The 124,144-nt window shown below is 55.0% G+C and overlaps 7 protein-coding genes, 1 non-coding gene and 1 pseudogene across 12 annotated transcripts; 3 read left to right on the top strand and 6 right to left on the bottom strand.

Moving 5' to 3' along the window:
• Positions 1 to 6,037: 6,037 nt before the first annotated feature.
• Positions 6,038 to 20,752, bottom strand: LOC117644711 (huntingtin). The gene is made up of 49 exons (XM_034384328.1): positions 20,537 to 20,752; positions 20,186 to 20,372; positions 19,977 to 20,104; positions 19,750 to 19,903; positions 19,525 to 19,666; positions 19,245 to 19,435; positions 18,965 to 19,160; positions 18,606 to 18,887; positions 18,324 to 18,490; positions 17,992 to 18,232; positions 17,680 to 17,891; positions 17,443 to 17,598; positions 17,201 to 17,361; positions 16,924 to 17,126; positions 16,735 to 16,835; positions 16,522 to 16,658; positions 16,152 to 16,398; positions 15,843 to 16,071; positions 15,626 to 15,750; positions 15,342 to 15,527; positions 15,036 to 15,244; positions 14,808 to 14,925; positions 14,540 to 14,700; positions 14,291 to 14,439; positions 14,071 to 14,213; positions 13,739 to 13,987; positions 13,408 to 13,646; positions 13,169 to 13,320; positions 12,770 to 13,077; positions 12,499 to 12,678; positions 12,163 to 12,416; positions 11,926 to 12,078; positions 11,673 to 11,832; positions 11,440 to 11,565; positions 11,147 to 11,359; positions 10,717 to 11,053; positions 10,306 to 10,627; positions 9,963 to 10,223; positions 9,744 to 9,866; positions 9,568 to 9,659; positions 9,374 to 9,483; positions 9,084 to 9,293; positions 8,859 to 9,002; positions 8,648 to 8,778; positions 8,392 to 8,569; positions 8,154 to 8,304; positions 7,943 to 8,063; positions 7,703 to 7,865; positions 6,038 to 7,613 (listed from the first exon to the last, which is right to left on the bottom strand). Exons 1-49 carry the CDS (start codon positions 20,617 to 20,619, stop codon positions 7,260 to 7,262), a joined length of 9,039 nt encoding a protein of 3,012 aa, XP_034240219.1. The 5' UTR covers positions 20,620 to 20,752; the 3' UTR covers positions 6,038 to 7,259.
• A 957-nt stretch (positions 20,753 to 21,709) lies between these two features.
• Positions 21,710 to 25,882, top strand: LOC117644722 (esterase B1-like). Its single transcript, XM_034384339.1, has 10 exons — positions 21,710 to 22,274; positions 22,558 to 22,677; positions 22,881 to 23,110; positions 23,444 to 23,936; positions 24,217 to 24,443; positions 24,533 to 24,689; positions 24,784 to 24,980; positions 25,110 to 25,257; positions 25,369 to 25,513; positions 25,593 to 25,882. The coding sequence occupies exons 1-10, from the start codon at positions 22,214 to 22,216 to the stop codon at positions 25,747 to 25,749; spliced, it is 1,935 nt and encodes a 644-aa protein (XP_034240230.1). The 5' UTR covers positions 21,710 to 22,213; the 3' UTR covers positions 25,750 to 25,882.
• A 146-nt stretch (positions 25,883 to 26,028) lies between these two features.
• Positions 26,029 to 30,634, bottom strand: LOC117644732 (serine/threonine-protein kinase OSR1). Its single transcript, XM_034384349.1, has 10 exons — positions 30,461 to 30,634; positions 29,789 to 29,901; positions 29,458 to 29,708; positions 29,218 to 29,383; positions 28,883 to 29,118; positions 28,685 to 28,799; positions 28,495 to 28,599; positions 28,255 to 28,415; positions 27,981 to 28,167; positions 26,029 to 27,898 (listed from the first exon to the last, which is right to left on the bottom strand). Exons 1-10 carry the CDS (start codon positions 30,540 to 30,542, stop codon positions 27,821 to 27,823), a joined length of 1,494 nt encoding a protein of 497 aa, XP_034240240.1. The 5' UTR covers positions 30,543 to 30,634; the 3' UTR covers positions 26,029 to 27,820.
• On the bottom strand, positions 30,608 to 40,561 carry LOC117643878 (translation initiation factor IF-2-like). The gene is made up of 5 exons (XM_034383016.1): positions 40,207 to 40,561; positions 38,523 to 38,846; positions 32,365 to 32,466; positions 30,767 to 30,876; positions 30,608 to 30,624 (listed from the first exon to the last, which is right to left on the bottom strand). The coding sequence occupies exons 1-5, from the start codon at positions 40,308 to 40,310 to the stop codon at positions 30,608 to 30,610; spliced, it is 657 nt and encodes a 218-aa protein (XP_034238907.1). The 5' UTR covers positions 40,311 to 40,561.
• Positions 40,562 to 42,167: 1,606 nt separating this feature from the next.
• LOC117641666 (E3 ubiquitin-protein ligase UHRF1-like) lies at positions 42,168 to 46,291 on the bottom strand. Of its 2 annotated transcripts, XM_034379170.1 has the most exons (15): positions 46,214 to 46,291; positions 45,942 to 46,135; positions 45,588 to 45,734; positions 45,479 to 45,499; positions 45,168 to 45,394; positions 44,946 to 45,089; positions 44,661 to 44,866; positions 44,381 to 44,567; positions 44,058 to 44,292; positions 43,756 to 43,967; positions 43,522 to 43,665; positions 43,291 to 43,447; positions 42,945 to 43,199; positions 42,760 to 42,858; positions 42,168 to 42,680 (listed from the first exon to the last, which is right to left on the bottom strand). In XM_034379170.1, coding segments are annotated over exons 1-15 (2,376 nt in total). In that variant the 5' UTR covers positions 46,215 to 46,291; the 3' UTR covers positions 42,168 to 42,533. The 2 variants fall into 2 exon arrangements, with proteins under 2 accessions (XP_034235061.1, XP_034235070.1); XM_034379179.1 differs by having other exon boundaries at positions 45,942 to 46,258.
• Positions 46,292 to 46,936: 645 nt separating this feature from the next.
• On the top strand, positions 46,937 to 82,778 carry LOC117639770 (alpha-actinin, sarcomeric). 3 transcript variants are annotated; one of them, XM_034375684.1, is made up of 16 exons: positions 46,937 to 47,233; positions 76,507 to 76,741; positions 76,844 to 77,018; positions 77,098 to 77,258; positions 77,466 to 77,559; positions 78,015 to 78,093; positions 78,276 to 78,368; positions 78,455 to 78,685; positions 78,772 to 78,848; positions 78,934 to 79,155; positions 79,240 to 79,411; positions 79,507 to 79,743; positions 80,223 to 80,539; positions 80,620 to 80,869; positions 80,951 to 81,109; positions 81,206 to 82,778. In XM_034375684.1, exons 1-16 carry the CDS (start codon positions 47,114 to 47,116, stop codon positions 81,362 to 81,364), a joined length of 2,781 nt encoding a protein of 926 aa, XP_034231575.1. In that variant the 5' UTR covers positions 46,937 to 47,113; the 3' UTR covers positions 81,365 to 82,778. The 3 variants fall into 3 exon arrangements, with proteins under 3 accessions (XP_034231575.1, XP_034231567.1, XP_034231557.1); XM_034375676.1 differs by lacking the exon at positions 77,466 to 77,559 and having other exon boundaries at positions 78,008 to 78,093; positions 81,206 to 81,364; XM_034375666.1 differs by lacking the exon at positions 78,015 to 78,093 and having other exon boundaries at positions 46,938 to 47,233; positions 77,466 to 77,551.
• Positions 82,779 to 83,803: 1,025 nt separating this feature from the next.
• On the top strand, positions 83,804 to 87,400 carry LOC117641348 (inositol-tetrakisphosphate 1-kinase-like). Of its 2 annotated transcripts, XM_034378591.1 has the most exons (6): positions 83,804 to 84,289; positions 84,469 to 84,493; positions 84,583 to 84,919; positions 84,993 to 85,193; positions 85,279 to 85,518; positions 85,603 to 87,400. In XM_034378591.1, the coding sequence occupies exons 1-6, from the start codon at positions 84,198 to 84,200 to the stop codon at positions 86,043 to 86,045; spliced, it is 1,338 nt and encodes a 445-aa protein (XP_034234482.1). In that variant the 5' UTR covers positions 83,804 to 84,197; the 3' UTR covers positions 86,046 to 87,400. The 2 variants fall into 2 exon arrangements, with proteins under 2 accessions (XP_034234482.1, XP_034234492.1); XM_034378601.1 differs by lacking the exon at positions 84,993 to 85,193.
• A 9,735-nt stretch (positions 87,401 to 97,135) lies between these two features.
• Positions 97,136 to 97,290, bottom strand: LOC117645267 (annotated as a pseudogene).
• A 619-nt stretch (positions 97,291 to 97,909) lies between these two features.
• Positions 97,910 to 98,047, bottom strand: LOC117645263. The gene has a single exon (XR_004587719.1). It is a non-coding gene; the product is annotated as a U4 spliceosomal RNA (small nuclear RNA).
• Positions 98,048 to 124,144: the final 26,097 nt, after the last annotated feature.

Here is a 124,144-nt window from a genome sequence, read left to right as displayed (position 1 = left end):
TTCGGAGGGACGCTGACAATGTACGACCAGGCGCAGAGCGATGAGGATTTTACAGAGCGGTCCACCAAGTCTAATGTTGACAAAAGAGCATGGAAGGCTGAGATTCTTGCCATTCCCAAAAAGGCAACACATCAAAAAGAAAAACAAAAAATATAACGTTCCTGAGACACACGAGAAAAAGGGTATGTTTTCTTCGCGGAAAGTTCCGGTGTCCCAGCCCTTGCTTTGACCCCTTGGGTCTCGTGCAAAGCGACGGAGGGGGGAGGGGGAAGGGGGAGGGGTGATCTACCGAGACACTAGCCAGAGCAGGGACGCGTCTGCTCACTTCTATCGCTCACAGACAATCTATGCATGAGTGTCCTGTGTGGGTTCGTCCAGGCACCTCTTGTGCCCCTCGCCCGCCCCCCGCCCCCCTAGGGCCCCCTGCCACCTGTCGACTATATCTCAAGGCGGAGACAAGCAGAAAAGAAAACAGTTTTAATGCTAAGCCAGTACTTGTTTCGACGTCGCAAAGAGAGAAAAAAAGTTCCTAGACATGTTGGGTGATGAAACTCCTCCTCTGCTTTTGTTTCAGTGAAGTGTCCGAAGTGTCTGCGCCACCGTAGCGCCTGGCAAAGTCCAGGTAGGCAGTCCTGCAATGCTTTGCTGTTCGGCGGCACGGCCCGCCTCACAGGCGTCTCGCCTCGCAGCTAATAGTTTTACTTAAAAACCGAATTCCACCGATGACACCGCAAAAAAACGTCAACCATCGCCGGCGTGGAAAAGTAATGACATGGTCGCAAAGTCGCAGTCACCATGGGACTTTTATCTGTGCCGATTTACCGTTAGATTCGCCCGACTTATTTATGAGGTGACCCCTGGCCTGGCCGGCCTGGTCGGCCTGGCATCCCATCCCACGACAACGAGGGAAACAGACGGGCGCAGCGAAATACCCCCTCCCCCCCCCCTCCCTCCCCTCGGGCCCGGGGAAAGCAGGGCGGGGAGAGGGGGAGGGGGCTGAATTTGCATCGCGCCGGCCGGGGAGGCCGGGGGGGGGGGCGTGTTTACCACTCTACTAGGAACTGAACTGGACCGGCTGCTTTCTTGCTTCCCTGGAAACGCAAAACAAACACCCTGCCGCTTGGGCGGCGGTCCTGGTGGTCCTAGTGTCCCGGCGGGCTGCTGGCCACGCCGTGACCCGGCCGATGACCCGATTGGGGGCAAGGGCCGACGCAGGGCCGGGGGCAGGGCCGGGGGCAGGGCCGGGGGCAGGGCCGGGGGCAGGGCCGGGGGCAGGGCCGGGGGCAGAGGGGGGCGGGCGGAGGCAGAAAGCGCCAGAACTGTCCGGATCGGGGAGGGAAAGTCTATCGTCATCTCGCGTGGCGGCGTGGCGGCGTGGCCTGCTTGCGCTTGCATGGCTTGCATCCAGGGTGCCGACGACGTCACGGCCTGCCCGGCCTGCTTGGCCACGGGGCTGGTGCCTGATCGGCGTCCGTGCGCCCCATTTGGGCCAGCCGCCACCACCGTCATCGCCAGCGTCATCGCCAACGGACAACAACAAATCACTGCATCTAGGACGCCGCGCCCTGGGACTCGGCACTCGGTGCAAGGCACTGCAGACTGCTTTTCATCTTGTTCGCCAGGACACAGCACGCTAGTCAACGCCAGTGCAACCTCCCTCGCGCGGCGGAGGCGTGATTGGGGTGGAGCAACACAAACTAGGCTGTCTCCCTCGCGCCTGTACGGGGCACCCTCCGAGTGCAAGAGAGAGACAGCGACGAGAGCGACTCTCAGAATAAGTCTGCCTGGGGAGGCACTTCACTGGCTGTGCGCGTGTGGCCAGCGGCAGCACCCAACTTCCTCAACTCGTAGCGTGCCGTGCCGCGCCGCAGATTCACTAATGCATTCCGCCACAGCAGTCCGCAGCGAGTCCGGGACACGGGGTGGGGTGGGGGAGGCACCGGGGTCGCCAGGCGCCGCCAAGGGCCACCAAGCGCCGTGCGCTGCTGACCGCGGGGGCACCATATTATAGGGTTAGCGGGGCGCCACGGCCCGCCCCGCCCCGCCCCGCCCCGCCCCGCCCCGCCCCGCCCCGCCCCGCCCCGCCCCGCCCCGCCCCGCCCCGCCCCGCCCCGCCCCGCCGCCGCGCCAAAACGCGCCACCCGGAAGGAAGGGGCAGAGCGCGGCGCGTGGCTCGCCGAGCGCCACGCAGGACGTGCAGGCCGGTGCTCTGTCTCTCTCGCACTCGTGGGGCGTCCCATGTGGGTGCGAGAGAGGCAGCGGAACGGGCGTCGTTGTTGTCGTGGCGTCGAGCGCAACCTTGGCCTCGACACCCAAGGGACCAAGCAGGACCAAGCGACACCGGGACTCCCGGGAGGCTCGTCGCGGCGCGTGGACGGCGGCGTGGACGGGGACGGGGCGGACGTGCGCGGGGCGCCGCGGTTCAGCAGGGCAGGGTCATCCGGGCCGCTGAGTCTCTCTCGCACTCATGGAGCGTCCCGTATGGGTGTGAGAGAGACACAGCTAGGAAATGCTGTGCGGAGTGCGGAATCATTCTGCAGTCCGGCAAACCCTTGGACTGACGGCGTGCTGGCTGTGCTGGCTGTGCTGGCTGTGCTGGTTGTGCTACGCCACAGAGGCTCCGCGAACGTCCGCGGGAAGGGAAGGCGGTGGCGGCTGCTTGTTGCCGGGGGGCTGGCGCGCGGGATTAAGCCATTATGCCGAGACGCACTCGTCGAGGGAGCGAGAGAAAGAGAGAGAGAGGGCGAGAGGAAGAAGCCCATCCAAGACGAATCCATGAATAAGCTGACCGACACAGTGCGCCCCTCGCGCCCCGCCCTGCGTCCCGGGGGCTCATGTTTGTCGTCATGTTGCTTATGCCGGTGCACGCCGCGTCGCGGCAGCACCGCGCACTGAACAAGGTCAAGACACCTTCACTTCAGTCGACTCAATGATTGGACCGACCCTTCCAAAACTCTTGGCGATCGCTGTGGGGTTCACCGTGGGCCGCGTTTTGAGCTGTAGAGTCGCTCAACAGGACTCGAACCGAGCGTGTGACCCCACCAATGGTCTCCTCGTTCGGAGAGCAATCCATTGGTGGGGTCACACGTTCGGTTCCAGTCCCAATTAGCGACTCTGCAGCTCAAAACGTGTCCGGGATTTTGACCGCCGCCACCGGTCTTCTGGCCCACTGTCGGCCGGGTCGTGGAGTGCTTCTTCCTCCGTGCTCCGCCATTGTGCCGACAGTTGGCACGTGCGGCCCCGCGCAGGCCTCGCCGGCGAGGTGGAGGGATGAGGCCCTCTCGGTGGCGCGGGGTCGTGGACCAGACCTAGGCCGCCCGGGCCGCCCCACCTCTCGGCCTCTCAGCTCGCACCTCGGTTCGCACGCCTTGCACCGTTACGCGGTTCGCGACGGAGTGGCATAGTTTGGCAAACTTCCCTGTGCCCCGCGACCTAGCCGGGCCGGGCGCGCGACGACGGCGCGGCGGCCGTGGCGGTGCAGACGCCCTCGGGACAGAGCGACGGATACGACCCTCAGTCCGCAGCGCCGCGTTCCGTGACCGCGCCACCGTGGCCCACTGCCCACCTCGTCGTCTCGTCTCAACTTCCAACATCCCCGGAAAGAGGAAGCCACCGAGCTCTCGGCGCGCTGCAAATGTTTTCGGGAGAGGATGAGGACGGCATGAATGCGGGGGGGATGAGGGGGTGGAGTGTCGGGCACGCGGAGAAGGGGCGGGGTTAGGTGGGGAAGGCGTCTTTGGCGTCGCGGGACAGCGAGGGGGTGGGGAGGGGGCTGGGTCGGGGTGATCGCCCAGGGTCATCCCGTCGTCCTGGCAGGACTTGGCAGGTCCTGGCCTGCGCTGCGCCCTGCCAGGCCTGCCCCGCGGAGCCTCGGAGCCTCGGAGCCTCGGAGCCTCGGAGCGCCTCGCAGCGCCTCGCAGCCTGGCCGCGGCCCAGGGATCACACTTCCAAATGATCCGCAACAAACAAGCGGCAAGCCCGCGGCAAGCCCGCGGCAAGCGGCCATCCGGTACAAGCCGACTCTCCGACCCTCCGACCCTCCGACCCTCCGACCCTCTGACCCTCTGACCCTCCGACCCTCCGACCCTCTGACCCTCTGACCCTCCGACCCTCTGACCCTCTGACCCTCCGACCCTCTGACCCTCCGACCCTCTGACCCTCCGACCCTCTGACCCTCCGACCCTCTGACCCTCCGACCCTCTGACCCTCCGACCCTCCGACCCTCCGACCCTCTGACCCTCCGACCCTCTGACCCTCCGACCCTCTGACCCTCCGACCCTCTGACCCGACGACCCTCCGACCCTCCGACCCCCCGACCCTCTGACCCGACGCCAAAAACGCGACAACCCGCCCAACCCGGACCCAGCCCCGAGACGCGCCACCCGCCCAGCCACCGTCAGCCACCCTCTCGTCGCCACAGCGGCCGAGAGAGCGCCTCGCCTCTTTCCAGCTTGTGCCTTGCAGCGCTGCTTTATTCCAGTACACAATGAAACGGGATGCACGGAATGCACCCCGCCAACGCGCCCACGGCGCCCGCTGAGTCGACTCTAGGCAACCCGCACTCCGCGAGAGCATTATCGTAAGCAGTCTCTGCAGACTGATTCCGAGAGTCGTCTTCATCGCTCTGTCTCTCTCGCACCTAGAAGCGGACGTCCCACGAGTGCGAGAGAGACAGGGCGACGAAAACGACTCTCGGAATCAGACTGCAGCCCCCATCGACGCCATCGCTGGACCCGCCCCTTCCCTTCGCGAAACAGAATGGAATGGGGGAATGGAATCTCGATGAGCGGCTTTCCTTTCCTTTCCTTTCCTTGCCTTTCCTTCCCGGACGTCTGGCGCGTCGGCCGCCGGGCCTCCCTTCCGAATCCAAGATCTAAGATCGGAGCGCGACCGCGGCATTGAATCTCTTGTTACGTCAGGAAACGCGACAGACGGATACACAAAGTCTCGAGATTTCGTCCGCGGCCGCGCGGTGGCGAGCGGCGTGGTCGGAGTGACGGCGTCTCCGCGGCGGGGCGCGGCGCGGCGCGGCGGGCAGTGGGCTGTAAGTTTCCGGGCGGCCGCCTCTCACGGTGGCGTTCTGGAGGCAAGAACTCTCGCCCTTGAGGGTAGTGAAAGTCTCCATCTCCGTCCCGTCCTATGTAGTCTGATTCCGAGAGTCGTTTTCATCGCTCTGTCTCTCTCGCACTCGTGGAGCGTCCCGTATGGATGCGAGAGAGACAAAGGCGACGAAAACGACCCTCGGAAACAGTCTACTGGACCAGGGTGACCTTCACTTGCGGCAGCACGTCAGCAGCGGTCCTCCGGAGGTCACGGCGCATTCCTTCCACTTGGCAACCCCCCCCCCCCTCCCTTTTCTTATCCTGCCCACTGGCAACCGGAAAGAGTCTGCGAATCGGAAGCGACGAATGAGCGCTTCGGTTTAGTCCCTCCCTCCCAATCCGGACACCAAAGTGGCCTTCCCTCCCCCTGGAACCTGGAATAGAGAGCCCCGTTGGCAGGGCCCTGCTTCTCCAGGATGTTCTCCAGGGTGCTCTCCAGGACGTGCTCCAGGATGTCCTCCAGGGCATCCTTCCAGGACAGCAACAGCCTCCGGATGGCGGGGGTGCCACGCATCCTCGCCCTCCTGTCCGGCCATCCGGCCCGCCTGTCCAGAGTCCGCCGCGCTTCGCATGCATAACCAAGCAGCGCCTGTACACTGTACAGGACGAGGGGCAAGGGGCACCCCGGACCAAGGTTAGGTCCACTCCACTAATGTCTGGTCTCTGGTGGCTCTGCGGGGGAGCTCGGCTCCGCTTCAATGGAACCCTCGAAGGCAACCACTTCGGGGGCGGGGGCGGTGCCGGGGGCCGTCAGTAGTGGCACTAGTGTATCATCAAAGTTCTTTTATGGTCACAGTGGACCCAAAGACCACTGCAGCACTGCTAGGAGCCAGAGCCATTGAAGTAATCTCAGGAGGAGCTTTATATCCTGTGACTCTGACCAAACATCTACCTGCTTGTCAATGACAGAAAGGATAAAAAAGACTTCATAGAAATTTAATAAATAAAATTTATTTTTGGAATTCATTTTACACACCTCATAACTATAAAATATCTTATTGTTATTAATCTCTTGCTCTAGATAATATCTCTTTTGTTTTCTTTAGTTTCTTTATTCTATGATTGACTCATCAATACCCTGCCATGTAGCATTATGAGACTTCTACTGGTGGGTTGGAGATGAAGAAAATTTAGACTGAGAAAATTTAGACAACAGCTTTCAGAAATGTACCGGCAGAGCTGGAATGATTTTTCACAAAAGTACATTCAAGTCTGTGACTTACTTTAAATACCTATTGACTGATATGAACTATTTTATAATGATAATCACAGAACAGGCACCTCCAAGAGGTAATTAAATATAGAGTAACAAACAGTAAACAAGACATAATTTGTGGAACAGACTTGTTCCTAAGCATGCATGATTTTCTTCACTGTATGAAAACTTTTTTTTTTAATATACCAGAACTAATATGCAGAAACAACACAGGATAATCTTACAAAATACATTTGTAGACAACCAAAGACTACTGAAGTATGAATGAGATTGCTGCAAATCAGAAAGTTGTAGCATTATTAAGTCATCACTTTTGAAAAAAGAAGTATGTTCCTTTTGATGAAACTAGTGTCTACATGCATGCTCCACAGGGAAGACAAATTTTTAACTCTCCTCATTTCTTTTTCTGTAATGATTAGAAATTAGAATCACGCGCAATAATACAGAGTAACACAAAGTAACACAACCATAATGAAACAACACTTTAACAAACTAAGATTATTTTTTGAATCACAGCAATTAGAGCGTTACAGATTAACATTTGTGATTTCTGGAGAAAGAAAAAGAAGGATTGTCTGTTGGTCAATCCTGATCAGAGCATAAGACTTTCAGATTACTACTTGTAAGGCTCAAAGCAAACAAGTTTCTTTTCATTATGGCTTAAATCTCAAAATTAAAATTCACAAGCTTTTTAACATCACTGTATCTACATAAAATATTTTCCTCTGCATAACAATTATTGGCATCAAACCTTGCCATTTACAAACAAGGGATTTAAAATAAAGACCTACATAAAGGGTGATTGTCATCACAGTTACAATAACAGAGAGAACAAATATAACTGTTCTACAAAATGATACAAAATATATGGATGTATGTATATTTGTATTTTCACATCACTAGTTATTCCCTAATCCAACACTAGAACAATTAGTGGCAGACTAATTTAAGCTGGCAAGGAGCTCAGCATAAGGAGAGTTTGGCTGCTTTTGAACAGCAGCTTGGAATGTTGACATAAATTTACGAGTTTGACTTTCAGACGTAAGTTGACGATAGAAATCTGTGGCAGAGAGGCACAGGAGCTTCCGATCCTCAAATTCACAACGACCAATGCGAGACTGCACATGAGGGAAAAGTGCTCGGAGCCATGGATTACAAGACGCACTGATGAAGAAGCAGGTCAGGCACCAGGTGGCCATTGGCACAGGTAAGGTTTGAGTGAAATTTGATAGCGATAGGACGAGCCATTCTTGCAGCAGGCTAAGCTGAGACTGGGCAACTGCACATTCAAACACCTACAAAGAAAATGGGATGGATTACTGCAGGTGGTTTTATGCTAATATTTTATCTTGTGTAGTGCATTTTTAAAGGATCACACAAGTACCTGAAAAACTACTCCTGCTAGAAGTCTTGGATGAGGCTGCTGTTGAGACAGAAACTCTCCAACCACTTTTGTCAGAACTTCTGATGCTGGGAAGAAGTCAGTCAGCAATTTTGGTAAGACTGAGCAGACTAGCTCAACTTCCTGTGGATACCCCTTCTTTATTCTGAAAGATGCAAACATAATATATGCAAACAAAGGCAACTTGGAAGGTAAGAGTAACAAAAGGTAAGTGATCCCAACCTGTCAAAGAGCGCTGATGTTTTTTCCATTGCCTGAACAAGTTGTTCTGGATCAGTAATGTTGACATTAGAATCACTTTTGCTTAAATCACTGCTTTGTATCATAATTTGACTATCATGACCTGCAAAAAGGGAAAAAATATAATTTATTGCAGAACAGATAAAAACATAATAGCAAAGCTCCACAGACATCAGTCAATTGCATGACTTACCCCTATACATGCAGGATAACAAAAGTTGTAATGAGTGGAACAGAACTCCAGGATTAGGGTCAGCAAGGTTCTCAACAGCAAGCTTTGTTATCTGCTCTTGAAGACGAGACGAAAGTGCCTCAGATTGAGACACAACCAAGCGTTCCAGCCCCTAAAATAAATAAGAAAATAAAAACAAGGGGACCAGAGCAAGATAAAGTAACAATAAAGCACATAAATAACTATTTAAAAAAAGCACCTGTGAGATAACTCGCTGAAGAGCTGGAGAAGTTCGACTAAGAGGATGCGCCAAACTAATAGCTTGTTGTAGAATGACAGGAGTTGCTTGTTCTAAAGTATCAACTTTCCACCTGCTCCAATTATCCAGAAGATAGAAGGCAAGAGACCACAAAATGAGGTTGGGTTCTTCATTTACACTGAAAATGAGAAACAAATTTGGAATTTGGCAAACATTTTAAAAATCAGAAAGAGATCTCCTCAACTATTTTGGTTACCTTGAAACTGAATTAGAAACTAATTTCTTGCAAATGTATTCGGATGTTAAAGTCACCACATGTCTGATTACTTCAGGCAAGGTTGATGAAGGATCTTGTAAACTTTCAGGCAAAGAAGACGTGTCACTTTTCTGAAAAAAAATTTTTTTCATAAGCTCCTCTCTTTATATACTATATTGAATATACATAAGAAAAGAGCTTTGAATCTTACAGAAGTTTCTTTTCCACACTGCACACGTAGACCCCCTTGCAGTAAATAAGATAACCCATGAAGAGCGGCAGTAACTGTTGGAACAAAACTAGATCGCAAAGCACCATCTAGAGAGCGAAGGATACGCTCATAAATTGATGCATCCTAAAATTGGAAAGAGAAAAAAAAAACATGTAAGGTGACACCTATAATTTTCTGTAAGAATTCTAACAAACCATTGCTTACTGGTTGGAGGACAGCACAGGCTTTGCACTGGGAAAGTACTATGTATTGCAACAAAATTTCATCTTCGACTGGTTGACTTCTCCCAAGATCTAAACTTGTCTGCAGTAGCCATTGCCATTGTGACTGCTCGGTAAATAGATCAGAAACAGACAAAACAGCACATAGTGCTTCATGAAGAGGACGGGTCTGTACTCCTGAAATTCCAGCCAGCTAAATTTGAGATGAGAAAAAGAATTAAAAACAGTTATAATTACAAAAGACTCGAACCTAACAATACAGTTAAAACGTGCCTGTGGTTGCGTCCATTGGGTGCATAGGTCAAGGAGGAAGAAGAGACATGAGTTGACATCCATGCCACTCGACTGAAGAGCCTTGCAACGCTCTTCATACTTTGAGACAACTGGAAGTAAGAAGAAGAAAAATTGAGTAGATCAAATGTAGATCAAAATGTCACTCTAGAGGCAAATAATATTTTTCTTTTTACCAGACTCAGAAAAGAGATCTTTTTCTGGGGTCCCTTGAGAGCACGCAAGAGCATATTGAAGATACTCAACAGATACCTGGCCATAGGAAAATCTGGAAGCAAACAGCATTATTTTGTGTCTAGAGTACAAATTACATACACGCAATTACATCAAGTATACAGTAACATGTACAAACCTTTTCAAAGAATGAATGTGTTCTAAATTAGGTCTGTCAAATACTGAATGAACTTTCTTGCCATAAAGACCTTCTTCTTTCCAAACAAGACGCTGCTGAATTGAATGAAGTTTCTGTAATGTACTAAACAAAAGAGGAGATGTTCAGTATCTAATCTTGAAATTGCACTCAAATTGATTTGTGGGTTGGAGCTCATAAAGCTTGTTGTCAAACAAGTACCTTCCACTTGAAAATTTTATGGGGGTATCTCTTGTGCAGTGCAAATAGTGACCAATATTGGGATTTCCAGGTACAGGTAACAATAATGTTTGCAGAAGTAAAGTTGTTATTGCCTCTATTACAACACTGTTAGCTTCAGTTTCAATAGCCATTTCCTCAGAGGGAATATCTTCACTGTTTGACTCAGAACTGAGAACACTCAGAAGGGACATCCAAGTCTCTTCAAACTGCTGACGGCTTATCCATCCAAGCAAAGTGACCCTGGAAATGAAAAAAATAAATATACCGTTTATAGAATGAATAGGATAAAAAACAAGAATAATTTTCATGTTTCATAACCCACCTGAATATAAATTGACGGAGGACTTCCATGTCTTGCAAAAACTCTGTGGGTAACGGAGGAACCTGGATTTGATACGGACCACCAGGGATCACATCCCAGCCGTGTTTCCAGACGTCAGGAGGTGTCCAAACATAGGAATTTAGAAGAGGAGTTCTTGCCAGACGCACTATTAGCTTTTGAATTGGGGAAGTGAGAAAACTAGGAATGTTTTGACAAATTTTGTTAAAGCTATTATTTTCAAGCCATGCTATGAGGGTAGACATCTGGTGACAAGCATGAGCTATTGTCAAGGATTCTGGTTTTGAGAGTGCTTCAGATAGTCCTGGAAATGAAAGAGCAAGGTAAATTATCAATGTGGAAAACTTAAAAGCTGAACAACTGTGTTGCCATTGAATACAATAATTTACAAACCATTCATGGGAATTGTTGGAGGGGGCTCCCCTAAGGTAACAAAATGAACAACAGCAGTTACAGCAGAACACGCGGATGCGAGCCATGTCAAATGATTGGGTTGCTCCAGAAAGACACCAAGACTAGGCTCACACAGCACCCTGCTGGCACACTCCAGCCCTAGCTCAAAACAATAAGGCTGTGGGGTATTAAGCTTTTTATCAGAAGCCATCACCTTGCCTGAAGAAGGTACTTCATGAGCATCCACTGAAAGTGATTTAGACCTCCTTTCTGGTTTTAATTTCTCTGCATTAGTATTTCCCCTACCCTCATCTTGTGCGAGCAGACTATGCACAGCCTGTTGGGATACCAAAAAGAGCAGGTAATTGAGGATGCAAAAGAGATAACAATTTTAAAAAAACCACACAAAACAACATGAGGGAATACCAACCTCTAGGCAAAGGAGAGCAAAAGCCACTAGATCTTCTGCAGCTTCAGATGGCACAACTCCACAAAGCTTTTCAAGAGAATGGATATAGCTGTTAACAGCTGCAGCTATGCAGAACAATGAATCTAGCTGCATATCATTCGTAACAACTTGGCAAAGGTTTCGTGAGTAGACTAACTCAGCATCCGTCATGGGACGTCCGAATGGCAGAAACACCTACAAATAGAAAAAGACAGAGGATTTAAAAACTGAATGAAGTAACAACAAACACAACAAACCAAAATTGTCTTAGTTACCTGATGATCTTTGGGAACTAGCTCAGTAAAATGATGAACTCGTTGCATAAGAACCATCCTTGCAGCTCGATACAGTGGTGACAAAGTATCCTCAACATTTCTCCCAGGTGCTGCAGTGGCATGGGCCTATTACAATGAAAATTAAGGTACATTGGCAAAAGAAAAAAGAGAAAAAAAATATAATTAAAAAAAAAATAATGAAAGAATGCAAACAGCAAGTGTGCAGTACTTACCATCAGAGTTTGTTGGGTGCCATGGCGGAAACACAGCTGTAAAATTGAAAGGTGAGTGTCTGGACTACTCAATACAGAGACAGCATCTTCAACATCCAGATGACCAAGAAGCTGAGTCGACTCTTCCACTGCAACACCTGTGGAAGATGTCTGGCTGCACCTAAAAAAGGATCAAAGAAAAGTTATCAGTTAATTGCTAGTCCGCTAGTGCCACATTAGAGCTGCCTGATGTAAAATCATTTTTAAAGTATACCTTAATTTAACTTGACTGAGGTACCATTGCTTATCTAATTTCAGATTTTGTATTGATGTTGGAGTTAAGGGGCGAACTTGATCTGTTTCCAAAGGAGACAAAGCTAGACATTGAGATCCCAATTTATTCAGAATGCTTATCAAGCCACTGTGCCTGGGAAAATAGTTTAAGTGGTGAGACAAATTTGACATGAAATGGATGTAAAAAGCAACTCTGAAAAAAATGGTCTAGCCTCACTTCCGATCCAAATGAGAATGGTGCAACAAATGAAGGACATCTCTTAGTTGTTCTCGAGACAACTGTTCTGCAACTTGGGGGGGAGGTAGTGTCAGCAAGTACTCTGCTTGACGAGTGCAGAGTTGAGCTGCTCGGCGAGCCAACGCAGGATGTGCATGGCCCACAAAGTGCTCAGCAAGCAGAAGCAGCAAGGAGCCACTGCACGCGGGGTGCACACCCTCCAAGCACTTCAGAAGTCGAACAACAGTAGTTGCCTGAAAACATAAACATTTATATACACTGCCATTAGTTACCATTGTGTATGTCTGAGACAAAATTGAAGCAGATGCCCCATACCTTGTTCAAAGGAAAATTGTTTTTTTGAATAGCCTGTAGCATTGAGCTACTTTGATCTGGACTGCGGTGTAAAACAGCAATAAGTTCTTGAACGGGAGCTTCAGAGCTAAGCTCAATTATGTGCAACATCTGTGTGCTCAACAACCAATGCAGTTGCTCTGACTCACTGGAATTCTCACACTGTAAAGTACAACAATACCTCAAGGTGACCTTCAAAAATTCAAACCGGATGACAACACAATTTATCGTTACCAAAATAAATATAACTGACCATAAAGTCACAGTAAACAATGGTAGCACCTGTCCGTACAAGTTCTACATTGATGCTAAGACTTTGATGACGCTGGCTTGCCTCATCCTTCTTGGAGCTCTCTTTTGGTAAAGGCAAGACTCTGGCCCAAAATGCATGGTTTCCATAATTAAGCAATGTAAGTAGATAACACCACAAGAACATGAGAAGTGGACATGCAGGTGCTAGCTGAAGAAATACTGCATTAGCATCCTCCAACAGAAGGCTGTCCTCTGTGGCGTGACCAGCAACCAACTCAACAGCAGCACTTGCAATTTTGCAGTGGCTTCCTGAAAGAATGATAATAAGACTAAGTAAATGTGAATTAAAAAAAAAAAAATAGAATGCAATGGCATTGAGACACTGAAATCGGGTATTGACCTGATTGAAACATGTGAATACAGATTAACAAAAAGTGTGCCAAAAGTTCTTCCAGGTAGTGGCATTCTTTAAGCAATTCTGGTGATGAGGCAGGGTCCATTACAATGCTGTCTATCCTTTCACCAACAAGTCCGATCACTCGCAAAACCAATCTGACCAACAGAAAGTACATGCATGAGCCCTTTACATTCTCTGGAATAGGGTTGTATAGCAATATGAGGTCAAATTTCATTTTTTACCTGGCAAAAGTGAGCTGAGGTGTGCTGGTAGAAAGTGGAGATGTTGCAATGGCTGCAGCGTTCAAAGGATCAGGGCTTGCCAAGTGAACTGTGTCTCCACGAAAGAAGAGGGCTGGCAACACAATCTCCATTTCTTCAAGTCTTGTCAAAGTAGTTTCCTCTTTTCCTTGAGCAACAAGAACTAACATGACAGCTATAACAGTTCCAAGCCATCTGATGACTGATTGAAGAGAACTCTCCTAATACACCAGAAGACAAGCAACAATTTAGAACACCACACTATTTCTAAGTCAAAAGTACTAACAATAAAACAATAAGAATCTAGCCATACCACATGAGGTGGGGGAGAGAAGAGAACTCTGAGCAAAGGGTCGACAGGTCTAAAGACACTTGGAGCAAGGCTATGCAGCAGCAGCTGATGAAGAGATTTCTGTGCATCACAAGAATCTAATCGCAAACGACCACTAGTCAGATGCCCCAAGACAGCATCACAAACTTGACGTGACCAACGTCTCCACCGCTCTTCTCCATCCGGCCAAGATCTACATTCCACTAAAACAACACTTAAAAGTTTCATAACCTGCAGATGAGTTCAAGAAATATAATTAAAATGTAGTTTACTGTGCCAGTGCTAAGAAAACATAAAATCAATATTAAAAGTACCTGATGATATTCAACTAGCCTTAGTAGCATGGCTACCATGACTTCTCTCTGAGTTTCCAGTTCCTCAGTATCTATAGTGGCTGAACTTCCAGAAGACTTGTACAGAAAGCCATGTTCGACAACAGGCAGAAGTGCAGGTATACCTTTAAAAAAAAATTTAAAGAGCTGTGTAACAGAAACCTCAATGGCAATTAAGACACAAACAAGCAAGAGCACTTACAGTGTGAAAGTGGATTCTGTCCACTCGCCATGAGTCCATCACACAATTGTATTACTTTAGGGATGGTAGTGATGGATTTTGAATGGTGCTTCTCAAAAGAAAGCAGAACCATGAAGTGAAATATGCACATTATTAACTCCTCAGAATTCCTACAATAAGATGAGGTAAATTAAATGGAGTCCATGATGTTTTCACTGTTTGGTTCAGATCAAAATCAAATATAGAAATGTAGTTTATAAAAGAACTCACAAAATTTGCCCTTCCTCAATGAACTCAAATTGCTTTTGGATGAATGAAATGAAAACCATATCTGAATCTAGAAGGCAGTAATTAACTCTTAACTGAACCAATTGAGTCAATAGTGCTAGTACTTTAACTTGCAGCTGGATGTCACTTGTAACAGTGTATTGCTGAAATTTTAAAAAATAACAGGAATGAAAAAATGCAATGATATAAAATAAAACTTGAAAAAAAAAGAAAGGAAGGAAAAGAAAAATGCAGAATATTTGAGTCATACTTGTAAAGATTCAATGACCATTGGTTCAAACAATCGAATATAAGATGCAAGATAAGTTGTGTCAGCCATCCTATTTCCTGTTTTAGCATCAGCTCGCAGACGATAGCTACCGATGACCCTGTTCAGTCAAGTAAAATTTTGTAGAAACAATACAATTATTATAAATTTCATGTTTGCAAATTATTTTTGACTTAAAAAAAATAAATAATCAAAAGGTTGTATACTAACCCTGCAACCTCCACACTGAGGGGTTTAGCTGCTGAAGCAGCAGTTAAAAACTGAACAAGTTGCTGGTATGGTTTTTGAAAACAGTTGAAGTAAAACCCATTTTCTTTGGCACTTATAGTTGGTACGGAAGACGGCTGTTTAAGTTCATTCTCTAAAGAACGTTCACCCCAGAAAGACACAAGATTCATACCCACAACACATTTTAAAAGCTGAAAATAGAACATTCATTTCAATATTGTATCAGAATTGTAATCAAAAGAAGCTGTTGCATTGGACAATTTGAATTTTTTTGCCAAATGTACTCACTTGGCTTACACAACTGACAGTTGCAGTTGGAGAAAGGGTCATAGTCCCTCTCAAATAGAACAATAGCTCCTCTGCTATCCTTCCTGCCTCTGCTAGGGTCATTACTTCTAAAAGTTGTGAAAGTACTTTCAAAGTTGAACTTACTAATCCTACAAACTTATCACAAATTTCAGGTTCCAAAGACATCTAGAAAGAGAAAACCAAAGAAAATCAATTGTTCACAGAGAATCAATCAAGAGGTAACAGTGACAAAACATTTTTTAAGCACCAAACTAGACAACTACCTTATAATTTGTATATGATGAACGGAGAAGATCATAATACTTAAGATAATGCTGATTGTTTGCAAAAGAACCAAATAAAGTACTTTTGCCACTCTTCTTCTCATCACTTTTGTCTTCTTTTTCACCTTCAAATATACAATAAGTTAGAAACAACATGCAATATTTGCCATGCAATACAAAAACAGATTAAATAATTAAATGGATAGAAAGAGCTCACCATGAATGATATTTTTTATTGGTGACATACCACGACCAGCCTTATTTTCTATTGGCAATTCATTTGGAGTTGTCCTTCCAGCACTACTACCATGCCTTTTAATTGGTGATAATGAAGGAAGGCCCGGTTTTATTCCTGACGTTATTGGATGAGAATCTTCCAAAATGTGTGATATTATGTTTAATGTACGCATAACATGGAGAAGAAGAGATTCTGAAGCAATGCATATCTAGACATAAAACAACAGGATTGGTTTTACATTAACATACATTCAAAACTTACCACACTATCTGATAGAGGAAAAGTTACCTGTCTATCTTTAAACATTGACCATAATTGATTAGGATAAGGATTAGGATCCAATTTCAGGCCAGGCGGTGGACTTTCAATTGGGTGCATATTTGCCACTGCTACACCACAAAATAGATTTCCTGATAGCAAATTTAGCCATTGTTGGGCACTAAGTTCTAACGTTGTAGGGCTTGTCAGTAAAAGACCCAGCACTGTATGAAGAAGGCCACTTGCAGGCGAAAAATTGACGAGAGAAACACCGTCTCTGAAGAGTCAAATGAAAAATTATTATGGTTTGTAACCTCATTATGATAAAAATAACACAAACCCACAATATATTGTTGGGAATGGATTATTAGATGAGACTCAATATTTGGCTTCCACTCACCCAACTACATGCTTTGCATCCCTCTTGGAATTGGTTGCTTGTGTTGGATTGGGACAAAATAAGCAACTCCAGCCATTGACATACAAAGCGGGAGGGAAGTTCTCAGCAAGGGAAGAAAGGGTTTCACAGCATCCCAACTAAAACAGTACAATCCAAAACAACAGATTTTTAAAAAATCAGGATAATTTTTAATTACATCATGTTGAAACTCACAGTAAGGTGCTTGGACGATGACTCTAGCAGCAATTGTGAGAGCGAATCAACAACTCTTGACAATGAAGCTTCCACACTATGGTGGTGTTGAGACTTCACTCCTGCAAGAAATTGCAACAAGAATACAGTATTTAGAACAAACTAGTAGATCTTTATTTTGTTTTCATATTTTTTAAAAATTTAACCCACCAATGTTGTTCCATCTATCAAAAGGTGTAAAAAGATTATCCAGCCGTGGAATTTTTTGGTAGCTTTTACCTAATGATGCAGATGTTAAAGGTTCTGAATCTACCAAAAGATGACTCAACTGTGACTCACTGTCATCACTAGCCACAGCAATAACTTCGCTTACATTTTTTCGATCAACTGGGTAATACAAATTTGGGATTATTCTGAAATTATAAAAATAATAATTAGATTACAGCTTTTACAAGTTACTTGTAACATTCTACAAATAAATTTTTACCTAACAATAGCTTCAGAGGCAGCTTTACGAACTCTACAGTCTTCATCAGAGAGAAGGTCAAAAAGGATGCCATGAGCTACCTTGTCTTGAAAGGTAGACGAGCCTACTACAAAATGAATGACTACATATGGGAGCTCACACACTAACTCTAAAAGTTTCACCTGTTAACATACAAGGAAAAAATCAGAGATCTGAAATAAAAGGGTTCTTATCTATACTGAACTCAAATTTTGTGTTAATACCTTGACAAGCCAGTAAGGATTCTTTGCAAGGTTTGACAATGTATTCAGAATTGGTTGCACTTCGTGGCAATCCCTACTTCTGAGAAGTTCCGGTAGACATTGAGTCAGTGCCACTAGAGTCTGACGGCATGTGGTCGAAGATTCATCCTCAAGACCCTAAAAAGAAGGATGCAAAGAGTTTAAATCTGAATCAATCTCAGTTGTATTTCAAAACTAAACCTTGAGAAAAAATCATACCTGAATAAGGAACTGCACAATACGGGGCAATGCAAGACAAGCAGAAACCTTTGCATCAGCTTTGCGCTGCCAACTTTGCCAGTTACCACCAGATTGAACTAACACTGAACGAACCAAGCCAGCTAGAAGAGTGCAACAGATAGCCCGCAGTTGGGGATCTGTATGCTTTGCAAAGAGAAGAAGTTCACATAGTGGTTGTGAGGATGCAGAATCTAGAGAGAAAGAGGTGTTTGCTGTTTAGATTCTCATTCAAAGATTTACAATACCACAACATGGAACAATTAATTTAATCAGTCAATGAAATTCACTTACTAGTTGAGGAACGGCGAGTTGGTGAGATCGGATCTTTATCTAAGTAAAGTTGAAACACATTGGGATGCAGCCGAACAATAGCAGCAACACAATTTAAAGCAAGAGCTTTAACACTCACACGCACATTGCGATCTGGCATACGGTATCCTGGATGGCCGGTTAAGAGGAAAGAGGTAGCCAAGTGTCGTGCACAATACACAAGAGGTATCGAACCATCTGTCAATGAACCTATGTCACAGACCTGAAATTTTAAAATGGAAGACACATTTTTTACATAAATTCAAACAATACAAGAAGTTTTTTTAAGAAATAACAACTTTATGAGGGAGTACCTGGTACTTGGCTTCTGCCTGATTGGCTCCAGGAGAGCTAGCTAGAGAAACTCCACTTGCAGAAGGAGGAGGGGTATTCAGATGGGCCAGCTCTGTTTCATTATCAGTAATTTCCAGAATATAATTTTCTCTAACATCATCAGGAGAAGAGTCTGTTGAAAGCACATCTAGAAGGCAAACATTCAAAATGATCATTTATTCATCCTACATAAAAAAGATCTCAATCAGAATATGATCAGTGTTTTGTTTTTGTTTTCTTTCTTCCTATAAAAGTCCTCTTACCAGCAGCAGGGCTCCCAAAATTGTCATGTTCTGGCACCAACATCAAATCTGGCTCAGATGGATCAGCAGCATCTAAAAGCTGCAAACGAGCCGCATTAATCTTAGATGGTGCTGTGTGCTGAAGTTGAACGGAGTCTACTGGTGTGGAAGATCCGTCTTGAATCCATCTTTCCAGCAACGGAGCAGATACAGCAGCTGACATAGCAGTTGGAAGGTCGGCATCTAGCTCAAGAAGAGAGTTTTCATCACATGGAGGTATTGAAGCAGCAACACTCATTTGACCTGCAATAAATAAAGAAACCTTCAACTTGACGTTCGAGTCTGAATTGAATGGATTTAAAGTTTGATAAAGAGCTTACTCAAGGATCGACGTTGGAAAGGACTCAGTTCAACTGAAGAAGGAAGAATCTTTGATCTTGAGATTCCATGCGGAGAAAGGAGTATAGGAATGAGACCAGTTGGTGGGGAAAGGAGAAGTTGATGCAACAGTTCCAGAGCCGCATTGACTACATTGTGATCTGCGTGTCTTGAGAAATGAATGCTAAGCTCATACACCTGAAAGGCAATGAACCACAATTAATGAACAGAAGCATGGAGTCAATATCTCAAGATGAGGATAAAATGCAAGAAAATACATACCTGTACCATACAGTCTGTGCAATGAGTTGATCTATTGTGACCTCGCTTGACACCAAAACTTCCTTGCAGTTCCTCTTGACCAGTGTGCTCTGCATCAAACATTGTAAACTGGGGTAAAACTGCTCTTAAGCAGCCTAAGACTCCCAATATTTCAGCTACTGCCTGATTTTCCTTTATGGGAATCACAGAATCTGTAATAAGAGTAAAAGTTGAAAATAATGCTGAAAAAAAATTACAAAATTGAAGAGAAAATTGAACACGTTCGAATGCAAATTCTCACCAACAAGAGTGTTGAGGGTCTCAAGGAGAAAGGCTTTAGGTTTTCGACAATAACGACATATGCTCACAATACAAGTGGCAGCAGTTCTCCGTACCTGAGCAGAGTCTGACGAAAGGTTCAGAAGGAACGCTTTTAAAAGCTCCTAAACACAAAATTCAATCAATAAGTGAAAAGAGATGTCGGTAGCAGTAGAAGACAGAAAAAGAAAAACTTAATGGAACATACCTTCACATCTTTATCAGTGGTAAAGACACCTAGCGCCTTAAATATTTGAGGCATAGCATTAGCAAGGGTTTCTTGAACAGGTTCTTCAGAACGTTTGGAAATTTGAATTAGACAAGGCACAAGGTTATTGACGTAAGGTTTTCCTTTCAGAGGCCTGTAAATGACACCACAGATCTTGTAGTATAAATGCAACAAAACACAGCACACTAAAGAGTGATCGAATTTACCTGATCATATAACTTAAATATGCAAATCTCCACAAGGCAGCTCGTAAGCTTCGAGCATTACCATTCCTTTTAATTTCCTTATGTAATTCTACCTGGACTTTCATGACATTGCTGTCCAGTACCGCTTGCTGAATTGGAATGGAAAAAGAACACTTAGACGCACACCAATGTAGAAATGAATGAAAGTAATGTTAAATGTGTGACATTACCCTAATAATACGATTGAGACTTTCGTCTGCTGTCATACGAACGTCTGAATCGGAGTCATTGCACATGTGGAGTAATGATTCCATGGCAAAACTTAAAAGCATGACATTGACACCTCCTGTTTTGAGCCCAGGAGATGAGCAGAAAGTGTCTGCTGTAGTCACACATAATGATATCTTTTCTTTACGCCTGTAGATTAAAAGAAATGACGAGGATTGATATAAATGGGCAAGTTTAGAATGTGAACGTGGTTAAAGAAGGGACTGACAGTGCTGAAAATTAGTGTATTCAACCTGAAACCAATCATTTCAGATTTGAATCAATCAAAATAAAGAAACATAACCCCACAATACCTTGACGCGATTTCATCTGTTAACTGGGTCGGTAAGTGTCTTAAAGTTTCCCATGACTTCATAAGCTTCTCGATAGTGGCCATTTTTAAAGCAACAGTTTAATTCTAATAACTGTCGTTGAATAAAATTAAAAGTAACAAAAAATTAAAGATACAAAACGCCACAACATTTTTATTCACTGCCTTGGTGAAGTGTTCGTAAACAAACATCTCATCTTCCACCCTTTCTGAGAGATAGACCGGAAGTGCCACAGCTCGCACCGTTCAGTTCCGGTTCATCATTCGCTGAACGAGGCGCGCGGGTTTTGAAAAGAAGAGCCCCTTTCTGTCCCGTTGGAGGAGCAAGGATAGATCCCAGTGCAGGAATGTTCACGGCCACATCCTACCGCGACACGGACCTGCACCCTGCGCCCTCCACGGACTCACCAGTGCACCGGAGGGAAGTCCCAATCTGGACAGGGTGGTTTGCAGTTTCGGGAAAGGGAGGGGCTGTCGCGCCTACAGCCAAGCTTACTACTGCCGCCCGATTTCAAAGGATCGTTTCGTCGCTCTGTCTCTGTCGCTGTCGCTGAGCGTAAGGGTGCGAGAGAGACCAAGCGATTCGTTCGGAATCAGGCGGTCGGAGGGGCGTCTGGACAGAGGTGCTAAGGGCGAAGAGGTCAGCCCCCCCCCCCTCCTCGAAACGACGCCCGAATCCGGCGAAAATAACAGTGTTGTGAACGAGGAAGAAGTCGGCGATACCCCGCGCCCGAGCGACTCTTTTACAATGTGATGGCGGGCCGTGTGGACTTTGTGCATCGTGGAGTAGGGTCATCTCTCTCCCTTCTGCTGATAGCACTTTTCAGTGCGAAGGTAGAGCCGCATTATCTGAGCCGGGCGCCGCCTCGTCGCAATTCCCCGCCAGATTGGCGCGTACAGTGTACAACACAGTACTACAGTGCGGTTGCGGCGTTGCGGTGTGTACAGTAGGCGGCGGACCGCCACACCAAATTGGCCCCAGGACGCGAGCCTTTTCTTTCGCGGCGCAAACAGAGTGGACAGGGGAGACGGAGGAGCGGACGCGGAGGCCACGTGGTTTGTTGGGCGGCCCCCGAGGTGGCCCGCCCACTCGCTTCACTGGACTTCGGTTGGGCGGGTCAGAACGATTGGCGCGCCGGCCACGGCGGCCACACGCAGCCGGGCGCAGTGGGCGCAGCACGCAGCCAAACAACAGAGGCGCGATCTGCCGGCCTGCCTGTGCGGCCTGTGCCTTTCCGCCTTTGGCCTGCCACGCCGCCGTTGCTTGTGTCGCCGTCGGTCGCCGCCGAGACTCACTGTCGGCGTGCCGCCGGGTCGTCCGGTTTGGCTTTGCCTGCTTCGCCTTTGCTGCTGTGGCGAAGCGCAAAGCGCGAAGCACGCCAAGTGGAGTGGCGGAGGCTAGCGCTAGCGGTGACAGCCGCGCGCTTCGGATTCGGACCTGTCAGTCAGACCCGTGGCGGAGCTCTTGACCGACCGGCGCGGCGCCGTAAGCAAGTTCGAGTACACACACAATAACAGCGCTCTCGGCGCGGCCGCGCGGCCAAGGAGACAGACAGCTCGCCGAAGCACTCCGCTGCGAACCACACGCGGCGCCGCCGATTCCCTGTCGCGCACCTACGCGAACTCTGTCGACGGGTTTTTGTTCAAATTTGAATACGTGATGGCGTCGTCGAAGAAGCAGAAGAAGACGCAAAGTCAGAGTCCGCAACGAAGCGGCGGCGGTGAGTAAACACTGGTTCCAGACTGCCCTTCCCCTCCCCGGTCCCATCAGCTGGCCATGCCAGGCCCCCACCCCCACCCCCAGAGCCCCGACCCAGGGCGCCGTAGATGTCGCCGGCAACCCAACTGGCGCCACTACACTGTATGCCACTGAGCTAGCACACCTGGTGGGCGTGGCGCGGCACCGCTCACTTGATGCGGAACCCGCTGGGCCCGATTTCGAAACGACACATTTTTATTTTCTGCACGTGTGGCGTGAGTTGAGTTCGCTGATTGTTTTTCCAGGCAGCGCACAGGCGGCGAAGGCCAAGACTCCTTCGCGGTGGAGGACTCCCCTACTCGTGGCAGTGCTGGCCCTGTGTGTGTACCGAGGACTCGAGTACCATAACTACTGGCACTCGTTAAGTAAGGATTCGGGTTCATTTTTTGTGACTCGGCCGAGCGATTCAGAAGGCCGGTTTGTCGCACTGTCTCTCTCGCACCCTCACCTAGGAGTCTGTGAGAGCGACAGAGACAGAGCGACGAAATGACTCTTCTGAACCGCTCGGCTGCCACCCGCTCTTGTTCGTCGCGAGGGCAGTAATCACTTCGGTGCCTCTGCATCGCAGGCCCCGTGGTGGAGACGAAGCAAGGCCCCGTCCAGGGGCGCGCCGCCGTCACCAAGGCCGGCACGGAGTACTTGGCCTTCCAGGGGCTGCCGTTCGCAGAGCCCCCCGTGGGCCCGCTGCGCTTCCTGGACCCCGTGCCGCCGCGGTCCTGGGCGCCCCAAGTCCGGGACGCGCGCGCCGACGGCCCCATGTGCAGGCAGCCCCAGATGAAGGTCCCCGGCGTGCTGCCGGTGAGGAGGACGCCGAAGTGTAGCTTGAGTACCTGGTGGTGTCGTTGGCCGTGGCTCGGCTGAAGCAGCTGAAGCGCCTGCGAGACGCGGGGTAGGCAGCAAGGCAGCGGGGTGCAGGCATGCGCAGCGGGCGGCCTACCCGCACCATTACCATTACCACTACGGGCTAGACCACACATGATCGTCTCGCAGGCGCTTCAGCCGAGCGATTCCAAAGATTCGTTCCATCGCTCTGTCTCTCGCACCGCTCCGGGACACCCCACGAGTGCGAGAGAGACAGAGCGGCTCTTCAGAATGGTCCTGCAGAGTGGTTTGTTTCGTTCGGCCCGCCAGAGCAACATGACGGTCATGGACGTGGTGCGCTTCCTCGGCACCGTCCCGGCGCTGGCGCACCGCGCCCTCAAGGTGATGCGGCAGAGCGAGGACTGCCTGCACCTCAACGTGTACACCCCCGAGGTGGGTGCCGACGCGGCGCTGCCCGTGCTGGTCTTCGTGCACGGCGGCGCGTTCGTCTACGGCGACGGCGGCAGCGACATGTTCGGCCCGGAGCACTTCGTGGACCGCGGCGTGGTGCTGGTCGTCCCCAACTACCGCCTCGGCCCGTTCGGCTTCCTGGCGCTGGGCGAGGCGGCCGAGGGCGGCAAGAAGGTGGGCGGCGCGCCGCGGGGCGTGGGCAACGCCGCGCTCAAGGACGTGGTAGCCGCGCTGCGCTGGGTCAAGGACAACATCGCGCACTTCGGCGGCGACCCCGACAAGGTGACCATCGGGGGCCAGTCGGCCGGCGGCGCCATCGCCAGCTACATGACCCTCGTGCCGGCCGCCAAAGGTAAAGGCAGCATCGCACGGTGCGGGCCAGAAGACCGGTGGAGGCGGTCAAAATCCCAGACGCGTTTTGAGCTCCAGAGTCGCTAAATGGGACTCGAACCGAACGTGTGACCCCACCAATGGATTGCTCTCCGAACGAGGAATCCATTGGTGGGGTCACACGTTTGGTTTGAATTCGGTTTGGCGACTCAAAACGCTTCTAGTGTTCACTACCCGAAAGCCGGCGTAGGCAACGGCACGCGTTGTACATTCCATGGCCCCGGCCTCTGCGTTTCTCGCAGGCCTGTTCCGCAGCGCCATCAGCATGTCCGGCACCGCGCTGCACCACTGGGCCTTCAGCACCCCGGAGAAGGCTCTGGAGCGCGGCCGCATCCTGGCCCGCCGCCTCCGGGCGAAGATGGGCCACGCCCAGGCCGACGGGGAGAGCCCAGAGGACGCGCTTCGCTTCCTCCAGAGCGTGGACGCGGCCGCCCTCGCGGACTACACCAACTACTGCGACGTGCAGGACGTAAGCCCCGAGCTGGCCAAGGACATCCATCCCCGTGCGGAGTGACATCGACAACGCTATGACTGGTTCCGCTGCTCTTCTCGTTGCAGGAGTCGAGGTGGCTGATGGACGAGTTCCCGTTCCAGCCCACCGTCGACGGCGACCTGGTGCCGGCCGCCCCCTTGGACCTGCTCCGCGCCGGACGCTTCCAGCAGGTGCCCACACTGCTGGGACTCAGCGCGAGGGAGGGCCTCTTCATCTTCCCCAGTGAGTCATGTCCACCCACACCGTCAAACCGAAGGTTGCCTCTCGTGTTAATCACGCAAGCCGTTATAGACAAGCCGCCATCCGTTGCACGCAGGCTCCCTGACGAGAAACCGCACTCTGGAAAACATGGCTGGGCTGGTGGACGCGGACTTCTTCTGGGCGCTGCCCGAGTACATGCGCAAGGGACTTCCCCGCGGCTCGGAGGCGCTGAGGCTGGCCGAGGTGGCCGCCAAAGAGTTCTACTTCGGCAAGCAGAGCATGGCCGAGGGCTCCATGCAGCAGTTCGTCGATGTCAGTATCATTTCAAAGTATAAATGTGCCAAAATACAACAAAAAAAGAAACAAACGAGAAGTTTTAACCCATTCCATTCAACAGGTTAATCAATTCTCTTCTGTTTTTTTTTTCTTTACATCCCCAAGTTTTATGGCACTCTAATGTTTGACTACGACACCTACCGTTTTACGAGAGAGTTGACTGCCGTGTCCCAAACTCCCGTCTTCGCCTACAACTTCACATTTGAGGGACGCCAGAACCTCTTCAGGAGGGTTTTAGTCTACCACGTCCCAGGTGATGATGCCAAGATCAACCTTTTCTTTGGAATGTCTCCCCGGCATAAGATATGTGCAAAGGTTCTAGTCTTGACTGTTTTCACTATAGCCAAGTTAATTTATTTTCCAGAGTTCAAAGGTGCTACCCACAGTGATGATCTGGGTTACTTGTTTGGAAATGACTTACTTCCACAAGTACATCTTTTGGAGTCTGACCCTGAACTATCATTTCAAAAAAACTTTGTGACATCATTTTCAAATTTTATAAAGACAGGGTGAGCCTGCATTCGCTATACTTTTAGCCATCTTCACTCATTCCATGTTTAAAATCACACTTATTTTTTTTCTTTTCAGAAATCCTACTAGACCAGAAAAGTCTTATCCTAAATGGCCTTCAATGACAAAAACTGGATCTCCTGTGATGAAGATCAATGTTGATAGTACATTGCAGGAGGGGTACAGACCAGACCATATCTCTCTGTGGAATACTTTCTTCAAGAACATTGCATGATTATAATGATGCTAAAACTTAAAGAAGTCTTCTCTAATTGAACATTCTATACCTGATGTACCAAAATGGCAGGAGATACCAGAAGGCAATTTAAAATACATGTTCAATAAATTTTAGGTATACGTATTGCTAACTCTGTGATATTTTTTTGTACATTGTCATAATTTAAGGTCCTCAGTATAATATTGATTACATAACTAGGGTATGCACCCTTTTATTTACCAGTCAATGCATTGTGCAGTGTAATAGAAAAGGAACTGACAACAAATACAAAACATGTGCAAAATCTCTGACTATTTTATTAAATAAAACTGTCATAGAAAAGCAATCACAGCAAGAAAAGTCGAATTATTTATGTATGAACCAAAGACGACCAGAATCAATCATCTTAGTGATGCATAAAACAGCTGATATTGCTAGAAGGAATGGGAAAATTTCATGGAAAGGAAGGAATATTAGGATACAAGAGGCACAAACAGTCACTGACCATCTCTCCTAAAATGCAAAAGGGAACAAACTGATATCCAACACACACACACTCCTTAAAAAAAAAAAAAAAGGACAATTATTTCAGATACTATCACATTCCTCAGTATAATAGGGACTTATTAGTCTGAAATACAGGTTTTAACATCAGAAGCAATGTACATGAGTTAATTGACATGGACAAAAGTAACACAAATAAATTAAACTATAAATGAAGACTGGTCAAAACATAGGCAACCAGGGATAACAAATAACAAGAACAACATATACAAGACAAAGCAATTTGGACTAAATTGTTATTCTGCTGACGTCATATAAGTGACTGGAGCTGAACAAAAAAGAAACTAAACTGTTGATTGTCACTAAATGTTTCCACATCAACAAGCATCTATGTTAACTTCACAACAGGAAAGAAAACACACCTAAAAGAATCGTAAGTACATGCTTTATGGTAACACTCCTTGTGGAGTTTTCCAGATAGATTACACAAACACATCCAAATTGAAAATTGCAATCAAAAAATTTAGATTCTAAGTTAACACAGAGGAACATCCCAGTGTAAGTTTCTCTCTCTCTCTTTAGGTATGTCATTTTGGCTCTAGAACAGATAAAACACATATACTTCACTGGGAAAGAGACGGCCAACTATTTTAACTGAATTACAAATAAATAACCAGAATGAACACACATTATACCCAGCCATAACTAATGACTTTCCTTGTACCTTGAAAGTCAGGTATGACTACACTACCAAACATCAATGTTTATGTTCCTGTAGGAACCCACAAAACCACCTAATAGGCACACTATGGTCATCATACTCTTCAAATGACTCAGATTAAAACTACAGTTCCACGTCCAAGAATTTATGATAACTTTACAGCTCTCATGGGCATTTCAAATAAGTAATATATCTTCAAAAACAAAGTTCATTTAACATTTTTCTGAAAATCATCTCACTGCCCAGTGAATACACCTTTAATGAACACACATTTTGGTTTCACAAGCGTGTTTCTTGACCTCTGGATAGTACCTCAATCTGACTGCAAGACTAACAGTAGCATTGGCTAGATGAGCCTACCAATTCCAGGAATAGTATTGCTAAGGGGTTTTATTATACAAAGACAACATGATTTGAAACCCTAAATTCAATAAAAGTAGAAAATTTAACTTAGAATTTTAAGTCAACAAGAAAATGGAAAGGGCAGGTTATCACACAAGTGTGGCAATGGCTCATTCTGATTAAAAAAGAAACTAAAACTGAGTATAAAAGTTACATTACAACAGAAGCAACACAAGACACAAAATGTAAAACCATGCCTGATTTTAATAAAATGAAAATTAGTACAATAAAACTAATAAGGAACAATACTGTTGAGAAATGTCTCTGATTTCAATTAATTATGATTTTGCAAATTCATATTGTGATCAAAAAGTTGAAACCAACTTGTGCGACAACCAACTGGTATAATCACAGTACCATCTTCACATTGAAAATTATTGAGGCTATATACCTGTTGTCACTCAGTCAATACAATCATTCCAATAAATACTATAAAGTAAATAATCTTTAAAGACACTAATTTTAATCTGTTATTGATATTTGGGCAAAGCCAATGAGAGCTTTGTCATCAGGAGTTTCATTACTTGCATACCCAGAGTTCTGGAAAAACAAAAAATAAAAGATGATGATCTTGTTTTGTAGAAATGAATGTTTTACAACAGAGCATAGAGGGAGTACTTACCAGAGGGAAAGTCACAGTTTTTGACTGTGACTGGGTATCAATGAGCTTCTGTAGATTAGCTGCGATGACAACAATATCACGGCCATCCACAAGACCCGCTCCAACTAACTCAGCAGCTATACCTTCGGCACTATCTTTGCCAACCGCAAATTCAAATCGGATATCATTTAATTCCCTCTTTGGATTTCTGAAAGCGTAAATGCAATTCATTAGACAAGAGGTTTCATTCAGAAAATGTCCACAACTTCTACCACTAAGCAATTTCAAAAATTACCTCATCCGTAAAACCAAGTTGACTGGAGCAGGACTGGATGAGCCCCCAGAGCCTCCCATGGGTCCAGCACTTCCACCTGAACTACCTCCCTCATTGTCGGTCAAGTCCCGCTCACTGCCTGAAGATCCAGCTTCTATGCAGTTTAGTGGCTTTGGCTCACACTGAAAATAATAAGAAGTTAAGTTAGTCTGCCTGTTTTAAAATAAAATAAAACCTTCAGTAATGAAGTGCACACTGTACCTCATCATCTGATGACATGCCTCCTTCTTCTTCAGATGACCATACCCACTCTCCAGTCACAGTGCGGTGTAACCTTCCAGATGCACCAGGTTGTCGCTTAGAGGCCTGAGGAAAACAAACATGAGTAAGAATCAAAAATTGGTCCCAAAACAAAAGAAATATAAATAGACATTAATATACCCAGGGCTACCTTTTGAACTCTGGTTTCCAAGCTAGGGCCAATGGCAACCAATGTCTGCTGCAAGTATTTACGGTCCTTTGCTTTCTTGAAAAAGGGGTGCTTGAGCAGCTCAGTAGCAGATGGCCTGAAAAGTGGGGCAAAAATTAGGTTACAGTGTAAGAATAAACGTGAAACATCTAAATATAAACCTTAAAAATTGTGTCTAACCGTTTTGAGGGGTCTTTCTGAAGACAATCCACTATCATCTTGCGGAATGTCTTTCCATAAGCCTTATATTGGTCCTTATCTTCAGCACCCGTGTCCAATGTTGGTGGATCATTCTGGAGAGTCAGCATGAGCACTTTCATTGGTGGGTATTTATGGTATGGTGCAGTTCCGCTTGCCATCTCTATTGCAGTAATTCCAAACGACCAGATGTCCGCTTTGAAGTCATATCCATGATCCTATAAAAGAGGGTAAAAACAATGTAACAAAGTAACAAAAGTAACAAAGCAACAAAGTATTGGTCAAATTTAAAAAATTTATCCACAAATGACACAAACCTGCTCCATGACTTCAGGGGCCATCCAGCAAGGGGTCCCAACAAATGTGTGGCGAACTTTCTGTCTAGATAAATCCCTTCCAGTAGCAAGCCATGCACTAACACCAAAATCAGCGATCTGGACAGTGCCATCCTCTCCAAGCAAGATATTTCCTGCCTTGATGTCACTAGAAGAGAAATATATACAGTCAAAAACAAATTACATGCACAAGCCACTTAAAGTATATGGTACAAAATTTACCGATGGATCTGTCCATTGCTATGAAAGTACTCAAGACCTTTCAACACTTCCTTTAGAACAGTGGCAATGGTAGACTCATCAAATACACCATGTCGACAATTTGACGCTCTCATTTTGTGCTTTATTATGTCCAGTAGTGAGCCTCCTTCAAGAAGTCTGAGCACAAGCCATAGTTCTTCCCGTACCACAAAGCTGGTGTGGTAAGTCACCACATTCTCATGGTTGCAAGAGGACATAGCTTGAATTTCTTTCTGTAATAACACACAAGTAAAAATTAATTGAGTTGATGGGATTAAAAATGTTAAGGAATATGTATATTAATGTAACTTACCAAAAGTTCATCCATACTCGTATTCCATTTTTCCAAATTTATTCTCTTGATGGCACATTTTTCGTTTCTGGGTTTGCAGAGCGCTCCATGCACAACTGCTGTGGCTCCAACACCTGAAAGAAAATAAAAAAAAAAACAAATTTATTCGGCGAGAGGGAAGATGAGTTGATCAAACCAGGTGAAGCGGACTTTGAAACTTCCAGCGTAAACCTAACCTACCAAACTGACAGCTCTAATGACTGAAAAACGGAGCCAACTGAGTGGCATGCGAATGAATTAGTGATCGACGCGTCTTTCAAGAGCACTGACCATTCAACCACCCACTGCCCTGCACACTGCATTTTTCTGCTATTTGTCAAGCGAAGGCAGAGGTTATGGCGCGTCCGTGTTTGCGAGAAAGGCGCTTCGGCCGGCGTGTCCGCCCGCGACATGCGGCACTTAGGCCCTCCTCGAGTCGGCCGACGTCGCCAGACACGCCGGACGGCTGGCACTTGGTTACGTGAAGTAGGCCGAGCCTGGATTACCGGCATCCTTGCGAAAGGTTGAAGGTCCGCAGCGCAGGGCGGCGGGGCGGGCATGACAAGGGGGTGGACGTCGCTGGGGGGCGAGGCGGACCCCCGGGGAGGACCCCCTCGACGGACAACCCCTCGGGGAACTCCCAGCGAAACTCACCGATCACTTCCCGCAGCTCGTAGTCCTCCTTGGTGTTCGGCCAGCCGTGGGTCTGCGACGGAGTGGTGCTGGCCGTCGCCATTTTGCCGCGAGTACCGCTCGTCCCCGCTGCTGCCGCTGCCTTGGCCGCCACTCCGCGGCTCTGGCTCACGCCCGAGCTCGCACTGCGGGCCGCAGCGCCAGAGCCAGCGCCGCGGACGGGGACGGGGACGCCCAGTCCCGTTCCTGGCGCCGCTCCCGCTCCCGCTCCCGCTGCCGATCCCTCGCCCCCCTGGGACCCCCGCGGGGCGGGACCGCCGGCGGCACCGGGACCGGGACCCCCGGCCGGAAGGGGCGGGAAGGGCGCCTCCGTCTCGGACGTCTTGCGGCGGAACCTGCCGGGCGAGCACGGGGGCATCAGGCCGGGGGAGATTTTCCTGGAAGCCAACAACGCAAAGATGGGGATGAACGGGGGAGAGTGGCAAGACCCGGCCCCTGCGACGCCATGCCACGGGCAGACAGAGACACACTGGGCAGACGCATGCCGTCACACACGACCCTGGCGCCGACGCCGAACGCAAGCAGTTTGGATTCGGCCCCGCGGGTCACCAGCACGACACATGCCTGCAGTCCGCGAACAGCCACGAACAGCCGCAGCGCGCGCGAATATGCAAATGGCCGCCACAAACCTCAGGAGCTTCCGAAGCCGGGCGCCGAATCCGGAGAGGCAAGATCGGCTAGCAGTGCCGCGACCGCGAGGGCCATTCATTACTGGCGGTACAGTCCGGCCGAACTGCAGACTTAGGTGACTTGCCGGCCGCCACCTGTACCAGTGTAGGCGCCGCCAAGCCGCCACCTGCCCGCGGCAGGCAGCCTTAGGCAGCCACAGGTGAGAAATTTACATACTCCTCTCTGATGAGGCGGTCGCGAGGCGCGAGGCGTAGCCAAAGGCGTAGCCAAAGGCGTAGCCAGGCGGACCTCGCACATCGCGCCAATGACCATGCAATGGCGGCCAATGCGCCAGAACCGCGTCCCGTGGGTGGCCTTCCCCGGCCGAATCTTTGGCGCCAATCTGCAGACTCATTCCGAGAGTCGTTTCCGTCGCTCTGTCTCTCTCGCTCTCATGGGGCGTCGCGTACAGGTGCGAGAGAGACAGTGTGCAGCAGACGGCGCGTCGCGACGGCGAACCATTGGAACCATGCACGGATGCGCGTGGATGCAGCACCGCAGCACGCCCGCGGCACGCAGGCCGCCATGCCGCAGGCCACGGAGCCGATAAGGAGACAAATCATTCACATGCGGGAGGGGTCAAACTTGTTGATGTTTGCTTATGGATTTGCGACTTCTCAACTCGCGCGCCCCGAATCCATGACCGTACGTCCGCTTGGCTGCAGCAAAGTCTACAAAGGAAAGTGTACACAGCAGACTGATTGCGAGAGTCGATTTCGTTGCTGTGTCTCTCTTGCACTCGTGGGACGTCAGCTGTAGGTGCGAGAGAGACAGAGCGACGAAATCGGCCCTCGGAATCAGTCTGCAGTGTGCATCACGCACACACGACAGGTGGACGCCGGCATGTTTTCGTGGGTACGCAGTCGCGGCCCGCACGTCGTACAACTTGGGCTGCTTGCCGTGCCGGTCCGCCCCGCCCGCGCGTGTGCGTGTGTACTGTACCTCCCTGTACAGTGTAGACACATGCTGGGCCGCCTCTAGGCCGCTCTGGGTGCATCGGCTGAAGAGAAGTCCACTGTAAAGCTCGGACAGTCGGCAAGCCAGTTTATTTACACTCCGAGGACAGCAGCAACAACGCAGGCAATGCTCCTCCGGGACCGGGACAGTGGCGGGGCACTTGGCGTGCGCTGCCGCCCTTGCTGCCGCCAGTCCGCCAAAATGCTAGTCCACCGGGCCCGCGCGTGCTGGCCGTGTACCTGTACTTGACGAGGTTGCTGAGGAAGCCGGTGGCCTCCTGGAACACGATGGGGGGATCAGCGACACAGCCCGCCCCGGTGCGGCGCCGACGCTTTTCCGAGCTGGAGACGAGACAACAATAAAGCGCCGTGACTGGGTGCCGCGACCACCGCGACCACCGCGACGACGGCGTCCTCGATCAAGCGGGGAAAGCTGGCGTTTCGAGCTCCAGAGTCGCTGCATGGGACTCGAACCGAACGTGTGACCCCACCAATGAATTGCTCTCCGAACGAGGAATACATTAGCGGGGTCACACGTTTGGTTCGAGGCCCGTTTAGCGACTCTGCAGATCAAAATGCGTCTAGAGTTTTGGCCGCTGCCGCCGGTTCTGGGCCACTGTGCAGGAGGGCGGGCCGGGCCCCTGCGAGGCGGGCAGTCGCCGGCTGCTCCACGCACGCACGCCGGGGGGTTGCCTACGCCGCCCCTGCGGGCCGTCCCAGCCCGCCGTAGGCTTGGCGGTAGCCTTGGCTGTACGCCCCGTGTACGCCCTCTCCCTCGTCTCGTCTCCCTCGCTCTCGCTGCTCCCTCCAGGCACGTGACTGTCTCCGCCTCGCGTGGTGTGTGGCAGTGTGTGGCCCGTCGGAGTGTACCGAACTCCGTCAACACAGTCAGCCGACCCTCGGTCAATGAGCCGGGTCCTCGGCCGGGCAGCTCGGCGATACGGCGCCGCCTCCCTTCCCCCTTTCCCCGTTCCGCCACTGATTCACTGATTCGTCATTCGCCCAGCCAATTCATTAGCACGACACGCCGCGCGCCTAAACTGCGGCCCGCCGAACGATCCGGACGACCGTCTCTGTCGCACTCACGGGGCGCCCCGCACGGCCCCGCAGCGGTGCGAAAGAGACAGAGCGACGAAGCAATCCTTCGGAGTCTATCGGCTGGGCCACAGTTCCCCGTTGCCGCTGATCGCCAACCGGGGGCCAGACTGATTCCGAACGAGTTGCTTCGACGCACTGCCTTTCCGCCCCTACGGGACGCCCCGTGAGTGCGAGAGAGACAGAGCGAACCAGCTTGCTGCCTGCGCGTAGCGCGCTCAGCCGGCGCCATCATCATTTTCCTAACCGCAGTGCGATCATGACCGTGATCACGATCACGGCAGCGGCCGCGCCGAGCGGGCCGGGCCACAGTGCATCAACCTCGCGTCTTGCCTGGGCTTGCCCAGGTCCACGTCCTGGACCTGGAACTTGGAGACTTGATGCGCGAAGCGCGGTGGTGGGACGCCGGCAGCAACAACAGCAGCAGGGCTCGCCGCGCCACTGTACTATACCGCCGCTGCCGCCGCTACCGCCCTAATCGTCACCAACACAAACGCACGCGGCGGCGCGCGTATCGCGCAGTCACCCCTTCTTCGATCAGACAACAAGCGGGGAACGAATTGCCTCAACAACGTGCCGTTGTCGTTATATGCGCCCGGGTTGACGTCATTTCGTGTGTGTGTGTGTGTGTGTGTGTGTGTGTGTGTGTGTGTGTGTGTGTGTGATACGCCCAAGCAAGGCGTGCCGCCTCGCGCGCTTCATTTCGCGCGCTCACGCAGGCCAGCGGGCCAGCGGGTGCAGGTCTATCTAGTGTCCGCGCCATGCACCGCCTCCGTGACAGATCCGTCGCTAGGCAACCGGCCTATCTGCTAAGTGCTCACGCGGAATCATTCCATTCAGGGCAACTCGCTATCACGATGTGGTCAATACCCCACGCTCTTCTGAGTAGCACTACTCCGGCGGCAAGACTGACATTGAGACTCGTCTCTGCCCTGTCTGCATGCGGACCATTCTTTCATTATTTGTTGTTGTTGTTGCTTTTGGCGCGGCAGCACCGCCTCCGCTCTTCCTACTAGTATTACTCCAAGCTCCGCTCTGCGCCCCAGCCCCCAGCGCGGCCTGGCCGGCCTGGCCAAGCGTGCTCGCCACAACCACAACGCCCTGTCTATCAATATCCCCGACGCCGATAAGAGCGCCGCCTAAAATACACCGCCCCGCACTGCCGCCCGCACTGCCTCCCCGCCAGGCCTAATCAGAGAGGAGGCGCCGCGGGCCGCGAAATGTGAAATCCGCGGCTCCGCGGCGCGTCGTCGCCCCGTCTCTCTCGCACCCCCGAGGGGCTCTGCGGGACGCCCCGCGAGTGCGAGAGAGACGGAGCTGCGTAAGCACTGCGGCCAAATGGTGTCGCGGACACGATTACGAGGATTTTGGGCGCGAGGTGCAGTCCGCCAGTCGGCCAGTCCGCGTGCCAAATGACTCTGCCGCGCCTCGGGGCAGCGGCGCACAGTGGGCCAGACGACCGGTGGAGGCGGACAAAACTGTAGACGCGTTTTGAGCTCCAGCGTCGCTAAATGGCACTCGAATCGAACGCGTCACCCCACCAATGGATTGCTCTCCGAACGAGGAATCCATTGGTGGGGTCACACGTTCGGCTCGAGTGCCAGCGACGCTGGAGCTCGAAACACGTCTAGAGTTTTGTCCGCCTCCAACGGTCGTCTGGCCCACTGGGCCCACAGCAGCATGCCGATTCCGAACGGCGCTCTCGTCGTCGCTCTGTCTCTCTCGCACCCATGGGGCGTCCCGCAGGGGTGCGAGAGAGACAGAGCGACGGAGCACTCTAGGCCAGGACAGCCATGGGCCAATTCATGAGAGTTCAGCGCAATAATGCGGACGGCGCTGCCTGCCTGCCTGCTCGGTCGGCCCGGTCACATGCTCGGCGCCGCCCCGCCCGCGCAGCCAGCCAGCCAGCCGCGCCCCCTGCCCCGCCCCCTGCCCCGCCCCCTGCCCCGCCCAATGTCAGCAGCACAGCGTACTACAGTACGGAGCATAGCGGCAGCATCCCTCGACCGCGCCATCGAGGCGTTTTCCACGCCCAGGTCGGTCACGAGGGTATGAGAAACTGGCCGCTACGCCACTGTACACAGTCCCACAGTGTGCACGGCAGTGTACAGTGCAGGCGCCATCGAGGCGCTTCGCTCCGCCGCGCTTCGCGCATTTCAAGCGCCTCGTTATCAAGCGCGGCTTATCTCGAGCGGCGAGACAACACTTACGACGCGGTGCGACAAAGTCTCTGACAAAGTCTCCGACAAAGTGGCACACTGCAGTGTGTCGCGCCGCTGGGCGGACAGGGCGGTGACGCGGGAGTGACGTACTGACGCGCCGCCCCGCCGCCAGGCAGTGCTTCGGGGAAGACCACGCCGCGCGGCCGCGACGCCGCGACCACGCCGTCGTCGCCAACAACGTCTCGCCGACGCCGATTAATGCTGCCCTCAATGCTACATTGTATTCGGCCCACGTGATCCGCGAGCGTGAGTCGGCCACGAGAACGCGACGCTGTGACATCGCTTCGAAAATCGCGGGTGGTCAGCTAGAAGTGTCCGAGAGTGAAGTGTGTGTGTTTCTGCGGGAGAGAGTCCGCGAGTGTTCCCTGGGGGATCCGTCCATGGTAGCAATGATGGTGGAAAGGAGGGTGGGTGGAGGGGGCCGGCTTTAGCGAGTTGCATCTAACTCGGCTGGCCTGGGCCGTCCTGATGCTGCCGTTGTCGGCACGGCAGCAACGCCCCACACCACGCCCGTCAGTCCACCAGGCCTCTACGCCCGGGCCGTGCACAAAACGTGACAGTGCCGCGGACAGTGCGCCACCCACGCGTCGACGTCTTCGTCGATCTCCTCGTCGACCTCCCCGTCGGCCTCCCCGTCGACACCCCCACCCCATCCCCCTGCTGACCTCCCCGTCGACCTCCCCGTCGACCTCCCCGTCGACCTCCCAGTCGACCTCCCCGTCGACCTCCCCGTCGACCTCCCAGTCGACCTCCCCGTCGACCTCCCCGTCGACCTCCCCGTCGACCTCCCCGTCGACCTCCCCGTCGACCTCCCCGTCGACCTCCCCGTCGACCTCCCCGTCGACCTCCCCGTCGACCTCCCCGTCGACCTCCCCGTCGACCTCCCCGTCGACCTCCCCGTCGACCTCCCCGTCGACCTCCCAGTCGACCTCGTCGACCTCCCCGTCGACCTCGCCGTCGACCTCCCCGTCGACCCCTGGTGGACCCTCTGGAGTGCCCGCTTGACCTTGGCGCCGCGTCGCCGCGTCGCCGCGTAAACACGGTGGCACTTCCCTCATGACCTGCACTGTAGGCGCAGCTTGGCAGCGTGGCGCAGCATAGCGGCCGAATTAAGGAAGGAGCAGGAAAAGAAGCCGACTAGACCGGGCGTCGCAGATGCAGCCGAGCCATTCAGAAGAGGCGTTTGCTGCTCTGTTTCTCTCGTACGCTCATGGAGAGAGTGCGAGAGAGACAGAACGACGACAGCGACTCTCGGACAGTGTGCCGGCGCGGCCCCACTTCGGCCCCACTTTGCCCTGCTTCGCCTCGGACTGTGCCGGACACGACGTGCACACGACCTGCTTGCTCTCCTTTGGGGCCCTCCCGTCAATCGACATACGGCCTGAGCCACGTGACCTTGTTCGAGGCGGAGGGGTGCGCGGGGAACCGAGAGGAAATACACGTCCGCGTCACTAACATCCGTGGAGTCACTCAAGCGTGCGGTTCGATCGTACCCGCCCCGCCCTGGCGGCACTAGCGGCCCTAGCTCGCCGGCGCTGGCCCGCTGGGCCGTGCCCTAACCTGCCCACTCCCCGACACGGCACGGAATGGCCACGCCAATCCCACTCGAGATGGACGGGCACGCGGCGGACGCGGCGGATGAACATGAAAGCCGACGTGTTTTACGGCCGGCAAAGTGCTCTGCCGCCCGATTCTGCAGGATCATTTCGCCGCTCTGTCTCTGTCGCACTCACGGGGCCTCCCACGAGGGTGCGAGAGAGACAGAGTGACGAAACGATGCTGCTGAATCGGGCGGCTGCGTCGCTCTGCGGCGGGCAGCGCGGCCACTCGGAGGGAAAACAGAAGAGGGCCGGCGCGGGGAGTCGAACGTTCGAACCGGCGCGCCGCTATCCGCTATACGCTGCGATAAGCTAGCCCGAGCTAGCCGCGCTAGCCGCGCTCCGTGTACAGTGTAGTATACCTGTGCATCGCGGCGGCCGCCAGGTGCAACTGCAGCAGGCGCTTGAGGCCCGCGGGACAACGACGGCGACGACACCGGGTCCACACGGGGCAGGGGAACAGGGAGTACTTCGTGGTGGAGGCGGGGTGCTGGGGGCCGCGCCGAGGAAGACGAGCAGGACAAGCAGGACGAGCGGGACGCAAGAGCGCTCGCTGGTCGAAACGCGGAACGCGGAACGCGCGACCCGAGGCACAGGCCGACAGGCACAGGCCGCGGCCAGCCGATGCGCGGGAAGGCGTCAAGCAGTGATACGCCTTAATGGGGAGAGAGAGAGCGAGAGAGAAGGGGGCAGGGCCTAAGTGAGCTCGTGACGACTAGCGCACGCGTTATCGTTCACCGTGAGGAGCACGCGGGAGGGAGAAAAGAAGGAGAAGAGAGAGAGAGAGAGAGAGAGAGAGAGAGAGAGGAGAGGGAGAGAGAGAGAGAGAGAGAGAGAGAGAGAGAGAGAGAGAGAGAGAGAGAGAGAGAGAGAGAGAGCGCTACAAAAACACGAGGTGCCTGACCTCCCGAGAGAGCGAGAGAGTGAGAGGAGAGGAATGCTTGGGCGCTTGCGTATGCAAAGTACGGTGATTTGGACAGGACAGGTATTCCTGGCGGCAATTTGGAGACAGCCTCTTTCGTTCCGAACAGTGCGTTCGTCGCTCCGTCTCTCTCTAGGACTGGGACTCATAGGGCGTCCCGTCCGGGAGAGAGAGAGCCAGAGCGACGAGGATGGTGTTCGGAATCAAGCGGTGGCGTTCGTCAGCCTGCAGCGGTTGCCGACCCAGTGGCCGCCCGCGAGCAGCGAGCACGGCGGCGGAACGGCGGTGCGAACAGCGCTGCCGGTTGGGCTGCCTACTGCCCGGGCGGGCGGCCCAGCGCTGCGCCAAGGCGTGCCAGACAGGGCCAGACGCATTACTGCTATCAGTGGACGGCGTGCGACGACGGCAGGGCAGGGCGAGACTCAAAGGATTTCCTGTGCGCACAATGCAACGCCAGAAATCGGACTGCCTCGCGCGTCGCCGCACTTAAAACCCGCCGTCGTCGCGCCGCGAATACCCCCAGCGCGAGGACGGCGCGGGGTATCGCCCCGGCCAGCTTACCGTGAGGGCTTGACGATGGTGCGGAACATGTCGCCGTCGACGGGCGTCACCACGAAGGGCGACGAGTGCGTCGGCGTGGTGGTGGTGCTGCTGGCGGTGGTGGTGGAGGTCTTCGCGGCGACGGCGCCCGAGGACGACGTCGTTGGTCGCGCTGCGGCCACTGCGGCGCTCTCCGAGGACCCCGCTTCCAGGGGCGCGGACTCCGGGGGCGGTGCCGCGGGGGCCGCGGGGGCCGCCGTGTCCGGGTTTTCCGGGCGTGCCGACAGCGCCACCGGGGCCGCCGAGGCCGCCACTGAAGTCGGGATCACGGCCTCGGCCATGGCGCTGCGGGCAGGCGAAACAAGCAGCGGTTCACGGCGACAATTCGCGAAAGCAGAAGCAAACTAACGGAGGGCCACGCCTGCCAACCCTAGAGCTGCGCGCGACGACGACGCCGGCGACGCCGGGGTGGCATCACGATGGTGCGAAGGTACACTGACTACTGGCTGCTACCGGCTGAAGCCGTGGCCCGGGCGGCGCAGCCGTGGCGCAGCCGACACTCGAAGAGGGACAGGGACACACACTGGGGAATACGATCCACCGTATTAATGCCATGCCGGGGCTTGCGGGCACCCCCGCCCCACCGCGCCCCACCGCGCCCCGCCCCGCCCCGCCCCCGCTGCGGCGATGGAAGCCACAGGCGGCCGTGTTGCCCGATACGCCAGTCGCCAGTCCCACCCGATGAGAAAAACGGACCTAAAAATGGAGAAACACAAATAAACCTTTAGTGGATTGGCCCCGGGGATGGTAGGCTTGCCCGGCGTGCTCAGAGGGGCCCGAGTCCGCAGCAGCAGCACCTCCAGCAGATTTATTCCGAGAGTCGTTTTCGTCGCTCTGCCTCTCTCACGCCTACACGGGTCGCCCCATGAGTGCGAGAGACAGAGCGACGGAAACGACTCTCGGAATGAGTCTGCAGTGCGCCACGCCGCCGCCTCCATCCAGTGCCCCGTCGTCCTGCACTCGGCCGGCCGGACTGCCATTAGTGGAGTGGGAGGCTGGCCGTACAGGCTGGCCAGCCTGTTGTTGTGCGACGCGGCCGCCACGGAGGGGGAGGGGCCTGCCCTTCTCGTCCATGCTCTCGTTAGCGCGGCCGTGACGTCACGACCTCGGAGCGTCCCTTCGCGTCGTGGTGGCGGTGGCGCGCCAGGGTGCACCTGCCTGACGGGGCGCTCGCTGGTCACCCTTCCGCCGCGGTTCATCCTGACACTGTGCTTCGCGTCGCTCCGTCTCTCTCGCACTCACGGGGCGTTCCGCAGGGATGCGAGAGAGACAGAGCGACGAAGCACTGGAAATCAACCTGCTGTGCGACGGCAACCGCTGCCATGCAAGGGGAAGTGGACGCGAAAAGCGGAGCCGGGAGGCGCTCGTGAATGGCCGTCAAGCTGACGCTCCAGCTGCAGACTGATTCCCAGAGTTGTTTCCGTCGCTCTGTCTCTCTCGCACCTACACGAGGCGCCCATGAGTGCGAGAGAGAGAGAGAGAGAGAGAGAGAGAGAGAGAGAGAGAGAGAGAGAGAGAGAGAGAGAGAGAGAGAGAGAGAGAGAGAGAGAGAGAGAGAGAGAGAGAGAGAGAGAGAGAGAGAGAGACGAAAACGACTGTCGGAACCAGTGTGCTGACGCTCGAGCTGGCGGACGGCAGCACCCACCTGATGGTGAACGGCATCTTGATGAAGTCGGAGCTCAGCTTCTCGCCGAGGACGTTGCGGCGGAAGTCCAGGTTGTGCGCGATGGACGAGCACACCTTCTTCATGGTGAACGCTGTGAGGATCGCTGCTGCCAAGCTCGCACACGCCCATCGCAGCTCACCCGCTGCTCAGCTCGTCGGTCCCTCAGCAGCGCCTCTCCGAGAGCGCCATCCTCGCCACGACAGCGGTGAAGGTGAGGAGAGCGAAACCTGGAAGCACTCGACCTGACGGCGTTCTTGGCGTCGGCTGGAGACGGTGCCGCGTGGCGTCGCGACGGCTCCAGAACTGTCGACGCTGTGCGGCGCTGCCTCGTGAGTCCTCCCACTGGCCGCGGGCGGCGGCGGGCGGCAGCCTCGTCAAGCTGGGGGTCACCGTCAACCGCCGAGCCGCAGCACTGCAGCCAATCAAGGGCCGGGCGGCGCGGCCGCGCCGTGGAGCCAGAGCCGCCCAACTGGACGTCGACGGGGCGGGGCTGGCGGGGCTGGCCGTCCTGGCGGGCGCGGCGGGCGCGGCGGGGCGCGGCGGGGCGCGGCGGGCGCGGCGGGGCGGGCGGCGCGGCGGGGCGCGGCGGGGCGCGGCGGGGCGCGGCGGGGCGCGGCGGGGCGCGGCGGGGCGCGGCGGGGCGCGGCGGGCGGGGGAGGACTGTCCGGCGGCGTGCCTCTGATGAGCGGGCGGCTGCGGTTTATTTGGGTGCGCTGAGGGCAGGCTCCTCGTCGCGACGGCTCTGGAGGCCACGCGCCGCGAGGCCCTTGCCTTGCCGTCGGGTGGACGGATATCTTTGACGCAGTGACGGCGCACAGTGGGCCAGAAGACCGGCGCTTTCGGAGAACAATCCTTTGGTGGGGTCACACGTTCGGTTCGAGTCCCATTTAGTGATTCTGGAGCTCAAAGCCCGCCCGGGGTGGTCTAGCCTTTAATGGTAATGGTAATGGGCGGCAGCGCGCCTGCGAGGTAGGCAAGACGGGCGCACTCGTGCGCCGCGGGAGTGTCCACCTCTCAGGCGTCTGCCGGCGAGGAGTGGAGTGCACGGGACTGGGCAAACAGGTTGCCTTAACTTTCGGTGCCGAGCGGAAGGAGGTCACTCCAGATTGGGGAAGCGAAGCGCGAAGCGTGTGGGAGTGCGAGTGTCATTGTCTCCTCGTACGCGGAGTCCAAGTTTCGCCTCCATTTGCCGACAGGAGCTCTCGTCCTGTAGATTGATTCCGAAAGTCTTGCTCGGTCTCTATCGCACTTGTGGGCGCCCCCAATAGGTGCGAGAGATAGAGAGACGAAAATAACTCTCGGAATCAGTCAGCTGTGTTGGTGCTCCATCCACCCCTCTCCCTCGCCCGCATGAGGGCGATCACGACCAGACCGCGACACTCCGCCGAGCTGCCACTGATCTCTTTCTCTCTCGCACTCATGGGGCGTTCCTCGAAGGTGCGAAAGAGACAGAGCAACACGAGACGCCGAATCAGCCGTCTGATTCCGAACACTGCTTCGTCGCTCTAACTCTCTCGCACCCCTGCGGACCGCCCCATGAGTGCGAGAGAGACAGAGCGACGAAAGCAGTGTTCGGAATCAGACGGCAGACTGCTGGTGGGAGTGAGCCCAGCAAGTGCAAGCAGACGAGCCGAAGGCTGCCCGAGCCTGGTCAGGCGGCCCGGCCTGGCCAAGCCTGGCCAGAGCCACACGCTGTCCGACCAAGACGGAGCCTCTAAGGCGCGCAAACAAATTGCCTGCGACGCAGTGTGTTGTCCAGGAGGACAGGACGGACGGGCGGAGGGCCCGCGGCCCTTGCAGTCCGCGTGACACTCAGTGCACGAGAGAGAGGGAGAGAGACAGCACTCGTTGCACGACCTTGCGCGCCGCGCATGAGGTCTGAGAGGTTGCAGTGCACGAGAAGAACGGGATCGTTTGAAGGTTCCAATGAAGTTAACAAATTGATTGTTCAGTAATACCAATTTATTGCACAAGAGATATGCTCACACAAGATGAAAGGGATGGAAATCATAAGCAAATAATGGTACGCAATTACAGGGGGTTGGCTGATGCATTCCATTGGCATAAGCAGCTTATAAAAAGATAAGTAAAAAGAAATATAAAGTCTCCAAAGTCAAAACCTAATTTCATTACAAAAGGAATGTAAAAATATTGTCTTTCATTCATTATGACAGAGACACAGTAATACAAATAATAAGGGTACATCATTAAATAAAATGTTGTCTTTCATTCATGGTGACGGAGACACATTAATACCAAAAATAAGAGCAAAATAGAAGAGAAATACATAATTAAATATCATAAAACTACCGGCCAACTTCATAACCCGGGAAAAGGTGCAGCAGGGTAGAAGCAAGCTTTTCATTCACAGCCAGCGGAAATTCTTTGCCCAGTTCATGCCGGCAGCTTGGGCAGTTATAGACTTGAGCAGAAAATGACCTTTTCAAGCATGCCTAAAAAGAGAAAAACATTAGAGTACAACTCTATCAGACAAGTTTAAAAAAATTATTTACACTTTTATTAATAAAGCACCTTGCACAAGTTGTGATGGCAATCTGTAGTCACTGGATCATAAACTAGTTCTTGGCAGCATATGCACATGAAATGCTGCTGAATTTCTGCCAAGAATTTCTGCAACAATACACATAGGTTGGAAGAAATGCACCACAAATATATTTTGACATAGGTAAAACAGACACAAGTTTGTAGGTATTTACCATTTTTCCTTCCTTCAGGGCAGCTTTACAGGTGTCCCATAGTTTCTGGTTAACAGTATCTTCATCAATTTTCTGGGCAGTCTCTTTTTCCAATTCATAAGCGGCCACCTTAGCTTTCTTTGTGTTGGGGCTATCAGAAGATGACTCTCCCAAAACACTTTTCCTTTGCCTTTTCTTGGATTTAGTTCCTTCCTCTGTTGAAGCAGCAGCTTTAGCTTCTTTCGCAGCCATCATTTCTTCATATCCATCAGGGTACTGTAGAAATTTAGAAAAAAGAATAATCAAAATCACACTAGTCCTTATAACCAGAACAATCATGTGTGTTTTAAAGGGGATTTATACTAACTATCATGGTAAGTCCAAGGCTAGCAATTCGTTTCTTGCCCTCCTTTGTCCAGGGAGCAGGTGTAGGATCATCCCTCCGCAAAAGGTAGCGCCAAACAATGAACCCTGACTCACCCTTTTCAGGGTAATACTTCAATACCTTGTAAATGCCATCATACCTGAGACAGAAATAATTTATGCTCAAAACTCTGTACTCAATAAATCAGAAACTGCCAAAGCAGACAAGCCTCACCTATTGCCTTCATCAGGAGCGTACTTGGAATGCTTAGCTAACTTATAATTTCTAAGAACTCTAACAGGTTTCCCGCCTTTCCAGTCCTTGGCTTCTGCACCTTTTTCTTTGTTTACTGGAGCATTGCAATTCAATGCCAAGGCCCTAAATTTAAAAAAAAAAAAAATTAACAAAAACTATAAAAAAATTAGAAAATGAATCGAGTACAATAATTCAAAGAAATATTATACATACAGGTTCATACGAGTAAGAGTTTGATCACAGGATTGCTCTGAGGTGCGCTTATTTCCAGACAAGTCTCTACCTCCAGACCCAGTGTAATAGAATTCCTCTCCATTATCCACATCATCTTCATATCCTCCACTTAAAACTATGCTGTAAGCACCTTCGCTATCTCTTCCATGAATACCAGACACTGGTGGTCGATGCACTCCTGCCTCAGAAGCCTGCATGGTAAAATAGGGAATTATTAGCCTGTAGATTTTGGCAGCACGGCCAGATCATGTGCGTTTTGAAATACTATTACGAAAACTTACATTCAAACGGAATTTCCAGCAGGTACCAACATCAACTCCTGGAATAGGTCCAAAGTGGTTCGGTGGTACTATGGTGCACTCCTTTGTTCTTCCAGCACAAGCCATACCCTTACCCCAGTCTCTCTTTGATTTGTCCTCTTTAGCACTGGGCAATCTCTTTTTTTTCTTGCTTTCTTTCAATTTGTCTCCAGCTTTCACTATTTCATTTTCGTCATTTTTGCATTCAGGGCAGTACCTGACATCAAAATAAAAATGTTAAAAAAGCTGAGTTAAAAAAATTGCTGTTTATTTGGGAACATATGTTTTATTAGAAAGCCACATACCATTCATCAATATCGGGTATGGCTTCAAGAGGAGGATTTAGACAACGTAAATGGTATGCCATATCACATTCATCACACATAAGTTGACGATCTGGCTCGTCTTTACCACCACATACTTGACAGGAGCAATCCTTGCACTTCCGCTTAGGGTTGTCCTGACAAGTTGCACAAAATGGTGCACTTTTGCCTGATCAGATAAGAAAATTTCAAGTACAATTTTAAAAGTTAAGCTTAAGAATTTGATCACACAGAAATGCAACATTAATGTATTGATACATACGCTTATTGTCATTGTCTGTAGACATTGACACATCATCTTCTTTAGTCCGCTCAGAAATCAGCTTAGGCTTCATGATTTTCACTATTTCATCAGTAAACAGTACTTTACAATTTCTTAATTCAGTACGTTGCCTGCCAACGTACAAGGTTCCCACAACCTTGCGAGATGTCCGTTTATTTGACACTTCAGTTACAATCATGTCATACCTACAACATAAAATAAATAATGAGATATTAAGTCATTGTAAAACCCCTAATAGTATACAAGAAACTGAACCCAACTTACCAAAACCCTCTCTCATCAGGGGACTCAATGTTATAATTTACAAGAACCATATCACCAACTTTAATATCAGAAACTTTCAGAGTGGTGCACATGCGAGGTCGGACATTTCTCAGAGGGAACCCACTTGGAGGGTCATCACAGCAGCTACACAAAAGATAACAAAATAGATAAGACACTGCTCTAAGTGTTTCTTTTGTAGAAAATGAAAATAAAATAACATACAAATCAAGTTGAACCATGTAGAGCAATCCATCATCTTGAAGGCATGGATCTTCATCATAGCTTTTGGCTGACTGTTTTTCTGCTTCAGACTTTTCAGATTCCTCTTTATCCCCAGCCAATTCTGATACAGTGTCAGTTAGTGGCTCAGTATTTTTCACAATATCAACAATCTTTCCTTCAAACCATCCCCCATACAAGTCATCAATAGCTTCTACTAAGTCTCCAACCTGCACAATAAAAAAATTAAAAATATTTTGTTCATACTTAAATTTAGAGAAAGGATAACTAAGATATTGAAACACATCACTTACTTTGTAATATTTACTTTCAACCTGCAATGGAACCAAACCAAAAATTAAAATGACAGTGAAATAAGATCAAAAACCACAAGTAGAAATCTGGCATAGTAAATAGTGGTACCTTCTCACTGGATGTAGATGGTTTGTCTGATTCCTTTTTTTCCGCAGTGCTTGTTGACTGCAATAGTGAGGGGTCCGGCTTCACCATAAGCATAACAACATCGTTGAGGTTGATGTTATAATCAAAGACTTTGTATCCATCTTCCAACTGAAAAAAAAAGAGGTCAATTCAATAACTATGCTTATGAGCTCTCACTTGCCCTATAATCATAGAAAAGGAGAAACACAGATTTACAGACAAAAGAAAATAGGAGGGATCAAAGACAGTTATCACAAATCTACGACTCTGGACTGTTGACAAACATTTGACCATTAAAGATATTAAAATGTATAACAACATGGAAATGACTTATACCTGCTTTCCTCTGAAGAACAGTCTCTGCCTATCTGGTTTCACCTCCAAAACTTCTTCTACAAGAGATTTAAGTTCTTCAACAGAGGTTAGTTTAGAAACCTCTACTCTCTTGCTCTGGGAGCAATCGGCTGTTTTAATTTGAATATACATGATGACAACACAATACTGAACGATGAAGTAATCACAGGTTTTCACTGAACAGAAAAATACAAGGCCTATCACACACTAAATTCATGAACGGCAACAAAGTACCGCAAACATCATGATCATACTGCATTCATTTCGGTTTCGCGCCAAACCGCCAACTGCTGGCTGAGCCAGTGAAAGTGGGGGTGGGGGAGGCGGGAAGGGGAGGGGAGCAGGGAGGGGAGCCTGGGGAGGGGGTGAAGGGTAAATTCCCAGGTCGTGGTATGATTTGTACTTGAAAGACGGGCTCAGCGCAGTCAGTAGACAGGCAGTCTTGGAAAAGAGCAGTCATTCAAACGATCCACCATGCGCGAAATTTAAGAGAAAAGGAAAGAAAGAATGAAGAGGGGAAGGGGGAGGGGAAGGCAGTTTGTTTGGGAAAGTCACGTGACAGTCTGGTCGAGGGGGAGGAGGGAGGCGGGGGTGAGAGGGGTTCGGGTCCGTACGCTCCTTTACGCACCCTCTACACGTCCGTTCGTGATGACAAAGTTCGCGCTCGGAAGAAAGAAGTAAATCCCCTGCAAGAGCGACGAGCACTTTGCCTGAACCTCACTCGGCTGTTCGCCGCACGCTTCGGTGCATGAACTCTAAGAGTCATCGTCCCGCGCCTTGTCTCACCCCGATCCGATAGACTCGCACTGTTCGCGAATTCCCCTTCCCGACTTTTCGAGTGACGCGTTTCTCATGCCGGGCTTCGGGGCGAAGGAATCGTAACCACGCGGCCCGGCCGGCGCGGTGAAGTGGGGTCAGGTGGGGCGGGGAGGCTGGCGGGGAGGGGCGGGGAGTGCGGAGAGGGGGAGGGGTAGCGAGTGGCCAGCCCAGCGGTTCAGGCGCACAAGTTTCAAGCGGTACCCGGCGGTGGGTTTTGTGCGGTGAGCGAGCGGCAGCGACGGCTCTGCCTCGATATTTCTGTCGTGAAAGGGGGGCCTTCGACCCGACGAGCTTTTCCTCTCGGTGTAAAGTTAACTTACAAAAATTAAACGAAGATGAACGACCACGGGATGAACAACATAGAGAATCATTACAGTGATGGATACATGGAGCCGGAGGAGGAGTGGGAACGCGAAGGACTACTCGACCCGGCGTGGGAGAAACAGCAGAAAAAGGTAAGGACCTAGGCGATTCGTGTGTCACAAGTCGAAGACAACCCTGCAGGACTTCACCGAGGCCCTGCCGAGGCCGGCGGCAGCCCGGCGAGTCCTGCGGTCCTGCGTCAACCCGGCTTGACCGCCCAGGACTCTCCAGGACTCCAGCCTCCTGGAGCGGGATTCGCGACACCCGCCCATTGGATTAATCTGCGCGCCTGCCAAGGGCCTGGCCGTTTCCAGTGCATCAAGTTTGTGAATAGTGCTGTGTGGATGGAGAGTGAAGTGCGACAAGGACAAGAACACCGACCGGCAGGAGGTCCTGTGTGCTGGGCCGCTGAGGCCGCTGGGGTGCGGCGGCCACTGGCCGTGTCCATTGAGTGTCGAGTGCAAAGTGTTTTCCTCCTTATCTTGTGTTCCATCCGTTACGCGGCGTGATTCCGTGCTGCGTGCCTCGGCGTGCTTTTCCAGACATGCCTTTTGCCACTTTAGTGGCTCCAGCCAAGCCAAGCCAAGCCAACCTGCCGCCCGCGGGCCAGCCCGGCTTGTGATGCGTCAGGATCGGTGGCCCGTGGAGAGGTTATAAACAGTGTCACCAAACGAGGATCAAGTGGTGAAAGTGCATTGGCTCACTACTTCTACGTGTGTTTCTCTCGTTTATTTGGTTTAGTTGTAGAAAAGATTCCAATGAGCTGTGTGTGTGTGTGTGTGTGTGTATTGCATGATGAAATCCTGCCATCGAATGGATGTGAGATGGCTCAATTCATCTTTCGGGTTGCGCTTCATTTATTTCGTTGTTCTGTGATTTGGACAGTTTGAAAGCACTTTTTTGGAAACATTTCATTTTTATATTCCTATATCCTTACCATGTTCATTTATAAATTCTGTTAATAGCCTGTCAATTCCATGAAAATGAAAAAAATTTCCTCTTGTCGAGTGCGATTTGTTATAATCGTCAAGGCATGTTAAATACTGGGAAGTTATTTAAATTATCCTTTATGTTCTTTCTGTATTTCAGTCTCGTTTTATTTTTAAAAATTTTATACTTTTATGTTTTTACTTAAGTATTGGACGGGGTTGAAATAATGAAGCTCTTTGTGTGCTATTTGTGTGCAAGTTTGAAATTCAGACCACTGCCTCTCAACAGTAGCTAATTAAATATAGCTTGGATCAGAGCCCAGTGCAGAAGAGACACACAGCACTGCTCAAGTATCCATTTTAACTGTGTTGTCTTACCAGCATGACATGAAATGTTCTGGAAAGATAAAAAAGTAATTGTGCTTCCATTCACAGATTTTTTTATTATTAAAAATGCTGTAATTCCCAGTTTTTTTTTGTTCAAGGAATTGTGTGATTTTTGCTGTTTAACCATTTATTGCCTTTATCTGACTGTTTTAGTATTAAGTTCATAATTTATTTTCTTTAAAATTGAATTACTGTTGAAAACACGTAACACTGTGTATGTGGCCTCTTCTCCCCTGTTTCGACCGCAGGTCTGTCTTGTTTGCTTCAGGTGGTAGAATGTAGAATGCACGGCCGCAGACCTGACCCACCTCCGGGCTTCGAACCGTGCCATTCAAGCGTGTAACATCCCATGATGTAGAGCATCTCTCTGGGCCGGTCAAAAATAGGAGGCTCATATTAGCTCGCCGTTGGCGAATTCTAATTCTGTGAAACGAGAGGCCAGGCCGACGTCGTCCGACGGCCGACTCCACCGCGTCGAGCCTCAAGGCGCCTCAGGCCGCGCTCTCTGCTCTGTCGGCGACACGCAGTCCACGCAGTCTTCGCAGTGGGTCAACTTCTAACGCCGCGTCGCTGTCGGCGCCGTCGGCCAGCGCCCACTGATTCCGAGAGCCTTTTTCGTCGCCCTGTCTCTCTCGCACTCGTCGGGAGTCGCGCAGCGGTGCGAGAGAGACAGCGCGGTTACCGATACGGTCCCGGCCCGGCCGCCGTGATTTAGACGCGCGGGGCGTCCGGGCGGAGTGGCGGCACCACCCGTTGAACCGTTTCCCTTGTAAATGTCTAAATGTGTCCGCGCGGAGTGGCGAAGGCGAATCCCTGTGCCAATATTACTCCTGGCAGGCGGGAGGCGCGTGTCTCTCGGTATTGACTGCCGCACCGCCGCGCCGCCGCACCGACACCACAGTGCCACGGTCAGGAGCGAGGGCGCGGCGCGCGGAGCCTCGCGGAGCCGCGCAGCCTGGCGCAGCCTGGCGCAGCCCCCACATCATCTGAATGGCGGTTTTAATTCGAACCCGAGGGCCTGTTTCCGAAGGAGCCGGGCCGGGCGGGGTCCGAGCACAGGCTGGCCACACCGTGGCCCACTGGCTTGGCCCACAGGCGTGGCCTACATTCGGCCGGCCAGTCAGTCAGCTGCGGGGGGCGGGGCGGGGCGGGGCGGGGCGGGGCGGGGCGTGCCGCCGTGCCGTGGGGTTGGCGTCGCGTGGCGGCGGCGTAGCTCGGCCTAGGGGCGCCACAGCGGCGTAGGACGTAGGGCATCCGTTTTGGCCGAGCCCTGGGCACCCTGGTCGGCCGCGAGCAGGACCCGCTTGGCCGGCTCGGTGGCAGTGGCTGACTGGGTTCTAAAACGCCAAATTGCAGTGATGATGCGAGCCGTCAGGCAGATAGATCCACAACGCACACGTTGGTCGTTCCCTGGTTCCCTCGTTTAGAGGCCCTTCCCCCGCCCGCTCCGCAAATCCATCTCCCCTGGGCTCTTCCTGCGCCGCCTCTATTTCCGTCGCCCCTCGCGTAAAAACAAGGCGCCGCGCGGCCTGCAAAGCCTGCGAAGCCTGCGAAGCGGTGGAGCCTGTAAAGCCTGCACCCTTCACGTAGCGTGGGCCGTTGGGCCGCGGGCCGCGTGGGTCGGGGGTCGCAACCTCCTCGTGCGCGCTGACCGCCCGCACCGCCCGCATGACTGACGGACAGGCTGGTGGACCGCCTAATGACTGCAATGGCTGACTGTCCGCCTTCATGACTGACCGCCCTCATGACTGACCGTCTTCATGACTGTCCGCCTTCATGACTGACCGTCTTCATGACTGACCGTCTTCATGACTGACCGTCTTCATGACTGACCGTCTTCATGACTGACCGTCTTCATGACTGACCGTCTTCATGACTGACCGTCTTCATGACTGACCGTCTTCATGACTGACCGTCTTCATGACTGACCGTCTTCATGACTGACCGTCTTCATGACTGACCGTCTTCATGACTGACCGCCCTCATTAATTACTGACCGCCTTCATGACTGACCGCCTTCATGACTGACCGTTTTCATGACTGACCGTTTTCATGACAGACCGTTTTCATGACTGACCGTCTTCATGACTGACCGTCTTCATGACGGGCTGCTGACAATGAGCGGCGCGCTGGACGCTCGGCAGTGCTGGCCGAACGGGACATGGAACGGTAATGACCGGCCTTTACGCTGCCCCTCCCCTCCCCCTCCTCCTTCCCTTTATCTCTTGTTTCCCAGGACGAGTCGCGCAGCTCGCACGCGCCGCCGAGTCCAGCCAGAGCTCGTTTTTTGAAGGGCTTCCTCCTTGCCGCTTCTCGCGTCGTCGCTTTTTTGCCCCCCCCCCCTTTTCTCGTCCTGGTGGTGTCCTGGCGGCGTCCTGGCGGCGGCGCCCCGCTTAAGTGGCTCGAGGCGGTATGTGGTATGATTCACATTGCTTCCCCCTCCCCTTCCCCTCCCCCGGCGGCACTGCCCCCGTTATGTCATTGGCACGCGATTACGCCCCGCTGGCGCAGCCCGGCGCCCCGAACGGGGAAGCGTCTGTCACTGTCGGCTCGACGGCGGTGCCACCAACAGCATGGCCTCGTGGGTGTAGTGGACGTGGCGGTCCCCCCGTCGCACCCCTTGCCTGCCCTAGCTCTAGTTCTCGCCCTAGCCCGCGCCCTAGCCCTCGACCTCGAGTTTTGGCCTCAGCCTGTCATAATTGGGACGAAGTGCTGCCAAAGTGGAAACTGGGGAAAAGAGGGGGGGGGGATGAGATGGCACGCGGCCTTGGCCTTGGTGTCGCCACACTGCAATTAGTGTGCCGATGACCGCCGCGAAGTGTGCCGCCGCCTGATTGGCCAGGAAGACCCGGCCGGTCTGCCTGCTCGGTTCCATTTCTTTCTCCTCAGACAGGACACGCGCGTTTGCGGAGCGAGCGCGAGCCTCACTGGTCTGGCTGGCACACTTGGGGCACTCATTAATTAAGGGTTGCTGGAGGGAAACTGCACTGCGTGAGGTGTTAAGCGAGCTGCTTTGAAGGGCACAGACACTCATCTTGGGTCGCTTAAGGGACAACCGTGTGTCGCTTAAGGTGCGTTACGCGACCCACCTAAAGAGCACAGGGACCAAGGTGCACCAAGCGGACTGCTCTAAGAGACGGTGCCTTCTGGTCGCTTGACGGCGTCCAGTCGTGCGCGCGTGCTTGCGCCTTGTGCTGAATGGTGTAGCCTCGAGGCGGGGCGCTGCAGCAGGGCAGCCCCAGACTCGCTCTCGCTATTCTCGGCCCGCCGCCCGTTGCCATGACAACGCGAGGCGTTCAACGCGCGGCCCGACCGCAAAGATGCGCCCCTCGCACGCCGCGCACGCCGCGCACGCCGCCAGCGCAGCGGGGTGCCCTCCACAGCGGCCGGGGCGGGGCGGCTCTTCTTTTTCGGGTGATTGACGGGCTGGGTTGACCGACCGTCCGTCGTCGCTCTCTCCGTCGACCTCCCCGTCATCGTCGCCGACCTCCCCGTCGTCGTCGTGTGCCTCCCCGTCGTCGTCGCCGACTTCCCCGTCGTCGCCGACCACCCCGTCGTCGTCGTCGACCTCCCCGTCGTCGCCGACCACCCCGTCGTCGTGTACCTCCCCGTCGTCGTCGTCGACCTCCCCGTCGTTGTCGCCGACCTCCCCGTCGTCGTCGTGTGCCTCCCCGTCGTCGTCGCCGACTTCCCCGTCGTCGCCGACCACCCCGTCGTCGTGTACCTCCCCGTCGTCGTCGTCGACCTCCCCGTCGTTGTCGCCGACCTCCCCGTCGTCGTCGTGTACCTCCCCGTCGTCGTCGTATACCTCCCCGTCGTGGTCCTCCCCTTCTGCCCCTGCTTCCTGGCCACTGCATCGTCCTGCATCCGGCCCGGGTAATTAAACGGAAGACTGACGGAAGGCGGCTGAGACGCGTGGCGCTGCGCGGTGCGGTGCGGTGCGGTGCGGTGCGCGGTGTCCCCGTTTCCAGGCGACCAGGCTGATTGCATTTCGTGTGCGTTTGTGTGGCTGCCGGCCCGGCTGCCGGCCTGGCTGACGAACGCCCCACCGGCTCCGCTTCCGGGCTCGAATTTCCCCGGGCTGTAGACTCATTCCGAGAGTCTTTTTCGTCGCTCTGTCTCTCTCGCACTCTCGGGGCACCCCGCACAGGTGCGAGGGAGACAGAGCAACGAAAACGACTCTCGGAATCAGCCTCCTGCCCGGCCCGGCCCAAATGGGCGGCCCTCGGACCTCGCGAGGGCTAGCCTGGACTAGCCTGGGCTAGCCTCGAGTTACCGATCTAGTTACTTGTTTTGCTCACGCCGCGCGGCACGCGGCCCTGCAGGCCTCGGCGGCCCTGCGAAGGCGTGCGAACGCGGCAGCGGCGGCCCGGCAGCGGTCGCTGCAACGCTGCAAGGCTCGCTCAGTCGCACCTTCCGCCGAATGCCGCGACCTCCAGGCGTCCAGAGGGCTCATTCCGCAGCGGTGCTCCGTCGCCACGAGTGCGAGAGAGAGGGAGAGAGCCAGCCAGCGACGAAGCGCCGTTTGCGAACGAGCCTGCATGCAGGCGGTGGCGGTCGTCAACCCTGCCGAAAGTATGACGCGGCCCCCTCTCTTCCTGGACACCGCTCCCATTGACGGACGCCTGGGCGGCCAGGCCAGCCAAGGCGGGCCGCCGAGGAGGCCGTGCGGCACACTGATTCCGAGAGTCCCTTGCGTCGCTCTGTCTCTCTCGCGCCCCAACGGGACGCCCCATGAGTGCGAGAGAGACAGAGCGGCGAAACTGACTCGGAATCAGTCTGCACGCCGTGCAGGCCGCGTGCAGGCCATGCAGGGCACCGGGGTAAACACATCGACGAAAAGGGCATGGTTCGCTTGGCCGCCTCGCTCGCCGCGCACGGCGACTACGCGGACGTCTGTCCCGTCCGAGAGTCGCTCCGTCTCTCTCGCACCTGCATGTTTGTGTCGGTCGGCCCGTGAGTGCGAGAGAGACGGAGTGCGGCCAGCTGGGCCAGCTGGAGCACGCGCAGGGCCCGGCCTGAAACTGAAACCGCCTCTTTGAAAAGGAAGGACAGGACGCCTTGCGCCGCCTTGCGCGCCACGCGGCCATTCCCGTTAGTGCTCCGTGTAACCTCCTTGTTGTTGCTGCTTTTTGTTTTCTTTTCTTCCTCCGGCGGAAAGTGTTGCCCTGCTCGGCGGGGAGAAGGGAGAAAAGGTGGACGATTCCATGTTATTATGTCGAAAGAAGAAATAAAAGGCTGCCGTCTGTCTGCGATCCGCTAGAGAGGCTCGGCCCGAGTCAAACCGCATCGCCGGAACCATGAGAGAATGGCTTTGTTACTGGAGTCCCGTCTCCCCGGCCGGGCCTGAAGATCACTGCGCCGTGAGTTGGACGGCGGGCCCAGAGTGTCATGGCGTCGCTAGCAGACGAGAGGTTCAAACAGCGGCCCTGCAGATAATTTTTTAAATATCTAATTCAACTGAAATTTTGTACGGCCCCGCGTACGTCGAAGGAATCGTGGAAGTATTGGGGAAGCCATTTCAGTCAAAAAGAAACCCTAGTGTGTTGTGTGTTATTTTATTGGCTAACCCAAGTACATCAGTGTCATATCCGTGAGCGTAGTACTGTGATATATTTTCATGATGTTAATCACTTTCCTGGCTCCAAATATCATGTCTATGCAGTGGAAGGAAACCTTTGTACCATTATCTTCCAAATAAGTGCCTTGCCAATACTGAGTCAGTTGCAGTTTCAAAAGTGAACTGAACCAAGTAAACTGGTGCATCAAACTGGTGCTTCTCTACTTGACTAATTTATTTGATAGACAAAATATATGTTGAGTTTGTCATGAAGTTCGTATTTTTTTAGTTTCATGACACAGTAGCAACAATAAAAACTTATTTACACTTTATTGTTTTGTTGGATTTTGATGAAATGAATGCATTGTTTGGGTTCGCCGTGGGGTCCCATAACCTAGTCCTGACAAGTCCCAACACGTCGCTGACGGGCTGTGGCGGCAGACGACAGGCACCCCCACCCTTCCCGTCCCACCCCCCCATCCCCCGGGCCGTTCCACCGCCGCTCAGAAGGCTGTGACGGCGGAACGGAGCAGTGAGCTTCAGGCCCGGCTGGGGAGACGGGACTCCAGTAACAAAGCCCTACTTCATGCCGGAACAGCTCGTAAAAACGAACCGTTTCTTCATTATCGTTTTATTTATTGTCGCGCTGTTGTTTTCTTTCTTTCCTGGAAGTTGGCGTGACCTTGCGCGGCCGCGATTTGGATTTTGATCCGTTTGGCGCTCGGCGTGCCTGGCGCACTTGGCGCGACGCGTGGCCCCGGACGTGATGGAATGTGTCGCGCTGCCGCCTCGTCGCTCTGTCTCTCTCGCACCCCCACGGGCCTGGGGGACGCCCCACGAGTGCGAGAGAGACAGAGCGACGACGATACGATTCTTCGGAATCAGACGGCTGCCCGCGCGGGGCAAAGAGAGAAGAAAGGAAGAATGAGAAAATGCGTGGAAGGAAACAAATGGGGAGCAGGAGAAAATGAAAATGGCTTTCCGGTCGGACGTCTGTTGGGATACGGTCCGGTCCGGGCCGTGCGTCTGGCAACAGAGTTTGATGCGGTCGGGTCGGATTGGAGGGGGGGGGGGGTGGCAGGTGAGTCGCGGCGCGCTCGCACCTGGACGATCGGCTCCGCTTTGTATTGGTCATTGGCAGCGGGGCTGGGCCAAAGCCCTGGCTCCAGGCCGCCGAGGGTCAAGGCCCTACATTGGTCACGCTACCAAAGTCCGGCCAAAGTCCGGCCAAAGTCCGGCTAAAGTCCGACCTCTGCTTGGGAGGACGCAACGGCTCAGTCTTCGGTCGAGGCGATGGAAACATTTCTTCCCCCCCGACGGTGGTTCCGGGTGGCTCCAAATGCATCGACCCCTTGACCTGTCGCTTTGTCACTCGTGTGTGGATGCAAAGTAGCACTGCCCCCCCCCCCCCCCCGCTGCGGCGCGCCTCTCTCTATCTCTCTCACTCCGCGGGGGATTAGCGCGCCGCTATCTCTCTGCAGCCCCTAACCGCCGCCCTTATCACCGCGTGCCTGCAGCTGAGCCCCTCCGCTAATGGCGTCATAAAAAAAGAAGTCTGTCGCAAAAAAAGAGAAGAAATTTTGGAAAATTATCGTCAGTTTTTTTTTTTCAAACGACAGTCTCCGCACGCAAAAAAATAAATCGATTCAGAGCTAAAAAGTTAGCACCAGTGCTAATTTATCTAGCTCTGTAGGCCCAGCAAAATTTTTAGCTGCACAGCTAAAAATTATTAGCTGGGTAAATTTAGCTATGGAGAAAACGGAGATTAGTGGCATTGGAAACAACTCTAGCTGCATTAGCATTGTAGAATTCTTCATGATTGTGATATTTATTAGAAGGTGCGGGATTTTCTGTCTAAGACGGACCATTTGTCCTGAGGCGTAAGGCTCCTCCGGGACAGTCATGTCTCAAGGGACTTTAAAAATTGCTGCCCATGGGTGATGTCACGGTGAGAACGCGGGGAGCATCCGTTCCCCAACTAACCCATCTCTCACTGCTAGCCACCAGCGCGAGCGAAGCGCCACGGAACGAACGTAGCCTTGCCCTATCTCCTAAACATTTTTGCTGCATTGTAAATCCCATTTTTGCAGCCATTGATTAGCACTGCAGCAAACTGAGGTAGCTGAATCCTCCAGAAATATAGGTTCCGGGAAAGCCGATCTCCGGCAGACCCTCAACTAAAGGAGCAGCGCTACTCAGCAGAGGTCGCTAGCAGAGTTGCAATTTTTTTAGCTGTGGTGCTAAAAAACGCCAACTAAGAAAGTTAGCTCTGGACTGACTTTTATTTTTTTGCGTGCGGCATAATTGCGACAGAATTGGAACTGGCGGAGCGGAGCGACCTTTTCTCTCGCGGGCCGCGCTCCGCCTAGGCCAGTGGTTCTCAACCTTAGGGTCGCGACCCCAAGCGGGGTCGCGAAATTTTTTTAAGGGGTCGCGGCGATGCTGGGGTCGTGTTTTAGGCTGATTTTAAGCAGCCACTGCGTCTGATCCGAGGCGGGCATTTTGCTCCCTCAACGGGCAGTTGGTCTTTGGACCTTCCTTTAGCATGCCTTTGTTACGGAGTGCAATTATCAGTCTTAGTTTGGGAGCAGTATTGTCTCAAAGTTGGCCGAAACGCTCAGAAATGTCTATGAAAAATCGTGTTTTGGGCCGATTTTAAGCAGCCACTGCGTCTGATCCGAGGCGGGCATTTTGCTCCCTCAACGGGCAGTTGGTCTTTGGACCTTCCTTTAGCATGCCTTTGTTACGGAGTGCAATTATCAGTCTTAGTTTGGGAGCAGTATTGTCTCAAAGTTGGCCGAAACGCTCAGAAATGTCTATGAAAAATCGTGTTTTGGGCCGATTTTAAGCAGCCACTGCGTCTGATCCGAGGCGGGCATTTTGCTCCCTCAACGGGCAGTTGGTCTTTGGACCTTCCTTTAGCATGCCTTTGTTACGGAGTGCGATTATCAGTCTTAGTTTGGGAGCAGTATTGTCTCAAAGTTGACCAAAATAGTCACAACGGTTTTTCAAAGACACTTGCGACCGTTTTGATCGACTTTGAGACAATACTGCTCCCAAACTAAGACTGATAATCGCACTCCGTAACAAAGGCATGCTAAAGGAAGGTCCAAAGACCAATTGTCCATTGAGGGAGCAAAATGCCCGCCTTGGATCAGACGCTGTGGCTGCTTAAAATCGGCCCAAAACACGATTTTTCATGGACATTTCTGAGCGTTTCGGCCAACTTTGAGACAATACTGCTCCCAAACTAAGACTGATAATTGCACTCCGTAACAAAGGCATGCTAAAGGAAGGTCCAAAGACCAACTGCCCGTTGAGGGAGCAAAATGCCCGCCTCGGATCAGACGCAGTGGCTGCTTAAAATCGGCCCAAAACACGATTTTTCAAAGACACTGCTGACCGTTTCGGCCAACTTTGAGACAATACTGCTCCCTAACTAAGACTGATAATTGCACTCCGTAACAAAGGCATGCTATAGGAAGGTCCAAAGACCAGTTGCCCGTTGAGGGAGCAAAATGCCCGCCTCGGATCAGACGCCGTGGCATGTTAAAGGAGGGGTCGCGTGGGGTCGCGAAATTTTTCCTGGGGGTCGCGGAAATTTTTGGCTTTAAATTTGGGGTCGCGAGCCGAGAAAGGTTGAGAACCGCTGGCCTAGGCCTTCCAGCAGACTGATTCCGAGGGTCTTTGCTCTGTCTCTCTCGCACCTATGCGGGACGCCCCACGAGTGCGAGAGAGACAGCGCGACGAACACGACTCTCGGAGTCAGTGTGCCGCCAGCGCGGCGGGAAATGGCAAACCGCACCGGGCCTGGCTCCGGCCTGGCTTGCTTGGCTCCAGCAGACTCCAGCCGCGGCGGTGGACGGGACGGGACGTGCGGTTCCGCGGTTCTGCGGCACTGCAGCTCTCGGCCCGGGTTCGAGTCCCGCCGGGGTCGCCAGCCCTGGCCGTCTCTGCTCGTTCTCGTCGATAGTCGGCCTCCCCTCCCCCTCCCCGCGGTGCACCGCGGTGGCGCTGCATTTGGATAGCGACTTGTCGCCGCTCCGTCTCTCTCGCACTCACGGGGCTCTCCGTACGGGTGCGAGAGAGACCGAGCGACGAATCGCTGGGCTGGGCGGCCACTGCGGCCTATTTACTTTGGTGGTGACTCCCTTCGTGCCACTCCGTGCTCTCCGTGCACTCCGTGCTCGTTGTTGGCGGTTTAGTCGTGGCCTGGAGGCAACGCCCGGCAACGCCAAAGACTGCTGCGCTCCAGCAGACTCATTCCGGGCGTCCTCTCTCTCTCTCGCACTCTGGGGCGTCCCGTGTGGGTGCGAGTGAGACAGAGCGACGAAAGGGACTCTCGGAATCCGTCCCGTCCGCAGCGCCGTCGTGACTGGAGTCGCCGTGTTGCCAATAACTGCAGTGCTGCTGCCTGCCACGCCACGCGCCACGCGGACTGGCTGGCTGGAGTCTCCAGCGTCGCTCTCTCTCTCTCTCTCTCTCTCTCTCTCTCTCTCTCTCTCTCTCTCTCTCTCTCTCTCTCTCTCTCTCTCTCTCTCTCTCTCTCTCTCTCTCTCTCTCTCTCTCTCTCTTGCTCGCTCCTTTGCGTGGGTGCGAGCGAGACGACGGCAGCGCGGTTTGGACTCACGGGAGGAGACGGAAGGCGCGGTCGCTCTGGAGCAGTGTCGCGGCTGCGCGTGCGTGCGAGAGGGAGAAGGGGGGGGGGCGAGGCTCTGCGAGTGCGAGTGAGATGCAGCGACGGAGACTTGAATGCTGGCCGGGTTCCGGCACACTGTGCGGCACAGCCAGACAGAGCCCCTGCTGCTTGGCAAGGTAGGCAGTCCCGCCGCGCGGGAGTGCCGGGCGTCTGTAAGTCTGTCTCTGATTCCCAGAGCCGTTCTCGTCGCTCTGTCTCTCTCGCACCCATACGGGACGCCCCGTGAGTGCGAGAGAGACAGCGACTCTCGGCGTGAGTGCCGCCTGTCGTCTCGCTTGCTCGTGAACGCTTCCCCGCTTTTGGAGCGTCTGAGCGATAAAGGTTGCTGTGGTCGGCGTCCTGGCGTCTCAGGAAGTTAATTACTCCCCGGATGCAATCCTGGCTCGTCCTGGAGGCGTGTGAGGAGCAGTCGTAGCGGTGGAACTGTGCAGCCGCGGAGCTCCATTTTGCTGTGATGGTGTTTGGTTTCGGTTTGCTCGGTGCACTGTGGGCCAGAAGACCGGCGCCCAAAACTATAGACGCGTTTTGTGCTTTAGAGTCGCTAAACAGGACTCGAACCGAGCGTGTGACCCCCACCAATGAATTCCTCGTTCGGAGAGCAATCCATTGGTGGGTTCACACGTTCGGTTCTAGTTCCACTTAGCTACCCTTGAGCTCAAAACGCGTTCGGGATTTTGACCGCCGGTCTTCTCTGGCCCACTGTGTGGTGGCATTTTCTGCTCACGACTAACTATATATATTTTCTGCAGTGTGCCGCTCGCTGTGGTGTGTGCCCGCCATGTGACACACTGTATAAACTGTGTGCTTGCGGAACGCCCCCCTCCCCTTACCGTCCGGGGCGTCGCACTTGCCGCCTGAGCCCGCGTCAGTCTGATGCTTTGTCAACAAGTTCGCCCGCCAGCCCAGCGCCAGCCGTCTGATTCCGAGCACTGCTTTCGTCGCTCTGTCTCTCTCGCACTCATGGGGCGGTCCGTAGGGGTGCGAGAGAGACGGAGCGACGAAGCAGTGTTCGGAATCAGACGCCAGCCCGCCGATTCAGGAGAGTCTTTCCGTCGCGCTGTCTCTCTCGCACTCGGACGGGACGCGCTCCAAGGGTGCCGTGCGAGAGAGACAGCGCGACCAGACGACGCTTTGGGATGGCTCGTCCGTCCCCTCCGTCTATCTTTGCTTTGCGACGTGTGTCGCTATCTTTTGGCTAGGCGGGGCGCGGCGGGGCGTTCCGAGGCGTTCCGAGGCGTTCCGAGGCGTTCTGTCGTGATTTGGCCGGAAATCGGGCGCGCCCAGCGCGTGAATGGCGAGGTGGGTCTATTTCGGCGCGGGGCTGGGCGGTGCAAAGCAGTGTCGCGGTTGAAGTGCGCCCTGACCGCCACGACCGCCGTGCCGCCGGGCGGCCAGGCCATCAGTGCGACTGTCGGCTCAACTGCAACCTGCCTGTGGTGCTCCTCGACCTGCCTCAACATCCGCCCCCCCTCCCCTCCCCCTTTCCTTTCGCCCACACCGCCCATAAAGCACGTCAGGTGTGGACCCCACGGCCCCTCGTCGGAAAGGTTGCCGTGGGTGTTGCGTTCCCCTCGCACTGACTGACACCCAAAAAATCGCTCAGGTTTAACTTTCATCCCCGTTGATATTCCGGTGATGCAAAAAAAATTGTGTAGAAAAGAAATATCTCCAAACCAACGAAGAATGTTTTGTTTCAATGGATAATTTGTGTTGGATTGGAGATATGACGAACCGAGCGTGTGACCCCGCCCCGGAGAGCAATCCATTGGTGGGGTCACACGTTCGGTTCGAATCCCATTTAGCGACTCTGGAGATCAAAACGCGTGTAGAATTTTGGGCCGCCTCCGCCGGTCTTCTGGCCCACCGTGCCCCGCCGGCCCGTGTTCTGTTCTCGAGGCTCGAGGGCGCCAAGGCGTTGTTGACACGCGCGGGCTGCCCAGCGCGTGCTAATTGCCGCGTGCGTGGCACTGCGTGTCACGCACGGCCCGACGCGTGTTCGACTCGTCCCGAGCAGTGCGGGGGAGGCCGCGCCACGCGGGTGCACTCTCAATGTTCTACAGCGAAGATTCTCCATATCATGGTGAAAATGTTCCATATTATGGTGGTGCAGCTGACTTCGTAACTTACCCTTGAGAATTCACTGTACCTTATAGATATTTTGATGAATTTCGTTGGTATTATGGAGAAAATATCCACCCTAATATGTTGGTGCAGCCTTTCACCGTAAGACATTTACTGTGTGGGAGCCAGAAGCCATAACACACTGCGTGAGTCCACATCGGGTCTGCATTTCCGCGGCCCGCTGCTGGGCTTGCCCCGCTATGCAGGCAAAGCTGACTGATTCCCAGGAGTCGCTCTGTCTCTCTCGCACCCATGCGCCGTCCCGTACTGGTGCTAGCAGTGTGAGAGAGGAGAAAGAGAGCGACGACACCGATTCTCGGACGGAATCAGTCTGCAGGGCTCGGCGCGCTGGGTGTAGGGAGCACACTGGTTGAGTGGCAAAGCGTTTCGGGGGCGCGGTGCTTGCGCGCGATAAGGCTTGAGGTGTGTCGACGGCCTTGTCGCCGTTTCTCGTTTCCGGCCGATTCGCTGCAACGAGTTTGTCCAGGTCCTTTCGCGCCCCGCGTCGCGTGCCCTTCCCCTCCATCCCCCCTCGCCCCCCTTTCCCCTTTCTTGACTCGATGCGTGTTGCATGCCTGCATAACTTTGAAGCCAACCTTGCCCTGCTTCCGCCCACGCCCCGCCCATGCCGCGTTGCGTTGCGTTTGATCTGTTGCATCGCCACTCGCATTGTGCTGGGCTTGGCGGGGCGGGGCTTGGCGGGGCGGGGCGGGGCGGGGCGGGGCGGCCGGCCGCGAGACGACGCGGAGCCGTTCTGCGGTTGGCGGCGGCGACGTAGCGGTTCGCGCCGTCTCGACGAGGAGGACGGCGACGGCGACGAGACGAGGGTCGCTCCAGGTGTTTTCGGCGTCATGATTTGTTTTCCGAGGATGGCGTCGTGCGGGTGCGGGAGGGACGGGGCGACGGTAGCGTTGGCGGTGTTCGCTGTGCCCGGCGGCGATCGGGCCGCGCTGCCGCGCTCCGCTCTTCCTTCCCGGACTCGGTGATTATTCGTGATTCCCGGCGTCTTGGCAGTGCCGTGGCGGTGCATTGTGTGCTTTCCGCTTTCCGTGTGCAAATGGGAGGCCGCGCCAGCCGAAGGCCGAAAGCCGAAGGCCGAAGCGTCGCGCGGCTTTCAGATGGCGGCCGTTCCGGGGAATGAGGCGTCCCGTCCGCCTTGTCTAGTTGCGTAACAATGGCTGGGAGGTGCGAACGGTGCACAGTGGGCCAGAAGACCGGCGCCGCCGGCCAAAACTCTAGACGCGTTTTGAGCGCCAGGACTCGAACCGAGCGTGTGACCCCACCAATGGATTCCTCGTTCGGAGAGCAATCCATTGGTGGGGTCACACGTTCGGTTCGGGTCCCATTTAGCGACTCTGGAGCTCAAAACGCCGGCTGGGGCGGTATTATTATTTCTGATTTTCGGGGCTGCGATTTGTGTGAGTATGTTAAGACGTTGCCCCGCGCGGACGCGGAGAGTTGGCGGTGGTGGGGGGCGCTGGCTGGCACGCGTCGGCCCGGCAACCGGCTATGCCTGGGTCAGGCGCCCCGCCCCGCCCCGCCCACTCTCTCGACGTGCAGTCCTGCGGTCGGGCCGCGACTGCAGCTAGGATGCGCGGCTGATCTCATTCATTCCTCCACTGTTTTGCTGTTAGTGTAGGTTGCCATTCCTGCGTACTCGCCCCTCATTTGTTGTTGTTGACGCGCTGCCCTCTGATGGACATGTTGTTGTTGTTCGTTGTTTCCCGTCGCTTACCCCGCGCCGTGCGCGTCTGTGTGTGTCCGCAGGTATATATAACGGTGCCGGCGTGTCGGTGACGTCGTCGTCGGCGTGCACCGCCACCGCACCGCCACCGCGCTGACGCAGTCGCCGCCGGCCGGCCGGCCTACCTGGTGGCGGCCGCGGCCAGGCCGCCGTCACCCCCTTGGCACGACGACGTGCAGGATGTGCAAGACCAGGACTCGTGAGTCGCCGTGCCGATAGCGGGTGACTCACACGGGCGAGGGAGGGGAGGGGGAGGGGGCACGCCGTCTCGACTCTAATTCAGAACACGTCAAGCGGGAGGCGCGTTGTTTACCCGCGCGACGTCACCGCGGCACCGCGCGGGCTTTGGCCGCTTGCAGTGCGGGCCGCCGAGGCCCCGGCCGCGTTGCCATGCTAACCACCGCCGCGCGCACAGTGGGCCGGACGACCGGCGGGGGCGGTCAAAACCCCGGACGCGTTTTGGGCTCCAGAGTCCATATATGGGACTCGAGCTGAACGTGTGACCCCTCCGATGGGTTGCTCTCTTAACGAGGAATCCACTGGTGGGGTCACACGCTCGATTCGGCCCTGTTTAGCGACTCTGGAGCGGCAAGCGCCCGGAGGGTAGGCCGCCCCGCCGCTCCGGCGTGTGCGTGTTGCCTGCCTTGCCATTACCATTACCATTACGGGCTAGACCACACATGATCGTATGCCGTTTCGGGCCCGACACAAGCTCGCCTGCACTGCAAAACGAGACGTGGCCGTCCTTACTAGGGTGACACTTTATACCGGCGGAGACGAACCTCAAGCGGCTCGAAGCTCCCACTCGCGGGGGCTCGGCCTCCCTGACCCTTTACCGGGCGGATTCCGGACACTGCCTACGTCGCGCTGTCTCTCTCGCACTCATGGGGCGTCCCGTGAGGGTGCGAGAGAGACAGCGACGAAGAGCAGTGCTCGGAATGAGCGCGGAGGTCCTAGCAGCTGGCGCCGTGCGGTGCGGGGGTGTGCCTCTGGCTCTGCCGCCCCCGGCGTTCGCTCACGCTGGCGCCACCTCGCGGGGCGGTCGCCAAGCGATTTGTCTGTTGGGACAGGTCCGCGGCCCGCGCCCTGATTGTGGCATTGTGTTGCATTTCGGCTTCGGCCGGCCTGCCGCCGCTGCACAGTGGGTCAGAAGACCGGTGGAGGCGAGGCGGACAAAACTCTAGACGCGTTTTGAGCTCCAGAGTCGCTAACTTGGACTCGAACCGAGCGTGTGACCCCACCAATGGATTCCCCGTTCGGAGAGCAATCCATTGGTGGGGTCACACGTTCGGTTCGAGTCCCATTTAGCGACTCTGGAGCTCAAAACGCCTCCACCGGTCTTCTGGCCCACTGTGCGCTGGCCTGCCGGTGTTGCGGTGCCGGGCCGCTGGGGTCTTCTTGGCGGGGTCGCGGCGTCCTGCCCGCTCGCTCGGCCGCTCGGCCCTCAACGCAGCGGCCGGCCTGCAGGGTGGTCCCTTCCCGATGCAGCAGACTGATTCCGAGAGTCGCTTTCGTCGCTCTGCCTCTCTCGCACTCACGGGGCGTCCCCTACTGGTGCGAGAGAGACGGAGCGACACGACTCTTGCCGACTAAGTGCGGCTTGTCGGCGCCGCGTCGTGCCTCGTCCTTCGTGACGGTCTCGAAGACGGTCTCGGCCGATAGGACGCCGGCGTGCTGCACGCGCGCACGCGTGTGGCGCTGCTCCGATACACTCGTAGCCCCCCCCCCTTCCCCCACGCCGTCGTGCGCCCCCTCTCCCTCTCGGCGCCGGCAGTGGGCCAGGCAGTGGGCCAGGCAGTGGGCCAGGCATTGCCAGCGGCTGGCTCAGTTGGGTTGGGTTACCCCCGCGGGGGCCCGCCAGGGGGGAGTGGGGGCGCGATGCCCCAAAATGGAGGGCGTGGGCACGCCGCACCCCCCGGGCCTGGGGAAGGGGGGCGTCGGCGAGGGGGATGTCCGACTCCTACACCGTCGGGAGCCGAGCCGCCGAGCGGGCGTCGCGCCGTGGCGGCGAGTCGCCCCGTCAGCGCCGCGGCGCGCGGTCCTCTGAACGACGGCGCCGCGGAGGCAGAGGCGCGGGCCGCCGACGGGGCGCGCGGCGCGCCCGCACAGTTTGCCCTCTGTTCTCGTTGGCGCACTAGATAAGATAAAAAGATGGGGGATTTTTCTGTTCCGCGCGCCTGCTTCGCAACTGGGTCAAAAATGTTTCTGGCCACATTTTATTTTGTTGCTGCTGCTGCGAGTCGCGGCGGCCGTGTCTCAACCGCCGGCCGACGACGCCGCCCGCCCCCGCCCCCGCCCGCCCCCGCCCGCCCCCGCCGACACCCACCGCCGCCCCTCACGCAGGACACAAACAAATCCCCCATCCCCTCAACCCCCCTCCTTCCACTGACCACTCCCCGATCGAGGAGGAAAAGGAGGGGAGAGGGGGGGGGGGGCAGCAGAAGGCAGGCAGTTACGCCCACCCGGTGCCCGCATACTTTGACCGATCTTCATGTCCATTTCACAAGCAGGACTCTTTCTCCTTCTCTCTCTCCCTCCCTCTTCGTCGCTCTCACGCACACACGCACGCATTCTCGGGTAATGAGAGCCCAGTGTGGGCGTCGCGCCTTGTAATGAGGCCCGTTTAGTGCGTCGGATCGCCGTTGGGGGAGGGGGCAACGGGGTATTGACAATGAATAAGCAGAAAGTGGTCGATCTGTCTCTGTTTGACTTGGTCCTCTTTGTCGACGAGGAGTGAGTGGGAGGGGGGCGGGGGGTCACTTTGTCTCCGCCTGCTCGACATTGTTCGACGCGGTGGACGCGGCGCCGTGACTAGGTCCTTCTCGCGGCCCCGAGGAACGGTCCATTCCCAAGTGACGTCTCTCGCCGCTTGGCCAGGCGCGGATCCAGGCTTTTCCCAAGGAGGGGGTAGAGCAGTGCTTTTTGCTTTTTGCCTGTGTACTTGCAGCGGGGCCTTAATGCTCCTGTTGAGGGAGGGAGGGAGGGATAATCAACCCCAGTACTGTACTTCCCTTCGGATCCTGCGCCTGTGCTCGGTGTTTGACGGAACGGCAGGACTGCCAGGATGGTCTCTTCCGAGTCGACTCGGCTCATTTCGCCCCGGCACAGTGGATCTGCCAGAAGACCGGTGGAGGCGGTCGAAATCCCGGACGCGTTTTGAGCTCCAGAGTCGCTAAGTGGGACTTGAACCGAACGTATGACCCCACCAACAGATTGCTCTCCGAACGAGGAATCCATTGGTGGGGTCACACGTTCGGTTCCAGTGCAGTTTAGCGACTCTGGAACTCAACACGCGTCCGGGGATTTGACCGCCTCCACCGGCCCACTGTGCCCGATCAAACCTGAGTCTCTACAGAGCGTGGTTTACGCCCGACCCCGCTTGGTCTTGGTATGCACTTGACGCGATTTTTTTAAAAATTTTCTTTCATCTTCTTTTTTTACCCCGACCCCCACCCCGACCTGTCACCGTCGTCCTGCTTATCATGCTGTGCACAATGGGGCCTCTACACCTGCCGCGCGACGTGTGCGTGTGTGTGTTTGCGCGTGCGAGTGTGTGTGTTTGCGCGTGCGAGTGTGTGTGTTTGTGTGTGTACGTGTGTGTGTCGCCCTTCTTGGCGGGCGCTGGCAGAAGGATGGGCCTTTAGAAACGTCCGTGCGCCATATTTACATCTTCAAAAAATGAAGCTAAAAATGCGTGGGGCGCGAAGCCGCGAAGCAACGCCCAGCAGACTGATTCCGAGAGCCGTTTTCGTCGCTCTGCCTCTCTCTCGCCTCTAAGGGGTGTCCCGTACGGGTGCGGGAGAGACAGAGCGACGAAAGCGACTCTCAGTCTGCAGGGCGGTCTTTGTGGCGTTCGCGGACGAGCCCGCGGCGAGGTCGCGCCGCGGTCACGGTGGGCTGGCGGGCCGGCGGGCCGGCGGGCCGTCAGGCGGTCAGCGTGATTGGCGGCGCCGCCGGCCGATCGGCCAATGGGCGCGCCGAGCGCCGTTTGCAGTGATTAGCAGCACGGCATTCCGCGCCCTCTCTCTTTCCCTCTCTTTTGGCGTCCCAAGGGTGTCGCAGGGGTGCGAGAGAGACAGAGCGACGGAGCGCCGTTTCGGAAACTGCGCACTGCAGGCAGGGCCCGCGGCGGCGTCGCTATGCAGTTAGCGTGGGCAGCGGCTTGGAGCTGCAGTGTCTCGGCGCGGCTGGGTCTGGGTCTTTCTGGAGCGGCCGGGCGCAGTCCTCCTCGCTCTGTCCCTCTCGCACTCGTGGAGTGTGCCGAAGGAGTGCGAGAGAGACAGGGCGAGGGGTCTGGCCGGCGGAATCGCTCGACAGTCTGCGGTGCTGCACTGCAGTCAGAGGACGGGACGTCGGCACACTGCGCCAGAATACCGGTGGGGGCGGTCAAAACTCTAGACGCGTTTTGAGCTAAGCAAAACAGGGCTCGAACCGAACGTGTGACCCCACCAATGGATTGCTCTCCGAACGAGGAATCCATTGGTGGGGTCACACGATCGGTTCGAGTGTAGTTCAGCGACGCTGGAGCTCAAAACGCGCCTAGAGTTTTGGCCGCCGGCATGATGCCGCTCTTCGGGCCCATGCCGGCTGATGGCCGTGACCCCCACAGTGTGGCCCACACCGCGCCGCGCCGGCACTGCTTACCGGGACGACCGACGGCCGGTCCGCGCAGGGAAGACCGATTGGCGGCGATTCGGTGCCGACGGCGGGACGGGACGGCGGGACGGCGGGACCACCCAGCTGGCAGAGCAGTGCTTCGTCCCTCTGTCTCTCTCGCACTTGTGCGGCACGCCCCATGAGTGCGAGGGAGACGGAGTGACGAAAGCGCCGTTCGGGAACTGTCACTGTCCCACCAACGGCCACAGCGGAGGTCTCGCAACCCGCGGAGCTCGGAAAATCGTGTGAGAAGTGGTCGTTTAATCGTGACCACGACCAATCGGTATAAGGAGTCATTTGACATTTTTAGTCTTGTGGGAAACACTTGGGGGATATCTACAGTTCTGCGCTTGTGCCTTGCGTCTGCAGGCAAACCTGCAATGTCCCTGCAACCCTGTGCTAGAGAAATGCTCCTGGCTTTGGGAAGTGCTTTCGGCCTGACAAGTATCGCGACCCCACGCGACCCCGGAGCACGAAGCCGCGACCCCAAAATATTTTTCCCCGACCCAAGGTTGAGAACCGCTGCCCTAGCCTGTCCTGGTCCCAGCCCGGCGTGGCCTAGAGGCGCCTAGAGGCCTTGGGCGCCGTGACCCTGACCCGGAAACGCTGCCAGATATTGGAGCGCCTCGGCGTGGGGCCACGGCGCGTCTGCCCTGCATCGCCCTGCATTCCATCGGACCTGCCGGCACTCTTGGGACCTGCGTCAGCCTCGACGTCAGCGGCAGCTCAAGTTCTTCACACTGTCGAAAAAAAAAGAAGAATCTCCCTTCACGCAACGAATAAAAACATTTTTTGAATAAAATCGCAAGCGAGCACCCTATTTTTAATCCTGCCGACTGAATGTGTTGCAAAATGTTGGTAACGGGGGTGCGGCACGCTGGCATGCGGGGGTTGGCGGCGTGGGGGTTGTTTGCAGTGGGTCGCACGCACACGTCTCCACGTCTGCGTCCGCGCCAACTCCGCTAACTAACCCGCTGCGCGGCGCTGCCCGGCGCTGCCCGGCACTGCCCGCTCGTCGGCCACCGACAATATAACGCACTGCGCGCGCTCGGGTTTAATTAGTTCGGAACCTTGGGGCTGCATGGCATGGCGGTTCAAGTGAGGAGCGCGGCGGCGGCGCGCTGACAGTTAGGCCGCCGGGTTTTGTGGGGGGATAAAAAAAAATGTGTCCGACGCCGAAGAGCACGGTGACGTGTAACGACACCAATAAAGTGCTGCTGGCTGCGCCACGCCGTGCGCCGCGAAAAGGCGAGTCGCCTCGCGAATGCTTTCGCTGCACTTCGTGCTTCTAGCTTCGCCCGGCGGCTTGGCCGGGCGTGGCAGCCGCTCTCGCGCACTCCGCAAAACGTCTTTTTATTTTTATTTTTAGTGCGTGTTTGCGAAATCGAAGGCGGCGTTTTATTTCGTTTTTCGCGATACTTAGCCGCGTCCGTCGTCCTCGCCGCCCGGCGGCAGTGGCGCTCTCATCTGACGCGTTGGACCCATTGGGAGACGTGCCAAAACACCCTCCCTCCCCTCCGACTTACCTCCCTGCGCCCGGATGGTTCTTACCTCATCTGCATGAAACTTCCTCATCGCCCCCTGGCCGCCCTGGCCGCCCTGGCCGCCCCCTGCAGTGCAGTGGTCTCTCTCGCACCGCCGGACGGAACGCCGCTCGAGCGCGAGCGCGAGGAAGAGAGAGGGATGGAGGTGGCCGGCGGGTGGCGCCACTGTACGAGAGGCGCCGCACTAAATTGGACGTGTGATTCGGGCCGGGCGGGCGGAACCTTGAGGCGGAACCGAGGCGAGGCGAGGCGAGGCGTGCGTTCATGTCTCCCACAGCGCGCTTGGCGCGGCGAGCGCCGCCCGGTACAGCCGTCTGATTCCGAACACTGCTTCGTCGTTCTGTCTCTCTCGCACCCCTACGGACCGTCCCATGAGTGCGAGAGAGACAGAGCGACGAAAGCAGTGCTCGGAATCAGACGGCAGATAACGGACGCGCATCGTCGCTCTATCCCTCTCGCACCGATGCGCGTTTTGAGCTCCAGAGTCGCTAAATGGCACTCGAACCGAGCGTGTGACCCCACCAATGGATTCCTCGTTCGGAGAGCAATCCATTGGTGGGGTCACACGTTCGGCTCGAGTCCCATTCAGCGAGTATGGAGCCCAAAACGCGTCTAGGGTCTTGGCCGCCTCCACCGGTCTTCTGGCCCACTGTGCGACGCGGCGATACTCTCGGCCGCGTGCTCTGATTGTCACCGCGGGGTATTGACGACGCCGAGGGCTGAGGGCGCGCCGCCGTCTGCGTGCTTTCCCATCGGGACGCTTCGGACCGCCACGCCACGCCACGGCGCGCCACTCGGCGGGGCGTTTGCCGCCCCCTTGCCGCCTCGTCGTCGGGACGCTTAGCTGTTTGCAGCACACTGAGAGTCGTTTGCGTCGCTCGGTCTCCCTCGCACCTTTACGGCACGCCCCACGAGTGGGAGAGAGACAGAGCGACGAAAGGGACTCAAGATGCATCTCCGCAGCGCGTGCGCGCCGCGCCGTGCTCCGTGATGTGATGCCCGACTGCAACGAGGCGATGTTATCGACGGCCTCCACGGGGCTCTCGTCGCTCTGTCTCGCTCGCACTCGTGAGGCGCACCGCAGGGGTGCGAGAGAGACAGAACGACCAAGTGCTGATGCGGTCCGCGCTGCGCCTGGCTCCGGACTCAGGACGGCACTCGCGCTCTAGCTCTGGCAACCAGCTCGAGCTAATCGTCGACCCGGACCGACCCCGCCCCGCCCCGCCCCGCCCCGCCCCGCCCCGCCCCGCCCCGCCCCGCCCCGCGGTGTGGGACGGTGAACTAGGTGCGTGGCCGCGTGGCGTGTTAGTGAGCTCCGCGGAGCTCTGCTTCCCAAGGCACTGGTCGGACGGGACGGGCCGGACGGGTTGCAGCAGGATGTTGCCCGTGGCGGTGGCACGGCACGGCACGGCACGGCACGGCACGGCACGGCGTGGCGTGGCGTGGCGCGAAGGAGCGGAGCGCCGGGCGAACCCTTCGCCTGTTACACTGGGATTCCGAACAGTGCTCTGTCTGTCTCTCTCGCACCCCTGCCAGACGCCCCCCGAGTGCGAGAGAGACGCCATGCTGCCTCGGGCCGATCAATCTGAACGTTTCGCCGCATTCCTCGCGTGGAACGCGCCCCGCGCCCCGCCACGCAACCTTGACATATTTCCGCGCGCACCCTTCCTCCCCGCCCCGCCCCGCCCCGCCCCGCCCCGCGCGACCTAGACGACGGCGACATCGTCAAGGGGCGTTCTGTAATGCGTCGCCGTGCACCGGCCGTGAAGGCTGCTGGCCGTGCTGGCGGGTAGCTCGTCCCCCTCCCCCAACTGACCGCCCCCCAACTGACCGCCGTCCTGCGGTTGACAGTGCTGACAGTGTTGACGCACAGAGGCACCGAGGGGACCAGTGGGGACCAGTGGGGACCAGTGGGGACCACCCATTGCTCCTGGCGCTCCTGGCGCTGCTGGGCCATTGCACTCTTTACCGGCCGGCCGGGCCGAGGCAGGCCGAGGACGCGAGGGGCATTACGTGGTGGTGGCGCTCGGCCCACACCAGACACGCCCCCTTCTCTCTCTGTCGCTCTCTCGCTCTCTCGCTCTCTCTCGCTCTCTCTCTCTCTCGCTCTCTCTCTCTCTCTCTCTCTCTCTCTCTCTCTCTCTCTCTCTCTCTCTCTCTCTCTCTCTCTCTCTCTCTCTCTCTCTCTCTCTCTCGCTCTCTCTCGCTCTCTCTCGCTCTCTCTCTCTCTCTCGCTCTCTCTCTCTCCGCGAACGGGACTCGGCCGCGGCGGCCCGGCCGTCGTCTTGGACGTCTTCCCCGGGCCGGGCCGGGCCGCCTGGCGGCAGTGGCGGCAGTGGCGGGGCGGCAGGCCGGTCATAAGCGGGGCCGACTGATGGGAGCGGACGGGTGCTAAAGCCCGGTAGCACGGCGGCGGCGGCGCGGCCCAGGGCCCAGGGCGCGGCACACTGCGACAAAAGGAAGAGGCAGGGAGTTAAGACAAACCAGGGAAGAAATTGATTTCCTATACAGAGCACTCAGGAAAGGCTTGAGTGACCCACATTTGTCCAGAGCTTTCCAAAAAGGGGCCAAGTTTCTGCCCCTGGTGCGGTAAAGGCGTCCTCTTGGCTCCCGCCGGCTGCCAACAGCCTGGCAGCAGGGGCAGGCACGCACTTACGCCGCCTGCCCCAAGGCGCCCTGCAGGCTGATGCCACAGAGTCGCTTTCGTCGCTCTGTTTCTGTCGCACGCACAGCGAGGTGCGGAGAGAGACAGAGCTACGAAAATTGGCTCTCGGAAGAGGTCGCCGTCGTGACGAGGTTCAGACAGGCCGGCAAAACGTCGCGGAATGTTGTTTTGCAAGCCGCGGCTGTTGGGCTGTTGCAAGGGCCCAAGGGGGCCACGGGGCCCAGGCTCGACAAGCAGCCCGCGATATTATACTGTCCGTCCAATGCGAGCCCAGCGCCCAGCCAGGCCCAGCCAGGCCCAGCGCGCCGTTAAAGTCTGATTGCTGCAATAAAAGCGATTGTATCGACATTAACCGCAGCGCGGGCTGGGCGGGGCGGGGCGCGGCGCGGCGCGGCGCTCGGCGTCGGGTCGCGAGGGTTTGGCCGGCCTCGCTTTTGTCCCGAGCTAGCCCGGTAGGCGGCGAGGCGCGGCGAGGCGGCCGATGTGGAGCACGGCTGGAATGAGCACTCGAACCTCCCGTGGCGCACTGGCTGGCGCACTGCATCGGGTCAGCGTCGCGTCTCGAGTGTCTCTCTCGGGATGCTCCATGAGTGCGAGAGAGACAGCGCTGAATCGGTCCGGGGGCTGCGGCTGCGCGGGTTCTGTTACGCCCCGCGTATCTGGTCCGCGCTCTCCGCCGGTCCAATGCTGGGCGTGCTGGGCCGTGTGCCTTACCGGGAGAAAGTGTTCCTGTCGAAAGGGACATGCTATGGAAGGAGGCGGTGGCTCCCCTCCTTCCCGAATTGAAAGGCACCAGCCACACGCGGCTCCTGGAGGAGTCAGGGTCAGGGCGATCCTGTTGGCGGGCCCAGTGGTGTCTCGGCGACGACGGGGAGGTGTGCGACGTGACGTAGTCCTTGTCGCGGAGGGGGAGTTGTGGGCCGTTGTCCTGCGATGACTAAGCCCGCCGCGGAGATTACTTCATTGATGTATTGGCGCGCGCTGCCCGCTGCCCCCCAAGGGCCCGGCAGGCTGCTTCCGAGTGGGAGGTCTCTCTCTCTCTGCCACCCATGGCGAGTGTGAGAGGCACAGAGCGACGGGGCCTCCCTTTCGGAAGCAGCCGACAGGGGTACAGCCGGTGGTCGTGACGGGGCGGGGCGGCGGGGCGCTGCTCGGACGGCGGGCGGGCGCGCTATTTCGAGCGGCCAGACTGCTTCCGAGTGGGGTCTCTCTCCTCTCTCGCACGCATGGGGCGTCCCCGACGGGTGCGAGGGAGACAGACTGGTGAGGTTTCCTTCTCGGCGGCCGGCCCGCGGGCTCGGGCAGGCCTGGCTTGGTGGACGCCGCGGTCCTCGGCGCGGCCGCTGTTCGGCCTGCCTGCCGCTCTGCTGGGCCCGGCTCAGGACCGCCAGGACGCCGCCAGGACGCCGCCAGGACGCCGCCAGGACGCCGCCAGAACGCCGCCAGAACGCCGGCGACTGACGGGGATCCCGGCCGGCCGCGTGCTATTCTAGGCGACCTTGATGCTGGGCGGGGGAGGCGGCCGGGGTGTTACGTGTGACACGCAGGGACGGCCAGGACCGCCAGGTCGGCCGGTGTCAGGTAAAGGACCACACCGGGCTGACGTGCGAGCCAGGAGGCCAGGGGCCACCCCCGCCCCACTAGGGCGCTGGCCGCGCTGCCCGGGGGAGCTGAATCACTCTTTGTTGCTTACCTTCCGCCGGTGCTTGGATTTGACGCGCGGCAGCCTGGCTTCCTAGCTTGCTGGCAGGGCTGTCTGCCTGCACCACTTGCCCCCCGCCTGACTCCGAAGGGCCGCTGTCTCTCTCGCTCCCCTGCGGGTCACCCCATGAGTGCGAGAGACAGAGCCCCTCGCGTGCAAGCCTTTGCCGAGCCCTCATCGCGGTCCAGTTTACAGAAAAGAGCCAGCAGGCAACAGGCCTTACGCCCTACGCTATTTCCGTCGCGTTCGAGAATACCAGAATACATCGCGGGGGCGTGGCGCGGCGTGCGGCGTGCGCGGCCGGGTGGTTGCAGCACGGCACGGCACGAGAGTGCACCACTTCCAACTTGTCGCTCGACATTGCCCCGCTGGCCTGCTGCTCGACTTACCGGGTGGACCAGTGCACCGCACCTGAGCCAGGCCTCCACTTCAAACGGCTTGATCGGTGCGGCCGCTGTCACAAAAGTTAGGAGTGACGACCCTTCCTTCGTGACGACCCTTCCTTCGTGACGACCCTTCCTTCGTGACGACCCTTCCTTCGTGACGACCCTTCCTTCGTGACGACCTTTCCTTCGTGACGACCCTTCCTTCGTGACGACCCTTCCTTCGTGACGACCCTTCCTTCGCGACGACCCTTCCTTGGTGACGACCCTTTCTTCGTGACGACCCTTTCTTCGTGACGGCCCTTCCTTCGTGACGGCCCTTCCTTCGTGACGATCCTTCCGTCGGGGCTGGCTGGTCCTCTACGTCCTGAATACCGAATCCTGCGTGTAAACGGCGCTTCTTGGAGTCGTCGGCTGCCCCTCCCCCTCCCCGTGGCGGTGGGTATCGCGCGTATACTCCGAGCGGGTCTCTAGCAGCGCGGGGTATCGCGGCCACGGCTCGCGGCCCCGCGGGTCCATTGCCACCGCAGCCACCGAAACGCGGAGTCTCTACGACGCCGTCCTGCATTCTGCAATCCTGCATGAATGAAACTTGTGGGCGGCCCGGCGACCCGCGGTGTTTGATGTTGGCCACAAAATTGCGGCCACTCAAGAACGCCGCTGTCAGGCGACGACTCCGTGTGGATCGTTTTTTCGAGCCTCCAGCGCCTGTGAGGTAGGCCACCGCCCCGCCCCGCGACACTCCGGCGTGCAGACGCTGGCCTACCTAGCCCCCTGAAGGTCCTGAAGGCGACAGGGGCAAGGTAGGCCACCGTCTCCACAGCCGTGTGCTGCGGGCCGGATCGGTGGCCTACCTCACAGGCGCTAGGACTCGAGAGGGACGCATTCGGCGTCTGGATCCGTGGGTCGGCACGGATCCACAGCCAATCTGCAGCGCTATGGCTGTCGTCGGTCGGCACGTGACACTCCCGGTGCGCTCCAGCCAGGCAGGTCGGCGGCCCTACTCACTCTGGCTTGACGGCGTCCTGGGGGCGCGGCGCGTTGCGGCGCAGCGAGGCCCTCAGGACGACGGCGGGGAGCCGAGCTGCCTTCTCCCTCGTCGACGCCACCGGCACGCACTGCGCCGCACTGCCTTGCACCGCGCTGCACTGCGAACGGGGCGCGGTTACGCGTGGCGGCCGGCCGGCCGCGCTGCATCCCCCGGAATGCGCGGTGCGCGGGGCGGTGCGCGGGGCGGTGCGCGGGGCGGTGCGCGGGGCGGTGCGCGGTGAGGGGAGGGGGTTGCTGGCAGCATGCTGGCAGGCCGTCGTCGCGGGCCGTCCCACGGGCCTTGGCCCCGCCAGCCCCTAGAATCGAATCGAGATGATGATTTCTTTTTGCAATTGGGTCGTCGGATCGAATCGGGCGAATCGACTCCTCGTCGCGTTGCGTCGCGTTGCGTCGCGTTGCGGATCGAGGGGGCCGGGCCGGGCGGGCCGAGCGGGCTGAACGCGCGCCCAGGGCTGACCCTTAGTGCACTTAGCGCGGCCGCCGAGTGCTCGCTGGGCTTGCAGGGCTTGGCTCTTGGCTTGGCTCGCGGGGCAGCACCACGGCGAACATGGACGCGAACGCGAGCGCGGCGCTGGAGGCGCTGCAGGCCGTGGAGCCGCTGGTGTGGGAGACGAGGCCCTTCGTGGCGACGCCGACGCGCGAGCTGGAGTCGGCCGTCGGCAACCTGGCCGCCCCGCTGCCCACCAGTGTGGAGCCGCAGCCGCTGCTGCTGCCGCACAACCCGCTGCCGCCGCTGCCGCCGCCCGCGCACCACGTGGAGCCGCCGCACGAGGACGTGCACGTCAAGGGCCTGGGCGCGGACAAGGACACGCACACGCTGTTCCTGGAGTCCGTCGGCATGCCCGTGTACGGCAAGGGCTTCGAGGGGCGCTCCGTGTCGCCGCCGCTGCCCGCGCTGCACCCGCACGACCTGCTCAGCCTGCTCACCATCGAGCTCGACGACAGCCCCCTCGTGCTGCCCGAGCCGGAACCGGAGCCCGAGCCGGAACCCGAACCCGAGCCGGAACCGGAGCCGGAACCCGAGCCCGAACCGGCGCCCGAGCCGAGGATGCCGACGCAGGAGGAGCTGGACGAGCTGATGATCGAGCGCGCCGACCTGCCTTTCGCCGGCTTCAAGTGCCTGCTGGAGATAACGCTGGACGACCAGCGGCCCGCCAAGGTGCAGTGCAGTGCTGTGCAGTGTGGCACGACCGTGACAGTGGCGGGCCTGGTGCCTCTCGGCCCCACTCTCTGTCTTTGTCTCTCCGCGGCGGTGGAGGACAGGCCTCCCGGAGTGCTCGCCGCAGGCCGTGCCCCCCAAGCATCCCCCTTTCCGGGGATAGCGATATTGACTGCGCCTCGATTCGCTGAGCCGATTCGCTTTGGCAGTGTAGGCACATGCCGCATCGCAGGGTGTGCAACAGGGCTGTCCCGGCCAGGACGCCAGGACGGCCAGGACCATTGCCAGCCCTTCGGCCGGGGCGTCGCCTTGGGCGTCGTGGCGGTGCGTGCTGACGTGGGGTCAGAGCCTTGACTTGACAGTCGCGAGTCGCAAGGCGCGGCGCGGGGCGGCGCCACTCTGGTGGTGCTGGCCCTGGCCGGCGAGGCCGCTTCGCCCCCGCACCGCCCCGCACCGCCCCGCACCGAGGGGTGACCCACTGTAAAATTCGTGTACAATGATTGTGCGAATTTGCAACATTTCTGGCGGATTTTGCCACACGTGTTGCCTACTTACAGGCGTTTTGCCACCTCAATGTGGAATGTGATGAAATTTTGTGCAATGAATGTGGGAGGCTGTGCGTGATGTGTCTCGCATCGTTCGCAAGATATGGCACTTCAAACTGGGGAAGGGAAACGTAATCGGAGGGCGTTTAGTTGTGGGTTTTTGTTGGGTCGTCTCTCTTCATTCGTGTGTTTCAATTCGGCTTTTCTTCTTTCCCTTTCAGACTTTCACGGCATGGTGCAACTCACATCTGCGCAAGGCGGGCACCGCCATCGAAAACATCGAGGAGGACTTCCGCAACGGCCTCAAGCTGATGCTGCTGCTGGAAGTCATCTCCGGCGAGACCCTCCCCAAGCCCGACCGGGGCAAGATGAGGTTCCACAAGATCGCCAACGTCAACAAGGCCCTGGACTTCATCGCCAGCAAGGGCGTCAAGCTCGTTTCCATTGGTGCCGAAGGTTGGTCTCTCCTCTTCCCTCCACATTTGCTCTCGCACTTGCTATTTTGTTGCTCTCGCACTTTGGTCTGATTCTAACACGCTGTCGTTTGCATTTCCTCAGAAATTGTGGATGGCAACCTGAAGATGACCCTGGGTATGATCTGGACCATCATTCTGCGATTCGCCATCCAGGACATTTCCGTTGAAGAAATGACCGCCAAGGAGGGTCTGCTTCTGTGGTGCCAGCGGAAGACCGCCCCCTACCGAAATGTCAATGTGCAAAACTTCCATCTCAGGTAAATTGTGATTTAAATGACGTGTTTTTATGAAGCAGAGCATAGAAACTTAAGTATTGCGGAATAAATTTTTGTGCAGCTTCAAGGATGGTCTGGCCTTCTGCGCCCTCATTCATCGCCACCGACCAGACCTCATCGACTACAGCAAGTTGTCCAAGGACAACCCGCTGGAGAATCTCAACACTGCCTTTGATGTTGCTGAGAAGTACCTTGACATCCCACGCATGTTGGATCCTGAGGGTGAGTTGTGTGTCGACTATGGTTTTGTTTTTATTAAACTCAACTCTTCAGAGTTGTTTTTAGTTTTTATTTTATAGTTTTTCCTCTTTTGAATGGAATAATTTCTTCTCGTAAATGATAAGGGCCTATGTCATTTAGATAGGATTCAGCACAGCTTTCATTCATTGGATGGTGAAGGGTCTTAATATGCGTTGGTGGTGGTTTCAGACCTTATCAACACTCCTAAGCCAGATGAGCGTGCTATCATGACCTATGTGTCATGCTACTACCACGCCTTCCAGGGCGCTCAACAGGTACAAGGATGAGAGTTGGTGCCTGTGAAGGAACTGGTGTTGTTTTTTGAGAGTAATTTTAACATTTCAATAACTATGAGTCTGAATGAATCTCATCCCTTTTTCTTTAGCTATGTTAACTCATCCTACCATCGAAGCTCAGTCATAATTGATTAAATGTGCATGAATTGCAATCTACTAACCAAATACATGAAAAGTTCTCAGTCTTGTAAGAAAGAAAAGAAAAGATGATTTACTCCATTTACCCCTTTCCTTTTTTTAGTAACTCTGTTTAACCTGTGTTTAATCCTTTGTACATGATGCTGTGCTGTGTGTTTTCTAACTAAAAAATCCATAAACATTAATTTCCTTAGTCCTCAGTGTATTGCTGCCAGCACTGCTGTAACCCCTGCGTTTGTTTGTGTTTGTGGTGTGTTTAATATGCTAATGGTCCAATACCCTGACCACTGCCTGCAGATATGACCCACACTGCGATGCCTGACGAGCGTGCCATTATGACTTATGTGTCTTCATATTACCATTGCTTCTCCGGTGCGCAGAAGGTGAGAAAATTGTTACAATAAAGTGAAGGCAAAATCAAATTTTGACAGTGTTGCAAGTGCTGTACCATCTAATGTTTGTGTGGCTCATTGCATGTTTTTTATTTTCAATACTCAGTAACTGTTTTCCTTCCTTTTAAACCTGTTCTGTGATGAGAATTAATACATTTCAATTTCCTTTCTAGGCGGAGACTGCTGCCAACAGGATTTGCAAGGTACTCAAGGTGAATCAAGAAAACGAACGTCTCATGGAAGAATACGAGCGCTTGGCTAGTGATGTACGTACCCTACCTTCTATATTTGCCTTATCTTGTTTCATCTGGCCCAAGTATTGTAATAATTTAAACATGTGTTGCATTGACAGTTGTTGGAGTGGATCCGACGAACAATGCCCTGGCTTCAGAGCCGTCAGTCCGACAATTCTTTGGCTGGAGTTCAGCGTAAATTGGAGGAGTACCGCACCTACCGCCGCAAGCACAAGCCCCCACGTGTGGAACAGAAGGCCAAACTTGAAACCAACTTCAATACCCTGCAGACCAAGCTACGTCTGTCCAACCGTCCCGCCTATATGCCTACGGAAGGAAAGATGGTTTCAGTAAGTGTCTTATATTGTTTCTTAGTAAAATAATTTTATCTTAATATCTTCTTTCTTCTATAATACTAGATCTGTTTTCATTTTAGGACATTGCCAATGCATGGAAGGGCCTGGAAACATCTGAGAAGGCGTTTGAAGAGTGGCTTCTCTCTGAAATGATGAGGTATTTTGTCTTGCAACCTAAACTAATGATTTTACAAAGTATTATTAAGAAATAATTTTTTTATGATTTTATTTCTCTTCCTCAGGTTAGAGCGTTTGGAGCACTTGGCTCAGAAGTTCAAACACAAGGCTGACATTCATGAAGAATGGACTCGTGGTAAAGAGGAGATGCTTCAAAGCCAGGACTTCCGCCAATGCAAACTCAATGAACTCAAGGCCCTGAAGAAGAAGCACGAGGCCTTCGAAAGTGATCTTGCCGCTCACCAAGATCGTGTTGAACAGATTGCGGCTATTGCCCAAGAGCTGAAGTAAGTGCAGATCATTTTAGTTCCAACCTTTTTTGTTTTTGTCTTAAGGGCCTTAAGTGTAAATATTTGTGTTATTTTTTGTAGCACCCTTGAATACCATGACTCTGTGTCTGTGAACACTCGCTGCCAGAGGATTTGTGACCAGTGGGACCGCCTTGGTGGTCTTACCCAACGCCGCCGCCAGGCTCTGGATGAGGCTGAGCGCATCCTGGAGAAGATCGACATCCTTCACCTGGAGTTTGCCAAGAGGGCTGCTGTAAGCTCCATTCATTCTTGATTTTCTCCTCCATTTATGTGGTGCATTGTGACTTGGCACATTACATTCACCTTGAATATTTTTAATAATTGCAGCCTTTCAACAACTGGCTCGATGGTACCCGGGAGGACCTTGTGGACATGTTCATTGTCCACACCATGGAAGAGATTCAAGGCCTGCTGGATGCTCACAGTCAGTTCAAGGCTACTCTTGGAGAAGCCGACAAGGAGTACAATTCGATTGTCAATTTGGTGCGTGAAGTGGAGCAGACTGTCCAGAAATACCAGGTGCCCGGCGGTCTTGAGAACCCCTACACCACCCTCACTGCTCATGTAAGTCAGTTTTCAAGGGGGTTTGTTTTAATAGGTTGTGTGGTAATTTGGTGCGTGTGTGTGTTTGTTTGTGATTTTAAATTGTTTCTTTTGAGTGCCTGTAGAACATAAATTTACCAAGTCTTCAAATTGTGAATGCTGTGCTTTTTAATTTCTTGTGATGTAAATTGCCTTGATCTTCTAAATCTTTCATGCTTGCAAGGAAGATGGGTAGAACTCTGGAGGTATGCAGTCTATATTAATTGTATTTGTTGTGATGGAAAATAATATCACTTAGTGTCACTTAGCAAAAAGCACTTTTTTTGCTAGTAATATTCACCTTTCTATTTCTTTTAAATTAAATTTCTTACTTTAACTTTTGTTTTATGCAAAGCTTTGTGTAGTGTAGTTTAATGTAGGCAATAATTATAATGAACACACAAGCGAGGAATCATTCGGCTTGACTTGACTTAATTAACTTGTGTGCCCCTTTTTTACAGGACTTGACAAAGAAGTGGTCTGAGGTGCGGCAACTTGTGCCCCAGCGTGATGCCACTCTGCAGGCTGAGCTCCGTAAACAGCAGAACAACGAAATGCTGCGTCGCCAGTTTGCTGAGAAGGCCAACCAGGTTGGTCCCTGGATTGAGAGGCAGATGGATGCGGTCACAGCCATCGGTATGGGCATGCAAGGATCTTTGGAGGACCAACTGCACCGACTTAAGGAGTATGAGCAGGGAGTTTATGCCTACAAGCCCCACATTGAGGAGCTTGAGAAGATTCACCAGGCTGTGCAAGAGGGCATGATCTTTGAAAACCGGTAAATATATTTCCAGTGTGTATGACTCCTTTAAATTTTCATTGCAATACTAAATGGCTCTTTGAAATTTTATTGCGTAGGTACACTGCTTACACAATGGAAACACTTCGTGTTGGTTGGGAGCAGCTTCTGACTTCCATCAACCGCAACATCAATGAAGTTGAAAACCAGATTTTGACTCGGGATTCTAAGGGCATTACTCAGGAACAGCTCACTGAATTCCGGTCAAGCTTTAACCACTTTGACAAGAATCGCACTGGACGTCTGGCTCCTGATGAATTCAAGTCCTGCCTAGTTAGCCTTGGTTACAGTATTGGCAAAGACAGACAGGTATGCTTTCTGTTCACGTTAGAAATGATGATTTACTAAACATCAATTTAATATGTTTTTCTCAATGTTTTTTTCGAACAGGGTGAGATTGATTTCCAGCGAATCCTCGCCATTGTGGATCCCAATAACACTGGCTACACTCACTTCGACGCTTTCTTGGACTTCATGACCCGTGAATCTACCGACACTGACACAGCAGAACAAGTTATTGACTCCTTCCGCATCCTTGCTGGAGACAAGGTATTTGTCAATGATAATCTTAATCTTAGGTCTGCCTAGACGTTTTTTTTTGTGCTCTTTTTAAATGTTTAAAACTTTTTTGTCTCTGTTTTTTAGCCTTATATTCTTCCCGATGAACTGCGCCGTGAGCTTCCCCCAGACCAGGCTGAATACTGCATCCAGCGTATGCCACCCTTCAAGGGACCCAATGCCGTTCCCGGTGCCTTGGACTACATGTCATTCTCTACTGCATTGTATGGAGAGTCAGATTTGTAAACAAATTTCCATCCATATTTTGGATGTATCTAACTCCTTTCAGCAGTATTGGCAACAGCCATCTTATGTGCCATACTATGACCCAACTATGCCTTTGATATCAGTTTTTGTCCTGCTAAATCATGTTAATTGAAAATAATACAGTCAAAAGTAGTTGGTTTGGAAGGTTATAGTGGTTGGGTAATCTTGACATGAATGAACTACAAGGGACAATTACTTTCTCTAAATTTTAAAATGTTTTGAAAAATATTCTAGAATTTGTCCTTATTACTTTGTACTTTCCTATTTGAAGGTAACTCAACTCAGACTGCATTCATTTGCATTTTATATACAATCTCATTATGCAATACATTGTGCAGCTAAGTCTGATAACTGCATATGTGCTCATTTTTGCATAACCAACTACTTGCCCATAAGTAGAACACAACATGTAGCTTTTGGCTATGAACTATGAATATGCAAAAGACTCAACAGTTACCACTGTTAAGATTTTGCTGTGTAAATTCGGCTCTTATAAAATTTTTATATTTGTATATTTTTGGGGGTGATTTTAATGACAAGGCCTCTTTAGTAGGTGATTTGACCACAATCTTGTTATAATTTTCTTCCAGGGAAGAATGAAATGTGTCCATATTTGTATAGTTCCTTGTATTCAAGTATTTAAATATTCTGAATGTCATATCGATTAAGGGCTTTCTTTTATTATGCTTTTTCAGGAAAAAGAAGTCTTAACCATTGAATCTCAGCTAATCATAATCTCCTTTCGATTCCTTGCCTGCATTGTTATTTTAATAATGTCAAATTTTAAAGATGTCAGAACTTATGTCTAACATATGTCCTGTAAAATTCAATTGGAACATTGTATTCTTGTTAGAGATTGATCTATCCAAAAATTTCGTTTGAATTTGCAGTCAGTTTCAAATGTGATTTTTTTGGGGGGGAAATGACGGCAGCTCAGTCTGTATGGTTTAATCTATTTAATCGAACTGTTTTCGTTCATTGCAGCTGATAGAACATTGCTCATCTTGCCAGCTGGAAAATAAGAAATGACAGTTTGAAGTACAAGAGTTAACTTTCTCTGCTTGCAGGACAAGCATCTTTTAAACTTAATCAGGTTACACCCTGTCCATAGACTCGCATAAATTTTTAACTGAGCTCAAGTTTTAACTTCATGAATTGAAGTTGTTCTTTTTTTTTTGTTTTTTTTTGTATCTACAGCAAAAGAGACAAGAAGTAACTTGTACTTAGCATTTTGACAAATGAAGAAAGTACTCATGAGAAGGTGTGGGTTGAACAGAATTTTTTTCTTTTCCATTGTATGTAGTTTCATTTTTTTTTCTGTCTAGTCATTCATTTTTAATTTTGTTTTGGCTGTTGTGTACAATGCTTAAAAATAAAAAAAAATCGAAAAACAGAAACCTATGTAATGCAATTCATTTTGTTTGTATTAATTCCTAACATTCTCTGGTATGACGTTATCTTATATCTGTTACACACTTCCTTATATGGGTTCGAGCCACTGCGGCATTGTTTCTTGTGTCAATTAGTTTGTCATATCTTACCTAGAGCCACTTTGTTTCTGTCTCTGATACTGGGGGGGTGCTACATGTCGACATATTGACCAGGATTACATGTTTCATCAATGTCATTCTGTACATTTTAAAGTCTGAATTGTAGGAATTCCCAACCAAATGAAGTTTTTGTGCATCAACTCACAACATATAGCCCAAATCGAATGAATGAAAATGAAGTCTAGCTAGTCCAGCTCTCCCTTTACCTCACAAGTGGTTTCTCTCTCATAGAGCCTTTTGTTTATAAGACAATTCCAGAGACAGCTCTTCTGAGCAAGATGTTCTCATGTATATGTGTACAAATCGAAAGAAATTCACAAAACAAATAAAAAGTGCAAAACTTCAGAGGTTTCATTATTCACACCAAAACCATTGCATGGCAAAAGATAAATGGAGGGATCACGCTACAAGTAATCACAAGCACACTTTTCTTTCTTATTCCAAGAGAAAATTCAAAGGAAATATTAAATGTGCGACAGGAAGAGATGAAATAGAGGACGAGCACTGGGCTAGGAATGCGGGTTGTACAGGATTTCTTTTCGCTTATCTTTTGCTCAAATTTCTTTTAAAAGTTAGCGCCATAACTCATTAAAGACCATGCTGTGAGACTAGCTGTGCATCTTAGTATGAAAAATAAAATCATGATCGCTTCTTCTGCACTTATCGCATAATTTGTAATTTTCACATCGAATTTCACCACTGTTGGAGCTAGCCTCAAGGCTGTTTGAAAACACAGAGTTTAATGTTGTACAAGAAGCACAAATTCTTCACAAAATGCTAGTTGTTTCAGACGTTGAGGACAATTTGTCATACAGGAAATCGCGTCTGTTTACCCGGGGTGGGTGGGGAGGGGGATGTAGGTGTAGGTGTGTTTGTGTGTGTAGAGTGTCCGCCTCGTTGAATGAATCACATTTTAGTGTGTGTGAGTTTGTGTGTGTATGTATGTGTGTGGTCTTTAGCGGGTGGGTGTGTGCGTTGGGGTGTGTGAACTCATGCCTTGGATAACAATTTTTCTTTCTGTCGTTTTGGACGTAGTGAAGAACATGAGTACTCCAAGAGGTTGTCTTGAGGCGTTAGGAAAACTGAGCGGCTGGTGATTACGAATTACGTTTAATGACAACACTGGAAACAATTTTTAGTGTCGTCCGTTGAAGTGACCTACTGCTAAAGAGGCTCGAAGGGCTCGAAGGTTCCTTGTGGATCTACTGGACGAAAGGTGATGGCATAGTTTGTTCCTACTCTTGTGCAATACAATCTCAAAGATGGAAGTGACCCCCTGTAGAGTCATAGGTTACTATGTGACCGAAAAGAAGAATGCGAAAATGAACTGGTCCGAGTTCAATAACGTATGCAGGTTAGTTGTTTACATGTGGTATAGACACTTATTTTTATGCACTTAAGTTGCAAACTGAACTTTGATAATTTTGATGGTATGACTGATAGTCACCTTCCGACTTAGGCTTAAGCGTTGATGTTTATTTCTGCTGTAGAGTTTAGTGTCAAATTAATTAATGTCTCTTATTTCACTTTTAGAAACCATGGATTTTCCTTAGTCAAGGTGAGCTGCCACATCTTGTCATCGTCTCTCTTCACTGTTATTTTGGTAATGCTGATATGATTCTCTGCAATTCTTATTTTTTTCCCCAGATAAACCTTCAAGAAAGTTTAGAGGCACAAGGTCCATTTTTTGCAATCATCCACAAGATATCAGATGTCATTGTGAAGTCCTCCATGGGGGATTCAGAAGCAACCGCTGCTCTCAACAATATGGAGTCTTATATCAAATTGCATCCTGAGGTGATTGTAGTGGACCCACTAGCTGGAGTACGGTCTCTCGTAGACCGATCACTGTACTATCGCATTGTGCAAGACAGTGATCTGGCACAAGATCAGGTCTTCATGCCAACTTTTGTTGACCTTACATCCACCGACCTGAGTGAAAATCTGAAGCGATTGAAAGATGCTGGTATCACATATCCATTTGGTAAATATTTTGCTTTCAGTCGGAATTTTCCCTGGGTTAACTAGCAGCCTTAAACTCATTTTTTGACTTGCAGTGTGCAAACCATCAGTTGCTCATGGATCAGATGCCCATCAAATGGCAGTTGTATTTAATGAAAAAGGTGTCGCAGATTGTAAACCACCTTGTGTAGCTCAGAGCTTTATCAATCACAATGCTGTGCTCTATAAAATTTTTACTGTGGGTCATAATTTTAGTGTGTCTGAAAGACCATCCCTAAAAAACTTTTCAGCATCTGGTATGATCTTTTCTCACTTTTCACATTTAATATAATTTGAGAATTGCGAAAGGGTGCTGATTTATTATTGGTTTATTGTTTTCAGATAATGAAACAATTTTTTTCTCTACATCTGATGTTTCTAAAGCGGACTCTACTTCAAGCTTGACCGTGTTGGACCCAGAAGATCTTGCTGCAGCTCCTTCAAGTAAACCTGATTCTGATCGTTTGAAACACATTGTCAGCTCTCTGAGGAAAGAGTTGGGCATGATGCTCTTTGGAGTCGATGTAGTGATTGAACATGGCTCTGGTCGATATGGAATAATTGACATCAACATATTTCCTGGTACGACTCTTTCTGTTTATAATTGCTTTAAATTCAAGTTTATCTTATTATTTACTAATCTTAATGTTTGTCTTTCCATTGTAGGCTATGATGGATTTCCCAACTTTTTTCAAACACTTATGGATAACATTTTAGATACAGCATCAACAAAAAACTTTGGAAGTCTTAAAAAGTCGAGACGGATGTCTGATGAGACTGAAGATTCTTGCTCTGCAAGAAAATATGAGAAACTAAGACATCCCAAAACAAACCATCTTGAGGCACCCCCCTTATTTCCTAAGCGAGGCACTTTGTCAACTGTAGTGAACATGGAAAACCCCACCATCAGAGAGTATGAACAGGATGACTCTGGATTTGACACTGGTGATTCAAGTGACGAGCGTAAAAAAAAATGGGGCGTAGCTGGAGGACGAGGGGGTTACACTAGGAAGGTAGCCCAGCAGGCCAGAGGATTCTCCACTTCTGTGCAACCCTCTCTTAATAATTCATGTGAAAACAGTATGAGAGGTGGACTAAGTGGTGTTTAGGTGATAAGCAAAACTGATTCTCTTGGAAGCCTTATTGAAAAATCTCTTAAAATGTTTTACATTATTGTCCTTCCTGATTTCTGTCCTCAATACAAGAATCAACAATCTTTTTGTAACATTCCCCACTAATCCAACCAATACCTGTTGGATTGAACTTTGCTCAAAATTAAATTAAGAAAAATGTTCTTGTGTCAAGTCTAGTGTGCCATGTCAATTTGTACATAATCTGTTTTGTTTGTAAATGTGATAGAAAACTGGCCTTAGATTATCAGGATATATTTTTGTGACATAGGGTTGGAATCAACTAAGCCTAATTTGTTTTATTCCTTAAGACTCTTATTATGTCATGACTAACAACTGTAATCATTGAGTCTTTTAACACGTATTCCTGGCCTGTGTCAACATTTAATTGTATTCTATGTAACTGGTATGTTTTGTAGGTCGTATTTTATAGTAATATATTTAACTTCAATATCTATAATAATATTTAACTTTCATGCCAGCTGTTGTTATTATTTATAATGCAATGCCAGCCAGGGCTAGAGTTTGTGACATCAGAGCACTGTATTTACCTTTTAAAACCGCAGGGAAATCATCATATTTTTCTTGTTTATTAACAAACACACAGTGCATGCCTGTGAATGACTGCTTGTCGCCTTGTGCTTGTTGTTTCATAAGAAAAGGGCCCTTTTGTCTGTGCCTTGTGTGTATGCCGGGGCAAAGTCTATTGGACATTGTGGATTTTATAAGAAGTTTTAAAACGGAATCCTTCATATGATGCATGGATACTTAGTGTATAATGTTGCAATCAGCTTTAACCTTCATTTATCTATTGTTTTATTCTATTTAGGACTCACTGGACCCCCATTTTCTATCTGTTTTAACTACTGTAATAATTAACTGGCTAAATTTAATGAAATAGGCATTCAGAGGAATTCCCATTCAAAATTGATCATGTGGGAACTGATGGGAGTTTCTCTCCATGTTCAACGTATATGAGATTCTTGACTGTCCCCAAGCTGTGATCAATGATGATGATTCAAGACTGCTTTCTTTCCTCTTCCAATTGAGTTCTGTGTGTCCTCTTTCTGTGATCATTTTAATGAGATCCCTCTTGATACACTGGGTGTTTCAGCACATGGAACAAAACTGTACATATTTTTTAGTTGAAAGGCCTAACTGGTATTGTTATGTTTTGTGTGTGCAGTGGGTACTCTTTTCAGTGCCAATCAAAGTGATATTAAGAGAAAAGTGATTAAAACATTTGGTGCTGTGAATATTATTTTTAAAATCACTGCCGTATCGGCCGTATTTTACCTCGGTATGTAAAAGAACGATAAAGGGCCAGAAATTTTTCTGCTGCATTTTTCTTTGCCCCACCTCCCAATCATTTGCACACTATCCAACTATCCAATCGACGCCTCTCTATCGCACACATCACACATGGGGCGCCCTGTACTGGCACACTGGCACCTGCAAGAAAATTGGAAATGGCGGGCCGTGCTACCACCCCGTGAACAGTGGGGCTTCCAGAGCGGGCCTGGGTCGGCCTAGAGTCCTACAGTGCCTGGGAGGGGCCTACAGGGGCTAAGCGTTGCTCTTTGCCTACTTTTCAGGAGGTCGACAGAAAAGGGGGGGGATGGTACTTTTGCCCCCTCCTCCTGCTTGGGGAAGCCTCATGCAACTTCAGTGGATCACGAGAAAAAAGTGACGCGCATCGCGCCCCGATTCCAAAACTGAAAAATGCCTGTGAGCCACAGCAGATGGCGGGTGTGTTTTGACGGCGCCAGAACACGGTGGGGTGGGAAGGGGGGCGGGACGCGGCTCCGATTCGTCCGCTCGGCTTAACTTGTATCAGCGCATTCTTGTCGAGGGCGCGTTGTTCATTGTTCGTTGTTTTTGTTTGCAAATCAGCCTCACCTGATGGTCAAAGTAAACAAAAGAGAAAAGAGGCGGCGCGGCAGACTGAATTCACAACAGCGCTACACCGCTTTCTCTCTCGCACCTTCACGGCACTCCCCATGTCGTGATGAGTGCGAGAGAGACAGAGCGACGACAGTGATGTGGGGAGTCAACCGGCAGCCGTCAGCACTGTCCGTTGTTGCGAAATCCAGAAATCAACCCCTCGTCCCACCGGGGGCACGTGTGCAAGGCAGTGCAGTCGCCTAACGCCCCATGCACGCAAAGTCTAGCGCAGCTCGCAAAGCTCTTGTGGGGGTCCGAGCGCGCAAGGCAGGCAAGCCAAGCAAGCTGTCCGGTGGTGCGCCAAGATGGGGAGAGAGAAAAGCGACGCGGCATTTCCATACCTTTCTTTGCTTTCGTCTCTTCCTCACAAGAGGCGCCGGGCGGGCCTTGCCCGGCCTTGCCGCTCTAAGCTGATATACGCTCATTAAGTAGTCCGATCCGCAGGAAGAGGAAGAGGGCGGCGAGAGGAATGCAAATACGAGAAGTCCGTGAATCACTTTCTTCGCCAAAGTAATGCGCAAAGAGAGCTTTCTCACGCCCCTGGTCCTGGCGTCCTGGCCCAGCCCGGCCCATCGGGCGCGGCGGCACGGACGGCCAGCGGGAGGAACCAAGGAGGAACTTCTCGAGGCGTTGCCGGAGCACTTCTTTTAATAAAGCGCTGCTTTCTTTCATCGGGGGTGTGGGAGAGGAGAGGAGAGTCATCGGCCTGCCTGGCCTGGCCTGCAGCCCCGAGGCCGTGGGTTCGACGCCCGGCAGAAGCACAGTCTCCAACGCACAGTGGATTTGCCAAGACCGGTGCCGGCGGACGAAACTCTAGCCGCGTTTTAAATGGGACTCGAACCGAACGTGTGACCCCACCAATGGATTGCTCTCCGAACGAGCAATCCATTGGTGGGGTCACACGTTCGATTCAAGTCCCATTAAGCGACTTAGGGTTTCAAAACGCGTCGAGAGTTTTGGCCGCCGCTGCCGGTGGTCTTCTGGCCCTCCGTGCAAAGGTTTGGCGCAGTTCACCATTCGGCCTCACGCGGTGTGGGAATTTCGGCAGTGCCGCTGAGGGATTCGCGCCAGTCGTCACGTCAGGTCCGCAGCAGCAGCCGGAGCGTCTCCTGGACCCTGAGGAGGAGCACTGTAAGGTCCGGACGGGGCGGGCAAGCCATGGCAAGCCAGGCAGGCCAGGGGCAGGCGGACTGCGCGGACTGCGGCCTAACGCGGAGCTTAACTTCCCAGACCGTCTTCGGGATTTGCATTCATTGGATTTCTTTCCGACGTGGCTCGGCCGTGGCTCGGCGGGTCGGTGAGGGAAAAGCAGCAGTACGAACAACGGCAGGGGGAGGGGGGGGGGCTGACGAAGGGTTGACGGCGTCCGCGGCGCCGCCCTGGCCCCGCCCTGGCCCCGCCGGCAGCGACACGGGCCGAAGGACGTCGCCGACTACGGCGGCATGGCGTGGTGGCAGCCCCTCATCCTCATTTTCGCGTTTCTTTCGCGGGCCCGGCTTCGCGATGATTCCTCCGCTTTGACGCGCCGAGGCCGAGGCCGTGCGGGGCGAGCGCTCGCCCCGGAGTCAAAGGCCGGCCGGGCCCGACGCGGCGTCAGCCTCAAGGAGTCCCGCCAGTCTCACTCAGGGCACGTCCGTCTGTAGCGAATCCCGCGGGATGGAGTGCGACGTAATTTAAACGGAAATGAGTCAATCTGGCGACGACCGCCCCACCCCGCCCCCACCCCGTCCCTCCGTTTGCCACGTTTTTTCTCCTGATTCTTTTTTTGCCGATATATATATTTCTGCGGCGTGTCACGTGGCGCCGCGTGGCGCGGTGGATCGGGGGACGGCGAGCCGCGAGGTGAGGACCGTGAGGACGGCGAGGATCAAGGCTGGACTGGCTGGACTGGACGCGCCGCGCGTCAATGACGACCGAGACGACCACCGCCGCACAGTGGGCCAGAAGGCCGGTGGAGGCGGTCGAAATCCCGGACACGTTTTGAGCTGCAGAGTCGCTGAATGGGTCTCGAGTCGAACGTGTGACCCCACCAATGCATTGCTCTCCGAATGAGGAATCTATTGGTGGGGTCACACGCTTGGTTCGAGTCCTGCTTAGCGACTCTGGAGCTCAAAACGCGTCTAGAGTTTCGGCCGCCGGCGCGGCGCCGCTTTTCTGGCCCACTGAGCGACGCTCCCATGGGTACAGTCTGCCGCAGACGATGCTGACGCCATTTTAAGTCGCTGTTTTTTCTTCCGGTGTTGGCTGTGCGTGTTTTGGCGGGCTTTTTGACTGATGGCGCGCGGGGTGGCGTGGCGGGGAGCGGGGGAGGAAGGCCACAAACTTTTCGCTCGCCGGCCTTATTGACTCTCGCTTTCATGGCGAGCCCATAATTCAACCCCCTCCTCCCTCCCTCTCTTTGTAGTTTCCTCAAATCAGCCCAGCCAGCCCCCACTCCTCGTTGAAGAGGGCGGCACTGCACTTGTTTGCTTCCCTCGCCGCTACTTTATTTTTATTTACTTTAATGCTCCCTCCTTGTCCGACTACTTGCCGTTTTAGACTCGGTCCCGTTCTCTTTCCCGCCGCCAGGAGCGCCAGCGACCGCCGTGCTCGCCAGCGCACAGTGGGCCAGAAGCCGGTGGAGGCGGCCAAAACTCCAGACGCGTTTTGAGCTCCAGAGTCGCTAAATGGGACTCGAACCGAACGTGTGACCCCCCAATGGATTCCTCGTACGGAGAGCAATCCATTGGTGGGGTCACACCTTCGGTTCGAGTCCCATTTAGCGACTCTGGAGCTCAAAACGCGTCTAGAGTTTTGGCCGCCTCCGCCGGTCTTCTGGCCCACTGTGCAGCGCCGTGTTTGCCATCGGGAGCTTGCCGGCTATTGGTATTCCCCCTTATACATATTAATTCGGAGCAATTCCCGTTAAAAGCACAAGCAGCCGAATCCGTCGGCGGGGCGTGGGCGGCGGGCCTCCGCCTGCCTCCGCCTGCCTCCGCCTCGACGCCATCCAAAATGGCGGATTGATTTAGCTGAAAGGCGGTTCGACTTCTTGCCTTTGTGGCCAAAGGGCTGCCTGCCTGCCCGCCTGGCTGCACGACTGGCTGCACGACTGCAGCGCCAGTAAATCACCACGTTACTCGGAAAGGGTGGACGCGGGGCGCGGCCGCGAACTAGTCGGCGCGGTCTGCTTAGCCCCCAAGGCCCCAAGGCGCCCCGAGGCACCCCGAGGCCCCAAGGCCCCGCCGAAGCCATCCGTTCCGTTCCGCAGGTCGAGAAGAAGATGGCCTTTAATTCACGGCGAACATGTGGCCGTGCGTGTCTTCGGGAAGGGCGGAGAGGACCGCCGTCGGCGAGGGGCGAGGAGGCCAGCAAGCCCAGCAGGCTGAGTCCGAGAGTCGCTTTCGTCGGTCTGTCTCTCTCGCGGCACGCCCCACGAGTGCGAGAGAGACAGCGAGATGGAAACGACTCTCGGTACCAGACTGCTGGGCGTCTTCGCGCGCTGGCGTAGTCGTTGTCCCCGTCCCTGTCGCTGTCGTGGGGACGCAAAACGGGTTGGACGGCCGGGTCGCTACCCCCCGCGCGAGAGGCTCCGGCGGCAGCCAGACGCGCGCGGGGTATCGCCGCGCTGCCGTCTGTAGGGACTGCAGCGACTGTAGCCCCGACGCACAGTGGGCCAGAAGACCAGTGGAGGTGGACAAAACTCTAAACGCGCTTTGACCTCCAGAGTCGCCAAATGGGACTCGAACCGAACGTGTGACCCCACCAATGGATTGCTCTCCGAACGAGGACTCTATTGGTGGGGTCACACGTTCGGTTCGATGCCTGTTTAGCGACTCTGGAGCTCAAAACGCGTTCAGATTTTCGTCCGCCTCCGCCGGTCTTCTTGCCGACTGTGCGACGGCACGCGGGCGGACGGCGCCTGCGAAGTCGGGATAGGCTGTACCGCCGGGCAGCCGCGTGCAACGGGACTGCCCACGCTGCATTACCATTACCATTACGGGCTGGAGGCACCTCGCCGGCCACGCGGCCACAAAGCGCGGAGATCGGACAGACAGACAGACAGACAGACAGACAGACAGACAGACAGACAGACAGACAGACAGACAGACAGACAGACAGACAGACGGCGCTATCGGAGAAATGAAGCGCAAGTAACGTCCGAGGGGACGCCGCGTCGTCTTCGCCCACGAGAAGTGGGTGTCCGTTGATCCACCATCCACCCGCTGCCAACGAGGTGGAGTGCCCACCCACTTTTCGGCACCGATTTCGGATTCGTTTTTCCCAGTGTGTGAGAAGGCGCCGCCATCGCCAGTCGGGACGTCACTGCAGCGTCGGGCCGGCCAGCCCCGGCCAGCCCTGGCCAGCCGGACGGCCCCGAAACAGACGAAGAAAAATGGTGGCCGGGAAAGACTGTGGCGGTTCATTAGGGAAAGAGAGAGAGAGAGAGAGAGACGGAGAGAGACTCGGCGGGGCATTTCATCACGGGGGCCAGCGCGGGCCGGGGCAGCGGGCCAGCGGGCCAGCCTGCAGACTGAGAGTCGTCGCTCTGTCTCTCTCGCACTCACGGGGTGTGCCGCGTCGGTGCGAGAGAGACAGAGCGACGAAAAGGCCTGCCGGGTGGTGCAGCGGGCCGAACGGCCAACAGCCCCTTCGCATGCAAGCTGATACGCGGCGTCCGGCCTTCCGGCCTTCCGGTGCACCATTTCCTCCCGGAAGCGGAACAGCGCCGCACAGCGCCGCGCAGCGCCGCCAACCGCGAAAAAAGAAAAGTATCACGCCGAGATACATATCATTATGACGTATATGATGACCGGCACTGCGGCGAACCGCGGCCCCGGCCCCGGCACGGCCCGGCACGGCACGGCAAGGCCCGCAGCGCCGCGCCGTCCCGCCGCGCATTTTTCGTAATATCATATACACCCCCCCCCCTGCCGCCACTGATGGACTTGTGACGGTGATAGCTGTAATTTTGGGAATGACGCCCTGCCGACGCCCTGCCGCTCGGCGCCGCGAAGGCGGAGCGCAGTGCGCCACGCCACTGGAAGAGAAAGGCGCTCTTTGCATTAAACGGACAGAAAACCAGTAATTTTTTGTGTTTTTTTTTGTGATTTTAGGGGTTTTTATTTGATTTTTTAAAACTTATTTTTCCGGTTGTCACCTGTGCCTCACACATTGGGCCAGAAGACCGGTGGAGGCGGCCAAAACTCTAGACGCGTTTTGAGCTGCAGAGTGGCTAAACAGGACTCGAACCGAACGTGTGACCCCACCAATGGATTCCTCGTTCGGAGAGAAATCCATTGGTGGGGTCACACGTTCGGTTCGAGTCCCATTTAGCGACTCTGGAGCTCAAAACGCGTGCGGGATCTCGACCGCCTCCACCGGTCTTCTGGCCCACTGTGGGCCGCCCTCGCTGGAAACGTGTTGACCGCAAACACGGCCCATCAGGGACGCCTTCCCTTCCATTTTGCCCCTTGATTGATTTAATTTCCGGTAAGAGCCCCGAGGATTAACCGTCTCGTTCGATTCGCCGCCGTCGCGCCGCCTCATTCATTCCCCCTTGTATTTTTACGTTCCTTGCCGCTTTCTTTCGCTTCTGCCCTCTTTTCTTTTTTTTTTCGTCATCACCAGGGACGGAAAATAATGTCATCATGTTGGTCTAATGGGTTTCTGGTCCACCGCGCCGCGCCGCGGCCCTGTAGTGCAGGGCAGTGTAGGGGCGGCCCGCCGCGGCCGAGTGGGGCCGAGTGGGGCCGAGTGGGGCCGGGGAGGAGGCGCAGAAAGGGGAGCCTGCGCTGGAAAAAGAAAAAGAAAAATCAGATGTGACCCACTATTAATATTTTGTGGTCGATAAAGTTTGCTGTTTTTTCTTCTTCTTCTTCCTCTTCCTTCTCGCTCTTTGCTTCCTCCTCTCCCGATCGCCTCGCTCTCGTCTCCGATCTTGGAGGGTGGGTGCGGTGACTGCGGGCCAACGGGCCAGGCCACGGCACGGGCCAGCTCTACAAAGTGAAGTGTGTGCTCAGTCTCAGATGCATACTTTCAAGTACACACCTACAGATTCATACTTAGCTGAGTACACATCTACAGATGCATACTCAGCTGAATACACATCTGCTGATGCGTACTTGGAGAGGTTAGGTATGCATCTGTAGGTGTGTACTTGGGAGTATGCATCTGTAGATGCATACTGAGTACACACTTCAGTTTGTAGAGAGGCGGAGGAAAGGGTCCAGTTTAATTTTTCCAAGCAAAAGGAAGAGCGCACATGCGTGGACGCGGACACACGCACACACACACGCACACACACATGCACACAATGCCCCCAAGGACCGAGGCCAGGTCAGCCCACTAAATCACTGCAGCCCGCGGAACTGGCCGACGGACCTGCCCACGCGGCTTGGCTGCCTTGGCCGCCTTGGCCGGCCACCCAGTTTGGACGCTTCCGCTGTTCCGGTCCGGTGTTTCCGGTCCGGTGTTTCCGGTGTCCTCTTCCGGACAGGATGAAGAGAAACGACCCGTCCGCCTGCCGGCACGCGATTAAAGCTGTTGCGGTCGACCCTTCCTGCGTCCTTTCGCCTTTTTGGCTAGTTTTCTCTTCTGCTGCGGCCAACCGGGGCCAACCGGAGCCAACCGGAGCCCGGACAGCCCGGAGCCGCGCTTGGAGTCCGGGGCGGTGCCGGGGACACTGGAGTCAGACGTCCGGACTTGGGACTGCCGCCGTCGTCCCATGTCGCGTTAAGGCAGCGCACGCCTGGCGCGCGCACACACACACACACACACACACACACACACACGCGCGCGCGCGCGCACACACACACATCTGAAAGTGGAGCACGCCACCGTGTGGACCACTGATAAAGGGCCCGATGAAAAGGTGAAATGTGAACCAGAGGGGAGGGGGGAAAGAAGGGGGCGTGAAGGGGATAGAGAGAGAGAGAGGAGAGAGAGAGAGAGAGAGAGAGAGAGAGAGAGAGAGAGAGAGAGAGAGAGAGAGAGAGAGAGAGAGATACACATGCACGGGTCCGCGTCGAATGCCCCGGCCGCGACATTTTTCATCGCTTGATGAGTGCCCCCCGCCCCTGCCCCTCCCCCTCGCCCGGAGCGGAGCGGAGCGCGCGATGCCGCGGCACTAACGCAGTTAGCCACGCTCTCGTCCCGGAGCACTCCCGGCCGCGCTGTCGTCGCTCCGTCTCTCTCTCTCTCTCTCTCTCTCTCTCTCTCTCTCTCTCTCTCGCACTCGCGGGGCGCTCCGCGAGTGCGAGAGAGACGGAGTGACGAGAGCGGAGTCATAAGTCAGGCCGCGCTGTCGCCGCGCTGTCGCCGCGCTGTCGCCGCGTTGTCTCCGGGACGAAACGCGTCGCGCCACTCGCCGCTCGAGTGGCTGGGGAAGGACCAGGGACCGCCGGCCGGGGACCACTGGCCGGGGACCGTGCGAACCGAAAGAAAACAAAGACAAAGAAACGAAAACAAACGGGCGCGCGGAACAGTGTGGCAAACAGAGGGCCAGCTCGCACGCGACGCGGAGAAACAACGATTCACAGGGCATGGAGTGCTTAGTTGTTTTCCAAGAACGTGGAAAGTAGTAGTAGAAAACAAACCTTGTTACGAAGAGGCAGATGAGTTGCGTAAGAGAGGCTGGACACGGCGAAAGTAACCCCTGGGATTTCCAGGCGGCTCCTGGGGAAAGTAGACCCTCTTTCCAAGACGCGCCTGGGAAATCCCAGGCGAAGCATTTGAGGTTACAGCATGGACAGGACGCTATAAATGTTCTTTTCCACTTCCTTCGAAAACGTTTCAAATGAGGATTTCAGGTTTTTCTGACAAACAAGGCCATCTTTCCCTCTGCGCGACGCCCGCAACACGTTCACCTCTCTCCCTCTCTCTTCCACCCCCACCCCCACCCCCAGCCCGCGGCGCGCGGTCCGACACGCCTACTTAGCGCCACCCCTCCCCCTCCCCCTCCGCCAGCCTCCGCTCCGGGTAGCTTTTGTGCGGCACACGCCATCCGTGTCACCCTCCGGAGCGAGATAGAAATAAATGACTGTATGTCTTTGAGGCCTTTTTACCGCTCGCGCCGCTCGGGGACGGTGCGATGCTGTGCGATGCTGTGCGACCGGAAGTCGCTAAAAGACTCCCGGATGCGGCGCCTCGTGAGCGCGGCGCGCGGCGCGAGGCTTTCGCAGTGTGGGGCCGGCCCGGCGGCTTGACGTCTGTATTTGCCGAGAGGGAAGGATATTGCCTATACGAGGCCGCTCATAGCTCTCACTGGGCAGTTTGGCCTTTTTCAACCACTGGTTCACCTGCTCGAGGAGAGAAGAGCAGGCACTCGCACAGTGGGCCGGCTAGAAGACCGGCGCAGGCGGCTGAAACTAAAGCGAACTAAAGGCGCGTTTTGAGCTCCGGAGTCGGTAAACAGGACTCGAATCGAGCGTGTGACCCCACCAATGGATTGCGCTCCGAACGAGGAATCCATTGGTGGGGTCACACGTTCGGTTCGAGTCCCATTTAGCGACTTGGCGGCTCAAAATGCGTCTGGAGTCTTGGCCGCCGGCCGGTCTTTTCTGGCTTCAAAAGAATCACGCGGTTTGGGTTAAAATCTGAAAAAGAAACGAGCTCGCCGCCCTGGCTGAGTCTCTGACTCTCAAGGTAAAAACGGAACCAGGTTTTCCCAGGAAGCCAATGGTAGAGACATAGGCAATTTCCAGGCAGTTCCTGGGAAAACCAGGAACCATCTTTCCCGTGCTGACCCCGCGGTAATGACCAGTGACCTCCACTCACTCCCCTCCCCGGCCTCCCCCAACCTGTCCCATCCCACACCGCCTGCTTCTTATTGGCCCTTCATTCGCTGCGTCCGTTTCCCACCAAGTTGCCATATTTTTTTTCGCCCGTCTCTTGCCTCCTGCACAGAGTCGTTTTCGTCGCTGTGTCTCTCTCTCGCACTCGCGGGGCGTCACGTATGCGTGCGAGAGAGACGGAGCGACGAAAACGACCCTCGGAATCAGTGTGCTGGTCGCCGCGACGCGAGGGTGGCTGGACCTGACCGCCGTAGTTTGTGACACCAGCGCGCGGCGACGAGGGGAACAGGGAACAGCGAGATAAAAAGCAGATACGTGTCGCAGATACAACACCTCCGCGTCGATGGCAGTCCATCAGACAATGTGTTAAAGATTATTGGCTTTCAAAAATTGCTTAGCGGACCGTTGCCAGTCCACTAAGCGGGGTATTGGTAAAAGTTTTCAACTAGCAATAACAGCACCTCGGATGAACCTCATTGGTTACTGTATCGCCACTGCGCGAAGTTAATCCGTTGTGCCGTGTCCCTCGGTACCTGGCCCAGACGCGACCGCTGGGCTGCACCGCGCGCGCACCGCCGGCGAGCGACCGCAGCGCCACCTCTCGAGTAATGCATGTGCACTCTCAGCCTCGCATTGACACTTGTGACAACTGACTAACCCGCTTTCATAGTTTTTTCGTGCAGACGTAATATGCACGGTATTCTCTTAAGCTACGGCCGATATTGTTCATTTACCCACAATATTTCGTCCTTAACATTGAATTTAGTCTATACTCTGACCAGAAAACGAAGTGCCCCGAGTCCTCGCGGTTTATGGCATCTGCCGCCTTGGCTAGCATTGCAGGTAGCCCTTGACCGCGAGAACCCAGGGCTCTTTCTGGTCAGAGTATACAAGATGCACCGATGGACTTTCCTATATGCTCGTCACATGGCGAGATGTGATTTATAGCGTTGGAATATCCGGATAGGAACTGATTTTCCACCCACGATATTTGAAGTTAAAAGCGGTGAGTAGCGAGGAGAGGCAGAGCGGAAGAAACATGACGAGTCTAACTCCATGCAGATACCTTGGCGTCCATAACACCCTCATCTAGGATGTGACGATGGTAAGTGAACATTTTATTAGCCCCCGTGGGGGCTTCCAAAAATTGCTTAGCGGACTGTTACCAGTCCCCCAAGCGGGGTATTGGTAAAAGTTTTCAACTAGCAATAACAGCACCTCGGATGAACCTCATTGGTTACTGTATCGCCACTGCGCAAGGCTAACTCGAGAGACCGTCTCCCTCGGTACCTGGCCCAGACGCGACCGCTGGGCTGCACCGCGCGCGCACCGCCGGCGAGCGACCGCAGCGCCACCTCTTGGATGGTCGGCGCGCATAGCTGAAAACGTCACTATTTTCTCGGATGCCAGGACATTCCAGTGACCAGCAGGAACAACCAAAAATATAAAACCAACACGGCTTGTCAAAAAAAATCCTAACAATTTTTTATTTAGTTTTTTAAAAATCGGAAATGACAACCAAAATTTTCCATCTTTCTAACTGAGATTCTTGAGCGCGGCGCGTGGCGCGTGCCATCGGGGGCTGCACAGTGGGAGACAGGGTGGGCTGTTTTCATTTGGAGCTTATACCTCCGCCGTCCAGCGTGGACGATCGCAGTGTGGACTCCAACACGCGCCGCGCAGCGCGCAGCCTCGCACAAAGGGTCGTCGTTTCGGCCACATAAACAAAACGGGCCGCCTTTTGAAAGTGAACCGAAAAAGAGCAGTCCTGGGTGGGAGCGCGCCCCGCCCCGCCCCGCCCGCCCGCCCCGCCCCGCCCCGCCCCGCCCCCCGCCCCGCCCCGCCCCGCCCCCCCCCCCGCCACGCGCCGGCGATGGGCCGCGCACGCGGAACGCTTGCGGAGGACACGTGGCGCGCGCCGAGCCGAGCCGCGCCAAGCTCAAGGAGGTATATATATTGGGCACTTTGACGGGCGTGTGTGTGGAGCGGCGCGGAGCAGCCTCCCTTCAGTCGGAGGTGATGGTGGCGTGAGGGAGGCGAGGCGATCGGGTGTTGCACCGCCGGAAACGGCAGCAGAGTCGTTTTCGTCGCTCTGTCTCTCTCGCACCGACAGGAGACGCGCCATGAGTGCCAGCGAGACAGGGCGACGGAACCGAGACGGAGCCGACTCTCGGAAGCAGCCTGCTGGCGGGCGCGCCACTCTGAGGCTTTCTTTGAGGCGCCGCGCGGTGGCGCCCGTCTCCCTCTCGTCGTGTTATTGCAACTCGCTTCCCGCTCCATTTTTCTCGCCGGTAAAACCCCTATCAGCGTTTTTCTTTTCGTGTGCTTTAGATCAATTTTTTGAAACGCGAAACTGCGGCCTGTTCTTGGGCGGGCTCCTTGATGTCCCTCTCTTGACGCAGGGCTGAGCAGCAGACTGATTCCGAGAGTCGTCTTCGTCTGTCTGTCTCTCTCGCACCTGTACGGGACGCCTCATGAGAGCGAGAGAGACAGAGCGACGCAGAAGACTCTCGGAGTCAGTCTGCAGTAGGGCCCACCACCACGCGTGTGGTCACTTTCTGCCTTCCCTGCCCATTGGGCTCTCGGCTCCCCACCGACCCATTTTTCTTTATCTCCTTTTTTTTTCGCCCTTCCTCTTTTTATCGCTCTCCTTTATGATCTGCAGCCAATAGCTGCTTGGCGTATGGTCAAGCAGCCGATGTAGCATCCTCCTTTTTATGTTTCACTTTCCCTCCGCCGTGGTCGGCCGGGCATGCGCTGCCATGGCGCTGCCAGCTCGGGCGGTCCGGCCAGGCCTCCTGTCCGCCCCGCCGGGGCTGGCAGCCTAATGCCGATTGAAGCGCCTCAAAGTCGTTGAAGCGCCGTAAAACCGATCGCCAATTCAAATTTGGCGCGCCGCCTTCTGCATTTCCCCGCGGGGCCGTTCCACTGTAAGCGCGCCTCACCTGCGAGACGCCGCGCCGGGGAAGACCGGGCAGACCAGGCGAAGAGCGGGACCGTTTGACCGGACGGTCAGACTTGAGGCGGCCAGTGGACGTTAGCGCTCTCGCAAACGATGAGTCCTTGCTGGTATAACGCGTGCGGAGGGATGTTTTGACGTTGCTCGGTCGGCAGTCGGTCCTAAACAACAACAACAACAACAACAACAACAGCAAGCAGCAACAACAACAACAAGAACAACAACAACAACAACAACAACAACAACAACAACAAGAGCCGTCTCCAGGCGGGCCGGGCGGGGCGTTCTGCCTTCACCGCCCCGCCCCTCGCGGCGACTGGAGTCCTGGAGACCGCCCACCATGGCGCTGTCTCAAAGCACGGTATTTACTCAGACCGCCATATTTTTTCCCGCGGCTGAACCGCAACAGAAAAAGAATAAAGGAGGGAAGTATAAAAAAGAAGAGGAAGGAGGAGGAGGAGGAGGGTTCCCCGGAAAAAAGTTTGCGGGTTCATCCCTGTCAGGCGCAGCAGTACGCCGAGCAGCCGCGACATGTTGCAGGGTGGCTTGGTGGCGAGGACACCCCGTGAGCCGCGCCACGCCACGCCCCGCCCCGCCATCCCGTTATATTACGAGTCAAAACGATCATTCTGCCGAAGCCACCCCGACGACGCCAAGCCCGCGCCCACGCCCGTGGATTTTCGTGAAGACGACTGCGGCTAAGGTCCCCCCACCTTCCTTCTCTCTCTCTCTGTCTCTCTCTCTCTCTCTCTCTCTCTCTCTCTCTCTCTCTCTCTCTCTCTCTCTCTCTCTCTCTCTCTCTCTCTCTCTCTCTCTCTCTCTCTCTCTCTCTCTCACACACACACACACACAGAAAAAAGTGAGGCTGCACCATCGAGATTTTTCAAGGACACTGAGAGCCCTCGAGGCTGAAGCAGGCTGAAGCCCCAACAGCAAAGCGAGCCCTTTCGGCCGCCTCCCTCTGGCTCCCTTTGGCCGAGCGGGGCCCCGGGAACGGCGAAGGCCGAAGCGGCAAGGGCCCTCTGGTACAGTGTGGTACCGCACCGCACCGCCCGTTCTGAATATTCATGCCTCTCATGGCGAAGCAGCAAAGCAGGGCATCCAACTTCGTATTACGCGCAAACGGGAAATATTTACAAAACGCGTCGCATTGCCTCTCGGCTCTCCAGCCCGGAGCTCCGCACTCACCTCGGAGCGGACGAGCTCGACGTGGAAGCGAGCACGTGGGGATGCAAAAATACCGGTAAGATTCAAAGTTACGTAAAGAACGGTAAAATACGGCATGTTACCGTAATATACGGTATAATTGGGTAAAGTTAATTGTTATCGTTTTGATCAACTTTGCTGCAATACCGCTCCCAAACTTAGGCGCTAAATCACACTCCGTAACAAAGGTGTTCTAAAGGAAGGCCTAAAGACCACCCACCCGTCGAGGGAGAACGATTAGCCGCCTTGGATTAGACGCAGTGGCTGCCTAAAGTCAGGCCAAACCACGATTTCTACGATCCTGCTGACAAGTGAGCGAGGCGGCCAAACGGTCCGCGACGGCGGCCTCGGCGCGGCAGATGCTGCCAACTTTGGGGCAACTACATAATTCTTCCTGCGGCGAGCCGAGCGGAGCGGCGGTGCCGGGCGGTGCAACGCAACAACTTGTGGCGCCTTGTTTTCCCGAAAGCCGGGGGAAAGCGCCCCCCCCCTCCCCCGCCTTATCACGATGCGAAAAGTTGTGGCCGCGGTAAAAGGTTCGGCCCGCTGCTCGCCCTGGGCCCTGGGCCTGCACCGTAAGCCGGCAAGGCGGCGAGGCGGCGCCAAGCCGGAGGTGGCTACACCTTCTTGGCCCGCTCTTAAAAAGACTCGTTTGGGGCCGAAAGAGGGAAATTTATGATTGCGTAATGTCTTTGTGAGATCCCGCCCCGCTGGTGGTGGAGCTGGGAGAGAGAGGCAGACAGAGCGTGGGGGAGAGAGAAGGATGCCAGGACTCAAACGGAAAGGGCGGACGAAGCCCCCGGGAACGGAGAGGAGGGGGGGAGGGAGCCTGGGAAAGCAAAAACCCACGACGTTTCCCCAAAAGGCACAGGGGGAAGTTGTTATGCTTCACAACAGGTGAACCTTTCTCAGATTCCGCACGGCCGCAGCAAAACTGCTCCAGGCGGCTACAAGTCCGCACTCCAGCAGTCGGGGGTACACTGTAGAATATTTTCCCTGACGTCATTTTCAAAACTACCTGACTCACACTGTGTGTATGGAACCAAGAAAAAGAAGCTGCAGATTGAAAAGTGACGGTGGCGGGTGCGCTGAGCTGAAACCCCCTTCTCCTCCACCCCGGCCCTACTGAAGCCACTGTAAAAATGGAACGGCGCGCTGCTTGTGTCCGGAGCAGCAGACTGATTCCGAGAGTCGTTTTCGTCGCTCTGCCTCTCTCGCACTCATGGGGCGACCCGTATAGGTGCGAGAGAGACAGAGCGACGAAAACGACCCTCGGAATCGGTCTGCAGTGACAAGGGGCGATTACGGAGCGGCAGCCCAAGGGCGGCCCCGTCCCGACGAGTCCCTGGATCAGAGGGGGTCTCAAATGATCCCGGGGCGGGCCCGCCTCGGCCCGCCTCCAACAGACTGAATCCGAGAGTCCTCTTCGTCGCTCTGTCTCTCTCACACCCACGCGGGACGCGCCATGAGTGCGAGAGAGACAGACTCTCGGAATGAGTCTGCGCTGGCTCCAGGGCTCCAGCGGCCAGGGCCGCAGTCCAGCAGAGACTGCAGACCGCGCGCTATTTGCATTGCAAAGCGAGCTTCGGCTGCTCAAGGACTCTCCTGCCTTTCACCCCACCCCTAGCCCGCCGCGTCCCCGCGTCCTCGGCCACCACTTTACCTCACCTCGCCTCACGCCCGCCGTTCCATTTTTGCCTTCCACAAAAAAAAAGGAAAAAAGTGTCGGTGAAAAAAAAAAAAAAGTCGGTTTTGATCCACCGCCGCCGTGAAAGTCGCGGTCGCTGGTTTCTAGGGATTGCGAGAGGGCAGTACTATACTAGTGTTGCGGGGCCATGCATGGGGGTGAGCAGTGTACCCGACAGGCTGCGCTGACAGTGGACAGGCCGTCCGGACGGCGACGACGGTTCGGACAGAGGGCGCCCTGATCGAGTTGGGGCCCAAACCGCTCGCGACAGCGCCCGTTATAAAAATGTAAATACCAATTGACAAGAACCATCACAAGTGTCCACCCACATTCCTTTGCATTTTGATGCGGCTCTCTCGTCCGCGCAGCTCCTCGACTTATTTTTCCTCTTTCCCTCTTTTTTTCCTCTCCGGCGCGTCAAACTGGACGCGTCGCGCGCGACAGCTAAATGTGGGCCTCGCCCCGCATAATTTTCATAATTTCTCCGCTAATTAAAAATGACACTTCGGTATCAGAAACGAAACACGATACGGACGCGGCACATTTTTCCTGTTTTTTTTTTTTCAACAGAGAAAGCGCTCGAAAAAAAAATGATTAAATATTTAGCAGCAGTTGAGAGTACCCTGCCGCTCACCCCCCGCGTCGACTTTTTTCATCAATTTTTTTTTCATTCAAACCGAAAAGCTCTGCCCTTTCGCCCGACTCGAGGACAGACCGCAGGGACAGACGGATACGTTTTACGTTTTAGCGGTCGCTTGTCAGTCATCCTCCTGGCCTCTAAACTGAATTAGCGGTTCAATTTTTCGCCCTGCTGCTGAAATGGGTCATCAAGTGAGCATGTGTGTGTGTCGTACAGTGTACCGACAGGCGGTGGCGGCGCTTCGGCTTTCGGCACACACCATGGAGCCGCAAAGTTGTGGGGCAGGCCCGGCAGGCCCGCGTGTGGGGAGGGGCCCGCCCCAGTGAGGGGCGCAGGGCGCAGCCAGCAGTACATAGTTGTTGGAAGGCAATTAACCGACGCCGCGACTCGGATTCCGAACGCCGCCTCCGTCTCTCTCGCACCGCAGTGCCTCGCCGGCAAGGCGCACGTGAGTGCGAGAGAGACAGCGGTGCCGCCCGGAACGCGCCTGCCGCTGACGCCCACCTAATTGGGCTGTTTGATTTGGTTGACAGCTGCGCTGCTCCGCGTGACGAGGGCCGTCAACCCTTCCAGCACACTCACTCCGAGAGTCCTTTTCGTCGCTCTGTCTCCCTCGCACTCATCGGGGGTCTCGTAGCGGTGCGAGAGGGACAGAGCGACGAAAACGCATCTCGAACTCTGTCCGCTGGCCCGGCACCTCGAGGCCAGCCGTGCCGCCACACTGTCACACACGTCAGCCAACAGACGCCGCCCACACGGCACGACCGCCGAGATGAAAGACAAGTACACCGCTAAAAAAGCCGACAGGCATTCGGGTTCAATCATCGCGACGGAGCCCACGGAGAGGCAACGGCCCTGAAAAAGAAATCTAGCTCCATAGCACGGAGGAAAACCGAGACGAAAATGGCCGAGAGAAGAAGAAGAAGAAAAAAAGACGAGATTGAGTGGAATTAAATGACACGACACTGCTAAATTAAATAATAAAAGTGTTACCGGACGAAAACACCTTCCTAAAAGCTTTCTTTATTATTCCGTCCCGGAACCGCAGTTTTAATTAACGTCCTTCCCCGCGTCGCTTCTTTCCCGCTTTTTTTCCTCCCGCACTTGAGATTCCCCGGGCGACCCCCCTCCCCTCCCCTCCCCCTCCCTCTCGCACGGCCCCGGCCCGATTCACAACTACGACAAAAGCTGCTTTAATTGGCTGCTCCCTGTAATGAAGGATCTGGGCGCGGTATAGGCCGCGCGGAGTCGAGGCACGCTCCGTTCCGCCATGGCTGCGCTCAGCGCGCTCAGCGCCCGACGACTCCAGGGTAGGCCGCCCGGTCCGCAGCCGCGCGCCGCGCCCCGCCGCTTGCCTGCCTGCCAGGCGGCGTGGCGGCGGCAAAGTCCCGGACGCGTTTTGAGCCCCGGAGTCGCTAAATGGGACTCGGAGTAAACGTGTGACCCCACCAATGGATTGCTCTCCGAACGAGGAATCCATTGATGGGGTCAGGCTCGGACTGGCCCCCAAAAGGCCCCAGCGGATAAGACCGTAAAAGACCCCCGATCATCATTATGTTTTTACCCTTCATGACCAACTTTGTGAGGCTACCGCTCCCAAACAAAATGCGGTCAATAGCCTAGAGATTCGACCACTTTTTGACCAACTTGGTCGGAAAATCGTTGCGGTCAAAGCCAAAATCGTTGTGGTCAACGTCTTCCCGATACAGGGCATGAAAGAGTAGGGTCTGAAGAATACTAGGGCGTCGAGGGAAGCCTTTTACGGCAACTAGATTGGACACAGTGGCCGCCCAAAGTCAGCAAAATCAGCAAATTTCCAAAACTCGACCACTTTTTGACCAACTTGGTCGGAAAATCGTTGCGGTCAAAGCCAAAATCGTTGTGGTCATCGTCTTCCCGATACAGGGCATGAAAGAGTAGGGTCTGAAGAATACTAGGGCGTCGAGGGAAGCCTTTTACGGCAACTAGATTGGACACAGTGGCCGCCCAAAGTCAGCAAAATCAGCAAATTTCCAAAACTCGACCACTTTTTGACCAACTTGGTCGGAAAATCGTTGCGGTCAAAGCCAAAATCGTTGTGGTCATCGTCTTCCGGATACAGGACATGAAAGAGTAGGGTCTGAAGAATACTAGGGCGTCGAGGGAAGCCTTTTACGGCAACTAGATTGGACACAGTGGCCGCCCAAAGTCAGCAAAATCAGCAAATTTCCAAAACTCGACCACTTTTTGACCAACTTGGTCGGAAAATCGTTGCGGTCAAAGCCAAAATCGTTGTGGTCATCGTCTTCCGGATACAGGGCATGAAAGAGTAGGGTCTGAAGAATACTAGGGCGTCGAGGGAAGCCTTTTACGGCAACTAGATTGGACACAGTGGCCGCCCAAAGTCAGCAAAATCAGCAAATTTCAAAACTCGACCACTTTTTGACCAACTTGGTCGGAAAATCGTTGCGGTCAAAGCCAAAATCGTTGTGGTCATCGTCTTCCGGATACAGGGCATGAAAGAGTAGGGTCTGAAGAATACTAGGGCGTCGAGGGAAGCCTTTTACGGCAACTAGATTGGACACAGTGGCCGCCCAAAGTCAGCAAAATCAGCAAATTTCCAAAACTCGACCACTTTTTGACCAACTTGGTCGGAAAATCGTTGCGGTCAAAGCCAAAATCGTTGTGGTCAACGTCTTCCGGATACAGGGCATGAAAGAGTAGGGTCTGAAGAATACTAGGGCGTCGAGGGAAGCCTTTTACGGCAACTAGATTGGACGCAGTGGCCGCCCAAAGTCAGCAAAATCAGCAAATTTCCAAAACTCGACCACTTTTTGACCAACTTGGTCGGAAAATCGTTGCGGTCAAAGCCAAAATCGTTGTGGTCAACGTCTTCCGGATACAGGGCATGAAAGAGTAGGGTCTGAAGAATACTAGGGCGTCGAGGGAAGCCTTTTACGGCAACTAGATTGGACGCAGTGGCCGCCCAAAATCAGCGAAAACGGCTACTTTAGGAGATATTCAATCACTCTTTGACCAACTTTGTGACGTTACTGGTCCCAAACCCGAAGGCCCCGGCATATTTTTCTGCCCTGACCAGCCCGAGCCTGGATGGGGTCACACGCTCGGTTCGGCGGTCCTGTTAGCGACTCTGCAGCTCAAAACGCGTTTAGAGTTTTGGCCGCCGGTGCCGGTCTTCCGGCCCACTCTGGTTGTGGCTTTTCCCCGCCTGCCGGCTGCCCGGGCTGCCTGCGGGGCGCGTCTAATCCTTGCCTTATTTACATCGGGGCCGCGAGCCCTCCACGGCGTGATGATGAAGGGCGGCAGGGCGGCCCTCTGCCGGCGAGGCCGGCAAGGCTCGCCAGGTGCATCCGTCACTAAGCGGTTAATTAGCGCAGGGCTCAGCGAAGGGCCGCCGGGGCGCCATTCCGAGAGTCTCGCTCTGTCTTTCTCGCACCGATTCGAGACGCCCCGTGAGTGCGAGAGAGACAGAGCGACGACTCTCGGAAGCCATCCTGCAGAGCCGAAGAACGGCGTAACTGCGAGCCGAGGCGCAGCCCATACGGCAGTTACGGTGGCGCGGCTGCTCGCTGAAGACTGCACTGCCGGGGCTCATCCAGCTAAGCGGCCTTACAGTGGCCTTACTTCATCTCTCCCAAATAAAGATGCAAAACGGACGGCCGGGGGGACAAATGACGAGCGTTCCTGCAGTGCAGGCCCGAAGGGAAACCCTTCTACCTTTCCATGCAGACTGGCTATGTCTCTCTCGCACCCTTATGGGACGCCCCGTGAGTGTGACAGAGACAGAGCGACGAACACGACTCTCGCGCAGTACCTCCACTCTGAATTTCCAACTTCTTGCCTTTCATCCTGGATAACGGAATGGGGGCCCGACAGTCTGATTTGCCAGTGAAAGCCCTCTGTAAAACCTCGCCGAACATTCCCATCAGTGTGGAGGCCACGGCGCACATCTCGATTCCAGTGTCGGCGAGTGCTGCGCGTGCATATGCATGCGGTGCCGTGCGGTGCGTCTTTGACGGTCTTTGAAGCGTTTCGAGAGTCCGCGGGAGAAGGGAGTGCAACGCCAGGCGACGCCGCGCCGAATGCCGTGCTGTCCAGGATGCGTTGTCACGGCGCAGATCAAAGCACCGCGCCACCGCGCCGCCAAGCGCGGTCCGAGAAGCTCTCATTCGCCTCCACCTTTCATCTATGGCGCCGGCCCCCCGCCCCCCCGCCCCCCGCCCGCCCCCGCCCCCGCCCCGCCCCGCCCGCCCCGCCCCGCCCCGCCCCGCCTCCACGCGTCGTGGCGCATCCCCGGACCTCTCTGGCGGCCTGGCGGGCACCTCTCCAATTTAAAGTCGTCCTCAAATCTCATTCCCACTCGCTTTGTCTCTCCGTCTCTGTCTCTCCAGCGGCGGCAGCGCTATGCCGGGCGCGGGCCCTGCTCTGCGCCGCTCTGCGCCGCTCTGCGCCGCTCTGCGCCCTGCCTGTGACCGCCGACAACCCTGTGTACACGACGACCAACCCCTCCGCGTGTCTTTAGTGCCAGCAGAGCGCTAAGGTCCCTCGCGCTCGCATTTGCATCGGATTAGCATAGTAGTTGATGCGTATTGCTCCCCTTTTCTATCTGGGAGTGCGCCGCCGTGCCAGCAGCCGAGAGACGTCTGTCTCTCTCGCACCTACAGGGGACGTCACATGAGTGGTAGAGAGACAGAGCGACGAAAACGCCTCTCGGAATCGGTCCTCTGGCCTGCCTGCCAGCCCTGCCTGCCAGCCCTGCCTGCCTGCAGGGTTTGTGTGCAGGCCCGGGTAGGTCCTTTGGTCGTCGGCGGCCTTGCGCGCCCCTGGGGCACCTGCGTGGGCCAAGTCCCGAGCAGTCTCTGTCGCACTCACGGGGCGTCCCGGGCGGGTGCGAGAGAGACGGCCGGCAACAACTTCCTTCCTTCCGGTGAGGCTGGACCGGGCTGGACGGCCGGAAGTGTGTCTGTTCCGCCCCGGAAGCGGCGTCCCTTCTGTTGTCCACCTCGTTAGCGGCGCGCCGAGCAGCCGAGCCTTAATTCGAGAAATTAGCAAAGCAAGTTTAGAAATATCTTCAACTAGCACTGCAATTCCGCGGTTTCCAAGATTTTCTTTAACAGTGGAGTAGTGAAAGTGCCGTTCCCGCTTGTGACGGATATCGTCGCGTTTTACACAATCCAGACTCTCACGGCCGTCGCCCGCCCCGTAGACGGATTCCGAGAGTGGATCACGTCTCTCTCGCACCCTGCTCGGGACGGGGCGTCCCGCGAGTGCGAGGGAGACGGAGCGAACGAAAACGGACTCTCTCGGAATCCGTCTGCCGACGGCGACGGCGCCTCCCTCGGCGCGTAATTCGTGCAAACTACCGCCGGGGACCTCGCCTTGCCTCGCCTCGCCTCGCCAGCCTTGGGCCAGGCTTGCCCGAGGGCTTGCCCCAACCTTGCCCTCTCATCACCTCACTACTTTACAGCGCGCTGCTTTGCAAGACTCGTTTTGTTTCTGCTGCAATCCCCCCCCCCCCCCACGCCGTGGCGGTGGCAAGGCGCCCTTCACTCCTCCGCCCTTCTCCTCCCCGCCGCGGCTCCGCCTTGCTCCGCCTTGTTTGCCGCCCCGCCGGTTACTGTTCCTTGATTTCCTCGGCCTGCCTCGCCTCGGCTGCCCGCCGCGGAAAACCTGTTTACGGGGCTTTCTGTTTGCTTATCAAACAGCGGCACGCCCGCCTCGCTCTTCCTGACCCCCCCCTTTCCCCCTTTGCACTAACCCCCTCTCCCTCCCCACGCGCTCTCTGATTATTGTAGAACTGTTTAGACACCTCATCGCCATTGTCTGTCGGGCCGTCGACTTCTCTTGCAATGTTTTTCTTTCCTTGTGGGGTAGCTTTCTTAGCTTTCTTCCCAGCCGTTGCACAGTGGGCCAGAAGACCGGTGGAGGCGGTCAAAATTCCGCACGCTTTTTGAACTCAAGAGTCGCTAAATGGGACTCGAACCGACCGTGTGACCCCACCAATGGATTGCGGTCCGAACGAGGAATCCATTGGTGGGGTCACACGCTCGGTTCGAGTTTCTCTTTAGCGACTCTGGAGCTCAAAACGCGTCTAGAGTTTTGGCCGCCGGCGCCGGTCTTCTGGCCCACTGTGGGGGGTTAGCAGTGGTGGAGGGTGATGTAGGACGGCCGGAGCGCGGTCTTCGCCTCTCTGCGGACGACATTCAGACCGTTTTTGCGAGCGTCGTGGAGTCGTGGCGCGCTGTAGCCGTGCCAAAAGGAGATTCGCCCCCTCCCCTCCCCTCCCATCGCACTCACAAGGTCTTATCACCGCAGCCACCCAGCGAGCACTATCGCGCTGGATGCAACTTGTGCGAACAGGAGCGAGTCGGCTACCGGGTGACTTTCGTCAATTTCGCCGAATGCTTGTCATAGTGTTCCTCCGAGTGAACCAACTGGAAGACCACTCAGGACAACGGCTCGTGAGAGCAGGGCGCACAAAACGCACGACCGAATAAAGAAAAACGACACAGGAAAAAACCAAAATAAGTCCGAAATGGCACACAGTGTGGCAGCAAAGGAGGGCGGCGCTTCATGCGGCGAGATGCGATATGAAAGCCTCTAAATCCGGGCCGGCCGGCTCCAGCGAGGGTCTCGCTCTGTCTCTCTCGCACTCACGTGGCTTCCCCCATAGGTGCGAGAGAGACAGAGCCTCTCGGAATCAGTCTGCAGGCGGCGAGGCCAGCAGAGCGACCTGCCTCGTCTCCCCGAAGCCAGCGAGACTGCATCCGGGTAGACCTTTGCTTCGCCCTGTCTCTCTCGCACCCAGGCGGGCCGCCCCTCGCGTGCGAGAGCGACAGGGCGACGAGGGCGACGCTGTGGCCGTGCCGGCCGTGCCCGCCGTGCCCGCCCCAGGCAATCCGGCGGCATTATTTAGCTGTGTTTGCATTGCAGCTGTTCAGAGAGGGAGCCACATATCGGAGTGGCGTGCGGGGGGGGGGGGGGGGGAGACGACGTCGGGGACATACACGACAGAGACTCCCCTTCCCACGAACCTCTTTCCCGTCTCGCAATTTTCTTCCCTCATCCACTTCTGCGTGCCCCGTGCACGTCTGTATGAAAATTTCAGCGCTACGCGCATGAGGACCAAAGTGGCCTGGCGGGGCGGGGCGGGGCGGGGTGGAGGTGAACTGCGGATGCAAGAGATTGCAAAAAGACGTCCGAAACGGGCTTATCATGCTCCGAGGAGGGACGGGGCGGGCGAGCTGCGGGAGAGTGTGACGCGCGCGCCGAGTGCACTGCTCGCGGTCCGGGGTTCAAATACCAGCAGTACGTTTCTATTTGTGTGTCCTCGCTGACTCCCAGTGGCGTGGGCCGCCCAATACCCCGGCCGAGCCGTGGCCCGCAACTCTCCGTAATGCCCGATTCGCCGAAGCAGACGACGCGTGGAGGACGACGCACGGCAGATGACGCAATCCCGCCCCGCCCGGCCCACCGCACAGTGGGCCAGAAGACCGGTGGAGGCGGCCAAAACTCTTGACGTGTTTTGAGCTCCAGAGTCGCTAAATGAGACTCGAACCGAACACGTGACCCCACCAATGGATTGCTCTCCGAACGAGGAATCGATTGGTGGGGCCATACGTTCAGTTCGAACCCTATTTAGCGACTCTGGAGCTCAAAACGCGTCTAGAGTTTTGGCTGCCTCCACCAGTCTTCTGGCCCACTGTGCGACGAGCCGCCCCGCGAGTGCGACAGAGACGGAAGCAAATCAGTCCCCCCGCAGGGGAGGCACACGGCACGACGAGCGCGACAGGGCCTTAATCATCTTTTCAATTTGCGTTTTTATTATTTCCCCGAGTCGGTCGAGGCGCCTTCTTCGCCCTTTTTCCCCATTCAGTCCGTGTCCCCCGCAGAATCACCTATCGACCCCTTCGGCCGCTTCGGCCGTCGCCGCGTGTTTCATAATCTCCCGCGGTGATTGTTTTCCCTTCCCGAAAAAGGAAAAGACGCGGGGAAGGGTGAATTATTGTACCCTGAAAAAAAAATCAGGGAAAGTCCAGGCACCGACAAGACTCTAGCTTGGAGCTTAGTTCAAATCGCGGCGGTTGCCAACCTTGCCACTAACATCTTTCTTTCGAATCAAGTGAAGGGTGACTTCGACAGGTAAAAAACTAAGAAATACCAAGCTACCCGCCTCTCACAAGAAATACTCCCCCCCCCCACCCCGCAGGGCCAGAAGATCGGTTGAGGCGGCCAAAACGCTAGACACGTTTTGAGCTCCAGAGTCGCTAAGTGGAACTCGAACCGAGCTGACCCCACGAATGGATTCCTCGTTCGGAGGAGCGATCCATTGGTGGGGTCACACGTTCGGTTCGAGTCTCACTTAGCGACTCAGGAGCTCAAAACGCGTCTGAATTTTGACCGCCTGCACCCGTCTTCTGGCCCACTGCCTGCCCCCTAGGAGCTTCACATTTTTCATACAGGCCGGGACTGAATCCCGATCCGTGCGTGGCGCTGCGAGTGTAGGGGCGCCTGGAGCGTCGGCCACCCATCCGACACCACACGAGCTCCCCCCCCCCTTTCCCCCTCCCCGCCCCTCACCCCTCTCAAGGCCGCGTCGGGATTTTAATAATGGTTTCTTAATTAAGAGCAGCGCCGCAGATGTCGAAGGGATTCTTCATCAAAGTGGGACGGGGACGACCAGACCCATCCGTCCTTGTCTAACGGCGGACGGCCGGAAACTTGCCGCGACTTGGGAGCAGTTTTTAGTGAGGAGGCGATTTGTCTCTCCCGCTCTCGGCGAAGGACGAAGCGAGTTCAACACTCCCCCCACCTCTTTTTGCGTTTTCAACGCCAAGCGGCCGCTAAATGACTTTGTATTATAAATTCCGCAACTTGCGCGGGCAGAGCAGATTATTTAGATCGGCGAGTGAGGAAGAACAACTAGTCGGGCAGGCAGAAGGCGTCCACGGCCTCCAAGGCCTCCAGACCGCGCTGGAAGTGGCAGGCGGTGCGAAGGGTCCGCGGCTGCAGGGGGAGAGGAACCACCTGCACGCCGAGCGCAGCGCGCGCAGCGCGACGCAGAAGAAGATGCAAGTGCTTTTTAATTCCAGGATTCGAGATGAATTTTCTTTCTTCTGGCGGATGATACATTCTGTTAAAATTGCGCACACCTTCATGTTTTCTATTCTGTAATAGGCTGCACTCTAAAAAATGTCAAAAAAAATTTACAAAAAAAAAAAACTTTACGACAGTATGCTGTATTCCGGTAGGCAGTTGATCCGATACCGGTCAGTTCGGAGCCTCAATTCTTTTTTTTTTACGTCCCCCTCCGAGAGTGACGCCCAGCCAGCAGACTGATTTCGAGAGTCGCTTTTGTCGCTCTGTCTCTGTCACACTTATGGGTCGTCCCGTAGGGGTGCGAGAGAGACAGAGCGACGAAAACGACTCGGCATAGCGCGCGGCAGTGGGCCATCACACGTGTCAGGGAGCCGCTCTGTCTCTCTCGCACGCGCGGCTCGCCTGTCACACCAACAAACAGAAATATCCCGCTTATTGGCCGCCGTTATGACACTGTGTCGCGCGGTGCCGATTCCGAAACAAGAGGCTGCGTCGCTCCGTCTCTCTCGCACCCGCAGGGAAGCGGCCCCCGAGCGCGAGAGAGACGCAGCGGGGAGGGCGCGGCGCGTGGCGCACGGTGGCGAGGGGGTCGTGGGGGTGTGGCCACGAGTGTGGCGCGGCGTGTGCGAGACAAAGCGCGCTGCAGCAGCGGTGCCGCCGGTGCACTGTGCAGAGCGGTGCAGAGCGGTGCAGAGCGGTGCAGTCCCCAAACAATGGCGGCCAGTCAACAATGGACATTCCCCGCCACTAAATCGCCTTCTATTTGACGGTTACAGAGCATAAAATTGGCCGCCCCTTCCCCTTTCGCCGCCACCCTCCCCTCCCCCCTCCCCCTCCCCTCCTCCCGGTGTGTCTTTGTGTCCCTCTCCACTGCGGTCGAAGGTGTCCGGTCCAGCGGCCCGGGTGGTGCGGTGGTTCCGAACAGCAAATTTTCGTCGCTCCGTCTCGCCTGCACTCACGGGGCGTCCCGCAGGGGTGCGAGAGAGACAGAGTGACGAGGCGATTGTTCTCGGCCTGCAGGGCCAACCGCCACAATGCATAGCCTTCATCCCCCTGATGCTGGCCGCCTCTGGCCGCCTCTAGCCGCCACCACACCCCTAACGAAGGACGCCCACCCCCTGGCGGCGATGACGCAAGGTACCTCGCCGTGTGTGTGTTGTGTGTGTGTGTGTGTGTGTGTGTGTGTGTGTGTGTGTGTGTGTGTCTGTGGTGTATGTCCCACAGAAAGTCACTGATACATGACCAGTAATGAGCGCCGACTGTGGCCACACACACACACACACACACACACACACAACTATGTGATACCCCTCCGCGAGTCGTGGGTGGGTAATAATGCCCATTTGTCCAGCAATAAGCGCTTCCAGTTTCGCGCAGTTGCGTCGAGTTTATTGCCTTCAATTGATTTCGGACTGTGAGGGGGTCGAAATTTGAGAGGGACTGCTTTGATGAGGATGAGAGACGGACTCTTGCGTTCAAGTCTTCTGGAAGACAGCAACTGCAGACGAACCAAAGTGCATTGTGAAAATTTGGGTGGTCTCTTGGGTGACAATGTCAAGGCCAATTTTCCTTATAAAAATGCCATTCACTTTGTGACAGAATTGTCACGTCCATAAGTATAAGAGCTTCAATGAAACTGTTGTGCGTGTTCTCGTTCCATGATTTCTCATCTCTTCAAAGTTATTACTTCAGAGTGAACGTGGAGTTGAAGTGACGAAAATGCCGTCCACTTCGCCATGGAGTGACTCGGAGTGACGACATTTTTTAGGCAGTGTGTGCGCGAAAGTCAGACCCTGCAGCGCGTTTCGTTCAAGCAGTTGGAGTGACCCAGACTCGCCGAGACTGACTGAAGCGGACTGAAGGCCTCTCTGCTCTCGACGAGGGGAGCGACGAGGACGACGAGGACGACGACGACGCGGTGCGCTGGTCCCGCAAAGTGCCTAAATGGTGCTCGCGGTGCGGTAAACTAGCGTACACTGTTGTCACTTTGTTTACCCAGAGAGCGCCGCGCCGCCGCGGTACAGCGGTACAGTCGGGGCGAGAAGCAATTCGCCGTGTACCGCGACAGACACGCAGCGCAACGAGGTACAGTCCGAGTCCAAAGAGCGATACGCTTTGCGCATCTCTGCGTCGGGCACCGCCAGGACTGGCGGAAACCAGACGCGCTTCCCCCAGAAAAATTGAATTTTGGCACTGGAGGTACAGTTAAACCCCAACTTTGACACCTACCCCTACGGAGGCGGCCGGCCACCGGGGACCAGCAGTGTGAGAGAGAGGGGGAGGGGTGGGGGGAGGGATCGAGGCCGGGGTGCGACCCCTTTGTCCGCCAGAGAATACACCTTTTGTTAGTCGCTTCGTTTTTGATCGCGCGGATGAGGGATGGCTAGAGGATTGGGGTCGAAGCGCGAGAGGGGAGGGGGAGGGGAGGGGGGAGGGTTGACAGCGCGGGGGTTGTGGAGTCGCAGGGGCAGAAGGGGTGTTTTGCGATTATGTAACTCGGATTACGGCTCAGTCCAGTTAATTAAAACGCAGTTAGAGCGTCTTCACTCCAGACCAGGCCAGGCCGGGCTGGTTCTCTTGCCGCCGGAGGATCCTGGAGTCCTCGCACGCCGCACGTCTCTCTGCCGCCGCCTCCAGCCGGTCTCGAACGTCGAACCTCGAATCTCGAACCTCGAACCTCGAACCTCGAACCTCGAACCTCGGACCTCGAGCCTCGAGCCTCGAACCTCGATCCCTCCCCGCGGACGCGCGTACGTGCGCCGCCGCGCGCGTCAAGGATATATTTACTGCAAATAATGTCGCGCCGACTGTTCACCCTTCACCCACGGCTCGAGCGGCTCCAGCTCTAGAGCCACTCACGGAGAGCTCTCCAGGCTACTTGTCCAGCGCCGTGCATACGGCGGGGTGTATTAGGGGCGGCGCGAGGCGGGGCGGGGCGGGGTGCGCAAACCAACCAACTTCTCTTTTAATTAAGTTTAAAGGGCCACCGCCAGTGGCCGCGAAGAGGGCAGCACCGTCGCCGCGCCGTCCCTTGGATACACAAGGGGCCGCCGCCGGGGCGGGGCGTGGTGTGGCGGGGCACCCTGGGCCCGACTGGGGCCGCCCTGGGGCCTGGGCACCCTCTCTGGCGGCGTCCTTACACTGTGACGCTCCCCTCGGTTCCAGCGGCGCTCCAGCCGAGTCGGCGCTGAGATTAGTTCCAGTCGCATTATGCATGCCCGAAATTGGACCGCCTGGACTGCTGGACGTCAGCTTGGCCCGAGCGGTGGGCCGCGGACTGGCGAGGTCACATACGCTGGTCAAAGTCACTGCCGACCTCGAGCCTGGAGCATGGAGCCTGGAGCCTGGAACCTGCAGCCTGGAAGGAGGCGCAGACCAATGCCGGGCTCCAGAGGAAACCAGCCGTCATCGGTGTAGAAGCGTCTTCCAGACGGTAAGGTTGGTCTTGAAGGCGGGGCGCCCCGCAGCAGCTGCACCTCCACGTCCTCTGTTATTGTTCCTTTGAAGTCGGCCTTCACACGTGGACGGGGACGCCCTCGACGCCGTCCTCCTGGAGGCCAAGGCGGGACGGCGACGCCCCGAACAAACAATAACGCCCCGTCTCGTTCGGCGTGGGCCAGGCGCACAGTGGGCCAGAAGACCGGTGGAGGCGGCCAAAACTCTAGACGCGTTTTGAGCTCCAGAGTCGCTAAACAGGCCTCGAACCGAACGTGTGACCCCACCAATGGATTCCTCGTTCGGAGAGCAATCCATTGGTGGGGTCACACGCTCGGTTCGAGTCTCGCTTAGCGACTCTGGAGCTCAATACGCGTCTGGAGTTTTGGCCGCCTCCACCGGTCTTCTGGCCCACTGTGAGGCGGCGGCGGCCAGGACCAAGAGGCGGCCCTGCCCTGCCTCCCTTGACGCCGTGCTCGGCCAGGACGACGCGGCCCGCTCGGCCTTCTCGGCCCCGCCCAGGAAGACACGCCCTACCAGTGTAAACAATGCCCGGCCTGCAAGGACTAATGAGGAATGAGGTCCCTATATAGTACGACGCCGCGGCATCGTTGGGAACGGTTCGCGCGCCGCGGTCCTCGCGCCCGGCTTTGATTCCTCCGTGTGTGTGTGTGTGCGTGTGTGTGTGTGTGTGTGTGAGTGAGTGTGTGTGTGTGAGTGTGTGTGTATGTGTGTGTGTGTGTCCAAAAACTAGACAAATAATGGGCGTGCTTCCTTTTTCGCCTTGTCCTCGCCCGCGCGTCCACAGTCCTTTGGCCCGGCCGCCCTCGGCTGTCGATTTATGAAGCTCCTCCTCGGCCGGGCACGACATATCACTTCGCTGTTTAGGAGCCAAAAAGTTTACAGACGTCCCGGATACACATAAATCGCAAAATATCCGGACCTCCACTGCACGCTCTGCCTGCACACGCCGCCGGTTGCTGTTGTGGAGGCTGCCGCCGCGCTGTCACAGGGACACACACACACACACACACACACACACACACACACACACACACACACACACACACACACAGAGAGACAGAGCCGCCCCCACCCCGCTCCGCACCCCAGCGCACCCCAGCAGTCTCCTCCTCCCTCCTCCCTCAAAAGGATTGCTTTCTTTATTCTACTGTTATTTTTATTTCCGCTCTATGCCTGATTTACTTTTACAGTGCACTACCCTGTCGTCTCCCCGCGCGAGTTGAATCGCCGCGCGGGTGTGGTGTGCTTAGGGGCGGGGGAGGGGAGGGGAGGGGGAGGAGGAGGGAGGGGGAGGTTTTCCTTGGCCGCCGCGTGGCCGCAATTCATTGCAAAATGACTCGACTGCATTAGGGGTAGCGGGGAGGCAGTGGCGACTGGCTCGGCACGGCTCGGCTCGGCTCGGCTCGGCTCGGCTCGGCACCGGCTGGACCTTCCCCGTGCGAGCCGCGAGCGTGCATCCAGCGACGGGAACCGGATCAGAGTCAAATAAGAAAAAACGAAGTTTAAAATAAATCACACTCCTCGTTGTCTTTCACAATAAATCGGTCGCACGCGCGCGAGCCCACCGGTTTTATTATTGGGCCTTGAATGAATAACCGTTCGATTTTTTCTGTCACCTTGATGAAAATGTTGCGGACTGGTCTCCACTCGATCCAGAGTGGACGCGGGTTGTAGACGGCGCGGCAGTGCGGGCAAAACTGTGAAAAGTAATGTCACTCACATCTCAGCGCGCTGCAGACTCATTCCGAGAGTCGTCTTCGTCGCTCTGTCCCTCTCGCACTCCTGGGGCGTCCCGTATGGGTGCGAGAGAGACGGATCGACGAAAAGGACTCTCGGGATCAGTCCTTCGCTCGGCGTGGCGTTCGGCGTTCGCTGTCGGATCCCCCTCCCCTTCACGGAGCCCGCGAGTCACGAGGGTCGGACGAGTCGACAATGACTCTCTCATGATCTCCGCCCTGCCTTGGCCGTGCCGCCGCCGTGCCCGCCTTTTGCCTCCGTGCACTTTTTCCGGGCCATTTCGCACTCAATAATCTGGCTCTCATTGACAACTTCAGCGAAGAAAAAAAATAAAAATGAGACGCAGAGGAAGTGCACACCCCATATACCACCACTCCTCCGCTCCTCGAAGGTCGCCGTCGTCGTCGCCTCCACCGCCGTGACGGTGACGGAGTGGGCCGGCACGCACCGCGCCGCCGCGGCCTGCACGGCCTGCACGGGGAGGCTGACCGTCAGGAATCCTTTTCATGCCGCGGCGGTGGCGGGGTGTCGCGTCCGCGCTGCCGGGGCGGGGCGGGGCGGGGCTGGGGCGGGGCGGGGCGGGGCGGCGGGCGGCGGGGGCTTATATCGCCATGATGGATGGTGGGCCACGCTATTTGCCCAGCTTTCGCATCTTTCGCGGACGTCCGCCGTCGTCGTCCTGCCGCGCCTCGGGCTGTGAGCTATGCACCGCTGTGACGTCATCGCTCTGATTGGCTGCTGTGACACGTCGTGTGTGTGTGTGTGTGTGTGTGTGTGTGTGTGTGTGAATCCCACAGTCCCCCGCCGGGCCATCCTTAACCATTCCTATTCAAAACGACACGAAGCAAACCGCGAAAAAAAAAGAGAGAAAAATCCCGTTCCCTATTCGCACACGTGCTGCGGCGGACACGAGAACATGATCTCTCTCTCCTCTCCCTCTCTCCAGCTGACGTGCATGTCGCTCCAGTCGCTCCAGCCGCGCCCGCCACTTGTCCAGCCGCGGGACGAGCACGGCCGCGCCGCGCTCTCCAGGGGCGAGAAATTGATTTGGCAGGCCGCGGGCGCCAACCAACCAACCAACCCCCTCTCACCAGACCGGGCAGGCAGAGCCAGAGCCGAGCCGCCCCACCACGACCACGCCACTGTCTGGGTCTGGGGGCCATCCTGGAATGATGTCACTGCCTGTTACGTCACTGTAAAGCGAGAGAACGTAACGACGACTCACTGAAAAGCTTTGCCATTGCCATTCTCTGTCTCTCTCGCACTCATGGGACGTCCCCTTTAGGCGCGAGAGAGACAGAGCGACGAAAGTGACCCTCGGAATGAGTGCGCAGTCCGGTGCGGTGCGATGCCACGGCCAGTCAGTTCGTGTCGCGGACTCGTTCCCATATCATTTTGACAACTCATTTCGGTGCCGCTGCGCTGCTGCACTGCTACGCCGCCGGGCCGGCCGGCACGGGGACATCCGCCGATCGGAAGCGCTGCATTGTGTCGCCGATGTCCTCCATTTCCGCCCGGCGGAGCGCTGTCTCTCTCGCACCACTTGCTGACGTTGCGGGAGGGTGCGAGCGAGACAGAGCGACGCCGCGTCGTCAGGCTGGCGGCGCGTGGCCGCGCGGCCGCGTGGCGCGCCAACCCTTTGGGTATCACTGTCCCCAGTGTCCCCCCACAACGCCGCGGGGGTCACCGCCGCCTCGCCGCGTGCGCGCGCCTTGCAGTGGCGTGCCTCGCAGTGGCGTGGCGTGCGGCACGCGCCGCCGCGTGTCCTTTCAGTTAGCCTCGCGCCGCCTGAAACTATTAGGGCTCGCCCGCTGCTAACTGGACGGCGTCATCATCGGTCATTACCGTTATCACCGTCTTCATTAATGTTATCATTGTCCCGGGGGCGCGAGGCTGGCGGGGCAGGCCGGTGGGAACGCAGGCCTGTCCTGGTGCAGGACGCAGCGACTTACAGTGCAGTGATATCTTGGAGGGTGGGGCCATCGTGTTTCCGGTTTTACCCTCCCCCTAATTTTCTTTCTCCTCCCCGCTTCTGGATCGGTCCTGAACTGCTGAGAGAGTCCATGAGGCACAGCGCACAGTGGGCCAGAAGACCGGCGGCGGCGGACAAAACTCTAGACGCGTTGTGAGCTCCAGAGTCGCTAAATGGGACTCGAACCGAACGTGTGACCCTTCATTGGACTCCCTGTTCGGAGAGGATCCTTGGAAGGCTAACGTTCGGTTCGAGTCCCATTTAGCGACTCTGAGGCGGAAAGGCGTCTGGAGTTTTGGCCGCCTGCCCCACTGTGCAGCGGGTACCTTGGAGACCTGAACGCCGCACGCCTGTCGTCCGCCGGGTAGGCAACCCAACGGGCAGCCGCGCGCTGCAGCCGCTGCCGTGCCTGCCGCCGGGCGCCCCACGCCTCGCGAGGCTCCAGGCAGGAGGCGGCCACGACTCCAACGAGGGTTCGAGTTCCAACCGACCCGAAGTCCATTTTCCGTTGCGGTACACTGTTTCCTGGTAGCTCGGACCGAAGCGCCGTCCGCGCCGGACTCGGAGGGCGGCTCGCAAGCAGAGACGCCGCGGGCTCAGGGGAGTGGGAGTGAGTGAAGAGGTTAGTGAGACCGAAGCATTGAGTGGTGAGTTCTGGTGTGGACCGAGGGTGAGCGGTGAGGGGGTGAGTGAGGCGGGTGAGTGAGTGAGTGAGTGAGTGAGTGAGTGAGTGAGTGAGTGAGTGAGTGAGTGAGTGAGTGAGTGAGTGAGTGAGTGAGTGAGTGAGTGAGTGAGTGAGTGAGTGTCTGATGCGTGCCAACTATTTCCCCAGAAGGTAAACCGATCTGCACTCGCCCTTGCGAGCCCAAAGTTTGGAACCCTTTGGAAAAGAAGAGGGGGGGGGGACGTGCCCGCGGGGAGAAATGCCGTGCGCTTCCGCGAATCGTGAAATCATTTAGTTATTCAGTTTTGCGGCGCGGCTCGGCGTGGCGGCGGGCCCAGAGGAGGCGGCTCCCTTTAGGCTGGCCCGTCCCGGCCCGTCCCGGACCCCGGCCTCTCTGCCGACCGGTAGCTCTGGCGGTCCTGCACTGGTAGCGCTGGCCACGCCGGCCGCCCCATCGTATCGCGCCGTGATCTGCAATGCCGGCAATGCGCATACGTATCGGCTGGCTCCATCGCTCGGCCTCTCTCTCTCTCTCTCTCTCTCTCTCTCTCTCTCTCTCTCGCCGCCGCCTGGGCGCGTTAGGCCCTTCCAGTGCCGCGTGCTTTGGCGAGTGCTTCGGCATGTGCTTGCAGTGTGGCCGCAATCTATGGTCCTCGATCGGAGGTCCCACACCGCCACCCGCACCAGAAGTCCCCCCTCCGCCAGGACACAAACAACAACTTCGAAATACCAAACTGTTCATCACGTTTTTGCGACTGTTAAATTTTGTTCTGTCCGGTTCGCACACAAAAATTGAATTGTGCAAACATACGGCTTGCCTTTTTTTGGGCCCCTTCTTTTCGTGTTTTTCTAAGCCGCCCGCCAGCCGATGTGATCACGTCCTCATGAACCCCGAGACCACCACAGTCTCCACTGTCTGCCGCCGTCCCCCCTCCGCCCCCTCCGCCCCTCTTCTCCAGCTGCGAGTCCAGGGCGTACTCGCTCGCATTACGTATTCCATGAATGAAGTCGGGTCTCCGTCAAACGACCATTCAAGAAAACGCTCGCCTCGTCTCGGGACCGACTCCGGGACTGCCCGGGATGGGCCGGGCGCGCACGTTGACGGCCCCGGAAGCATCCTGCACGTCCCCGAAGTCCCCCGGCCCCCCGGCCCCCCGGCCGACGTGGACCCGCAGACTGATTCCGGGAGTCGCTTTCGTCGCTCTCTCCCTCGCACGCACACGGGCCGCCCCATGAGTGCGAGAGAGACAGAGCGACGACTCTCGGACTGAGTCTGGAGGGCAGGTGCGGTGGCGGCCGGGCGGTCTGGCGGCGCGGCCACCGAAACGGGGATCGGGGTGTCGTCCGCGTCGGGCCCCTTCTCCTGGAAAGGGCAGGGCCGGCAGCGGCAGCCACTTTCCCGGTTTTCTTGCCCTCCGCTTTTGTTCCACGTTGCTTTTATTTATTCCTCCTCTTTTGCCTCTTTTTTCTCCGTGAACGCGCAGCTCCTGCTCATCAATCCGAACAGGCGGACGTACGCACTCGCGTGGCCGGCAACGTGTGTACCCTTCTGGGTGATGCACGCGCCTCTCTCTCTCTCTCTCTCTCTCTCTCTCTCTCTCTCTCTCTCTCTCTCTCTCTCTCTCTCTCTCCCCGTGATGGAGCGTGGACTGGCACGACGTCACCCCTTTTCGAATTCCTCGTTGCAAACGACCTCCGGAATGCCGATCGACATCATCAGGTCCGACGACCAGGGCGGCGGTGGCGGCCAGATCTCTGCGCCCGTGCCAGTGACGGCGGCCCTGCGATCGAAAAAAGAAGAAATCATCATTTGGAATACAATATCGGACGGTTATTTGTAAAAAAACAACAACAAAATCAACAGCAACAACAAACAGCAGCAAAAACAACAAAAGTGGTTCCAAGTTCATCTGAGTCCAAATTGACCGGAAGACAAAGGTCCGGCAGCAGTACACTATAGCCGGTGAGCGCACTTAGAGCCACATCCCGCAATGTAAAGATCGCAGGTTCAACTCCACCCTGCTGCGCTACACATCGTCTATTTCTCTGGCATCTTTGGACCAGACCGAGGGGGCAACCACACTAGAAATCTTGTGCCCCCTTAGCGCTAGAAATATCTGGGAAATCTGAAATCTTGACCCCCAAAAGGCCAAAACCAAGCTAATTTTGGGCGGAATATCGGTTAAAATCTTGCGAAATCTTACGAAATCTTTATCCTTAAGAAATCTCGTGTCCCCAAACATCCAATGAGGTTGCCCCCTCGGACCAGAGCCACCGAGAGTGTGGCGGCAGCCCTTTGGGTCGGTATTTGACATGCCCGCAACCAGAGGGCTCGCCGCATATTCGCCGACTACTTCTTCTTTGCGATGCCGCAGCCGCCGGAGCAGACAAAGGGATATGGCATGGTCCGATAACGACCAGTCGATGATTTTGAAATTTTATGCTCGCCGATCCGGCGGAGACAATGCCTCGAAAGGCACCGAAAGGCAGACGGGACGCGGCGCGGCGGGCTGGGGCCTGGCCGGGCCTTGTTGACGGCAACCCTCTGGCCGCCGCGCGCCGCGTCTCGCCGGGCAGCGCTCCCTTCGACACTTTGATGGATGTTGATTGATTTCCGAAAGATCAAGCCGAAAGCCCTCGCATGGTCATTCATGGCCTCCGCGAGCATCCAGCCCGATGCTCCGGGCCGCCGTCCGCGCGCTCCATAACGCAGCCAACGACCGCGAGGACGCGCGGCGCAGCGCGGAAGCACAGTGGGCCAGAAGACCGGTGGAGGCGGTCAAAATTCCAGACTTCATCGGTCCTCTGGCCCACTGTGACCTGTCACCTTACTGCGCCATCCGAGGGACTGCACCCTCACCCTGAAAACCGACGGTGTCGTTCATTTTTCATTTTTGTTCAATTTTCTTTCGGCATTATTGGAAATTTCTAAGTCGATACTCCAAGCCGTCTCCACGCCGAAGGAGAGGAGTGCGGGGTTAGGGTAGCACAGTGTACAAAGGTGGGGTGGGGGGGGGGAGAGGAGGAGGTCGGGGACCCCGGCGGAGACATGCTCGCTCCTCCGCAGACAAGCTCCCCGTAATAGAGGAGAGAGAATGAAATTGAACGGCGGAAGGTGCATCTCTCGGATAAGCCACGGCGGGGGAGGACCAAGATATGCCGGGGCTGGAGGGAAGGGGTAGCCGAGACAAGCATTTGATTACATTGTTCTTGAAAGTCCTTGGCGGGCACATGTTTGTCTGAGTCGTCGGGCCTCCGCCGCCGGTCCGAGCAAACACCCGACAAAAGTGGAATAATATCAGCGCAGGCCGGAGGGCCGCCGGGAGGGAGAGGGACTCTGGGGCGCGCTGAGCCAGCCAGGCCCCGGAATCACTGCTCGCCGCGGGTCCAGGGGAAGTTTAACGCAAATTTTGAGCCAGTGGGTCGGCACCGGCGGGCAGAACACTAAACGCGTTTTGAGCTCCAGAGTCGCTAAACAGGACTTGAACCAAGCTTGTGGTGTCCCCACCAATGGATTCCCCGTTCGGAGAGCAATCCGTTGGTGGGGTCACACATTCGGTTCGAGTCCCACTTAGCGACTCTGGAGCTCAAAACACGTCCGGGATTTTGACCGCCTCCTGCGGTCTTCTGGCAAATCCACTGTGGAGTCCCTTACGCCTCGCCGTGATGCCGGCGGCGGGGCGGCCCTAATTTCAACTCATTTCAGATTCTTGTGAAGGCGGAAATAAAAAATATCGCTCGCGTTCCGCGTTCCTTCGGACACCTCCCGAAAGAAAAGTCGGCCGAAATTAAGCGCAAATGCTCGCTCGGCGAGCCAGGCAAGCCGGGCAAGCCGGGCAAGCCGGGCCAGGCGCTTCCCCGCGGTCCACGTCGCGATGGAAGACTGATTAGCAAGTCTAAGCGGACTCTCTCCTTATGCCGCAAGTTTCGAGGAAAT

This window comes from Thrips palmi, unplaced genomic scaffold, assembly GCF_012932325.1.
Source record: "Thrips palmi isolate BJ-2018 unplaced genomic scaffold, TpBJ-2018v1 HiC_scaffold_1, whole genome shotgun sequence".
Classification (NCBI taxonomy): Eukaryota; Metazoa; Arthropoda; class Insecta; order Thysanoptera; family Thripidae; genus Thrips; species Thrips palmi.
This window is presented reverse-complemented; position numbering and strand designations above follow the sequence as displayed.

Excerpts from the sequence above, each read along its gene's own strand:
- LOC117644711 (XM_034384328.1), bottom strand. The coding sequence starts at position 20,619 with ATGGCCACTATCGAGAAGCTTATGAAGTCATGGGAAACTTTAAGACAC. Across the intron at positions 14,440-14,539 it reads ATTGAGGAAGGGCAAATTTT|GAATTCTGAGGAGTTAATAA; the intron begins GTGAGTTCTTTT and ends ATCTTATTGTAG. Across the intron at positions 9,484-9,567 it reads AGATCTCTTTTCTGAGTCTG|TTGTCTCAAAGTATGAAGAG; the intron begins GTAAAAAGAAAA and ends TCTTACTTCCAG.
- LOC117644722 (XM_034384339.1), top strand. The coding sequence starts at position 22,214 with ATGGCGTCGTCGAAGAAGCAGAAGAAGACGCAAAGTCAGAGTCCGCAA. Across the intron at positions 23,937-24,216 it reads CCTCGTGCCGGCCGCCAAAG|GCCTGTTCCGCAGCGCCATC; the intron begins GTAAAGGCAGCA and ends CGTTTCTCGCAG. Across the intron at positions 24,444-24,532 it reads ACTACTGCGACGTGCAGGAC|GAGTCGAGGTGGCTGATGGA; the intron begins GTAAGCCCCGAG and ends TTCTCGTTGCAG.
- LOC117644732 (XM_034384349.1), bottom strand. The coding sequence starts at position 30,542 with ATGGCGACGGCCAGCACCACTCCGTCGCAGACCCACGGCTGGCCGAAC. Across the intron at positions 29,902-30,460 it reads CGAGCTGCGGGAAGTGATCG|GTGTTGGAGCCACAGCAGTT; the intron begins GTGAGTTTCGCT and ends ATTTTCTTTCAG. Across the intron at positions 27,899-27,980 it reads AAACTGTGACTTTCCCTCTG|AACTCTGGGTATGCAAGTAA; the intron begins GTAAGTACTCCC and ends TTGTTTTTCCAG.
- LOC117643878 (XM_034383016.1), bottom strand. The coding sequence starts at position 40,310 with ATGAAGAAGGTGTGCTCGTCCATCGCGCACAACCTGGACTTCCGCCGC. Across the intron at positions 32,467-38,522 it reads ACCATCGTCAAGCCCTCACG|CTCGGAAAAGCGTCGGCGCC; the intron begins GTAAGCTGGCCG and ends TCTCGTCTCCAG. Across the intron at positions 30,877-32,364 it reads AGCAACCTCGTCAAGTACAG|GAAAATCTCCCCCGGCCTGA; the intron begins GTACACGGCCAG and ends GTTGGCTTCCAG.
- LOC117641666 (XM_034379170.1), bottom strand. Across the intron at positions 45,090-45,167 it reads TACATGGTTCAACTTGATTT|CTGCTGTGATGACCCTCCAA; the intron begins GTATGTTATTTT and ends TCTTTTGTGTAG. Across the intron at positions 43,200-43,290 it reads GCCTTGGACTTACCATGATA|TACCCTGATGGATATGAAGA; the intron begins GTTAGTATAAAT and ends AAATTTCTACAG.
- LOC117639770 (XM_034375684.1), top strand. The coding sequence starts at position 47,114 with ATGAACGACCACGGGATGAACAACATAGAGAATCATTACAGTGATGGA. Across the intron at positions 78,369-78,454 it reads ACGAGCGCTTGGCTAGTGAT|TTGTTGGAGTGGATCCGACG; the intron begins GTACGTACCCTA and ends TTGCATTGACAG. Across the intron at positions 79,744-80,222 it reads ACACCACCCTCACTGCTCAT|GACTTGACAAAGAAGTGGTC; the intron begins GTAAGTCAGTTT and ends CCTTTTTTACAG.
- LOC117641348 (XM_034378591.1), top strand. The coding sequence starts at position 84,198 with ATGGAAGTGACCCCCTGTAGAGTCATAGGTTACTATGTGACCGAAAAG. Across the intron at positions 85,194-85,278 it reads AAAAAACTTTTCAGCATCTG|ATAATGAAACAATTTTTTTC; the intron begins GTATGATCTTTT and ends TATTGTTTTCAG. Across the intron at positions 85,519-85,602 it reads TGACATCAACATATTTCCTG|GCTATGATGGATTTCCCAAC; the intron begins GTACGACTCTTT and ends TTTCCATTGTAG.